The 144,179-nt window shown below is 36.3% G+C and overlaps 5 protein-coding genes and 1 non-coding gene across 12 annotated transcripts; 3 read left to right on the top strand and 3 right to left on the bottom strand.

Annotated features, from left to right (window-relative positions):
- Positions 1–37,315: 37,315 nt before the first annotated feature.
- LOC110796509 (uncharacterized) lies at positions 37,316–71,197 on the top strand. Its single transcript, XM_056839578.1, has 11 exons — positions 37,316–37,423; positions 42,227–42,260; positions 64,873–65,209; positions 66,741–66,940; positions 67,025–67,148; positions 67,491–67,574; positions 69,256–69,562; positions 69,658–69,888; positions 69,996–70,295; positions 70,392–70,814; positions 70,916–71,197. Exons 1-11 carry the CDS (start codon positions 37,316–37,318, stop codon positions 71,195–71,197), a joined length of 2,430 nt encoding a protein of 809 aa, XP_056695556.1.
- Positions 71,198–73,712: 2,515 nt separating this feature from the next.
- Positions 73,713–74,986, bottom strand: LOC110794104 (photosynthetic NDH subunit of subcomplex B 1, chloroplastic-like). Its single transcript, XM_021999053.2, has 3 exons — positions 74,399–74,986; positions 73,992–74,182; positions 73,713–73,902 (listed from the first exon to the last, which is right to left on the bottom strand). Exons 1-3 carry the CDS (start codon positions 74,984–74,986, stop codon positions 73,713–73,715), a joined length of 969 nt encoding a protein of 322 aa, XP_021854745.1.
- A 10,311-nt stretch (positions 74,987–85,297) lies between these two features.
- On the top strand, positions 85,298–92,799 carry LOC110794105 (DNA repair protein RAD4). Of its 2 annotated transcripts, none has more exons than XM_021999055.2 (11): positions 85,298–85,714; positions 85,815–85,907; positions 86,651–86,743; positions 86,829–86,930; positions 87,265–87,314; positions 89,106–89,843; positions 90,429–90,654; positions 90,749–90,943; positions 91,046–91,198; positions 91,503–91,712; positions 91,793–91,969. In XM_021999055.2, exons 1-11 carry the CDS (start codon positions 85,409–85,411, stop codon positions 91,823–91,825), a joined length of 2,199 nt encoding a protein of 732 aa, XP_021854747.1. In that variant the 5' UTR covers positions 85,298–85,408; the 3' UTR covers positions 91,826–91,969. The 2 variants fall into 2 exon arrangements, with proteins under 2 accessions (XP_021854747.1, XP_021854746.1); XM_021999054.2 differs by having other exon boundaries at positions 85,300–85,714; positions 91,783–92,799.
- Positions 92,800–117,699: 24,900 nt separating this feature from the next.
- Positions 117,700–129,696, top strand: LOC110794107 (zinc finger CCCH domain-containing protein 38). 2 transcript variants are annotated; one of them, XM_021999057.2, is made up of 6 exons: positions 117,730–117,984; positions 118,868–119,532; positions 125,681–125,821; positions 125,921–126,096; positions 126,526–129,244; positions 129,408–129,696. In XM_021999057.2, the coding sequence occupies exons 3-6, from the start codon at positions 125,726–125,728 to the stop codon at positions 129,435–129,437; spliced, it is 3,021 nt and encodes a 1,006-aa protein (XP_021854749.2). In that variant the 5' UTR covers positions 117,730–117,984; positions 118,868–119,532; positions 125,681–125,725; the 3' UTR covers positions 129,438–129,696. The 2 variants fall into 2 exon arrangements, with proteins under 2 accessions (XP_021854748.2, XP_021854749.2); XM_021999056.2 differs by lacking the exon at positions 118,868–119,532 and having other exon boundaries at positions 117,700–117,984.
- Positions 129,697–131,877: 2,181 nt separating this feature from the next.
- On the bottom strand, positions 131,878–137,868 carry LOC110794110 (transcription factor HEC3). Of its 5 annotated transcripts, none has more exons than XM_056838466.1 (3): positions 136,875–137,868; positions 132,769–133,022; positions 131,878–132,293 (listed from the first exon to the last, which is right to left on the bottom strand). In XM_056838466.1, the coding sequence occupies exons 1-3, from the start codon at positions 137,665–137,667 to the stop codon at positions 131,979–131,981; spliced, it is 1,362 nt and encodes a 453-aa protein (XP_056694444.1). In that variant the 5' UTR covers positions 137,668–137,868; the 3' UTR covers positions 131,878–131,978. The 5 variants fall into 5 exon arrangements, with proteins under 5 accessions (XP_056694444.1, XP_056694445.1, XP_021854753.2 ...); XM_056838467.1 differs by having other exon boundaries at positions 132,769–133,019; XM_021999061.2 differs by having other exon boundaries at positions 132,106–132,293; positions 132,769–132,925; positions 136,875–137,866.
- A 792-nt stretch (positions 137,869–138,660) lies between these two features.
- TRNAL-UAG (transfer RNA leucine (anticodon UAG)) lies at positions 138,661–138,740 on the bottom strand. Its single transcript has one exon. It is a non-coding gene; the product is annotated as a tRNA-Leu (tRNA).
- Between the last annotated feature and the right edge of the window lie 5,439 nt (positions 138,741–144,179).

Here is a 144,179-nt window from a genome sequence, read left to right as displayed (position 1 = left end):
GGACGCAAGTTTCCAAACCGACAAAGATGATTTTAGATCACAGTCTGGGTTTGTCTTCTGCCTCAACGGAGGAGCAGTAAGCTGGAAAAGTGCTAAGCAAAGCACCATTGCGGATTCTACAACTGAAGCGGAGTACATTGCTGCACATGAAGCAGCAAAGGAAGCTATATGGCTAAGGAAGTTCATAGGTGAACTTGGTGTAGTCCCCTCCATTAAAGGACCAATAGCCCTGTATTGTGATAATAACGGAGCTATTGCACAGGCAAAAGAGCCTAGACACCACCAGAGAGTCAAGCATGTACTTCGTAGATTTCACCTTCTACGAGAGTTCGTTGAAAGAAAAGAAGTCGAGATAAGCAAAATTGGAACTGATGACAACATATCAGATCCATTAACTAAACCTCTGTCGCAAGCGAAGCACAACTCGCACACTGCAGCTATGGGAATCAAGCATATTGGAGAATGGCTTTGATGTCTCTGTTTAATGTTTTAAAGTTTTAGAGTTTAAATCTTTGTAAAACATTATTGGTTAATCATTCACAATAAATGAAAAGAATTCATTTTTCCATTTAATTTGTGGTTTATTAAATGATGAGTCCCTTCAATTTGACAATATATATTCAAGATAGACTGTCAGGACCAGTCCTGTGACTAAGAAATGTCTATCAAGTGAACTTGAATGTCAAAGGTTGAAAATGGTCCCTAATCGGAGTTTTCTATAAAACTGGACGCATAGAAAACGTTAGACGATTAGAATGCAAGATGACTAGTAGTTCTGTTTCTTGAACTATGTGGACATGGCAATGTCATAATCATTTGCATAGATACTTACTTTGGGAAGACTAGTATCGGACAAGACCTATGAAACTTTACTGTAAGAGATGAAAGTCTGTCATAAGTAAATTTCATTAAATTATTAGACACTAAATCCTCAATACCTGAGTGATTTGAGATTACTTGTTTGAGAACTGGTTGCTTTGACGTTGACCAACCATCGCACCGTAAAAGGAGGCTATAAAGGCAACGCTCAGGTAATCACCTATCAAACGAAGTCTAATCTCAAGATCGCAAGATTGGGATTGTCCTCCCATAAATCGGGATGAGATGCTTAAAAGTTGTACAAGGCCACTCGGAGAGCTAGAAACTGTGAAATGTATGGCCGTGCTCGGATGAATCATAGGCTATGATTATCTGTTTATTTGATCAGTTGAACTCTGAAACCGAGGAACACCTCTGGACATAATAAGGATGACAACTCTTACCTTATGTTCAAGAGCAAGCATCGAGCGACAAAGGAATTAGGAAAATGCACACTTGTCCCTAAGGACAAGTGGGAGACTGAAGGAAATAATGCCCTTGGTCCAAGTATGCATTCTATGTTAAGTCTAATAAATGCGGTTCAGTATTAATTAACAAGTTAATAATTCAGTGAGATCAAGTGAGCTGAATGCCTAGCTAGAGGCCGCTTCAGTTCAAGTGGAATTAATGATATTAATCCACAGCTTACTCTTGACTGAACCCGTAGGGTCACACAAATAGTACGTAAACGGATCAAGTATTTAATGGCATTAAATACTCTATCTATGGATATTCGGAATCGACGGATCTTGGTTTCAGTGGGAGCTGAGATCGTCACAGGCAAGAAATGAATACTCCGGAAACGATGATATTACCGGAAACGGAAATATGGATCGTATCGGAAATATAAATATTATCCAAGTCGTAGATGTTGCCGGAAACGGAAACATGGTACGTATCGGAAAATATTATCGGAAATGGAAATATTACCAGAATCGGAAATATTGCCGGAAACGGAAATATTGTCAGAATCGGAAATATTACCGGAATCGGAAAATAATTCCGGAAACGGAAATATTAAATATTTGTTCGAAACGGAAATTAATTCCGGAATCGGAAATGTTAAATATTGTTCGTATCGGAAATGAATTCCGGAATCGGAAATTTAATCGGAAGCGTATCGTACGAATAAGCATCGGACGAGGCCTGCCGGACGAGGCCCAGCACGAAGCCAGGCCATCGCCCAGCAAGCCAAGCGCGCCGCACAAACAGCCACGCCAGGCCCAGCGCAAGGCCAGGCCCAGCAGGCCGTGGCAGCGCGCACAGCGCGCGCAGCGCGCGCGGGAGCTGCGTGGGCTTGCAGCTCGCGCAGGCCTCGCTGCGTGGGCTGCTGCTCGTGCGCACGCATGGGCGGCCCATCGTGGCTGCCGTGTGTGCGTGTGTAAGTGTTTGTGTTCGTGCACGTTTCCTAAAACGTGCAGAGTTCGGTTAATGATTAAATTCCTAATTCTATTTGATAAATTAATTAAATTAGAGTTCTTGTAGGATTCTAGGTTTAATCAATTTGTATCTGAATAGGATTCCAATTCCCTTTCCATACCCCTATAAATATGTGGCCCGGGTTCACAATTTATAACGAGTTTCAAAGTATTCAAAGTGAGTTTTTGAGAGAAAAATTCAGCCACACATCTTGCTCAAAAGTGCCGAAAATTCTAGTACCTTAAGGGCGATTCTAGTTGGTCAATCTTAAGGCGGATCCGGACGTGCTGTGGACTATCTACGGAGGGACGACACTTGGAGTCCTAAAGACTTGTTCTGGTTCGGTTCGGGCGCAGCTAGGGAGGGCACGCAACAAAGAGTATGCATCTAAATTATGCTATATGATTATGTGTAAATAATATGTAATCCTGGGTTAATGGTTGTTTCCGCATGATTTATGTAATATCATATGTATCATAACCTAACATATTGGTGGAGCAATATGAAGCAAGAAGTAGCAGATTATGTGGCTAAATGTTTGACATGTCAGAGAATCAAGATCGAACATCAGAGACCAGCAGGTTTGTTACAACCTCTGGATGTGCCGGAATGGAAATGGGATTCCGTGTCTATGGATTTTATCTTGGGCTTACCAAGGTCAACCAAGGGAATGAATTCTATTTGGGTTATTGTTGATCGATTGACAAAATCAGCACATTTCTTAGCAGTAAAGAACAATTCGAGTTTAGATCAACTGGCTGAACTATATGTGAATACTATTGTGAGATTGCATGGGGTGCCTAGTTCGATTATTTCTGATCGTGATACGAGATATCAATCCACCTATTGGAAAGAATTGCAGAAAGCTCTTGGAACAAAGCTCAACTTCAGTACTGCATTTCACCCAACGACTGATGGTCAAACAGAACGCACTAACCAAATTGTTGAGGATATGTTGAGAGCATGTGTTTTAGATTTTCAAGGAACTTGGGAAAAGTTCCTACCTATGGTTGAATTTTCGTACAACAACAGTTATCAGGCCACCATTGGTATGGCACCGTATGAAGCTCTTTATGGAAGGAGATGTCGAACACCGTTGTGCTGGAGTGATATTGATGAAGCACGTGTTATAGGACCTGAATTGATTCAAGAAACTACTGACAAGATTCGTTTGATCCAATCAAGAATGAAGGCAGCACAAAGTAGGCAAAAGAGTTATGCAGACCAACGAAGAAGACCATTAGAATTTGAAGTTGGAGATCACGTGTTCTTGAAAATTTCGCCAACGAAAGGAATAATGAGATTTGGTCAAACAGGAAAATTGAGCCCAAGATACATCGGGCCATATGAGATATTAGAAAGAGTAGGAGCAGTAGCATATCGGCTAGCTTTACCAACCGATTTGGAAAAGGTGCATAATGTGTTCCACGTGTCGATGTTAAGAAAATATGTTCCTGATCCTAGTCATGTGATTACGCACGAACCCTTGTTATTGCGTAACGATCTTACATATGAGGAAAAACCAATTGAAATTCTTGAACGAAGAGAAAAGCGACTTAGAAACAAAGTAATTCCAATGGTTAAAGTCTTGTGGGCCAATCACTTGACATCTGAAGCCACATGGGAAGTCGAAGCACAAATGAGATCGAAATATCCCCAGTTATTCGTTTAGAAACGATAAGACGTATGAATCTTTATTATGTTATATGAATGATTATGTTATAATGTTATTCGATCATATTTGCATAACGAATAAAACGATTGAGTATGACATGTATGATTTCTAAGAATGGAAAGTTCGACTGAGCTCCAGTTTCGAGGACGAAACTTTTTCTAAGGGGGTAAGAGTGTAATACCCCGAATTTTTAAAACTCGATTAATTATGCTTAAGTATTTTTATCATTTTAAATCCTAAATTCAAACTTTATTTTAATTAACGAAGTTTTATTTCGCTTGAATTTTTAATTTTTATAATTTAAATTTCATATTCACAAGCTTAATCTTAATATTTTCGGATTCTAAATAATTTCGAAACGTTCTTATCTTTATTCGAAAACTAAACCTATTTTACAAAAGTTTTATTTCACGATTTATTTATTTTTTCAGATTATACTAATCTCGTATTTTCGAGAATAATTACGTTTTAAATATTTCGTACGTTTTCGTTAACGACTTATTTGGAAAATAAATTCAATTACTTGCACTTTATAAAATTATTTTCAGAAATTAATTTAGCCAAATCATTATTTTAATTTTAGTTAATAGTAATTAAATTCTGAAAATTAGCTCAAAATTACGAAATTACCCTTATTAACACCTAAATGAAACAAGTCAGTTTCTCTTCTTTCTCTTCTTCTTCCTCACGCCACTTTGGCCATGGAAGTCAAAACCTTCACTTTCTACTTGTCACCACCACAAGGCAACTCAATCTACTTGTCACCACCATAATGCAACTCAAGACTTACTCATCAAACCTATTTGAATACCTGGAAATCTAAACTAGAATAGCTCATCTTAATCATCACTTTCATTGATTCAATTTCTTCCACTTGTCAATACAATCAAGCTGAGTTGTTGCATTCATGGAGCCCCATGACAACTATAAATAGCTGCTCAATCATCCCAAATGAACCACAAATCAGATTAACCACCAATTTATAATTCACCATTGAAATTCATTTAAAATAAATTCAAGATTTTAGAACACCATAACCACCACCACCGTGACTGCCACCACTTACCGCCACCACCACTGCCTTATTTCTCCGGCAACCCGCACCACCACCCTTCGCCGTTCCTTTCCCCCCCCCCCCCCGCGCCCAACCTCCCCTTCGTCGTCCCTCTCCTCTGCGCCCAACTCCCTCCGCCTCTCTCTTCCACGAAGCCACTCCAGTCGACACCGTACCTCCCTGCCACCACCATCACCAGCGCATTGCGCCGCCCAGAACCACCCAGCCGCCGCCCTCCATCTCCTCTCCCTCCGCTGCTTCACCCTCTTGTTTCTCTCCTTCGTGCCTGCTCTGCCTTGTGCGTGAAACCAAGTTCCAACTTTGGAACTTTGGTTTGCTTAATAACTGAAAGTAAGCCCAAATTCTACTTAGGCCCAATTCTTCTTATTAAAATTTCTGATTTTTGCTATTTCATTCCAATGAGTGTTATTTTATGCAATTAAATTTAAGAACTATCTAGCATTATTATTATTTTCAAATTTAAACTACTAACACATGTATTCCCTTAAAATTTGAATTTGATTATAAACTTTATCTAATTAATTTATGAATTTATCAACTAAAACTTATTTAGAAATATTGATTTTACAATATTTATAGTTTTAATATTAATTCAATAATTTAATCTTTTGAAAGAATTCGGACTCGGAGCTCAGGACGAACAAACCAACGAAAATCCTTAGCAAAATCGTGGAAGTGAGGTAACATTTATTGCTAGTACCCGCAATTCCCTTATAAATGCGTTTATGAAAATACAATGTTATGATTTATTTATGAATTGAATGCTTTGACATGTTTTATGAATTGCGGGAAATGAAATGTGATTTGATTGAATTATTTATTATAATATGATTGATTGAAATTCTTATAAAACGATCTTTATAAGAAACCATGAATGAAATGATGTCTCTATGATGCCAGGAAAGAAATGATATTTTATGGATCCCAGGATCTAAATGATGTTTTATCATGATCTCATGATCTAAAGGAATTATGTTACTTCTACTGAAGTAAAAAAGGCTAAAATGTAAAATTAAACGAAACATGATAATCGAAAGTGAAATTCCTAGTCCGTTTGGCAGTATATGTTCACAGGTTACGATTCTCGGTCATGCATGTACCCATGGGGCATCCGCCCATTGAGCCAAGGCTCTCATGTTTTCGGGCCAAGGCCCCATGTTTATGGACAGCGGTCCATCGTGGAAGACGTTCCACCATGTCATACTTGCCACGACTAGCATGTGCACCCTAAAGTTGAAAATGAATTAAATAAAGGACTTTATAAAATGTTTTACATTATTCTATTCTCCCTGTGTTATTAAATAAAATGAATTGAAATGAATTTACGTTGCTAGAATAGTTCGTTACTGAGTCTTCGGCTCACCGTTATTTTGTTTTCTGTTTTAGGTACCGCTGGGAACGATGGGAACGAGTAGTGGCGAGGATTTCACTTTAATAATTCCCACCTAGTTTATGCCTTAAGTTTTAATAGTTTAATTAAAGACTTTTAGTAATTTATGCACCTTTATTTTGGTAATATTAAAGATTATTATATTAATTTTTGGGATTTAATATCTTATGATTGATGGTTGCCTTGTAATTCCCAAGAGGGAGTTACGGCAGGTAATGCCCTGACCAATTAGGTTAATTCCGCTGCTAATTATGCTTTAATAATGTAATTAGAGGTCGGGGCGTTACAAACATGATTGACAATGAAATTCATACTCACAATAGTCCCAACATGCTTGTTCAATCAACAAATCAATAACTCCAATAATAATAGTTCACATGATTGTCCACCAAATCAAATATAAATCCACCAAGTTCACGTAATATAATTCACATCAATAAACAATCAAGTAATGTCCCTTGACAAACAATGTGGTCGCCCTAGACTTGTACGTACCTTTAATATCTAAGCGTAGGGGCCACTTTGCAAATACGATCACTCACTTAGAAATCACCTCCTATCATCAAAATAATGAAACCTTAATTATATTCAAGTTCATTAAATTTCCAGCAACTTTTTGAAATATAAAACCTTGACAATAATTAGAATTTAATTGTTCTTTAATAAATTAATCGTCTCAATTTGTAAAACTACTCCCTAGTATGAAAACATACTTTTTCCACCCTTAAAATCAATAAACATTGAGACTTTAAACCTTTTTATAAATATGAAAATATAATTGATTATCATAATTAAATCAATCACCTAATTATGCTAATCAATTGACCCTTTAGGTCTAGGTAAAAACCCTAACCTTAATTCTCCAATAAAATCAATTTAACACCATAAAAATCAAGTCTTTAATAAATAAATGAATCCGAAAATTCATACTTTAATAATTAAAATATGCCTCAAGAATCAAAACATGTAAAACATCACAATACGGTGTTCACAACCGATTCCCAGCATTTTAATTATTCAAAACAATAATAATAATATAATTTGAAATACGGAATTGAAATAGAATAGGTAAGGAAGAAGAGAATTATACCAATCCGGCCTATAGCACGGAACAATCACGAATTGAATGTGATTGTGCGAAAAATTGAACGAACGAACGAACACACACACACACACACACACACACACACACACACACACACACACACACAATTTGTGCGTGTGTGCGCACGGATGGAGGAGCGAAGACAACAGAAATGGCGCACACAGCAGCGCGACACGAGGGACGAGTGTGCGGGCTGGCGAGCAAGAGGGAGAGAGGGGGTGTGCGCGTGTGGCTGTGCGAGAGGGGCAGCAGCAACGCACTATAGCACTGGGTGCTGCGCTGCGCGAGGGCGAGAGGGAGACGAATGTGGGGCAGCGACGGGCAAGGCTCGACGAGCAGCGTGCTCGGTCGAGTGCGGGTGAGGGGAGCCGGGCACAAGGAGAGAGAAAAGAGGAGTGTTGGGCAATTAAAGGAGGAAGGGTTTAATGAAAAATAAGGGGATCATTTGATGAGGGGAGTCCTATTTATAGGCTCCCAAATCCCTAGTGGGCTAGGCTTAGGAATTTGATATTGGGCTTAGCAATTAAATGATTGGGCTAGCTTTAGAGTTTAGAATTAAATTCTTTTGATTGGGCTCGTTTAATAAAACGAGTTGGAATTTTATTTAAAAACCCAAACCTTTAAAATTACTTGCGACTCCATTAAATTTCCCGACTCGAAAATTAAATTCGTTTCATAATTAATTAAAATAATAAATATTCAAATTAAATAAAATACATTTAAATAATATTTAAATGCGAAATAAATTCTAAAAATCATAAAATGCTTTATAAATATAATAAAATATATTTATAATTATTATAAAAATACGAGGTTTTACAAGGAATCAGCTCATGAGAAATGCCAGAAGTACAAAGAAGGGAAATTTGTTCTTGAAAGGTATTTTCATCTCCTTTTTCGTTGAATAAAATGGAAAGATATGGGATTTTATCTGGTATTGCAAAAGAAAATAAAAAATCTCTGGTATTTCATTACTTATTTTTCTTTCTCTTGAATCGGCTTTGTCAATTCTTGTTTAGACAGTTAGATACACGGCCATTTTAGTTATATGTCGATACACCCCCATCCTTACCTTCCATTCAATTTTGAGAGTCTGTCTTCTGGCTCATGTGTGTTTTTGTGTGTTTTTCTTTTGCTTTACTGTTGGCATACCTGTTGCAACTCTTTTATACAAGCAGGAGTTCAACAGGTTTGACATATCAGAAAATAGTGGCATCGAGGTAAGGTTGTCATAGTGAGCTTTGACGATGCTGTAATCACACTATGTTTTGAGTTGTTTCGAGCTCTCCTATTCTGAAACCATACAAAGATCTGTTGAGGATGAAGTTCGAGCTGGTCAGCAACCCGCTGCTTTGTTTATGACCCTGGTCTTGATTCTGAGCTGAAAATCAATTCCAAGGATTTAATTTTCTCGTCACTAAATCTTCTCTTGTTGCAATTCTTATTTGTTTGCTTCGTTGCTGCAGGATCAGTATCCATACCTGTGGCTTATGTGTGTTTGTGTGGATAATCTGAATGTTGATTTTGTTTTAAGTGGTTAAGACCTTGACAAGAGATCCCTGTACTTCGTTGCTATAGGATCAGTATCCATACTTGTGGCTTATGTGCTACTCATGACTCCCTTCCTAATGTTTTAAGTGGGGGGATGAAGGGTTGTATTCTTGTATCAACCATGCTCATGAAGTGATGAAACCCAAACCCGTTTACAGATGATTTTTGTTTGATAAGATGAACTAACATATTAGGTTTTGAGGAAATGAAATGTTTTAGGCTGCCAAAGAACATTGTTTCTTACTTGTTTCTGGTGTGTGCACAAAATTGATTCTCATGCTTGCTTGTGTCTGTTGTACAGTTTCTTACTAGTAGTTTGATACTTTGTCGCTGCAGAAAAAGCTGGATTTGACTCTTCAGGTTATAGGTGGAGACATTTCTGCAATCCCAGGGTTGTCTGATGCTATTGAGGATTGGTGTTTTTACTTTTTATTTTTTATATTTTTTATTGTTATTTAGTTCTTGTGGTCTTGGCTGTACGATATTAGGTGCGGAAACTGGATTGTATGTTGAATGCTCTTTGCACCATTTCCTCTTTGTATGTGTTCATGCGAGAGCTTAATTTTACCTCTTATTTGTATATGGCACCAGATTACCAGCCATACGAGCTAACTTTTATTTTCCCTCCTCTCGCGTATGTTCTGCCACTGGACAAATGATGGTCTGTTGTCTGATGCACCTTGGGGGCACAAGTCTCTAGATAACATGTCCATAACAATTACAGAGTACCATTTACTTAGAATCATGCTATAGGCAAAATATGTTTCGTGTCGCCTGTATACTTAAAAGGCGACTTTAAAGGTAATTATTTTAATAAAAAATATCAAATTATCTTTCGTGTCGCCTCTAAGTATGTCAGGCGACTCGTATAATTAATAAATTTCGGAAAATATTTTTCGTGTCGCCTATAAAGATTAGAGGGGACTTTAAAAATAAATTTTAAAAATAATTAAAAAGTATCATTCGTGTCGCCTCTTAGAATAACAGGCGACTCAGAATGATTAAGTAATGAATTAATTTTTTTAAAAAATATATATTTAGTGTCGCCTCTTGTATAATAGGCGACTTGTATATTTAGTGTCGCCTCTTCTATGAACCAAAATAGGAATTCTAAACGCTTTTCATGTTTAATTCACTTAGTATTAGGTTGCCAATCCTCATTCTCATCTACTTTGGTAAATTTATGCACATCTAAGGCTCGTTTTGGTCATTATAGGTCATACGTACTTATATCGAGCCAAATGAGCCTTAGATGTGCATAAAAAATTTGAAATGGATCTTAGTAACCCCTAACTAAGCATATCAAACATAAAAAAGGTTTAGAAAGTATCCTTAGGTTCATATGTTGATATTTGGGATCGAAAATGCCATTTTTGGCCAAATATGACCTATATCGAGCCAATTGAGCCTTAGGTGTGCATAAAGAACTTGAAATGAATCTTAGTAACCTCTAACTAAGCATATAAAACATAAAAAAGATTTAGAAAGTGTCCTTAGGTTCATTTGTTGATATTTGGGATGGAAAATGCCATTTTTGGCCAAATATGACCTATATCGAGCCAAGTGAGCCTTAGATGTGCATAAAGAACTTGAAATGAATCTTAGTAATCTCTAACTAAGCATATAAAACATAAAAAAGATTTAGAAAGTGTCCTTAGGTTCATTTGTTGATATTTGGGATCGAAAATGCCATTTTTGGCCAAATATAACCTATATCAAGCCAAATGAGCCTTAGATGTGCATAAAGAACTTGAAATGAGTTTCATAAACATATAACTAATAATATGAATAATAAAAAACGTTTAGAATTTGAATATAAGTTCGTTTGTTGATAGTTAGGATCGAAAATGCCATTTTTGGCCATAAATGACCTACATCGACCCAAATGAACCATAGGCGTGCATAACGAACTTGAAGTGAGTCTTATAAACATATAACTAATCATATGAATCATGAAAAGGTTTAGAATTTGAATATAAGTTCGTTTGTTGATAGTTGGGATCGAAAATGCCATTTTTGGCCATAAATGACCTATATCGACCCAAATGAACCATAGGCGTGCATAAAATGAGTTTCATAAACATATAACTAATCATATGAATCATTAAAAAGGTTTAGAATGTGGAAATAGGTTCGTTTGTTGGTAGTTGGGATCGAAAATGCCACTTTTGGCCATAAATGACCTATATCGACCCAAATAACCCATAAGCGTGCATAACAAACTTGAAATGAGTTTTATAAACATATAACTAATCAAATGAATCATGAAAAAGATTTAGAAAGTGTCCTTAGGTTCATTTGTTGATGTTTGGGATCGAAAATGCCATTTTTTGCCATAAATGACCTATATCGACTCAAATGACCCATAGGCGTGCATAACGAACTTGAAATGAGTTTTATAAACATATAACTAATCATATGAATCATGAAAAAGGGTTAGAATATGGAAATAGGATCGTTTTTTGGTAGTTGGTCTCGAAAATGCCACTTTTGGCCATCAATGACCTATATCAGCCCAAATGACCCACAGGCGTGCATAACGAACTTGAAATGAGTTTCGTAAACATATAACTAATCATATGAATCATGAAAAAGGGTTAGATCAGATCAGACCAGATCAGATCAGAAAAAATAAGTTCAGATCAGAAAAAATAAGGTCAGATCAAATCAAATCAGACCAGATCAGATCAGACCAGATTATTATTATTATTATTATTATTATTATTATTATTATTATTATTATTATTATTATTATGGGAAAACTCCAAAACATTACAAGCTTAACAAGCTACAAAGATCAAGTGAACTACAAGAAGTTGGAGGGGAGCCGAGATACAATCTGGGCCCCCACTCCTCTAGGTATGGCGAACCCGATCCTGCTGAAAATGTGGGCAGCTGCCCGTGCCCCAATGTCTTGAGCCCTGGAGTACGCCTGGACCCGCTTCAGCAACGAAACAACCCCTTTCTCTAATTCCCCAAAAGAAGAGAAGGAAAAAGGAAAGAAACCGTAACCCAAAGCCCTACAGCGTGCCGCATACTTATCCTGCTTCCGCTGCGCTGCAACCACCACAACCCAACCCGGAACGAAGTCTGACAACCCTGATTGCGTCATAGGGGAAGACCCAGTCAAGTCAACACACACATCTAGACCTCCATCCCATGAATAAAGCAATATATCCGCAGGACGAAGAGCTCCATCACTCTCACTAGTCAGCCCAACATCAACCTCCTTGCGAGCAGAAATCCCCGACCGATAGCAAATATCCAAAAGTGTACCACGAACAACATTATGACGATGTTTAATACCCACAATCCCAGCATAAGACACGGCATTATCCCCATAAATGTCCCCATCAAAAACCCGAGAGCAAGCAGAACACGGCGTCGAATCAGAGAACAACGGAATACCCAATCGATAGCAAAGAACTGAACGATAAGTCTTACCGTTCATAGTCTGGCCCAAACCCGAGATGGGGACTGCCCGCAACCAAGCTGAGGAGTGATCCCCCTGCTGTGATTTCCATAGGGCAACATGACGTGAAGATAAGGAGTAGGCGGATTCCGCATCAGCAGTAACCTTCGTGAAATATATGTCTGCCAATTTCTTCATGAGTCTGGGGGCAGCGATCTCACTAGGGCTACTCATAAGGTCGGTCTCCACGGTCCTATTGAAAAGACCAAGAGCATCATCAAAGGCCGGCCCAGGACCATCAACACCTGAAAGCCGAAGAAGCGAATCCTGCAAACAAGAAGACTGCAAACGGGATGCAAGAAAAGCATAATGTCGAACATCACCAGCTGAATAAACACCCAATCCTCCAAAATGAGTATGGCCCATGCAGGGGTCGAACCTGCGACCTTGGCGTTATTAGCACCACGCTCTAACCAACTGACCTTGGCGTTATTATTATTATTATTATTATTATTATTATTATTATTATTATTATTATTATTATTATTATTATTATTATTATTATTATTATCCAAATGCTAACAAAGTCAAATAATTTACAAATAGTTAGTGGGAAGCCGAGATACAATCTGGGCCCCCACTCCTCTAGCTATTGCAAAGCCTATCCTGGTGAAAATATGAGCAACAGCACGAGCCCCAACGTCCTGAGTCCTGGAGAACTTCTGAATCCGCTTCAGCAACGCTACAGCATCCTTATCCAGCTCCCCTAAAGAAGAGAAAGAGAACGGAAGAAAGCCATAACCAATGGCCCTGCAACGTGCTTCGTACTTGACCCGTTTCCGAATAGCCGCATCAGCCACAACCCGGCCCGGGACAAATCCAGCCAACCCAGACTGTGTCAAAGGGGATGATCCCGTCAAGTCAACACACACGTCACAGATAATATTCAAATATGCAAAGATCTTGTCTACATCAGAATCAATCTTTACAGAACCAATATGTTCATATCAAAACCGATTTGTACAGATCATGTCCAGATCATAATCGATATGTCCAGATTATAACTGTTATAGATATCGACTCTGTACAGATTATGTTCAGATCAGAATTGATCTGCAAAGATCATGTCCATATCAGAACTGATTTTTACAAATCATGACAAGATCAGAACTGGTCTGTAAAGATCATGGCAAGATCAGAGCTGGTCTGTACAAATCATGTCCACATCAGAATTGATCTGTACAGATCATGTCCAGATCAGAATTGGTATGTATAGATCATGTCCAGATCAGAACTAAACTGTACAGATCATGTCCAACTCAGAACTGATCATGTCCATATCAGAACTCATCGTACAAATCATGTCCAGATTAAAACGGATCTGTACAGATCATATCCAGATCAGAACTTATATGTCTAGATCATAACCGATCTATCTAGATCATGTCTAGGTCTATATAATATAAGGAATAGTTAAATCATGAGCAAAGTCAAATAAATAATAACAATATTATAAATTTGTGTAACATTTATTTTACACGTAAGTCGTTTAATATTAATTAATATAGATTTTTGTTTAAACTTAATTTTGAAGAATCAGAACAGATTAGATCAGACCAGACCAGATCAGACCAGATCAGATCAGCAAACATAAGTTCAGGTCAGATCAGATCAGAAAAAATAATTTCAGATCAGATCAGACCAGATCAGATCAGACCAGACCAGATCAGACCAGACCAGATCAGAAGAAATAAAGTGAACTAAACAGGGCCTTATTTGAAATTATAATTATCTTATCTGAACCTAGATTAAAGTATCTTAACTTATAAGAATCAATTAACTGACCTTATCTTATATTACCTAGACTTATTTGACTTATATGAACTTATTTTATCTGATTTAAGTCAAAATAAGTCAAACAAAACAAGCCAATAATCACCTACTACCTCTGTTTCAAAATTATCTTTACATTTTCCGTTTTAGTCTGTTTAATAATGTTTTTACACTTTGCTTTATTCTATTTTGGACATGAAGTTTACTACCTTACCCTTCGCTTACTTTATTCATTTATTTCTTACACCCACCCATCTTTTTAACCATTTACCTTACTAGCTTTATCCATATTTTATTAGATTCATCAAACTTTACTACTTTTGTCTTAATATTTGTGCAAATAGTTACTATAAAGATCTTTATGAAACGGAGTAGTACATGGTAATAATCTTAGGAAACAAATAGTTACTATAAAGATTTTTTTTTAATATAAGATAAGATTCTTTTTAAAAAAATTCGGTAACAATATAAGATAAGATTTGTTTTTAATATAAGATAAGATTTTTAAAAAAAAAATCTGTAACAATATATATAATCAAATAATATAAGATAAGATTTTTTTTAAAATTTCGGTAACAATCAAATAAAATCTGATTTTTAAAAAAAAAATCGGTAACAATTATTAACGAAATCTAAAACATCAATTTAGGAAAATTAAGATACTAAATAAATTAAAGAATATCTAAAAAATAAATATTATTCTATAATATCATAATCTATTTTATCCCTAAAAAAAATATCAAAATCTATTTTTATTTCGGTAATCAAATAAAATCTGTTTTTTTATTTTATTTCGGTAATGTTTTAAAAAAATTCGGTAACAAATCAGATTTTATTTGTAAACAAATTCGGTAACAATTATTAACTAATATAATTCGGATATACGGTATCAAAATCTATTTTTATTTTGGTAATCAAATAAAAGCTGATATTTTTTATTTCGGTAATTTTTTTAAAAATTTCGGTAAGAATTCAGATTTTATTTGTTAACAATTTAGGTAACAATTATTAACTAATATAATTTAGATTTATGGTATCAAAATCTATTTTTATTTTGGTAATAAAATAAAATCTGATTTATTTATTTCGGCAATTTTTTTTACAATTTCGGTAATAATTCAGATTTTATTTGTTCAGATTTTATTTGTTAACAATTTCGGTAACAATTATTAATTAATATAATTCAGATATACGGTATCTTGTAATTCAGATTTAGTATCAATAACGAAATCTAAGACATCAATTTGGAAACTTAAGATACTAAATCAATTAAAGAAATATCTAAAAATATTCTTTTATAATATCAGAATCTATTTTATCCCTAAAAGAATATCAAATCTATTTTTATTTTGGTAATCAAATAAAATCTGAATTTTTTTTTTAGGAAAATCAATAACGAAATCTAAGGAATCAATTTAGGAAAATTAAGATACTAAATCAATTAAATAATATCTAAAAAATAAATATTATTCTATAATATCAGAATCTATTTTAATTTCGGTAATAATTATATAATATCGGATCAAATAAAATTTGTTTTTTTAAAAAAACTTTCGGTAATAATTATCTAATACCGTATCAAATAAAATCAAATTTAATTAAAAATAAATTTCGGTAAAGATTATAAAATTATATTTGATAATTTTTTTAAATACTCCGTATGTGTCAAAACTAGCTAATATCGGATAAATAACAATAATATTTTTAAAAACTAAAATGTTATTTACTTAAAATTAAAAAACATTATTATTTAATTAATAAGAAAATTAAAAAATATTAGTATTTAATTAATTATAAAATTAGATGGCCGGCGATGTGGATGATGGTGGCCGGCGGTGATGGTAGTGGCCGGGATGATGTTGGTGGTTTCCGGCGATTATAAGGGTGGTCGGTTACCGGATGATGGTGGTCGAATGATGGTGGCCGGCGATGTGGTTGGTGGCCGGCGGTTATGGTGGTGGCCGTAGGTAATGGTGGCCGGCGGTGATGGTGGTTGCCGGAGGTAATGGTGGCCGGCGGTGATGGTGGTTGCCGGATGGTGGTTGTCGGCGGTGATGATGGTCGGCGGTGATGGTAGTGACCGGAGGTTACGGTGGTTGTCGGCGATGATGTCATTAAGAATAATTTCGGTAATTTAAAAATAAATTAAATACCCCTTAACTTTGTAACCAAACAAGACTTAACAAAAAAAATTGATGGATGGCTAGGATCTAATCAACATAATCTAACGGTATATATTTATCTAAGGTTTTTTAGTCGTCGGAGGTCGACGACCTTTACAGAATTTTTAAAGTTTTGAACCTGTGACCTCGCATCGATTAGTCACATATCTTAACCACTATATTACAACGCACTTTGTTGTTTCTTATAAGTTCAATATTACATTAAATCAATATAATTACGAAAGTGATCTGAATCATTTCTTAATTGTCTCACATCATTAATTAGCCATTACTTTTACAAGTTACTAATCCTTATTTGATAAAATTTATTAAAGCATACTTAAAGCGACATACATTGTAATTTAAAAAATAAAATTAGAAAATAGGTACTCAGTATATGATAATCTAAATGATCCATTTTTTCTACTATCTGGGACATCGCCCGGGACACTAACTAATTACTTTTTATTGCTCCCAACCGGGCACCAACCTGATATAACAGGTAACTAATACATGTGTCATACACCCATTCGTTATAAAAAAAATATTTTTCTTTTATTTTCCATCTTTTTGTTTTTTTGTTTTCCTTTCCTTCATCCTTCCTCGGATCCCTCTTTCATCCCTCCTACTTCCGGCAACAATTCGCCTGCCATCAACACCAACTGATGCTTGCAACATAATGAACCACCATCAACGTACACACCTTTCCACCTCAACAACATGTCCCTCCTCTCCTACAACTTCAACAACTCCAATCACCCACTGCTGCTCCTCAACAATAACTCACACACCGATATAACCATTAACATCCCAACGAGATGTTAGGTTATGATTCATATGACAAAACATAAATCATGCGGAAAAACCATAGATCCAGGAAAGCATATTATTTACACATAATCATTTAGCATAGTTTAGATGCATACACTTTGTAGCGTGCCCTCCCTAGCTGCGCCCGAACCGAACAAGAACAAGTCTTTAGGACTCCAAGTGTCGTCCCTCCGTAGATAGTCCACAGCACGTCCGGATCCGCCTTAAGCTTGACCAACTAGAATCGCCCTTAAGGTACTTAGAATTTTCGGCTATTGTAGGCAATTATATGACTGAATTTTTGCTCTCAAAAATCACTTTGAATACTTGAATCGTATATTAAAAATAATGACCCTAGGCCCTTATTTATAGAGGTATGGAAAAGGAATTGTAATCCTACTAGGATGTGGATTTGTTAATTAGAACTTTATTAGGACTCTAAATAACAAAGCAAATCTAATAGGATTAGGATTTTAATCTTCGCACGAATCCTAATAGGATTAGGATTTCCCGCACACGCATCGTACAAGCCGTGCACCCGCGCAGGCCTTGCGGCCCACGACAAGCGCACAGCCCATGTGCGGTGCTGCGCGCGCGCGCGCCCTTGGCTGGGCCTGGCCTTGCACTGGGCCTGGTGGAGGCGTGCGTTGCTGCGTGCGGCTCGCTGGGCGATGGCCTGGCTTCGTGCTGGGCCTTCGTCTAGCGGGCCTCGTCCGATGCTAATTCGTACGATACGCTTCCGATTAAATTCCCGATTCCAGAATTCATTTCCGATACGAACAACATTTAATATTTCCGATTCCGGAATTAATTTCCGTTTCGAACAAATATTTAATATTTCCGTTTCCGGAATTATTTTCCGATTCCGATAATATTTCCGATTCTGACAATATTTCCGTTTCCGGCAATATTTCCGATTCCGGCAATATTTCCATTTCCGATAATATTTTCCGATACGTACCATGTTTCCGTTTCCGGCAACATCTACGACTTGGATAATATTTATATTTCCGATACGATCCATATTTCGGTTTCCGGCAATATCATCGTTTCCGGAGTATTCATTTCTTGCCTGTGACGATCTCAGCTCCCACTGAAACCAAGATCCGTCGATTCCGAATATCCATAGATGGAGTATTTAATGCCATTAAATACTTGATCCGTTTACGTACTATTTGTGTGACCCTACGGGTTCAGTCAAGAGTAAGCTGTGGATTAATATCATTAATTCCACTTGAACTGAAGTGGCCTCTAGCTAGGCATTCAGCTCACTTGATCTCACTGAATTATTAACTTGTTAATTAATACTGAACCGCATTTATTAGACTTAATATTATATGCATACTTGGACCAAGGGCACTATTTCCTCCAGTCTCCCACTTGTCCTTAGGGACAAGTGTGCATTTCCTAATTCCTTTGTCGCTCGATGATTGCTCTTGAACATAAGGTAAGAGTTGTCATCCTTATTATGTCCAGAGGTGTTCCTCGGTTTCAGAGTTCAACTGGTCAAATAAACAGATAATCATAGCCTATGATTCATCCGAGCACGACCATGCATTTCACAGTTTCTAGCTCTCCGAGTGGCCTTGTACAACTTTTAAGCATCTCATCCCGATTTATGGGAGGACAATCCCAATCTTGCGATCTTGAGATTAGACTTCGTTTGATAGGTGATTACCTGAGCGTTGCTTTTATAGCCTCCTTTTACGGTGCGACGGTTGGTCAACGTCAAAGCAACCAGTTCTCAAACAAGTAATCTCAAATCACTCAGGTATTGAGGATTTAGTGTCTAATAATTTTAATGAAATTTACTTATGACAGATTTTCATCTCTTACAGTAAAGTTTCATAGGTCTTGTCCGATACTAGTCTTCCCAAAGTAAGTATCTATGCAAATGATTATGACATTGCCATGTCCACATAGTTCAAGAAACATAACTACTAGTCATCTTGCATTCTAATCGTCTAACGTTTTCTATGCGTCCAATTTTATAGAAAACTCCGACCAGGGACCATTTTCAACTTTTGACATTCAAGTTCACTTGATAGACATTTCTTAGTCACAGGACTGGTCCTGACAGTCTATCTTGAATATATCGTCAAATTGAAGGGACTCATCATTTAATACTAAACCAAGATTAAATGGAATATGAAAATACATTTCATATATGATAAATGTTCAACCCCAATGTTTTACAACCATGGGCCTCAAACCCATCTTCTAAAACAGTTCATGGAATTTCAAAGCTATGCTTGATTTCCAGTGCTACAATGTAAGTGTTGCTTCTCACTTGTTGCATAGGTTTAGTTATCATGCTTTGCCAATCTTAATATCCTTTTCATCGAATGTTTTTCGAGATATGATGATAAGATCTTTTGAGTTTGTTTATTATGTGATCTAGTCTTTCTTACTTCGATAGTGGTTCTACGCATTTTGCAATGAAGAACCATCAAGTTAGCAGACATGTGATCCACCCAAGTTCAATGAAGAACTCATTAATATAAACAACTTTGTTTTATTGCTTCTTAGGCAATAAGTACTTTTACTTCAACTGTTTAGGTTGCTAGTGATGCTTTGTTTGGATTTGCTTATCCAAGCAGTTCACAGATATATGGAAGACTTTCCAGCTGTATCTTAGAACATAGAAATTAATATTTTAATTTCCCACGCAACAACTCATGGTCTCCAATCCATGTTGCCATTTTGAAACACGATGCTCTTTAGCTCGTCCTTGTCAATGGTTAACTCCAAAGGGTCTTTGCTTGATCCTTTGCCAGTGTTTATGCGTGTAGCATCAATATTTAGCATATCTTTATTTCCTTGAATCAAGAACTATTCCTATGTACCTTTTCAAGTACCATAAGTATTCTTGATCTCAATCTAGTTGATCTTTACTTAGATCAATAGAGATTGGTATATGTTCGTCATGCCTAAAGTCATACGATACATTTTTGGCGATCCTCATATTATATCATACATGATAAATTCTTTTGCAGAATAATTCTCAATTGAATTGTATTCATGTAACTTTAGCTCATTCAATTTCAGTAGATACTAAATCCAGCTAAATTCTTTGACATATAATATAGGTTAAGAATCTCACTTAGATCCTTTGATGTTTTAACTTAGTAAATGCTTATACATAGTTCAAACATTCTTTTACTTAGATTTATTCACATGGGTCGAATATCTCCAATGGAGTATTTCGTGTTTGATTTAGTAAATGCCATTACTTAATCCAAAATAATATTATAAGATCTTTGTAAATAGATCTTAGTACCCAGTATGTACTAAGTTTCGCCTTGGTCCATCATTGATGAATAATCTCAAATCTAAGTATTTAGCATTTGAATGTTATTTCACAATAGAGAGATATGTGTGTGATACACATAGGACCAATTAAGTTTTATGTACTCCCACTAAACTTCTTATATATCTATAAGAATCATGTACATTTTATGAAACTAAAATACTTATTAGCTTCACCAAAATACATTTCTAATTCCCAATTGCTTGCTTAAATCTGTACTTAGATTTTATAAACTAGCTTTTCTTTTCAAGCATTTATTTGGATCCACAAATCCTATGACATACCATGTACATAGTTTCTTCCAACATTTGACTGAGGAAGATGTTTTGTCATCCAATTGCCATATGTACCAATATGCAATCATTGCTTGAATTATAGACTTAAGCATTACGATTTTGCATGAGGTTTCAACACAATCCACATCGTGAATTTGCTTGTAACCTTTAGCAACTAATCTAGATTTGTGTGTGAACACAATTTCATGTTTGATGGTTTTTATCCTTAAAACAAACTTTGCAACCAATAGGTGTGAAACTATTCTTGCAAATCAACAAAATTTCAATTTTGTCATCAAAACATTGAGTAGTTTTATGGCCTCTAACCATTTAAAACATTTGAGTCTATATATGGCCTCTAACCATTTTAGGGAATCTGGGTTTCGTCATAGCTTTTTTACAAGTCACAAACTCATTAATCTACATGATAATAGTTTGACTGCAAGTTGTAGGTTTCTTCACTATCTAATAGAAGAATTGCATAGTTTCAGTGACCTGAACTCCATGTTTCTTCACTATCTAATAGAAGAATCTCATAGTTTCAGTGACTTGAACTCTATGCCTACAAGGGTATAGAACATCAAACAACAGAATATCAATAGCCACTTAAAAGTCCTTTGAATATTCTGTTCTCCTTGAAGCACTTGTAAAGTCTTCTAAGAGATGTCTATTCTTTAAAGCTACTTCTAAAGTCCTCAAAGAATAAGTGTTCGGATTTTCTAAAGAACTTCGAAAAGCCTCCGGAATCTCCATTTTATGTTTACTGTTCGCCTCGAAGACTTTCGAGGTCTATTTTCTCCCACTTGTCATTTTGGAAACGAATCTCTAAAAGGACATTATTTCGAGCAAACAAACATTATGTTCTCAAAAATTCGTGGTAGAAACAATACCCTTGTGTCTCATTTGAATAAATCACAATGAAACATATATCTATACTTGGGCCTTAGTTTGTCGAATGACAAACACTAAGCTCCCACTGAGTGTTGCAACTCTCTAGATATATTTTATGAAAAGTTATTCTGAAATTACTTTTCAATAGCTTTGACGAATTTGGTTTAGTTTGGTGGTAGTTGAGCATTTTGTTTTAGAAATTATAGGAAAAGTCCTTATGATTCATCATTAATCGAATCAAGTACTAATTGACTTCGATTATTCCAACTAAGATATGCCATATCTTATGGACCTAGATTGTGAAATTACAACACACAACCATTGATGATCATATTTGGTCTCAAGTAATCATCAACATGATCTAACCTAGATCTTTATGATTTCTTGCCAAGTGGATTTTATACTTCTGAATCTTGGAACTACCCAAACAGATTCAACTTATATCACATTTGAGTCAATAAACCTATATTCACTCAAATCCATGTGAAATAATAAAGTCATAAAATCTTTCTTTAGCTTTGAACTCTATTGTCTAGGCGTTCTAACAATAGTTCATATCTTTTGTTACTTTCAACAAGTAAGACTAGTCGTCTTAAATTGATCTAGAAATCAATGAAATTTCAAAAGTCCATTAAAATAGATCTTTTGAATGTTAACTTGTTGATATGGTCTAAGCAACAATGCCAACGATTAGTGGAACTCAAATCAAGGGTTTGATTTGAACCTAGTAAAGTTTTTATTTTTAAAGAGTTGTTTGTTTTAATCAAGCATATTGACTCAACCCGTAAATGACCATTTCATTCAAATAAACAAACAAACATTGTAGCATTGCCATGCTTCATTTCCCACTTGTAGGTCATTAGTGTAGCCTACCTTCCATTGTTTGAGTTATTACCGAAGTAAGAACCTCAAGCGGTATATGATACCAAGGAAGTTTGATTGCTAGGTCACTTCTCTTTAAACATAAACTTATAGGTAGAAACGGAATCGTAAATTCCTTTCATTTGTTCCTTGTTTTCCTATTTCTTGTACCCTTTCTTATAGTCTTAAGAATTGAATTCTATAGTGTTGACTTTTATACTTTGTTAGACATGTCCGATGTCATTCCAACAGAGTTCTTACCATTTTATTTATGTTGAATATTCTGTTTCAACTAGATGATCTTACCAGAAGCTTCTAAAGTTCTCTAAGCATCAATCTTATTCGACTGTCTAGGGACTAGACTCATTCGAGAATTAAATGGACAAAGATATTAGGTTGTTAACCATTGGTAAAGCTGAGTGTTTAAACTCAATGCTTTATGATCTAAAAACTACATTGTATTTTGAATTCACAAGCACCAATCGGTTTGCCATTCGACTTTGATACTCGAAAACAACCATAAAAGTCGCTAAAAGAAACGTACATTTTAAATCGCTCATTTTCTCTCATTTCCGTGAATCGTTCTTGAATTCACTACCAATCGAGGAAATTTACTGTTACCTTTCTAAAAGGGTTTACTGCAGTGCAAGATATTTAATTATAAACAATAATTAAAACATTCATTGAAGCATGCAAAGTCTAAACATTTATCATGAATAATAACTTGAAAATTAAAGCAATCATGCAATTTAAACAAGTTATTAGCATTTTATTCGAATTTATTGTTCCGGCAGGTGTGAATAAAATGATTCCAAGATCCTAAAATCATTGAAGAACTAAGCACAGTTTGTCGACTTAATCCTAAAACATCTTAGGTAAGCAAAAGCCTTTTGCTAATAGTCTAGAAACTATTCTTGGTTGATAGGTACGTCTAAGAACTTATTAGGTAAACCTATCGATTTTGCCACGACATAAAAGGACTCCTTACTTATATCGTTGAGTTTCACCAAAACTAACATGTACTCACAATTATTTGTGTACCTTGCCCCTTTAGGACCAATAAGTAACACCTCGCTGAGCGAAAACTATTACTAGATTGATGTAAAGGATATCCAAGCAAGTGTATATTTTGGCATGGCACCTTTTAACTCAATTTTTAAGTTTGGAACTTAAGGCTCTTACTATGTTGGTTAGATTTTAAGTGAACTAAAATCCTTAATCATGCAACATAATCAAGCTTTGATCTCATGCATTTTAAGACATATTTAAAAGCAATAAATAACTTAAAACATGCATAAGATAAATGTGATCTAGTATGGCCCGACTTCATCTTGAAGCTTTAACTTCAAAGTCCGTCTTGAAAATCTCCGTGGGAGGCACCATTTTCTTCAAATAGGATAAGCTATAATTAAAACTAATTACAACTATTTGATGGTACGCAGACCATATTTGAATTGAAAAACAACTTTGGTACTTTAGACCAATTACATTCAAATTAATGGTACGCAGACCATATTTTCTATCCTATTTGGGCCATACTAGTCACTTCATAACCTGCAAAACAGTACATATACAATATATACCATTCACCCATTCATTATCATGAATGACCCACATAGCTGGTTAGTAAAACACATTATGCATCACATAAACATTTCCAGCAATTAATCAAGGGCACCAATAATCTACAAATTATTCAGTCCTTATTAATTCTAATCAAGTTGTTTTAACCTTAAGGATTTGTAGACCTAATCAAGAGTTTATGACTAAAAAGGGCTCCCACTTAAACCAATAAATTCATATGCTTTACTAATTTTAAACATAAAAATGTATTTCTAGTCTAACCGGAAACATACAAATTTAATTAAAATTTAAAGCTCATATAAATTTATAATTGAATCCAAAAAGTTTAATTTAATTTCAGTCGTATTTAAATTAATTCATGATTTTAATTTTAGTAAAATAATTAGAATAAATAAAATTTATTATAATTACAATATTCAAAATTAAAATCCAAGAAAATAATTTAAATTATTAATTTTAAAATTAATTAAAATTACGTAAACTGAAAATTTCAAATTAAAATTTCAAAACGATCTAATCGCAACGCAACAATCCCACGCAACGCACGCCCAAGGGCCACACGCACACAGCCATCGCTTGCCATGTGCGCGCAGCCCATGCGCTGCGTCGCATCGCTGCTGCTCACCATCGCAAGGCATCAATCGAACACGCGAGCTGGTGCTCGCTGCGCGCGCCAGCGCTCGATGCACGCGAGCCATCGCTCGCTGCGCTCGCTTGCCAGCGCTCGATCCATGCGAGCCATCGCTCGCTACGCGCCTGCCTTTCCCGTTCGCGAGCTTGCGCTCATCGCACGAGGCAGCAGTATGCGAGCTGGCGCTCGCTGCGCGCGAGCCATCGACGCTGTGCGTAGCGCTCGTGGCACGCGAGCTTGCGCTCGCTGCGCGCGAGGCTCCGCATGCTTGCGCGAGGCAGTGCGCGAAGTGGCGCAGCACGCTTGCTGCCCACACGCGACTGCTCGTGCCTTGCTCTCGCCCCTGCTCACACGCCCATTGCTCACAGCCCACGACACAAGGCAGGGCTGCTGCCTTGTGCTCGTGCACCATGCCCTTGCTCGCTGCATTCGTACCGCATGGGCGACGAGCTCCCTTGCTCGTCGTCGCATGCCCGCACTATACAACACCCCTTAAGGGTAACACGTAGCGTCCATTGCTTTGTGGGTGCAAGTTATATGAGCGAGTCGCATAAAGATTAAAAATTTATATTCAAAATTAATGACAAATTAATAAATAATATTAATTTCATAATTTTAGGGCGAAAAATCGAAAATTTATTATTTAATTGATTTCCGATTAACATGGATTCAAGTCTAGGTCATAAAAATTTAAAATTTAACATAAATTTACAATTTTTATGGTGGTTTTTAATCATAGGTATCTAATTAAATTATAACTAATTATGAAAATCAAATTAATTCTAAATTATTCCAATTTTCAACAAATTAATCATAATTACAAATTAGATTGCTTAATTAACAAGGCTAGGCATTCAAACTTGTTAAACATATACAGTAGGTCAATAAAAAATTCAAGATTTATCAACAAGAATCGCAAATATTTAATTTAACATCTTAAATTTACGAAATTTTGCATTCGAAAAACTAAAACCTCCGAAAAGTCATAGTTAGGCTTCGAATTTGAGAATTCTGGGTTCGGCCGAAAAATACTAGTTTTGTCAAAATTTTAGAATGCCTTTTACATGCGGAATTGACACAAAAATCACTCGATTTGGATGAGTAACGAAGAAACTGCCAAAAAACTGCGTACGTATAATTAAATAAACGCAATTTGCAATTAATTAACAATTACGAAAATTAATCACCCCTTTTAATTCTTGCAAATTTGTAATATTTAAACATGTTCATGCAATTTAGATTATGAAAATAATAAGAGGCTCGTGATACCACTGTTAGGTTATGATTCATATGATAAAACATAAATCATGCGAAAAAACCATAAAGCCAGGAAAGCATATTATTTACACATAATCATTTAGCATAGTTTAGATGCATACACTTTGTAGCGTGCCCTCCCTAGCTGCGCCCGAACCGAACAAGAACAAGTCTTTAGGACTCCAAGTGTCGTCCCTCCGTAGATAGTCAACAGCACGTCCGGATCCGCCTTAAGCTTGACCAACTAGAATCGCCCTTAAGGTACTTAGAATTTTCGGCTATTGTAGGCAATTATATGACTGAATTTTTGCTCTCAAAAATCACTTTGAATACTTGAATCGTATATTACAAATAATGACCCTAGGCCCTTATTTATAGAGGTATGGAAAAGGAATTGTAATCCTACTAGGATGTGGATTTGTTAATTAGAACTTTATTAGGACTCTAAATAACAAAGCAAATCTAATAGGATTAGGATTTTAATCTTCGCACGAATCCTAATAGGATTAGGATTTCCCGCACACGCATCGTACAAGCCGTGCACCCGCGCAGGCCTTGCGGCCCACGACAAGCGCACAGCCCATGTGCGGTGCCGCGCGCGCGCGCGCCCTTGGCTGGGCCTGGCCTTGCACTGGGCCTGGTGGAGGCGTGCGTTGTTGCGTGCGGCTCGCTGGGCGATGGCCTGGCTTCGTGCTGGGCCTTCGTCTAGCGGGCCTCGTCCGATGCTAATTCGTACGATACGCTTCCGATTAAATTCCCGATTCCAGAATTCATTTCCGATACGAACAACATTTAATATTTCCGATTCCGGAATTAATTTCCGTTTCGAACAAATATTTAATATTTCCGTTTCCGGAATTATTTTCCGATTCCGATAATATTTCCGATTCTGACAATATTCCGTTTCCGGCAATATTTCCGATTCCGGCAATATTTCCATTTTCGATAATATTTTCCGATACGTACCATGTTTCCGTTTCCGGCAAAATCTACGACTTGGATAATATTTATATTTCCGATACGATCCATATTTCCGTTTCCGGCAATATCATCGTTTCCGGAGTATTCATTTCTTGCCTGTGACGATCTCAGCTCCCACTGAAACCAAGATCCGTCGATTCCGAATATCCATAGATGGAGTATTTAATGCCATTAAATACTTGATCCATTTACGTACTATTTGTGTGACCCTACGGGTTCAGTCAAGAGTAAGTTGTGGATTAATATCATTAATTCCACTTGAACTGAAGCGGCCTCTAGCTAGGCACTCAGCTCACTTGATCTCACTGAATTATTAACTTGTTAATTAATACTGAACCGCATTTATTAGACTTAATATTATATGCATACTTGGACCAAGGGCACTATTTCCTTCACGAGAAGCACAATTGCAACAACTAGTGCAACGTAACCTAAAAGATAGAGGAAAAAATAAATAATTAACGACGATCGAGGGCTGCGATTTAATCGACAATTGGGGGGAAATTGAAAGGGTCGGATGGTTAAGTAGGATGCAGACCATGAAATTGTAGATGATTATTGATGAAGATCAACTGACTCCACTAGTGGCATCGCCGGTGGTGCGCGATTGATTGATGGCAGCAGCGACGATGCTTGAGGATTATAATTCCGACGATGTAAGAGATTCATCTGAGAAATCCGACGACGGTAGTGAAAGCTCCTCATTTTTTTAAAAATGATTAATGGTGGAATTGTAGTATTATCCATGGTTTCCGTTGAAGGTGATATGTTGGTGGATGGCTAGGGTTGCCATTTTTGAAAAGGATTGTAAAAATGGAGACGTGAGTATATGATTTTCTGACTTGTCGTGGAGGGTGAGGGTAAAATGGTGGCAGTTGGTATTGATTTATTTATGGTTCGCGAAGGAGTAGTGAAGATCTGAAGGAGATGTGGGTTGGGAAGCAATGGAACGAAATCCCCATTGAAGTAGCGGTGAAATAAACTAGGAAGTGTGAAGGAGGATGAAAACATAAAATAAAAAGTTGACCTTCTTAGACGGTTGCAAATCACTTGGGTTCAACAAAAGTTAATGGGGTGCAAAGGTTGGAATAATAAATAATAATCGAAAGGTTGAATTATTAATGGAAAATCGTCGAAAGGTTAGATTATTTAATGTAATTTTTCCTACTTATAATTGAAAAAACCTTTACTTTAACCTATACACTCCAATAATCAGTGTTTTCTAGGTTTATAGTTGTATTCACTTTTTGTATTGTTTTATTTACTTTTAAGTTGAAAACCTTTACTTTGACATCCGACCATATATTTCTTTCTTATAATTTGTTTTCATATTGTAAGAGATGAAAGTCAATGACTCTTTGCTTGATCATTTTCCACTTTGAACTATTTAATTGTAATATGTTTTTGAGATTTTCTGATTTACTTCTAAGATTTTTAGTTTACTTTTGAGTTTAAATTAATTACTTTTGAGTTTTTTTTTTATTTACTTTTTGAATACTTGTTATTAATAATGCAATGAAAGTCACATATATTCATAAAGGTCTGATGTTCAGTAGATTAGTGAAATATTTTGATTTACCTTTAAATTTTTATGAGATACTTTTGAGTTATTATGATTTACTTTTGAGATATATTTGATTTACTTTTGAGACACTTTGATTTACTATTGAGTTTCTTTTATTTACTTTTGAGTTTTTTTAATGTACTTTTAGAGACAACCTATGTAGGAATCTAACCTACACCCCCCCATATGCATTTGCATAGTGCTCTACCTTTTGAGCTAATAGGTTTAAGAAACATTTAGTAAAGCTAATTACACAGACACCTAAACTCCAACACAAAGCTTTATCCCCATTAACACAGAGGCTGAGAGCATGACGTATATAACATGGTTCTATATGAGAAATTGTTACCTTTTTCGCATGGAGAAAAAACAGCTGAAATCAACCATGCGACAAGACATTGATGAGGGCCCATTCAAAATTCATGAAGCTACTATAGCCTTACAAAGCCAGGGAGACACCCTTCAAGAACAACAATCATCACCAAACAAGTGCGTCTGACCAAGCCGAAACCAACTTCTAAAACGCAGCAAAAGAATGCAAATAATTGCGGCGTCTAAGCATGCATAACTCTCAAATCTCAATTAACTTTGAAGCAGGAACTCGAGCAAGCCCCTACGACGGCAGGCTATAGAAGCATCAACGAACACACTAAGCTATGGCGAGCATCAAGAACCAACAAATATATTTCAGCAACACCTTTTGCTACTCCATATTTCCATAAATAAACCAACAAGATATGCATAATGTAAAGAAGATCTTAGCTAAAATATCAAAATCACTTGATTTCCCTCACATCTCATGATCATTTCTGAGTAGCACCTACTCCAAAGGAGAGTAAGATCCTACTCAGAATCTGTCCATTTCCTCATTTACTTTTTAATCAGTTCTGTTTACTTTTATGAATTATTTATCTACTTTTAATTGGAACAAAAAGAAATTATGTAAAGATATGATACACAACCTCTATCATCCAAGCGAAGTTGAATATAAAAGCAACAAAACCACAAAGACATGACTAGCAGCAATGACCCCCCTACATGACTAACAACCGGCAATGACAATCAGACTAATCACAGCACCCTAAACATACTGTGAAATTAACATGCACCTGAACCTGCAGTCAAACCCAGCAATACAACAGCTAAAATGCAGCAGTAATGCATACAACAACATCATTTAAGCTTGCTTCACTCTCAATTAACTACGCTAGCACGAGCTCGAGCAAGCCTTTGTAACAACAATCTACAATTGCAGCAACAAAACCGCAAAGACATGATCAACTAGCATCAAGTGTCAATGGAGGCACCTAAACTAGAGTCAAATATCAAGCCAGATGAAATCATCATCCTTCTACTTGTCATTAATTTGTTTTTGGGAATTATATAGTTTACTTTTAAAAAGATTTTGTTTATTACTAGAGAAATTTAGTTTACTTTCAGAATCATTATTCCAACTAAGTGTAATGGCCTAGCCTTAATAGAAATTAGGAAGAACTAAAATTTCTAACAATATTGTACAATCAACCCCCTAATTCAACTAAATTCACATTGTAGAAAACAGAAATATACATAATACGACTAATTTACTTTTACCAAGTTTCGATTTACTTTTGAGTTTCTTTTGTTTACTTTTGTGTTTCTTTTGTTTACTTTTGAGTTCCTTGTATTTACTTATGATATATTTCTTTGTTTACTTTGGAATTCCTTGTATTTACTAAACTTGTTGCACAATAGAACCATAACCATGTTAACCTTACCACTGAGTGCATCAGATCAGCATTGTCAGGGTAAGCAGCAACAAGACCTTTCTAACGGATTTAACTTATGTAAATTAATTGCATCCATAATAGACTACCATAACAGACTGCACAAATAACAATAGAAAAGCAGCAAACACAATTGCAATAGAACAGACCCACTAAAACTGACCAGGACACAGTATGCCAAACTGTAGGCAAGAAACCCAACCCTAATAGTCAATTGGGATTGGCAAGCTTTGCATTAGCACCCTCATTGTAATACCTCGTATTCTTGCATATTTATAAATATATTTTATTATATTTATAAAGCATTTTTATGATTTTAAGAATTTAAATTTCATTTAAATATTATTTAAATGTATTTTAAGTAATTAGAATATTTATTTATTTTAATTAATTACGAAACGAATTTAAATTCAAGTCGGGAAATTATTTGGGTTTCAGTTTTAAAAAGGTTCGAATTATAAAGTCCAATTCGTTTTTATGTTGAGCCCAATTAATCAAGGAATCCAATTAAAGTTTTAATTCAAATCCAATCCTTTTAATGCATGCCCAATACCCAACTTCCTAATCCTATCCCACTAGGATTATAAAAACCTATAAATACCCCCCCATGTTTCATTAAACCCCACTTAATTAAACCCTCAATTATTTTTCTCTCTCTCCCTTGAATCACATGGCACACCCCCTTTTGTTTCTTCCCTTGCATTGCTGCGCAGCCCCGAGCACACACCCCTGGTCGTGTGTTGCCTTGCCTCGACGCCCAACCCGCACTGTTCGTCCCTCCTCTCGACGCCCAGCGCCCACGCGAGTCAACGCTTGCTGCTTCCCCTTGCAAGCCTCGCCCAACGCTCGTGCTCTTCCTCTCCCCTCGTCGCTGCACCCTGTTATCCCTGGCCCGCGTCCCTCGACACCCCCGCACAGCCCGCGTCCCCTTGCTCGCTGCTGCTTTGCCCATGTTCCCCGCGCACCCGCACAACACGAGGAGCAACAGCAACATAGTTGTTGTGTTTCCGCACACAAACTCCGTACTTTTTGTTCCCTTTTTTCCCCCGATCACACTAATTCATGATCGTACCGTGCTATAGGTCGGTTTGGAGGTGATTTCTAATTTAGAGGCTTGAATCACAAAGTGGCCCCCGTACTTAGGTATTCAAGGTACGTACATATCTAGGGTGACCACCATTTTCATGAGGATTCATGTGATATTTTATTATTGTGATTTGGATTATTATGGATTCATGTTAGATGTTGTGAATGGACATGTTTGGATTATTATGAAATTATGGTTTTTATTGAACAAGCATGTTGTGGTTATCTATGATCGTTGATTGAATATCAAGCGTGTTTTTCAAGTATTTTATGCATGTATGGTTGTTTCACATGCAAGGGATTATTTTGATGCTATCGTACGTAATGTCTAGCATACTTTGAGCCGAGTATTTGTGCCTCGTTTCACTATATATTCTACTCCGTATGTAGGGTATGTTTGGGAAGTCTATGTGAATTGATTTAAGGATTATTCGTTCCTAGTGCACAACCCGTATGTTAACAGGCATGTCCTGGAATCTCAATAGTATATTGAGAAGGAACAATGAGAGTAATATCACTTGAGTCTTGAGTGTTTGATCACAAGTCCTAATGGACTTAAAAGAAGTATTGTTTGGTTGTCACTATTAAATGTCTTGTTGTTGTGTCTTGAGTTCACCTTGTAGATAAAATATTAATAAACGTAAGGTGCAACCAGAACAAGATCCAAAACTCTTGGAACGTATATACCTTGAGTTTGAACAATGGGGGGAGTCTTTTCAGAAAACTTGTACTCTTACTAATGATACAAGACGTTGTTTCATTTCTTTTATGCGCTGGAATTCCATTAGTGGTACGACAATTGGGTTATTATTATTACTATTATTATTATTTATTTATTTATTTTGGTGTTTGGTGGGCTCCCAACACCCTTCCTTTAATGGATATTTTCTTTTATGCCCGTTCAAAGTTTATTCTTAATTAATCTATGAGTCAAGAGTCGTGTCAAGAGTTGAGTCTTGTCCTCATGATTAATTGGTTATTAAATGGCTTTTGCATGTGGATTATTTTATTTATTGCTAAGTGAAGCATGTTAGTACTAGAATTTCATTCTAGCTTGTTCGTACTCATCTTTCGCTGACTTCGTGCTTCATGTATTTTTGGTCATGGCCTTTGCCTTAATGACCCTATAATGAACCACCATTGCATTTGCATCGTTGGGGTGTAGATTTTATATAAACAGGTTTGTAGAGATAACTTGCTGAAGAAGTTTTCTAGCATGGGGATGTATTTGAGCGATGTTTTCTCCCGCATTCTAAACTCTATTATTTTCTGTTAGTCTAGACTATTAAAACTATTTAGTTAATGGATTTTTAACGGATTTGGTTTTGGGCCGTTATGGTTCCAAATTGTATGGAGGCCATTAACTATTATTAAATGTTTTGAATGTTAGTTATATGTCCGTTGCGTAATTCTGGTACTAGCCTTAACCGTTATCACGGTGGCGGTAATGCTTTGGTAATTCCTTTATTTTAAGATGGAAAATGGTTTTATAAAGGCAAAGAATTATTAGGGTGTTACACTCATCCCCCTGTAGCAACAACGTAAACACAGCACCGCTAACATCTTAAGAGCCGGTATGGAGAACAATTCAGCTAACCACCTGTTAACGCAACACAAGTCTGCATCACTAGCCCTTAAAAACCACCCAACTGACTTCTTGACTTCAAAAAAATAGCCACCTGACAAGTAGTTCAGGAACATCTATTCTATTGACCATGTCTAAAATTATTCGAATCATTTTACTTTTTAGTCAGTTTTGTTTACTTTTATGAATTCTTTATCTACCTTTAATTTGAACCAAAAAAATTATGTAAATCTATTATCAAAAGTAAAAAACAACATCGAGTAGAAGTAAACGCAATATCAAGTAAAAGTGAAGACATTATCATCAAAAGTAAACAAAGTATTGAGTAAAAGTAAACACAATATCATCAAAAGTAAACACAACATCTTAACCAGATTTGATAACCTAGAAATCCAATTGAACTTAATTGGAAACATTTACCTTCAATTTTGAGCTCGATAATTTCAAATTCTAGTTAATTGAAATACTAATGCAGAAGAAATTAGAATTAATTAATCAATAAAACAATTAGTATTAGAAATTTCGCATGCTGAACCTCAAAATCGAAGTTGAAAATCACTGTAGAAAATTAGGAATTTTTATATCGATCACGAATAATTAAAGTGTGATTGCAAATTTAGATTGAAAAATTATACCTAATCTTGGGACGAATTTCTGGAATATGAAGAACGAAGGATTTCAAAGATAATCGCGTGTCACTTTTTGGGGAGGAAGAGAGAGAAACTGTGAGATATTTTGGGAAGGTGAAATAAAGTGTATTTTGAGCGAAAATATTAGATTTATGAGATTAAATCTCATCCGCCCATTCTATCTAAATCCTACGGTTGCTAAAGGTTCCATTATAGGAGAGGTTCTCACCATAACCTGGTCATATACATTATTATTGATTTTGAAGAGATAATTTTTATTAAAGCGAAAAATTTTATCAATAAAAAAATATATAACTTTAAGATTGTAACAGGGTAACTTTAAACATTAAGAATTACTCTCTCCGTTCATTTCGGGTGTTTTATTTTGTTCTTTAGATTTCCTTTTATATTATCACATAAATGGCTTAATATTCTACCAAAATTTATGTCCATATATTATTTAACCAATTAAATTCATTGGGGTTATTTAATCTCTCATATTTTTGTATTGGGACATTAATTTTTTTTTTCCTATTTTCACAATATATGTTAGTTTTTTGGATAAAAGTGAAAATATCATGAATAGATGTAATTTGCGTTGTTTAAATAAATAAAAATAGAGGAATAACGATGCATATTAATTAGTAGTTAAATCACGTGTATAATACTGTTGGTTGGTTTTTGTACTTTTTGATGGAGTCGCCACCAAACAAGTTTTCGGGTCCGGTTTGGAAAGACCATATGTGACTCGGGATAAGGCACAGGACTTGAAACCGTTAGAAACTCGGGTAAGGGAACGATACACTTATTTGAGCAAAATTTGCAATTGCTTTATACAATACAAACATCATTTTCGGAGTAAAATCCTACTATGACACTAATATTTAGGCAGGTGAGCATGGTTGATTAGTACATTGAAATTGCTAAGTTTGTATGGTAATAACTTTTCTTTAAGTCAAATTTAAGGGAACCTAAGCCGGTTGTCCAAAAATTATCTTTGTGAAGCGTGATTATAACTTGTATATTGTTGATTTAGCATGTTGGGTGATGAAAGCAATAAACAAGTAAATCATCATCACAATAGAAAATAAATCTGGAATTAGTAAAGATACATCACCACCTAAAAAAAGGACTAGGTGGAAACCACATTGCCTAGAAGGACTAGGCAAGGAAATTGCATAAATACTAAGTGCTGAATTGAAAGGTGCAATATTTAAAGGTGCGCAATTGAAATAAGCAATAAAGCATAGAACTTGAATACTGAAAATTGCATAACTTGAATATTGAAAATTCGATTGAGGAACACTTGCTCAAAGGTGATTTGGCTCCCAACGAATTCAATCGTATGATTAATCAGATCAGATCAGACTAGATCAGATCAGATCAGACTAGATCAGATCAGATCAGACTAGATCAGATCAGACCAGACCAGATCAGATCAGAAAACACAAGTTCGGGTCAGATTAGATCAGAAAAAATAAGTTCAAATCAGATCAGACCAGATCGATCAGACCAGACCAGATCAGATCAGATCAGATCAGAAGAAATAAGGTGAACTAAACAAGGCCTTATTCGAACTTATCTTATCTGAACCTAGATTAAATTATCTTAACTTATGAGAATCAATTAACTGACCTTATCTTATATTACCTAGACTTATTTGACTTATATGAACTTATTTTATCTGATTTAAGTCAAAATAAGTCAAACAAAACAAGCCAATAATCACCTACTACCTCCGTTTCAAAATGATCTTTACATTTTCCGTTTTAGTCCGTTTCATAATGTTTTTTACACTTTGCTTTATCCTATTTTGGACATGAAGTTTACTACCTTACCCTTCGCTTACTTTATTCACTTATTTCTTACACCCACCCATCTTTTTAACCATTTACCTTACTAGCTTTACCCATATTTTATTATATTCATCAAACTTTACTACTTTTGTCTTAATATTTGTGCAAATAGTTACTATAAAGATCTTTATGAAACGGAATAGTACATGGTAATAATCTTAGGAAACAAATAGTTACTATAAAGATTTTTTTTTTATATAAGATAAGATTCTTTTTAAAAAAATTCGGTAACAGTATAAGATAAGATTTGTTTTTAATATAAGATAAGATTTTTTCAAAAAAAATTCAGTAACAATATATATAATCAAATAATATAAGATAAGACTTTTTTTAAAAAATTTCGGTAACAATCAAATAAAATCTGATTTTTTTAAAAAAAAATTCGGTAACAATTATTAACGAAATCTAAGGCATCAATTTAGGAAAATTAAGATACTAAATCAATTAAAGAATATCTAAAAAATAAATATTATTCTATAATATCAGAATCTGTTTTATCCCTAAAAAAAATATCAAAATCTATTTTTATTTCGGTAATCAAATAAAATCTGATTTTTTTTTTTTATTTCGGTAATTTTTTTAAAAAAATTCGGTAACAAATCAGATTTTATTTGTAAACAATTTCGGTAACAATTATTAACTAATATAATTCATATATACGGTATCAAAATCTATTTTTATTTTGCTAATCAAATAAAATCTGATATTTTTTATTTCGATAATTTTTTAAAAAATTTCGGTAAGAATTCAGATTTTATTTGTTAACAATTTCGGTAACAATTATTAACTAATATAATTTAGATTTATGGTATCAAAATCTACTTCTATTTTGGTAATAAAATAAAATCTGATTTATTTATTTCTGCAAATTTTTTTACAATTTCGATAATAATTCAGATTTTATTTGTTCAGATTTTATTTGTTAGCAATTTTGGTAACAATTATTTATTAATATAATTTAGATATACGGTATCTTGTAATTCAGATTTAGTATCAATAACGAAATCTAAGACATCAATTTAGGAAACTTAAGATACTAAATCAATTAAAGAAATATCTAAAAATATTCTTCTATAATATCAGAATCTATTTTATCCCTAAAAAAAATATCAATTCTATTTTTATTTTGGTAATCAAATAAAATATGATTTTTTTTTTAGGAAAATCAATAACAAAATCTAAGGCATCAATTTAGGAAAATTAAGATACTAAATCAATTAAAGAATATCTAAAAAATAAATATTATTCTATAATATCAGAATCTATTTTAGTTTCGGTAATAATTATATAATATCGTATCAAATAAAATCTGTTTTTTTAAAAAAACTTTCGGTAATAATTATCTAATACCGTATCAAATAAAATCATATTTAATTAAAAATAAATTTCGGTAAAGATTATAAAATTATATTTGATATTATATGTCAAAATTAGCTAATATCGGATAAATAACAATAATATTTTTAAAAACTAAAATGTTATTTACTTAAAATTAAAAAAGATTACGGAGTATTATTTAATTAATTATAAAATGAAAAAAGATTAGTATTTAATTAATTATAAAATTAGATGGCCGGCGGTGATGGTAGTGGTCGGGATGATGTTGGTGGTTGCCGGCAATTATAATGGTGGTCGGTTGCCGGATGATGGTGGTCGAATGATGGTGGGCGGCGATGTGGTTGGTGGTCGGCGGTTATGGTGGTGGCCGGAGGTAATGGTGGCCGGCGGTGATGGTGGTTGTCGGAGGTAATGGTGGCCGGCGGTGATGGTGGTTGCCGGGTGGTGGTTTCCGGCGGTGATGGTAGTGACCGCCGGTTACGGTGGTTGCCGGCGATGATGTCATTAAGAATAATTTCGGTAATTTAAAAATAAATTAAATACCCGTTAACTTTGTAACCAAACAAGACTTAACAAAAAAAATGATGGATGGCTAGGATCTAATCAACATAATCTAACGGTATATATTTATCTAAGGTTTTTTAGTCGTCGGAGGTCGACGACCTTTACAGAATTTTTAAAGTTTTGAACCTGTGACCTCGCATCGATTAGTCACATATCTTAACCACTATATTACAACGCATTTTGTTGTTTCTTATACGTTCAATATTATATTAAATCAATATAATTACGAAAGTGATCCGAATAATTTCTTAATAGTCTCATATCACTAATTAGTCATTACTTTTACAAGTTACTAATCCTTATTTAATTTGATAAAATTTATTAAAGCATACTTAAAGCGCAATATACATTGTAATTTAAAAAATAAAATTAGAAACGAGTTACTCAGTATATGATAATCTAAATGATCCATTTTTTCTACTATCTGGGACATCGCCCGGGACACTAACTAGTTACTTTTTATTGCTCACAACCGGTCACAAACCTGATATAACAGGTAACTAATACATGTGTCATACACCCATTCGTTATAAAAAAAATATTTTTATTTTATTTTCCATCTTTTTGTTTTTTTATTTTCCTTTTCTTCATCCTTCCTCGGATCCCTCTTTCATCCCTCCTGCTTCCGGAAACAATCTCCTGCCATCAACACCAACTGCAAAATCGAAATTTCGCATGATGAACCTCAAAATCGAAGTTGAAAATCACAGTAGAAAATTAGGAATTTTTATATCAATCACGAATAATTTAAGTGTGATTGCAAATTTAGATTGAAAAATTATACCTAATCTTGGGACGAATTTCTGGAATTTGAAGAACGAAGGATTTCAAAGATAATCGCGTGTCACTTTTTGAGGAGGAAGAGAGAGAAACTGTGAGATATTTTGGGAAGGTGAAATAAAATGTATAGCGAAAATATTAGATTTATGAGATTAAATCTCATCCGCCCATTCTGTCTAAATCCTACGGTTGCTAAAGGTTCCATTATAGGAGAGGTTCTCACCAGAACCTGGTCATGTACATTATTATTGATTTTGAAGAGGTAATTTTTATTAAAGCGAAAAATTTTATCAATAAAAAAATATATAACTTTTAAATTATAACAGGGTAACTTTAAACATTAAGAATTACTCTCTCCGTTCATTTCGGGTGTTCTATTTTGTTCTTTAGATTTCCTTTTATATTATCACATAAATGTCTTAATATTCTACCAAAATTTGTGTCCATATATTATTTTAACCAATTAAATTCATTGGGGTTATTTAATCTCTCATATTTTTGTATTGGGACATTATTTTTTTTTTCTATTTTCACAATATATGTTAGTTTTTTGGATAAAAGTGAAAATATCATGAATAGATATAATTTGCGTTGTTTAAATAAAAAAAAAATAGAGGAATAACGATTCATATTAATTAGTAGTTAAAACACGTGTATAATACTGTTGGTTTTTTTTTGTACTTTTCGATGGAGTCGCCACCAAACAAGTTTTCGGGTCCGGTTTGGAAAGACCATATGTGACTCGGGATAAGGCACAGAACTTGAATGTAAGGTTATGATACATATAAATTAATATAAATCATGCGGGAAAACCATAAAAGCCAGGATTCCAAATTAGTTGCCACATAACAATTAGCATAATTTAGGATGCATACTCTTTGTAGCGTGCCCTCCCTTGCTGCGCCCGAACCGAACAAGAACAAGTCTTTAGGACTCCAAGTGTCGTCCCCCCGTAGATAGTCTACAGCACGTCCGGATCCGCCTTAGGTTTAATTAACTAGAATTGCCCAAAAGGTACTATGTGTTTTCGGTTTTATGCAGCAAATAATGACTGAGTTTTATGCCTAAAACTTGTATGAATATTTGGAAAACTCGTTATAAATTGTGAGCATTGATCACCTATTTATAGGGCATGATCGGATATTAGAATCCTACTAGGAAACGATTTACTGAATCTCAATTAATCTAAAATTCAATCACTTAATTTATCTAGTAGACTTAGGAAATCAATCTTATACGAATCCTAATCGATCAAGGTTTCGTACGCAAGCATAAAGACACACGCACGCACAGCAGCCCATGAGGGGTGCCATGCGCGCGCGCGCTGAGCCCCGGCCCAGCAATTGCTCGCAGCCCACGAGGGGCGCGCGCTTGCTGGCCTTGCCCTCGCGTTTGGGCTTTGCTTGCTTTGGTCGCGCAAGGGATTTTCTAGGCGTTGGGCCTAGCTTCGTGCTAGGCCTTGCGTCTAGCAAGCTCGTCCAATGTTTATTCGTACGACGCGCTTTCGATTAATTTTCCGATTCCGGAATTCATTTCCGATACGAACAATATTTAACATTTCCGATTCCGAAATTAATTTCCGTTTCGAACAAATATTTAATATTTCCGTTTCCGGAATTATTTTCCGATTCCGATAATATTTCCGATTCTGACAATATTTCCCTTTCCGTCAATATTTCCGATTCCGGCAATATTTCCATTTCCGATAATATTTTCCGATACGTACCATGTTTCCGTTTCCGGCAACATCTACGACTTGGATAATATTTATATTTCCGATACGATCCATATTTCCGTTTCCGGCAATATCATTGTTTCCTGAGTATTCATTTATTTGCCTTTGACGATCTCACCTCCCACTGGAACCAAGATCCGTCGTTTCCGAATATCCATAGATGGAGTATTTAATGCCATTAAATACGTGATTCGTTTACGTACTATTTGTGTGACCCTACGGGTTCAGTCAAGAGTAAGCAGTGGATTAATATCATTAATCCACTTAAACTGAAGCGGCCTCTAGCTAGGCATTCAGTTCACTTGATCTCACTGAATTATTAACTTGTATAATTAATACTGAACCGCATTTATTAGACTTACCATTAAATGCATACTTGCACCAAGGGCATTATTTCCTTCAGTCTCCCACTTGTGTCCTTAGGGACAAGGTTGCATTTCCTATTCCTTTGTCACTCGATGCTTGCTCTTTGAACATAAGGTAAGAGTTGTCATCCTTATTATGTCCAGAGGTGTTTCTCGGTTTCAGAGTTCAACTGATCAAATAAACAGATAATCATAGCCTATGATTCATCTGAGCACGGCCATGCATTTTACAGTTTCTAGCTCTCCGAGTGGCCTTGTACAACATTCAGCATCTCATCCCGATTTATGGGAGGACAATCCCAATCTTGCGATCTTGAGATTAGACCTCGTTTGATAGGTGACAAGCGATTTTCGTGTCTTTATACGAATACCACCTAGTCAAACAAAATTTGTAGAAACACCTAACTAACCAACTATATTGACTATAGTGGTAAGTTCGGGATCGTCCCAAGAGAACTGTGAGAACGACTTTAACAAAATCAAGTTAGCTTAGAAAAGGAGAGTAAATTGGATTATATTATCTAACGATTCTACGCTAATTAACAAGTTGATCAATAGGGAAAGAGCTAGGGAAATTGGGGTTCCGCTTGGGCTTATTAGGGGAGGACGAAGACTCAAACACTAAAATGTTGCAAAGACATGATAATTAGGGGGGAAAACCAACAAATATTGCATTCACCACCTCTCGGATAGAATTCATTGAGTTGCCTAATCCGAGGGAGAGCTTTCGCATGACCCTTAGACTAAGTGACTACCAATTAGAACTAGTTCATCCACATGCTCACACTAATTCAGAATCTCTTGCCAAATTAATATGAAGCACTCCAATCAATCCTAGTAGAACTAGCATTTGCAACTACCAATTCAACTAGTCATGGAAATCCTTATCATCAAATCACAATTTAATCACAACATCAACATGAATTCCCTTCTAAAGTCCCCTAATTCATTCCCAAGCTCCCCCCTAACCAATAAACTACTCCATCAACATAAAAACAATAAATTTAAAGACTTTAACACCTAATAACATGATACTAAAGAAGAACAACAACTAATTTAAACATGAATCATTAAACTAAACAAAACAATTAAGCTAACAAAAGCAATAAATGAAACAATAAATGAAGTAATAAAAGAGGAGAGAGATTAAGAAATTCTCATTGATTGTTGGTTGAATCTTCAAACCAAACTGTCACCCTTGATTATCAAAACCCCCAATTTCATAATCGATTTTCCTAATTTTCTCTCCATAAACTAATTGTTGAGGCTAGCCCTCTCTCAAACCCTAGAAAAAGAGGAACTAAAACTAAATATTTACATCCCCTCAATTGGTGACCTAACTTGGGTATATATATATATTACTAACTAATTAAAATGAATAAAAGAGAAATAAACTAAATATATATATAAAATATAAAAATATAGACCCAATTTCCTTCGTCATCTTCATCGAGTTAGCTCCTCCAAACTCACGTTGCTCCGTTCTGCGCTCCTCCTTGATTCGCTGTCCACCATCATCAATCAATTGATCATCGTCCATCAACATCATTGATCTCATCATCCACCGTCTATCATCAAGCATCCTCCACCATCAACACAATCATCGCCGTCGATCTTCACAGTTCATCTTTAATCATCACCGCCATCACGTGCCCTTCACGAGCTTTCATTAATTCCGTACACTCAACCGGTATGGGCGCACCGTTTTGAGGTGCGGGCGCACATCTCTGGAAATTTTAATTTTGCAACAATCAGTAGTTTTTTTACAGGTGAATTCCGTGAAGGTGCAGGCACGGGAAATTGATGCGGGCGCACGATTTTGCTCTGTTTTCTTTGCTCTATTTTACTCTGCTTTTCTGGGCTGTTGTTTTGGTGCAGCGTGTTGCTGGTGGGGGGATGGTTGTTGATGTAGGTGAGAATAGGTGGTGGTCCGTGTGTGGAGCAGTGAGGTGGGATAGGTGATGGAGTGGTGTTGCTGGTGTGGTGAAGAGGGTGGTGTAGGCTAAGGCTTTTGCATTATTGACTTCAAAACGGCCCATGTAACTTGTACTCCCGCATCCCGAACAATAAGCACCTACGGAGTACACAAGTAAAATAAAACACTAGGGGAGAAACACAAAATAATAAAAGAAAAACAAATAATAATATTAATAATAATAATAATAATAATAATAATAATAATACTAATAATAATAATAATAAATTTAATAAAAATAAATAAAAATAGAAAATAGAAAATAGGAATAAATTTAGAAATAATAACGAAAACATAAATAATTAAAATATAAAATTATTGAAACAAAGAAAAATAAATAAAGTAAGAAAAATAAGACCTAAAAACTAAGAAAAGTCACTAAGTACGCTAATTAAGCTACAAAATATAAAATAAAATAAATGAAGGTTAAAAATGATAAAATTAGATAAATATATAATAAAATAAGCTAGAAAAATACCTAAAAACTACCCCTATGAGTGACATAAATGTCACTCATCAATAGGTGATTACCCGAGCGTTGCCTTTATAGCCTCCTTTTACGGTGCGACGGTTGACAACGTCAAAGTAAGCAGTTCTCAAACAAGTAATCTCAAATCACTTAGGTATTGAGGATTAGTGTCTAATAATTATTATGAAATTTATTTATGACAGATTTTCATCTCTTACAGTAAAGTTTCATAGGTCTGTCCGATACTAGTCTTCCCAAAGTAAGTATCTATGCAAATGATTGCGACATTGCCATGTCCACATAGTTCAAGAAACAGAACTACTAGTCATCTTGCATTCTAGTCGTCTAACGTTTTCTATGCGTCCAATTTTATAGAAAACTCCGACCAGGGACCATTTTCAACTTTTGACATTCAAGTTCACTTGATAGACATTTCTTAGTCACAGGACTGGTCCTGACAGTCTATCTTGAATATTTCGTCAAATTGAAGGGACTCATCATTTAATAAACCATAAATTAAATGGAAAAATGAATTCTATTCATTTATTGTGAATGATTAACCAATAATGTTTTACAAATAATTAAACTCTAAAACTTTAAAACATTAAACAAGGACATCAAAGCCATTCTCCAATATGCTTGATTCCCATAGCTGCAGTGTGCGAGTTGTGCTTCGCCTGCGGCAGAGGTTTAGTCAATGGATCTGATATGTTGTCATCAATTCCAATCTTGCTTATCTCGACTTCTTTTCTTTCAACGAACTCTCGTAGAAGGTGAAATCTACGAAGTACATGCTTGACTCTCTGGTGGTCGGAGGGACGACACTTGGAGTCCTAAAGACTTGTTCTTGTTCGGTTCGGGCGCAGCTAGGGAAGGCACGCAACAAAGAGTATGCATCTAAACTATGCTAAATGATTATGTGTAAATAATATGCTTTCCTGGCTTTATGGTTTTTCCGCATGATTTATGAATTGTCATATGTATCATAACCTAACAGTCATCAGTTCCAATCTTGCTTATCTCGACTTCTTTTCTTTCAACGAACTCTCGTAGAAGGTGAAATCTACGAAGTACATGCTTGACTCTTTGGTGGTGTCTAGGCTCCTTTGCCTGTGCAATAGCTCCGTTATTATCACAATACAGGGCTATTGGTCCTTTAATGGAGGGGACTACACCAAGTTCACCTATGAACTTCCTTAGCCATATAGCTTCCTTTGCTGCTTCATGTGCAACAATGTACTCCACTTCAGTTGTAGAATCCGCAATGGTGCTTTGCTTAGCACTTTTCCAGCTTACTGCACCTCCGTTGAGGCAGAAGACAAACACAGACTGTGATCTGAAATCATCTTTGTCGGTTTGGAAACTTGCGTCCCTATAGCCTTTAACAATTAATTCATCATCTCCACCATAGACCAGGAAATCATCTTTGTGCCTTTTTCAGGTACTTCAGAATGTTCTTGGCAGCAGTCCAATGTGCCTCTCCTGGGTCTGACTGGTATATGCTCGTAGCACTGAGTGCATACGCAACATCCGGGCGTGTACATATCATAGCATACATTATTGAACCAATCAATGATGCATATGGAATCCCACTCATTCGTCTACGCTCATCTAGTGTTTTTGGGAACTAAGTCTTGCTTAGAGTCATTCCATGAGACATGGGTAGGTAGCCTCGCTTGGAGTCTGCCATATTGAACCTTTCAAGCACCTTATTAATATAAGTGCTTTGACTGAGTCCAATAATCTTCTTAGATCTATCTCTGTAAATCTTGATGCCCAGTATGTATTGTGCTTCTCCTAGATCCTTCATCGAAAAACATTTCCCAAGCCAAATCTTGAGAGAGTTCAACATAGGAATGTCATTTCTGATAAGTAATATGTCGTCGACATATAATACTAGAAAAGAAATTTTGCTCCCACTGACCTTCTTGTATACACAAGATTCGTCTGCGTTCTTGATGAAACCAAAGTCGCTGACTGCTTCATCAAAACGTATATTCCAGCTCCTTGATGCTTGCTTCAATCCGTAGATTGATTTCTTAAGCTTGCATACCTTTTTAGCAATCTTTGGATCCTCAAAACCCTCAGGCTGTGTCATAAACACAGTTTCTGTTAAAACGTCGTTTAAGAAAGCGGTTTTGACATCCATCTGCCATATTTCGTAATCGTAATATGCAGCGATTGCTAACATTATCCGAATAGACTTTAGCATTGCAACTGGTGAAAAGGTTTCATCGTAATCCACACCGTGGACTTGCCTGTAACCTTTTGCAACCAGTCTAGCTTTGAAAACTTCAAGTTTCCCATCCTTGTCCTTTTTCAGTTTGAAAACCCATTTGCTTCCTATGGCTTGGTAGCCATCTGGCAAATCGACCAAATCCCAAACTTGGTTTTCAGACATGGAGTCTAATTCAGATTGCATGGCTTCTTGCCATTGCTTGGGGCTAGGGCTCGTCATAGCTTGTTTGTAAGTCGCAGGTTCATCACTTTCAAGTAATAGAACTTCATAGCTCTCGTTCGTCAAAATACCTAAGTACCTTTCCGGTTGAGATCTATATCTCTGCGATCTACGCGGGGTTACATTTCTAGATGGTCCTTGATTCTCACCAGATACTTCTAAAGATCTCTGAGTTTCATCCTGAATGTCATCTTGAGCATTCTCTAGAGTTTGTTGTTCGACTCGAATTTCTTCGAGGTCTACTTTTCTCCCACTTGTCATTTTGGAAATGTGATCTCTTTCCAAAAAGATACAATCTCGAGCAACAAACACTTTGTTCTCAGATGTATTGTAGAAGTAATACCCCTTTGTTTCCTTTGGATAGCCCACAAGGATACATTTGTCAGATTTTGGATGAAGTTTGTCTGAAATTAATCGTTTGACGTATACTTCACATCCCCAAATTTTAAGAAAAGACACTTTTGGAGGCTTTCCAGACCATAACTCATATGGAGTCTTTTCAACAGCTTTAGACGAAGCTCTATTTATAGTGAGTGCAGCTGTGTTTAGTGCATGTCCCCAAAATTCTATTAGAAATTCAGCCTGACCCATCATTGATCTAACCATGTCTAGCAAGGTTCTATTCCTCCGTTCCGACACACCGTTCCATTGAGGTGTTCCAGGAGGAGTCAATTCTGATAGAATTCCACATTCTTTCAGATGGTCATCAAATTCATAGCTCAGATATTCACCGCCTCTATCAGACCGCAGTGCCTTAATCTTCTTGCCAAATAGATTCTCTACTTCACTCTGAAATTCCTTGAATTTGTCAAAGGATTCAGACTTATGCTTCATTAGGTAGACATAACCATATCTACTGAAGTCATCGGTGAAAGTGATAAAGTAGCTGAAACCACCTCTAGCATTTGTACTCATTGGTCCACATACATCTGTATGGATTAAACCCAATAGTTCAGTTGCTCTTTCTCCAACTTTAGAGAAAGGTTGCTTTGTCATTTTGCCAAGTAAACATGATTCGCACTTACCATAATCCTCTAAGTCAAATGGTTCTAGAATTCCTTCTTTTTGAAGTCTTTCTATGCGTTTCAAGTTAATATGGCTTAATCGACAATGCCACAGATAGGTGAGATATGAATCATTCTTTTTTTGCCTTTTTGGTATTTATGTTATAAACTTGTTTGTCGTGATCTAATAAATAAAGTCCATTCACTAATCTAGCAGATCCATAAAACATCTCTTTAAAATAAAACGAACAACTATTGTCTTTTATTAAAAAGGAAAATCCCTTAGCATCTAAGTAAGAAACAGAAATGATGTTTTTAGTAAGACTTGGAACATGGAAACAATCTTCCAGTTCCAAAACTAGCCTAGAGGGCAACGACAAATAATAAGTTCCTACAACTAATGCAGCAATCCGTGCTCCATTTTCCACTCGTAGGTCGACTTCACCCTTGCTTAACCTTCTACTTATTCTTAGTCCCTGTGAATTGGAACATAAGTGTGAGCCACAACCTGTATCTAATACCCAAGAAGTTGAATTAGCAAGTATACAGTCTATAACAAAAATACCTGAAGATGGAACGACTGTTCCGTTCTTCTGATCTTCCTTAAGCTTCAAGCAATCTCTCTTCCCATGCCCCTTCTTCTTGCAGTAGAAGCATTCAGATTCAGAAGTGGGTTGGCTCACCTTCTTCTTTTTAGATTTGGTGCCGCCAGGTTGCTTAGTCTGGCTGGCCTTGTTGCCACCTTTCTTAGCATTCCTCTTCTTTCCAGATTTCTTGAACTTGCCCCCACGCACCATAAGCACATCTTTCTTATCACTTTTGAGCGTCTTTTCAGCGGTCTTCAGCATACCGTGAAGCTCAGTGAGCGGTTTGTCCAGACTATTCATATTGTAGTTCGGCTTGAACTGATCATACCCGCTATGAATAGAATGGAGGATGGTGTCTACAGCCATTTCCTGAGAGAATTGCTGATCCAGCCGAATCATATTCTCAATGAGTCTAATCATTTTGAGAACATGTGGACTTACGGGATCGCCTTTCTTAAGCTTAGTCTCAAGAATTTTCCTATGAGTCTCGAATCTTTCTACTCGAGCCAGATCTTGGAACATGTTCTTTAACTCACTGATGATCGTGAAAGCATCTGAGTTGATGAACGTTTTCTGTAGATCTGCACTCATGGTTGCAAGCATTAGACATTTCACATCCTTGTTGGCATCAATCCAACGATTGAGGGCTGCCTGAGTGACCCCGTCGCCCGCGGCTTCGGGCATCGCCTCCTCCAGGACATACTCCTTTTCTTCCTGCATAAGAACTATTTGCAAGTTCCTTTGCCAGTCAAGGAAGTTTTTCCCGTTCAACTTCTCCTTTTCGAGAATTGATAGGATGTTGAATGAATTGTTGTTTGCCATAGTTAAAACTACAATTGAAAAAGAATAAACAAATAAATAACCATTCACAGTTTCTCTTAATAAACTTTAAATTCTAGCTAACATGCATAATTTATCATTTATTAAGCATTTTATTCAAGTTATGTGTTCCGGCAGGTGTTAATAAAATGATTCCAAGATCCTTAAATCATTGAAGAATTAAGCACATTGTGTATTTAGACTCAATTCTAAAATATTTTAGGTAAGCAAAGCCTTTGCTAATAGTCTAGAAACTACTCTTGGTATCAATAGGTACGTCTAAGAACTTTTTAGGTAAACCTATCTCATTTGCCACGACATAAAAGGACTCCTTACTTATATCGTTGAGTTTCACCAAAACTAACATGTACTCACAATTATTTGTGTACCTTACCCCTTTAGGATCAATAAGTAACACCTCGCTATGGCGGAAAACTATTACTAAGATTGATGTAAAGGTTTATCCAAGTAAGTGTTATTTTGGCATGGCACCTTTTAACTCAATTTTAAAGTTTGGAACTTTAAGGCTCTTACTATGTTGGTTAGATTTTAAGTGAACTAAAATCCTTAATCATGCAACATAATCAAGCCACAATCTCATGCATAATTAAGACGTATTTAAAGCAATAAATAACTTAAAACATGCATAAGATATAAATGTGATCTAGTATGGCCCGACTTCATCTTGAAGCTTCAACTTCAAAGTCCGTCTTGAAAATGGATTGGAAACTCCGTCTTGAATTTCACCATGGGAAGCGCCATTTTCTTCAAATAGGATAAGCTATAATTAAACTAATTACAACTATTTGATGGTGTGCAGACCATATTTAAATTAAAAACTTTGGTGCATTAGACCAATTTTACATTCAAATTAATGGTACGCAGACCATATTTACTATCATATTTGGGCCATACTAGTCACTTTCAATAACCTGCAAAACAGGACATATACAATATATACCATTCACCCATTCATTATCATGAATGGCCCACATAGCCGGTTAGTAGAACATATTATGCATCACATAAATATTTGCAGCAATTAATCAAGGGTTCCAATAATCTACCAATTATTCAATCCTTATTAATTCTAATCAAGTTGATTTAACCTTAAAGGAATGTAGACCTAATCAAGAGTTTATGACTAAAGCGCTCCCACTTAAACCAATAAATTTACATGCTTTACTAATTTTAAACATAAAATTGTATTTCTAGTCTAACCGGAAACATACAAATTTAATTAAAATTTAAAGTTCATATAAATTTATGATCAAATCCTTTTAATTTATTTTCAGTTGAATTAAATAAATGAATTTAAATTTATTCAAGGTTTTAATTTTAGTAAAATAATTAGTATAAATTAGAATTTATAGTAATTAGATTATTCAAAATTAAATTCCGAGAAAATAATTTAAATTACGAATTTTAAAGTTAATTAAAATCTTTTCCGAACTGAAAATTTAAAATTATATTCAAAACACATCAACCGTAACAAGACGAGGCACTTGGGCTTGCGCCCAAGCCCCATCGAGTCATGAGGCAGCAGCGCCCCATCGACTGATCGCTCGGCAACGCACGAGTAGGCCACACGCATCGCAGCCAGCCCAGGCCACGCTGCGCGCAGCCCGCCTTGCTTCAACGCGTCTGGTCTCTTCGCTGGGCGAGGTAGCGCACGCTGTGGCGCAGCACGCTCGCTGCCCACACGCGTCTGCTCACTCGGCTGTGCCTTGCCCCCATCGCCCATCGCCCATCGCGCTGCACACACGCCCAGGCAGCAATGCCTTGCGCGCGCGCCACACGCTTGTTGCTCGCTGCATTCGTACCGCATGGGCGACGAACTCCCTTGCTCGTCGTCGCATGCCCGCACTATACAACACCCCTTAAGGGTAACACGTATCGTCCTTTGCTTTGTGCGTGCAACATTTATGAGAGAATTTCATAAAAATTAAAACTTTTTAATTCAAATTTATTGACAAATTAATAAATTATATTAATTTCATAAATTTAGGGCGAAAAATCGAAAATTTATTAATCAATTAATTTCCGATTATCATGGATTCAAATCTAGGTCATAAAAATTTAAAATTTATCAAAAATTAACAATTTTTTATGGTGGTTTTTAATCATGGATACCTAATTAAATCGTCAATTAATTATGAAAATCAAATCAATTCTAAATTATTCGAATTTCAACAGATTGTTGTATAATTAACAAGCTTAGGCACTTAAATTTGTTAAACATATACAGTAGGTCAATCAAAAATTCAAGATTTAACAACAAGAAGCACAAATATTTAATTTTAACATCTTAAAATTACAAACTTTGCGTTCGAAAAACTAAAACCTCCGAAAAGTCATAGTTAGGCTTCGAATTTGGGAATTCTGGGTTCGGCCGAAAATTAGTATTTTTGTCAAAATTTTAGAATGCCTTTTACATGCAGAATTGACACAAAAATCACTCGATTTCGTTGAGTAACGAAGAAACTGCCGAAAAACTGCGAACATATAATTAAATAAACGCAAATTTGCAATTAATTACAATTACAAAATTAATCACCCCTTTTAATTCCTTGCAAATTTATAAAAGTTAACCATGTTAAGAAATTATTATGGAATTAATTAGAAGCTCGTGATACCACTGTAAGGTTATTATATATATATAAATTAATATAATCATGCGGAAAAACCATAAAAGCCAGGATTCCAAATTAACTGCCACATAACAATTAGCATAATTTAGGATGCATACTCTTTGTAGCGTGCTCTCCCTTGCTGCGCCCGAACCACATTTCCTAGAAGGACTAGGCAAGGAAATTGCATAAATACTAAGTGCTGAATTGAAAGGTGCAATATTTAAAGTTGCGAAATTGAAATAAGCAATAAAAGCATAGAACTTGAATACTGAAAATTGCATAACTTGAATATTGAAAATTCGATTGAGGAACACTTGCTCAAAGGTGATTTGGCTCCCAACGAATTCAATCGTATGATTAATCTCACTTTAAAATGAGTTGCTCATTAAAAAGTATCATCAATTTTGTATATTGAATATTAAAATAGAACTTGAATATTGAACTTGAATATTTAACTTGGATGTAGAAATTGGGAGGGTCTTATTCTCAAAGGCCAAGACTTTATGTAAAGACTTCACCTTTGGAAAGCTCCATACTTGTATTTGATTCTAGTTTTAGGGGAAATGATTCCCACTAAAACATCATTGAATACTTGAACTTTGAAAATTGCATTGTACATGAAATTGAATGATTCATGTGTTCTAACTTAAAGAATGGGTTGCACTTCTTTAAGTACAATAGAACTTGTATAAAGATTGAAGCTTTTTGGGAACTTGAGGCATGGTTGTTAGAAGGAGTATTTTCAATCATGAAAACCTTACTTTCTTAACAAAGTTTCACTAGTGGAAAAAACCCCTATTGTAGCCCCCTTGTTGAGGGGGGCATACATAAGCGAACCTCAATAACCACTTAGTCAACGCGGGTCAAACCTTTTACTAACAGGTTGAAGGGGGCTTTTTGGGTGTTCGCTTTTATAGAGGTTTGTTGAAGGGGGCTTCTAATAGCCCCCCTCAATAGACACTATCTAAAAGGGCGGGCTGATGTTGTTCGCTTCAACAGGGATTCAAAACATTTAATTCAATTAAAACTTCTCAACGCACGCCAAACCTTCTCAACGTACGCCAGACCTAAGTTCGCAGCTCTCCTCACCCCGCGGCTCCACCACCACCATCACCACCACCACCTTCCTCACCACGCGGCTCCACCGCCACCATCTGAAGGAGAGTTGCCCACGACCGTCGTGTTTCCTACCTTCGTGAAGGAAATAATGCCCTTGGTCCAAGTATGCATTCTATGTTAAGTCTAATAAATGCGGTTCAGTATTAATTAACAAGTTAATAATTCAGTGAGATCAAGTGAGCTGAATGCCTACCTAGAGGCCGCTTCAGTTCAAGTGGAATTAATGATATTAATCCACAGCTTACTCTTGACTGAACCCGTAGGGTCACACAAATAGTACGTAAACGGATCAAGTATTTAATGGCATTAAATACTCCATCTATGAATATTCGGAACCGACGGATCTTGGTTTCAGTGGGAGCTAAGATCGTCACAGGCAAGAAATGAATACTCCGGAAACGATGATATTGCCGGAAACGGAAATATGGATCGTATCGGAAATATAAATATTATCCAAGTCGTAGATGTTGCCGGAAACGGAAACATGGTACGTATCGGAAAATATTATCGGAAATGGAAATATTGCCAGAATCGGAAATATTGCCGGAAACGGAAATATTGTCAGAATCGGAAATATTACCGGAATCGGAAAATAATTCCGGAAACGGAAATATTAAATATTTGTTCGAAACGGAAATTAATTCCGGAATCGGAAATATTAAATATTGTTCGTATCGGAAATGAATTCCGGAATCGGAAAATTTAATCGGAAGCGCATCGTACGAATAAGCATCGGACGAGGCCTGCCGGACGAGGCCCAGCACGAAGCCAGGCCATCGCCCAGCAAGCCAAGCGCGCCGCACAAACAGCCACGCCAGGCCCAGCGCAAGGCCAGGCCCAGCAGGCTGCGCAGCGCGCACAACGCGCACAGCACGCGCAGCGCGCAGCGCGCGCGGGCGCTGCGTGGGCTGCTGCTCGCGCGCACGCATGGGGGCCCATCGTGGCTGCCGTGCGTGTGTGTGCAAGTGTTTGTGTTCGTGCACGTTTCCTAAAACATGCAGAGTTCGGTTAATGATTAAATTCCTAATTCTATTTGATAAATTAATTAAATTAGAGTTCTTGTAGATTCTAGGTTTAATTAATTTGTATCTGAATAGGATTTCGATTCCCTTTCCATACCCCTATAAATATGAGGCTAGGGCTCACAATTTATAAGGAGTTTCAAAGTATTCAAAAAGGTGAGTTTTTGAGAGAAAACTAAAACACACATCTTGCTCATAAAAGTGCCGAAATTTTCTAGTACCTTAAGGGCGATTCTAGTTGGTCAATCTTAAGGCGGATCCGGACGTGCTGTGGACTATCTACGGAGGGACGACACTTGGAGTCCTAAAGACTTGTTCTTGCTCGGTTCGGGCGCAGCTAGGGAGGGCACGCAACAAAGAGTATGCATCTAAATTATGCTATATGATTATGTGTAAATAATATGTTGTCCTGGGTTAATGGTTGTTTCCGCATGATCTATGTAATGTCATATGTATCATAACCTAACAGTGGTATCACGAGCCCCTTATTATTTTCATAATCTAAATTGCATGAACATGGTTAAATATTACAAATTTGCAAGAATTAAAAGGGGTGATTAATTTTCGTAATTGTTAATTAATTGCAAATTGCGTTTATTTAATTATACGTACGCAGTTTTTCGGCAGTTTCTTCGTTACTCATCCGAATTGAGTGATTTTTGTGTCAATTCCGCATGTAAAAGGCATTCTAAAATTTTGACAAAAAAAGTATTTTTCTGCCGAACCCAGAATTCTCAAATTCGAATCCTAACTATGACTTTTCGAAGGTTTTAGTTTTTCGAATGCAAAATTTCGTAAATTTAAGATGTTAAATTAAATATTTGCGATTCTTGTTGATAAATCTTGAATTTTTGATTGACCTACTGCATATGTTTAACAAGTTTGAATGCCTAGTCTTGTTAATTATGCAATCTAATTTGTAATTATGATTAATTTGTTGAAAATTAGAATAATTTAGAATTAATTTGATTTTCATAATTAATTGTAATTTAATTAGAAACCTATGATTAAAAACCACCATAAAAATTGTAAATTTATGATAAATTTTAAATTTTTATGACCTAGACTTGAATCCATAACAATCGGAAATCAATTGGATAATAAATTTTCGATTTTTTCGCCCTAAAATTATGAAATTAATATTATTTATTAATTTGTCATTAATTTTAAATATAAATTTTAAATTTTTATGCGATTCGTTCATAAAACTTGCACGCACGAAGCAATGGACGCTTCGTGTTACCCTTAAGGGGTGTTGTATAATGCGGGCATGTGACGACGAGCAAGGGAGCTCGTCGCCCGTGCGGCACGAATGCAATGAGCAAGGGCGTAGTGCACGAGCACAAGGCAGCAGCCCTGCCTTGTGTCGTGTGCCACGAGCAATGGACGAGTGGGCATGGGCGAAGGGCGAGCCAAGGCAGTCGCGTGTGGGCAGCAAGCGAGCTCCGCCACAACGCGCGCTGCCTCGCACAAGAGCGCGCAGCCTCGCGCGCAGCGAGCGCAAGCTCGCGTGCCACGAGCGCTGCGCTCAGCATTGCTCGCGCGCACAACGAGCGAGGACTCGCGCGCACAGCCAGAATTGCTCGCGCGCACAGCGAGCGATGTCGCCCGCCCAGCGAGCGATGTCGCGCGCCCAGCGAGCGATGGCTCGCCCGCCCAGCGAGCGATGTCGCGCGCCCAGCGAGCGATGGCTCGCGCGCCCAGCGAGCGATGTCGCGCGCCCAGCGAGCGATGTCGCGCGCGCACGGCGAGCGATAGCTCGCGTGCGATGAGCGCTGCCGCGCGCAGCGAGCACCAATGCGTGCGGAGGCTTGCGATGGGGATGCAGCAGCTATGCGACGAGCGCATGGGCTGCGCGCACATGGCCAGCAATGGCTGTGTGCGTGCGGCCCATGGGCGTGCAACGCGTAGGGTGTTTGCGTTACGATTAAAGATCGTTTTGAATGTTTAATTTGAAAATTTCAGTTCACGTAATTTTAATTAATTTTAAAATTAATAATTTAAATTATTTTCTTGGATTTTAATTTTGAATATTGTAATTATAATAAATTTTATTTATTCTAATTATTTTACTAAAATTAAAATCATGAATTAATTTAAATACGACTGAAATTAAATTAAACTTTTGGATTCAATTATAAATTGATATGAGCTTTAAATTTTAATTAAATTTGTATGTTTCCGGTTGGACTAGAAATACATTTTTATGTTTAAAATTAGTAAAGCATATAAATTTATTGGTTTAAGTGGGAGCGCTTTTTTAGTCATAAACTCTTGATTAGGTCTACAAATCCTTAAGGTTAAAACAACTTGATTAGAATTAATAAGGACTGAATAATTGGTAGATTATTGGTGCCCTTGATTAATTGCTGCAAATGTTTACATGATGCATAATGTGTTTTACTAACCAGCTATGTGGGCCATTCATGATAATGAATGGGTGAATGGTATATATATTGTATATGTACTGTTTTGCAGGTTATGAAGTGACTAGTATGGCCCAAATAGGATAGAAAAAATGGTCTGCGTACCATTAATTTGAATGTAATTGGTCTGAAGTACCAAAGTTATTTTTCAATTCAAATATGGTCTGCGTACCATCAAATAGTTGTAATTAGTTATAGCTTATCCTATTTGAAGAAAATGGTGCCTCCCACGGAGATTTTCAAGACGGACTTTGAAGTTAAAGCTTCAAGATGAAGTCGGGCCATACTAGATCACAAATATCTTATGCATGTTTAAGTTATTTATTGCTTTTAAATATGTCTTAAAATGCATGAGATCAAAAGCTTGATTATGTTGCATGATTAAGGATTTTAGTTCACTTAAAATCTAACCAACATAGTAAGAGCCTTAAGTTCCAAACTTAAAAATTGAGTTATAAGGTGCCATGCCAAAATATACACTTGCTTGGATATCCTTTACATCAATCTAGTAATAGTTTTCGCTCAGCGAGGTGTTACTTATTGGTCCTAAAGGGGCAAGGTACACAAATAATTGTGAGTACACGTTAGTTTTGGTGAAACTCAACGATATAAGTAAGGAGTCCTTTTATGTCGTGGCAAAATCGATAGGTTTACCTAATAAGTTCTTAGACGTACCTATCAACCAAGAGTAGTTTCTAGACTATTAGCAAAAGGCTTTTGCTTACCTAAGATGTTTTAGGATTAAGTCGACAAACTGTGCTTAGTTCTTCAATGATTTTAGGATCTTGGAATCATTTTATTCACACCTGCCGGAACAATAAACTCGAATAAAATGCTAATAACTTGTTGAAATTGCATGATTGCTTTAATTTTCAAGTTATTACTCATGATAAATGTTTAGACTTTGCATGCTTCAATGTATGTTTTAATTATTGTTTATAATTAAATATCTTGCACTGCAGTAAATCCTTTTAGAAAGGTAACAGTAAATTTCCTCGATTGGTAGTGAATCCAAGAACGATTCAGGGAAATGAGAGAAAGTGAGCAATTTAAAATGTACGTTTCTTATAGCGACTTTTATGGTTGTTTTCGAATGTCAAAATCGAATGGCAAACCAATTGGTGCTTGTGAATTCAAAATACAATGTAGTTAATTTTGAGATCATAAAGCATTGAGTTTAATACGCTCAGCTTTACCAATGGTTAACAACCTAATATCTTTGTCCATTTAATTCTCGAATGAGTCTAGTCCCTAGACATTCGAATAGATCGATGCTTAGAGACCTTTAGAAGCTTCTGGTAAGATCATCTAGTTGAAACAGAATGTTCAACATAAATGGAAAGAACCTTGTTGGTGACATTGGACATGTCTAGCAAAGTATAAAAGTCAACACTAAAGAATTCAATTCTTAAGACTATAAGAAAGCGTACAAGAAATAGGAAAACGAGGAACAAATGAAAGAATTTACGATTCCGTTTCTACCTTAAGTTTATGTTTAAAGAGAAGTGACCTAGCAATCAAACTTCCTTGGTATCATATACCGCTTGAGGTTCTTACTTCGGTAATAACTCAAACAATGGAAGCTAGGATACACTAATGACCTACAAGTGGGAAATGAAGCATGGCAATGCTACATTAGTTGTAGGGTCATCTAGTTTGTTTTAAGTCCTTTAAAAGGCTGGAACTTAATGGCTATTTTGTTCCATAATCAACATACCTAAATTTCTGTTTTCAAACACAGAAAGACTCACATTCAAGAAAAACAAAAACAATGTTTGTTTGTTTATTTGAATGAAATGGTCAATTACAGGTTGAGTCAATATGCTTGATTAAAACAAACAACTCTTTAAAGAACTGTACTAGGTTCAAATAAACCCCTTGATTTGAGTTCCACTAATCTTTGGCATTGTTACTTAGACCATATCAACAAGTTAACATTCAAAAGCTCTATTTTGATGGACTTTTGAAAGTTAATTGATTTCTAGATCAATTTAAGACGACTAGTCTTACTTGTTGAAAGTAACAAAAGATATGAACTATTGTTAGAACGCCTAGACAATAGAGTTCAAAGCTAAAGAAAGATTTTATGACTTTATTATTTCACATGGATTTGAGTGAATATAGGTTTATTGACTCAAATGTGATATAAGTTGAATCTGTTTGGGTAGTTCCAAGATTCAGAAGTATAAAATCCACTTGGCAAGAAATCATAAAGATCTAGGTTAGATCATGTTGATAATTACTTGAAACCAAATATGATCATCAATGATTGTGTGTTGTAATTTCACAATCTAGGTCCATAAGATATGGCATATCTTAGTTGGAATAACCGAAGTCAATTAGTACTTGATTCGATCAATGATGAATCATAAAGAATTTTCCTATAATTTCTAAAACAAAATGCTCAACTACCACCAAACTAAACCAAATTCGTCAAAGCTATTGAAAAGTAATTTCAGAATATCTTTTCGATAATATATATCTAGAGAGTTGCTAAACTCAATGGGAGCTTAGTGTTTGTTATTCAACAAACTAAGGCCCAAGTATAGATATATGTTTCATTGTGATTTATTCAAATGAGACACAAGGGTATTGTTTCTACCACGAATTTTTTGAGAACATAATGTTTGTTTGCTCGAAATAATGTCCTTTTGGAGATTCGTTTCCAAAATGACAAGTGGGAGAAAATAGACCTCGAAAGTCTTCGAGGCGAACAACAAACATAAACGGACATTCCGGAGGCTTTTCGAAGTGCTTCAGAAAACCCGAACCCGAACGTATTCTTTAAGGACTTTAGAAGTGGCTTTTAAAGAATAGACATCTCTTAGAAGACTTTACAAGTGCTTCAAGGAGAACAGAATATTCAAAGGACTTTCAAGTGGCTATTGATATTCTATTTGTTTGATGTTCTATACCCAAAGTAGGCATAGAGTTCAAGTAACTGGAACTATGATATTCTTCTATTGGATAGTGAAGAAACATAGAGTTCAGGTCACTAAAGCTATGCGATTCTTCTATTAGATAGTGAAGAAACCTACAACTTACAGTCAAACTATTATCATGTAGATTAATGAGTTTGTGACTTGTAAGAAAGCTATGACGAAACCCAGATTCCCTAAAATGGTTAGAGGCCATATATAGACTATATGTTTAATTGGTTAAAGGCCATAAAACATACTCAATGTTTTGATGAAAAAATTGAAATTTTGTTGATTTGCAAGAATAGTTTCACACCTATTGGTGGCAAGTTTGTTTTAAAGGATAAAAACCATCAAACATTGAATTGTGTTCACACACAAAGCTATAATAGTTGCTAAAAGTTACAAGCAAATTCACGGTGTGGATTGTGTTGAAACCTCATGCATAATCGTAATGCTCAAGTCTATATTCAAGCAATGATTGCATATTGGTACATATAGCAATTGGATGACAAAACTTATTCCTCAATCAAATGTTGGAATAAACTATGTACATGGTATGTCATAGGATTTGTGGATCCAAATAAATACTTGAAAAGGAATGCTAACTTATGAAATCTAAGTACAGATTTAAGCAAGCAGTTGGGAATTGGAACTGTATTTTAGTGAAGCTAATAAGCATTTTAGTTTCATAAAATATACATGATTCTTATAGATATATAAGAAGTTTAGTGGGAGTACGTAAAACTTATTTGGTCCTATGTGTATCACACATATCTCTCTATTGTAAAATAACATTCAAATGCTAAAGACTTAGATTTGAAATTATTCATCAATGATGGACCATGGCGAAACTTAGTACATACTGGGTATTAAGATCTATTTACAAAGATCTTATGATATTGTTTTGGATTAAGTAATGGCATTTACTGAATCAAAACACGAAATACTCCATTGGAGATATTCGACCCATGTGAATAAATCTAAGTAAAGAATGTTGAACTATGTATAAGCATTTACTAAGTTAAACATCAAAGGATCTAAGTAAGATTCTTAACCTATATTATATGTCAAAGAATTTAGCTAGATTTAGTATCTACTGAAATTGAATGAGCTAAAGTTACATGAATAGAATTCAATTGAGAATTATTCTGCAAAAGAATTTATCATGTATGATATAATATGAGGATCGCCAAAAACGTATCGTATGACTTTAGGCATGACGGACATATACCAATCTCTATTGATCTAAGTGAAAATCAACTAGATTGAGATCAAGAACACTTATGGTACTTGAAAAGGTACATAGGAATAGTTCTTGATTCAAGGAAATAAAGATATGCTAAATATTGATGCTACACGCATAAACACTGGCAAAGGATCAAGCAAGACCCTTTGGAGTTAACCATTGATAAGGACGAGCTAAAGAGCATCGTGTTTTGAAAATGGCAACATGGGTTGGAGACCATGAGTTGTTGCGTGGGAAATTAAAATAATAATTTATATGTTCTAAGATATAGTTGGAGAATCTTCCACATATCTATGAACTGCCTGGATAGGTAAATCCAAACAAAGCATCACTAGCAACCTATACAGTTAAAGTAAAAGTAATTATTGCCTAAGAAGCAATAAAACAGGGTTGTTTAAAGTTCTTCACTGAACTTGGGTAGATCACCTATCTGCTGGCTTGATGGTTCTTCATTGAAAAATGCGTAGAACCACTCTTGAAGCAAGAAAAACGTCTGCTAACTTGATGGTTCTTCATTGCAAAATGAGTAAAACCACCATCGAAGTAAGAAAGACTAGATCACATAATAAACAAACTCGAAAAGATCTTATCATCATATCTCAAAGAACATTCGATGAAAAGGATGTTAAGATTGGCAAAGCATGATAACTAAACCTATGCAACAAGTGAAAAGCAACACTCACGTTGTAGCACTGGAAATCAAGCATAGCCTTGAATTCCATGAAATGTTTTAAAGATGGGTTAGAGGCCCATGGTTGTAAAACATTGGGGTTGAACATTTATCATATATGAAATGTATTTTCATATTCCATTTAATCTTGGTTTAGTATTAAATGATGAGTCCCTTCAAATTTGACGATATATATTCAAGATAGACTGTCAGGACCAGTCCTGTGACTAAGAAATGTCTATCAAGTGAACTTGAATGTCAAAGGTTGAAAATGGTCCCTAGTCGGAGTTTTCTATAAAATTGGACGCATAGAAAACATTAGACGATTAGAATGCAAGATGACTAGTAGTTCTGTTTCTTGAACTATGTGGACATGGCAATGTCATAATCATTTGCATAGATACTTACTTTGGGAAGACTAGTATCGGACAAGACCTATGAAACTTTACTGTAAGAGATGAAAATCTGTCATAAGTAAATTTCATTAAATTATTAGACACTAAATCCTCAATACCTGAGTGATTTGAGATTACTTGTTTGAGAACTGGTTGCTTTGACGTTGACCAACCGTCGCACCGTAAAAGGAGGCTATAAAGGCAACGCTCAGGTAATCACCTATCAAACGAAGTCTAATCTCAAGATCGCAAGATTGGGATTGTCCTCCCATAAATCGAGATGAGATGCTTAAAAGTTGTACAAGGCCACTCGGAGAGCTAGAAACTGTGAAATGCATGGCCGTGCTCGGATGAATCATAGGCTATGATTATCTGTTTATTTGATCAGTTGAACTCTGAAACCGAGGAACACCTCTGGACATAATAAGGATGACAACTCTTACCTTATGTTCAAGAGCAAGCATCGAGCGACAAAGGAATTAGGAAATGCACACTTGTCCCTAAGGACAAGTGGGAGACTGAAGGAAATAATGCCCTTGGTCCAAGTATGCATTCTATGTTAAGTCTAATAAATGCGGTTCAGTATTAATTAACAAGTTAATAATTCAGTGAGATCAAGTGAGCTGAATGCCTAGCTAGAGGCCGCTTCAGTTCAAGTGGAATTAATGATATTAATCCACAGCTTACTCTTGACTGAACCCGTAGGGTCACACAAATAGTACGTAAACGGATCAAGTATTTAATGGCATTAAATACTCCATCTATGAATATTCGGAACCGACGGATCTTGGTTTCAGTGGGAGCTAAGATCGTCACAGGCAAGAAATGAATACTCCGGAAACGATGATATTGCCGGAAACGGAAATATGGATCGTATCGGAAATATAAATATTATCCAAGTCGTAGATGTTGCCGGAAACGGAAACATGGTACGTATCGGAAAATATTATCGGAAATGGAAATATTGCCAGAATCGGAAATATTGCCGGAAACGGAAATATTGTCAGAATCGGAAATATTACCGGAATCGGAAAATAATTCCGGAAACGGAAATATTAAATATTTGTTCGAAACGGAAATTAATTCCGGAATCGGAAATATTAAATATTGTTCGTATCGGAAATGAATTCCGGAATCGGAAAATTTAATCGGAAGCGCATCGTACGAATAAGCATCGGACGAGGCCTGCCGGACGAGGCCCAGCACGAAGCCAGGCCATCGCCCAGCAAGCCAAGCGCGCCGCACAAACAGCCACGCCAGGCCCAGCGCAAGGCCAGGCCCAGCAGGCTGCGCAGCGCGCACAGCGCGCACAGCACGCGCAGCGCGCGGGCGCTGCGTGGGCTGCTGCTCGCGCGCACGCATGGGGGCCCATCGTGGCTGCCGTGCGTGTGTGTGCAAGTGTTTGTGTTCGTGCACGTTTCCTAAAACATGCAGAGTTCGGTTAATGATTAAATTCCTAATTCTATTTGATAAATTAATTAAATTAGAGTTCTTGTAGGATTCTAGGTTTAATTAATTTGTATCTGAATAGGATTTCGATTCCCTTTCCATACCCCTATAAATATGAGGCTAGGGCTCACAATTTATAAGGAGTTTCAAAGTATTCAAAAAGGTGAGTTTTTGAGAGAAAACTAAAACACACATCTTGCTCATAAAAGTGCCGAAATTTTCTAGTACCTTAAGGGCGATTCTAGTTGGTCAATCTTAAGGCGGATCCGGACGTGCTGTGGACTATCTACGGAGGGACGACACTTGGAGTCCTAAAGACTTGTTCTTGCTCGGTTCGGGCGCAGCTAGGGAGGGCACGCAACAAAGAGTATGCATCTAAATTATGCTATATGATTATGTGTAAATAATATGTTGTCCTGGGTTAATGGTTGTTTCCGCATGATCTATGTAATGTCATATGTATCATAACCTAACACTTCGCGCGACTCTGTTTCACACAATCTGTCAAGGTTAGTTTCTATTCGATTCAGTTTTTAAGACCATGAATTCCAGTATTTACTGCTTGAGTGCGACCTACAAATTGGGGTTTTGGCCGAGTCTAATGGAATGAAGTTGAAGATGAAATGATGATGAGTACATAAATCTTAGTTCTATGTTGTTTTTTCAATCTTCTTTTTGTAGATTTGGGTTGATACATTGTTCCAATTTCTTTGCTTAGCAGGCCAGAATTTCAGAGCCTTCTTAATCAATCTGAAGAAGAATTCGGGTTTTGTCATGAAATGAGTCTTATTATCCCTTGTGATCAACATGTTTTTGAGTCTCTCACTTCTATGCTTAATATTAAATAATTAGTCTTTTTAGAGGTTAGTTAATTGAGTTTCTTATTCTGACTGAGTTTAATTAGGAACCCATATGGAGATTATTTTTGTTTTTCATGGGTTTATGAATAGATTTGTATATTTGGCTGAAAAAATCAACTTGTAATTCTTTTTCTCACGGTGGCTGGTGCTTGGGGTATATTGCCCTGTGACAGAAAGTTATTTTAATGATATATTATGATACACAGCATATAGTTCCCTTAATTGCAAAGTTCAGCTAATTATACCAGAGAACAGGGAATATGACCTGTTTCATTAAATGTACAAATCCCTTAATGTTTGATTTGATTCATGTACATCATATGTTTCCCTTGATTTCTGTTTTGTTTATAAGGATAAGCTACCAACATAGAACAGAATGATTGATCAAATCAATGAGATTCGAGTACCCTGTTGTTACCTTTCATGTTGTTATCAAACCGATTATGACGTGATTCCACGACTGTTATAGTAACTATACATAGAGCTGATTAACCTACCAAAGCAAACCATGTTGCCCTGAAAGCAAATCTAGATTAACAGACCCACTTGAAGATTACTGAGCACGCCCAAGGTTAAATAAATCTGTCTCAAATCCGATGAATATCATGTCTCTTATCCTGATGATTGTTTTGAGACATACAACTGTACAAGAACTGATGAATTGGACAATATTTTTTGCACCTCAAAGTTAGACATCTGACGGTATTAATAGTATTTTTAATTATCCCCTTTCAATGTTTCATAATAGGATTTTAAAGTTAACCACTAATTAATACAAAGTTTGACAGTTTCCCTTCAATTAGTTGAGAGCATAATGAGTTGATTAGCAGAGAATTTAGGCTAATGTTCTAATATTAGATGAATTTACAAAATAGGGTTTGATATTTGTGGTTTTTCTAGTTCAATTGTTAATTTATAATTGATTCTTTTTTGTTTTTGTTCTGGCCGGGGCTGGGGATGGGGTGGATGCGGTCTTTTTTTATTACTGCTTTTTTTGTATGATGAGATGATGGTACTCAATATGATAATAATGCTAAAGTTGGGCAAAAATCTATCTTTATGTATTATATTACAGTAAATAAACAAAGTTTTTGAGTTAAAAATGAAAAAAAAAAAGATGGATTATTCTGCTCAATATGGGTGAAATCCATCTTTATGCATAACATCTGGAACAATCCAGTAAAAGAAATAATCACATATATGTTTGAATATAGAAAGTCAAATCCTGTATTAAATTTGTCTTGGGTTAATTATTTCGTAACTAATTTAAAACCTAAACATGAGCATCGCTGGGATCTATTGATTGAGTTCTGGAGGATGGTTTTTATAGATATTTTATCTTTGGATAAGATTGCATCATTAGAGAACAAAGATCTTATGCCAAGCTAGTTTATACTTAAATCGATTTTAGTTTATTCCTGTGAAATCTTATGTGAAGCTAATAAATGTTAATGTTGACACATATTCCTGTTTTGTTTGGTTTTATAAATTGAGATGAGGTCTTACCATTTTTCTGATGTATAGTTCTTGTGTCAAAATTAAGAATTTGTGGCTTGATTTATCTAATTCTGTGTAAAACCTTGTGTTATTAGAAATGAGTCGTCGTTGGATGTACGGTGACCATACTACGGTGGAATACTTGAGTGGGGTTGAGGAGTTCCTTAGATGTGCTTTAGCACACCAACGGAGTACGAAAGCCGCAAAGATCTATTGTCCTTGTCGTGATTGTAACAATGTAAGGCGGTTAGCTGATATTGATGAAATTGAGGATCATTTATTTCGTCATGGGTTTAAGCAAGATTACCATGTCTGGTTTTGGCATGGTGAGAAAATACTTGATCGTCCAAGTTCTAGTGTGAATGAATTTGATGTTCTGGCAGAGAGTGATGAGAGTGATGAGAGTGATTCTGATATTTCTGAGAATAATGAGATGGATGATGATGAGCAAGAAGATAATGAAATAAATGAAATTATGGATGCGGTGAAAGATCACTTGAATGAACGACCTCACATACTCGAGCAGGTATTAAAGGCTGCTGAGACGCCTTTGTACCCTGGGTGTACAAAATTCAAATTGTTAGAATGTGTGGCATCACTTTCCAACTTGAAAGCGGAGAGTGGTTGGACCGAAGAAAGTTTCACGAAATTATTGAAACGACTAGGTCTTTGGTTTCCCGATGGCAATGACATTCCCACCTCTGCCTATTATGCCAACAAATTGACGAATCCCTTAGGCTTAGAGGCCGTCAAGATAGATGCTTGCCCAAATGATTGTATTCTTTACAGAAAAGAGTATGAAAATTTGGATAAGTGTCCAACGTGTTCTATGTCGCGTTACAAGCGTAAAGGGGCCAATTCAGCTAAGAGGGGACCGCCCGCCAAGGTATTGTGGTATCTTCCGATCATACCTAGGTTTGAGCGCTTGTTCTCCGTAAAGAAGAATGCTAAGTATCTGAGGTGGCATGCGGAAGGGAGGAAGAAAGATGAATTCCTTAGACATCCGGCTGATTCTCCTCAATGGAGAACTATTGATAAGAAGTATCTTGAATTTGGCAAGGAGGTTAGAAATCTGAGACTTTCTCTATGTACAGATGGGATGAATCCATACGGCTCTCTGAGTAGTCAGCATAGCACTTGGCCGGTTCTTCTTGCAATTTACAATCTTCCTCCATGGTTGTGTATGAAACGCAAGTATATCATGTTGTCACTCCTCATCTCAGGGCCTAAGCAGCCAGGACATGATATAGATGTGTATCTCGCTCCACTCATAGATGATTTGAAATTGTTGTGGAATGAAGGTGTTCCAATGTTCGATGCTCACACCAACTCAAACGTTACATTGCGGGCAATGGTTTTCTGTACCATAAATGATTTTCCGGCCTATGGAAACTTGTCTGGGTACAAAACCAAAGGAGAACAAGCATGCCCTATATGTGAAGAGGACATGAATCCCACACGGTTGGATCATTTCAAGAAAAATATCTACCCAGATTTCAGGAAGCACCTTAGTCGATATCATCCTTATCGTAAGAAGAAGAAGGAATTCAATGGGTTCACCGAGGAAGGAGTAGCTCGTACACCTTTGACAGGATCACAAGTTTATGAACGTATCAAAAATGTTGAAACCAAATACGGTAAGTGCTTCAAGTCCAAGTCTAAAAAGGGTGTTTTATGGAAGAAAGTGTCTCCATTATGGGATCTTCCCTACTGGAAAGATTTGTCGGTTAGGCATTGTCTCGATGTAATGCACATTGAGAAAAATGTGTGCGATGCTATCATCGGGACTTTGCTAAACATACCAGGAAAGACCAAGGACAATGAGAATGTGCGGAAAGATATGAAAAAGAAGAATATTCGACCAGATTTGTGGCCTGTTAAAAAAAAGGATGGTACAAAGACCTTTCTGCCTCCAGCGTGTTACACAATGTCGAGAAAGGAGAAGAAGAAGTTTTGTGAGTGCTTACATGGCATTAAGGTTCCCTCGGGATATTCGTCGAATGTTAAGCGCCTAGTGTCTCTCTCGGACCTCAGAGGTATTGGTATGAAGTCTCATGATTGTCATGCACTAATTAATGTATTTTTGCCAATTGCACTTCGTGGGATATTGCCGAAACACGTGAGACATGTTATAACAAAACTTTGTTTGTTTTTCAATTCCATATGTGCTAAGGTGATTGATCCGGAGACTTTGGATGCTTTGCACAATGATGTTGTTGAAACTCTATGTCGATTTGAAATGTATTTTCCGCCTTCTTTCTTTGATATAATGGTGCATTTGATTGTCCATTTAGTTCGCGAAGTCAAGTTATATGGTCCGGTGTTCTTAAGATGGATGTATCCTTTTGAGAGATTTTTTTAAGACTTTAAAGGACAAAGCAAGGAATCCGGCTAATCCAGAAGGTAGTATCATTCGGGGAGTCCTTAAAGAAGAGATTTCTGGATATCTAGCTGAGTTTTTGTCAAGCCTTGAACCAATAGGACTTCCAAAATCTCGACATGTTGGTAGGCTCGTAGGGGAGGGAGTAATTGGTAAAAATGTGATATCTCCTCCATCGGAGAGGAAGAAGAAGGCACATCTTTGTGTGTTGCAGCATCTTACAGAGGTTCATCCTTATTTAGAAAAGCATCTGCTTGAATTGCAACATTGTAATCCTAAGTTGAAGGAAAGAGCGTTGATGCGGGAACATAATCGCACATTTGTTGAATGGTTTAAGAAGGAAGTTGGCAAGAAACAAGACCATGATGTTTCTGATACGATCAAGTGGTTATCTCGAGGTCCTCGACTATGTGTTCGATCTTTTGAAGGATATGATATCAATGGGTTCACATTCTACACTAGAAGGCAAGATGAAAAGAGTGTAGTGCAAAATAGTGGAGTAAAGGTTGTTGCATCATCTAGGGTCTATGCAAGCGCTAAGGATAAAAGGCCGTTTGATTCAACACAATCATATTATGGTGTTATCGAAGAAATATGGGAGCTTGATTATACCTATTTTGTGATCCCTATTTTTCGGTGTCAGTGGGCTAACAACCACAATGGTGTGAAGCAAGATGAAATTTTCCCGGGTTTAACCTTGGTGAACTTTGATTGACTAAGTGACAGTGACGAGCCATTCATTCTAGCATCACTAGCTAAGCAAGTTTTTTATGTGGTTGACAATATTGATCCTAGATGGCGTGTTGTTGCCCAAGGAAAAAGACATATTTTGGGTATTGATGATGTTGTAGATGAAGATGAGTATGATGAGTATGATGACACACCTCCGTTACCAATGGTTGTTCAACCATTGCCAGAAGAGGAGGATGCAAATAATATTAATCATATGCGTACAGATCATACGGAAGGAATATGGGTTACGAATCGTAATTGAAACATACATGTGTAAGTTTGGGCTTCACTTCTGATGCATTGTTGAAGTTTTTGACTTTGTTCTTTCTATTCATATCTGAAAGCCTGTGCGCCTTGGAATTTTTGTTATCTTGACTACTTAAATTTGAATAGTGAAGGATACTTGTGGATATTAATTCATTTTTTTTTTATCTGATACTTCTAATAACTTGACTAACTTTATCTGGTTTTTTCACACAGGTGTAAACTTGGTGAATGTCGTATCCTCTTATGTGAGCCAGGTTCCAAGCACAGGTTGCAGAAATTGCAGTTGAATTTTCCTAGGTTAGTTTTCAGTACATTTTGTCTAATAATATCAATTATCTGTTCTTGTTTGCATGGCTTTGTGATTGGTAACTTAGTTTCTGATGTTTGCTTTCTGGTGGTTGATGATGGATAAGTACATAAAAACCGTTTTGAAGATGACTTTGTTTGCAATTTTGCAACCATATAGGGCTATTTGCAATTTTGTAAAATGATATTATAACTAATAAATACATACTCAGAAGTATATAATGATAATCTTCATTATATGTTTGTATATGGTTGTCTCACTATCATCCAAGAATATCATATTAATCTCTTGCTTTCCTGACTCTGGTTCGCCCATAATGTAAGAACAATTGCCAATTGGAAACATCTTGTCACTCTTTGTAGGTAAAGAAGAGTGAAAATCGTGTGTTGTATCAGCTGTATTAAGCTATAATAAGCTTCTTTGACCTGGAGGAGGGATGTTCTTTCTAGCCAAAAAGCATTGTAAAACTCGTTGGTTGTATATTTGAAGTTTCTCAAAGTGTGTGTTTGAATTTTATATTCATGAAGTTTCATAGTTTCAGATATGGAATAGCAGCTCTTACGAGAAGCAGACAGTAATTTGATACTCTGCTTACAGTATGGTGTAATTTACATGTTTGAAGGTGAAGATTTGAACTCCAGAATCATCAAATTAGACCAGAAATAGAAATCTGAATGATGTCTAGAAACTGTCCTGTTCCTGAAGTATCAAAACTTACCAAATTTGTAACTTGTGTCATCCATAACCAGAAAAGCAGCATGAAGCTGTAAAATGTCAGAAAAACAATACACCCTGAATCTGATCAACGAACGTCAATTTTATTTATAGTTGATACATTCATTAGACCAGAAATGTATATTTGAATCATGTTTGGAAACTGTCCTGTAACAAAAGTACGTATCAGAACTTATGAATAACATTTTTGTCATCCATAACTAGAAGGCTAGAAGCTGTTAAATCTCAGGAAGGCAATTCAGAAGCTGTTACAAACCGTTTTCTGTGTAGATTATTATCATAGCGAATTGTGTAAAATTGATGTTATGCTGTTTCGGCTGTATCCCTAGACCTGGTTATATATAAAAAATTAAAGAGGTTGATCGACTATTCCAATGCAACTGAAATTCATCAAAATAAACAGAGATTCTTTGGCCAATTGCATTAATCAACTCAGTGAAGTACTGTTTTAGCTTCTCAGTGCACTGATCAGTTCTGTTCTGTGCACTGATCTGCACTGCCCAGATCAGAACTGTGCAGATCAGTGGACAAAACTGATCAGAACTGTGCAGTTCTGTGCACTGATCTGCATAGCTCAGATCAGAACTGTGCAGATCATTGCACAGAACTGGTCAGTTCTGATCAGTTCTGTGCACTGATCTGCACAGCTCAGATCAGAACTGTGCAGATCAGTGCACAGAACTGGTCAGTTCTGATCAGTTCTGTGCATTGATCTGCACAGTTCTGATCTGAACTGTGCAGATCAGTGCGCAGAACTGGTCAGTTCTTATCAGTTCTGTGCACTGATCTGCACAACTCAGATCACATCTGTGCATATAGTGCACAGTTCTGTTTTATTAAAACTGAAAACTGAGTATTGCTCTCTTTTCTAAGTATTGCTCTCTTTTCTAAGTATTGCTCCATTTACTAAGTATTGCTCTCTTTTCTTTGTTGCAGGACCGTAGCTACCATGGATGATCATCGTGATAATGAAATACAGGGAATTGATGGAGCTACTCATCCTACGGGGGAATCACAAGATACCAACACTAGTAAAAAGACCAAATTCCGTGGTCCGTCAAAAGGAGTTCAAGCCAAAAAGCCCATGTATCTTCAGTATAATCAATATGGAATCCCCGATGGAGAATGGTCAAGAGAATACGGGAAGCAAGTTGGGTCTTGTGCTGCTAGAATTAACATTAATGTGAAAGAATATTCAACGTTAGATGAACACACAAAGAAGGGGTTTTGGGAGGAGACCAAGGTAAACGTTGAATAAAAACTTGATTTGTATTCTCCTAGATTATCTAATTTGTGTAGCATACGTTTCTAACAATCTCTTATCCATAAAATTAACAGCTTATGTTCCACATTATTGATGATCCGGCTAAAAGGAGAGAAAAATATTTTCATATGTGTGTGGCGAAACGCTTTGGAGCTTTCAAGTCCAGGTTAACGCGGCGTTGGATAACTAAGAAAGAAAAAATGCCGAAACATCAGACAGACGACATGCCTTGGGACATCTACAATCAAATCACAGAGGATGATTGGAAAACATTTGTGATGGAACGAAACAAGCCGGAGATGTTGGTAATAATGAATTTACTTTGCTAGATATTTTTTTTATATAATTATATGATTAGTTTGTTGTTGCCATCTTTAATTGTTCGACATGTTCTTTATGTGTTTTTTGACAGGTTCGTAGAGAAAAAGCAAGTAAAAGTGCATTACAAACCAAGCACCCACATCGCACAGGCCAAAAGGGTTATGTTAGAAAGAGACCAGAGTGGATAAATGATGGGCGACTACCGCCAGAGGCAGCTTTAACCCTCTCAAGTGGCTCCTCCTCAGTGACCTCATCACTCACCACAGCGTCAGATAGATTTAAGAAGTTTAGATCAGTAGAGTGGATCTTGGCTCATCAAGTTAAAAACAAAGAGGGAAAGTGGGAAGTTGACCCGAATGATAAGGAAGCCGTAAATATTGCTAAGATGGTTGTAAGTGCATATGAAGTTTTACGTTCTATATCCTTTTCTTTGCTTCTCCTTTTCATCATGTACACCATCTAATTTTTACTTTCCTAATTCTTATAGTTGGAGTACATAGAAGAAGAGGGAAAAGGAAATATTTCTTTCACCCAGGGAGAAGATGCCCTCACCAAGGCTATGGGAAAAAAGGATCACCGTGGGCGTGTCAAGGCAACAGGTGGAGTCAATGTCGGTTACAAAGTTGCTTTCGGTCCAATAGACCGAAGTAGTAGATGTGGCCATAGTGAACCATCACCGGAGGCAGTCGAATCAATCAGAGCTTCAGTGAGAAGGGAGTTTGAAGATCAATTAGAGAGAAAGGTGGCGGAGGCCCTCCAAAAGCAACTAGCCACATTGAAAGCAACCGGTCAACTAAACACCCTCTCTACCCCCGCACTTGATTCTGCTCTTGTAAGTGATGAGTTTGATGTTAACCGTGCACTCGAAACCGCTCGTCCGAATTCATCGCAGCAACCACGCGAGCTGAAGGTATATATTCTCTATAGTGCATACACTCAAAACACCCCTAGCTAGGTTTTTTTATTGTAATTTGTAGTGATTTCTGAAATTTTGTAAATTTATTTGTGAAGGCCATAACTCCATGTCGTCTTGCCCTTGAGGATAAAGTTTTGGGTAACAAAGTGATAGTGGCAGATGGTATGGCATACCCATTGGATGGTTCGTTGCACCAACACTTTAGATCGATGAAGCCTAGTCATTATAAGGTCCAAGTTGATTGTATTTACGACGGACATGATGATGATACTCTTCCGGTACCTACTGGAGATGGATTAAATAACTTAGGCAGGGCTCTTGCTAGTTTTGTGCAATGGCCAATTCACTTGGTGATTTTCGAAGAAGACGAGGTATAAATTTTTTATTATTAATTGTCATTCATTGCGTTATGCATCTTTTTATTTATTATTGCTATTTGCCTACCTCTGTTTAGAATTAGATTCAGAGCCTTGAACTCCTTTGGTTTCTACCTCTGTTTAGGAGTACTCTACTCCACGCCCAACAAAGAAGTCCAGGAGTCAGATTTTTGAAGAGGTGGTTGGTAGCTCCAAAGAGAAGACAACAGAATTAGTTGTCAAAGATAAGACAACAGAATTAATTGTCAAAGAGAAGGCAACACTTGATTTAGGGTCCAAAGAGAAGACAACACTGAAGTTAACGGCCAAGGTAAACCATATGCTTCCCACTCCCCTGTGCTTCAACACTGAAATCAAAACTGAAATTTTCATGCTAGCTTAACATTATTGTTACAGGAAAATTCATGCTCAAATAAGTTGGAGTCGAAATCGAAGTCGAAGAACTCTAAGAAATCCAAAGAGATGGTAGGTAGTTGTGATCGTAAAACTGAAGAATCAGCGGCCAAAAGTAAGAAGCAAAATTTGGTAGACGACACAATTCAAGGTCTTGGCCCATCATGCAATTATTTGAAGTTTATCATCAATACGGCGCCCGGTGATGTATATAAAAATACTTCAATCCCATTTCCCGCTTCGGTTTGGCATTATGATGAAGATCGACAAACTTATGTATATGAGGTTGACGTTGAAGAGTTCCTTAGGGGGGCGTGCCTCAACATTTCAGTGATCCAAGTCTATATGATGTAAACTTTTCCATCGATATTTTTGTTTTTGGTTTTGTCAACTATAATAGTTTTTGAAATTTTTGCATTATACATTTACTTTGTAGGTGTTTATTCCACGAGCACACCTTTGCATTTGACAACTCTCAGATTGGGTTTGTTTGTCCCGAGGCAATGTCAAGCTCTAGAATCAAGGTCAACCCTCAGGCTGCATCAATGTATTTGAAAGTAGTTTTCAATGCTGAAATTGAAAAGGAGAAGAAGGGTGATCCTAACATTACCAAGTGGTTTTTGATCCCATACCATCAAGAGTAAGTGTTAGAGATTGATCGATATTTGGTAAATAGCTATGTTATTGTTATTTTCATGCGTAAGGTTGCAATAACATTTATATATAATGCAGAAATCATTGGATTTTGTACGTGTTAGACCTACGTAGAGGTTGTGCGTATATTTTCGACTCTGCGATAGGTTCCAACCGAGAAAATAGTTCATGGGGAATCTTGTGTTTGTAAGTTACTTTCATTTCTTTTTAAGTTATTTCTTTTCGTGCCGAATCAGATTCATGAAGTTTTACTCAACTTCAAGGGCATACCAAGTGTACAAGTTTAATGATGGGATTTGTCCGAATAGAGCGACTACGCAGGGGTTGAAAGGCTTCCATCTAAAGGTATATCATACTTACTAATTAGCTTTACTTTTTTTTTGGGTAACTACTTGGATATATAATTTATGATTTATCTCCAAATCAGTGTGCTCAACAAGTCGGCGCCCGCGAGTGTGGCTATTACGTTATGAAGTTCATGCATGAAATAGTCACGTTACACCATAATACTGATGAGCGGTTAGATAATGTTCGTTCTTTTACCATATGTTAGTTGAACTACTAATACTAGTACTTTTACGTATTAGAATTCTTAATTTACAAGTAGCATTACTTATCATGTTACTTATTTCAGGCTTACACTCCAAGAAATGCGCCTTATACCGATGAGGAAATAGATGTGGTTCGTGAGCAATGGGCTAAGTTTTTTACAACCGAGTATTTATTTACTTAGGTTGTTTAGACACAAAGATGGAAGCGTTTATATCTTCATGGATTTGGTAAAGTTCTTTAATTTTTCCATAATTACAAGTCTGCTGGATTTGCTAATTTATTGCTTTGAATACTAATCTGCTGGTCTTGCTGCTGCTGCATGTGAATACTGCTGTGAATACTGATCTGCTGGTCTTGCTACTGAATACTAATATGCTGGTCTTGCTGCTGCTGCTGTGATCTACTTATCAGTTGCTAATTTATTGCTTTGAATACTAATCTGGTGGTCTTGCTGCTGCTGTGAATACTAATACGCTGCTGTGAATAATCTGGTGGTCTTTAGAATTTCACTTCCATCTGTGTGTTTCTCCTTTGTTTGCTTCTGTTGTTGCTCTATATGTTATTGTTTCTGCTTTGCTTCATTTGTTTGCTCGGCACTTGGATTGTGGGGTTCGTTTGCCCCTTAGATACCCTTAAGTTGAATGTGTGTGCAGATGTGCTAGATCTAGTTCACCTTCGAATTGGTTCTCCTAAAAAGGCAGAATGTTGTAGTCTTGTTAGTAACCTAGTGGTCATGTGTGTGGTCAAAATTTGCTATATACATGTGTGTGGTCAGAATATATACACTTAGACTACATTCTTACAGTGTTATCTTTCAAAACAACTGCTCAGATGCAACTGTGACGAAGATTCAATGTTTCGGAATTGCTAGATTTGCATAGTTTCTCATGTGGCTTTAGTTTAAGTAAAAACAAGCTTACATTGTCTGGGCTAGTAAAAATTGCTGCCAAAAAACTACATATTTTCCCTTTTCTGCTCCTGCTTCTTTATATTTAGCTTCCACAGCTTCTTTCAGCTTCCTTGAAATTGAAACCTTTAAGGGGGAAGCTAGATGTTGTGGTATGTCCTTAACTGGCCGTCCTAACCATTCAATCATCTGATGGTACCTAGTGTAACATTAAAATCCCATAAGAAAAATAAGGAATTGAGTTTTGCTTATGTATTAGTTGTATTATGTCAAACTGAAATCTCTCACATGTTATATCCTCCTTCTGAAAGGTTCATACTGTCTGGTGTAAATGTTTCAGACAGAAGGAGTCCAGCTCCTGCTGCATTTACATTGGGATAAACATAGCTAACTCCATCTCTGGTTGTTGTCATGAACAAAATTGATGCATGCCCTAATCCTGCTAGTTTTGTAGACAGTACCATGTCATAATATCTATTCTGCAAGGAAATCCAAAAAGAAATAAGCTATTTCAGTTTGTATAATGTCTACTCTCTTTCTATGAGTATGTAGTTCTGATTTTTAGGATTTTCTGTTGCTTGATCTTTTGAATCCTGTTCTGTGATCCATTTTAACTGTGATGGTAATCCCAATATGCTACAAGATATTAACAGTTGGAAGGTATGATGCTTAAGGGGAAAAAATGGGTGACCAACCTTAAGAAGTCCAAGCATGTCAGTGTACTCAGGATCAGGAAAGTTATCATCAAGATCATAAACAGTTGCCCACCTCACATTTTTATTCATTTCATAAGTCTGTTTACCCCTAGCTGATGTAATTATATCAATCTGAACACCAGGATACCTATCCTTGATCAACTGAATTGCTGGGAAGAAAAGCAAGTTATCATAAACACCACCAGAAACTACACAGCAACATCTCCTGACATCTCCTCTCACCTTTGATCCCAATGATGCAACCTCAACTGCATATCCCTGTGGGAACTTGAGGAACCCGTATGGGTTTTCGGGATTATCCCGTGGATACGAGTCCTCATCTTGCTTCCCATCACTAAACATTGACCCGTATTCCGTATCTGGTTCATCCTCTCCGTCATAAAATAGATCTAACCACGGGTTTTTGTTCTTCGCTTGTAGCAGAACAATTGATCTTTTTGCACTAGGTGAGTGCTCTAGTGGATTCAGAAACAAGAGTTTTGTAGTAAGGTGGTTGGAATTAGGCAAGGAGGAAGGAGAACTTAAGAATATTGGAGTTAGACTCTTTGACAGTAGAGAAGTAGCCATATTTGAAGCAACTTTGAAAAATAAGCTTTGTGTTTTGGTTTTGGCAGTTGGGTTATAATTGGATAAGTGGACAACTCAGATTTCATTTCCTGCCTCACATTTGTTTTTAAAGGTTGTTCTTTTTTGTCTGTTAAAACTCCCCCCCCCCCCAACTTTGAACTAAAGAACCTAAGGACTCATTTGATTCTTATTACATGACTAATAAACATAGTTTTAACTTTCTAAAACTCATTCGAATCTATTTATGCACATTTAAGGCTCATTAGGTCGTTATAGGTCATGTTTAGAGCTAAAATGACATTTCCGCTCCCAACTTTGGACTAAAGAACCTAAGGACTCATTTGATTCTTATTACATGATTAATATGCATAGTTTTAACTTTCTAAAACTCATTCCAATCTACGTATGCACATTTAAGGCTCATTGGGTGGTTATAGGTCATGTTTAGAGCTAAAATAACATTTTCGCTCCCAACTTTGAACTAAAGAACCTAAGGACTCATTTGATTCTTATTATATGATTAATATGCATAGTTTTAACTTTCTAAAACTCATTCCAATCTACGTATGCACATTTAAGGCTCATTGGGTCGTTATAGGTCATATTTAGAGCTAAAATGACATTTTCGCTCCCAACTTTGAACTAAAGAACCTAATGAAGGAAATAATGCCCTTGGTCCAAGTATGCATTCTATGTTAAGTCTAATAAATGCGGTTCGGTATTAATTAACAAGTTAATAATTCAGTGAGATCAAGTGAGCTGAATGCCTAGCTAGAGGCCGCTTCAGTTCAAGTGGAATTAATTATATTAATCCACAGCTTACTCTTGACTGAACCCGTAGGGTCACACAAATAGTACGTAAACGGATCAAGTATTTAATGGCATTAAATACTCCATCTATGGATATTCGGAATCGACGGATCTTGGTTTCAGTGGGAGCTGAGATCGTCACAGGCAAGAAATGAATGCTCCGGAAACGATGATATTGCCGGAAACGGAAATATGGATCGTATCGGAAATATAAATATTATCCAAGTCGTAGATGTTGCCGGAAACGGAAACATGGTATGTATCGGAAAATATTATCGGAAATGGAAATATTGCCGGAATCGGAAATATTGCCGGAAACGGAAATATTGTCAGAATCGAAAATATTGCTGGAATTGGAAAATAATTCCGGAAACGGAAATATTAAATATTTGTTCGAAACGGAAATTAATTCCGGTATCGGAAATATAAATATTGTTCGTATCGGAAATGAATTCCGGAATCGGGAAATTAATCGGAAGCGTATCGTACGAATTAGCATCGGACGAGGCCTGCCAGACGAAGGCCCAGCACGAAGCCGGGCCATCGCCCAGCAAGCCAGCGCGCCACAACGCACCAGCCAAGGCTGCGCCAGGCCCACCGCAAGGCAGGCCCAGCGCGCGCCAACGCTGCGGCAGCGTGTGGGCCTCGCAGCAATGGGATGCGAGCTCGCGGGCTGCGCGCGCGCGCATGGCGCCCCTCGTGGGCTGCTGTGCGTGCGTGTGTGTTGGTGTGCTATACGAATCCTAAAGCTATCAGGTTTCGACTAATGATTAAATTCCTAAAACTAAAAGGATGAATTAATTAAATAAGAATTCTATTAGGATTCTAATTTAATTAATTCGTATCCTAATAGGATTACGATTCCCTTTCCATGCCTCTATAAATAAAGGCCTAGGGTCATTATTTTAGACAGAGATTTCAAGCATTCAAAGTGATTTTTGAGAGCAAAATTCAGTCATACAATTGCCTATATGTGCCGAAAATTCTAAGTACCTTAAGGGCGATCCTAGTTGGTCAAGCTTAAGGCGGATCCGGACGTGCTGTGGACTATCTACGGAGGGACGACACTTGGAGTCCTAAAGACTTGTTCTTGTTCGGTTCGGGCGCAGCTAGGGAAGGCACGCAACAAAGTGTATGCATCTAAACTATGCTAAATGATTATGTGTAAATAATATGCTTTCCTGGCTTTATGGTTTTTCCGCATGATTTATGAATTGTCATATGTATCATAACCTAACAGTGGTATCACGAGCCTCTTATTATTTTCATAATCTAAATTGCATGAACATGGTAAAATATTACAAATTTGCAAAAATTAAAAGGGGTGATTAATTTTCGTAATTGTTAATTAATTGCAAATTGCGTTTATTTAATTATACGTACGCAGTTTTTCGGCAGTTTCTTCGTTACTCATCCAAATCGAGTGATTTTTGTGTCAATTCCGCATGTAAAAGGCATTCTAAAATTTTGACAAAAATACTAATTTTCGGCCGAACCCAGAATTCTCAAATTCGAAGTCTAACTATGACTTTTCGGAGGTTTTAGTTTTTCGAATGCAAAATTTCGTAAATTTAAGATGTTAAATTAAATATTTGCGATTCTTGTTGATAAATCTTGAATTTTTGATTGACCTACTGTATATGTTTAACAAGTTTGGATGCCTAGCCTTGTTAATTATGCAATCTAATTTGTAATTATGATTAATTTGTTGAAAATTGGAATAATTTAGAATTAATTTGATTTTCATAATTAGTTATAATTTAATTAGATACCTATGATTAAAAACCACCATAAAAATTGTAAATTTATGTTAAATTTTAAATTTTTATGACCTAGACTTGAATCCATGTTAATCGTAAATCAATTAAATAATAAATTTTCGATGTTTCGCCCTAAAATTATGAAATAAATATTATTTATTAATTTGTCATTAATTTTGAATATAAATTTTAAATTTTTATGCGATTCGCTCATATAACTTGCACACACAAAGCAATGGACGCTACGTGTTACCCTTAAGGGGTGTTGTATAGTGCGGGCATGTGACGACGAGCAAGGGAGCTCGTCGCCCATGCGGTACGAATGCAATGAGCAAGGCCATGGTGCACGAGCACAAGGCAGCAGCCCTGCCTTGTGTCGTGGGCTGTGTGCAATGGGCGAATGGGCGAGGGCGAGAGCAAGGCACGAGCAGTCGCGTGTGGGCAGCAAGCGAGCTGCGCCACAGCGCGCACTGCCTCGCGCAAGCGTGCGGAGCCTCGCGCGCAGCGAGCGCGAGCACGCGTGCCACGAGTGCTACGCCCAGCATCGATCGCTCGCGCGCAGCGAGCGCCATTGTGCGTGCGACGAGCGCTGCGCCCAGCGATGGCGTGCAGCGTGCTTGTTGCGACGTGCGACGAGCGCTGCGCCCAGCGATGGCAAGCAGCTTGCTTGTTGCGACGTGCGACGAGTGATGCGCCCAGCGATGGGCTGCGGCAGCATGCGCGTGCATCGAGCGCTGGCGCGCGCAGCGAGCACTGGCTCGCGTGTTCGATTGATGCCTTACGATGGTGAGCAGCAGCGATGCGACGCAGCGCATGGGCTGCGCGCACATGGCCAGCGATGGCTGTGTGCGTGTGGCCCATGGGCGTGCGTTGCGTAGGATTGTTGCGTTGCGATTAGATCGTTTTGAAATTTTAGTTTGAAATTTTCAGTTTACGTAATTTTAATTAATTTTAAAATTAATAATTTAAATTATTTTCTTGGATTTTAATTTTGAATATTGTAATTATAATAAATTTTGTTTATTCTAATTATTTTACTAAAATTAAAATCATGAATTAATTTAAATACGACTGAAATTAAATTAAACTTTTTGGATTCAATTATAAATTTATATGAGCTTTAAATTTTAATTAAATTTGTATGTTTCCGGTTAGACTAGAAATACATTTTTATGTTTAAAATTAGTAAAGCATATGAATTTATTGGTTTAAGCGGGAGCCCTTTTTAGTCATAAACTCTTGATTAGGTCTACAAATCCTTAAGGTTAAAACAACTTGATTAGAATTAATAAGGACTGAATAATTTGTAGATTATTGGTGCCCTTGATTAATTGATGCAAATGTTTATGTGATGCATAATGTGTTTTACTAACCAGCTATGTGGGCCATTCATGATAATGAATGGGTGAATGGTATACATTGTATATGTACTGTTTTGCAGGTTATGAAGTGACTAGTATGGCCCAAATAGGATAGAAAATATGGTCTGTGTACCATTAATTTGAATGTAATTGGTCTAAAGTACCAAAGTTGTTTTTCAATTCAAATATGGTCTGCGTACCATCAAATAGTTGTAATTAGTTTTAATTATAGCTTATCCTATTTGAAGAAAATGGTGCCTCCCACGGAGATTTTCAAGACGGACTTTGAAGTTAAAGCTTCAAGATGAAGTCGGGCCATACTAGATCACATTTATCTTATGCATGCTTTAAGTTATTTATTGCTTTAAATATGTCTTAATTATGCATGAGATCGCGGCTTGATTATGTTGCATGATTAAGGATTTTAGTTCACTTAAAATCTAACCAACATAGTAAGAGCCTTAAGTTCCAAACTTAAAAATTGAGTTAAAAGGTGCCAGGCCAAAATATACACTTGCTTGGATATCCTTTACATCAATCTAGTAATAGTTTTCGCTCAGCGAGGTGTTACTTATTGGTCCTAAAGGGGCAAGGTACACAAATAATTGTGAGTACATGTTAGTTTTGGTGAAACTCAACGATATAAGTAAGGAGTCCTTTTATGTCGTGGCAAAATCGATAGGTTTACCTAATAAGTTCTTAGACGTACCTATCAACCAAGAATAGTTTCTAGACTATTAGCAAAAGGCTTTTGCTTACCTAAGATGTTTTAGGATTAAGTCGACAAACTGTGCTTAATTCTTCAATGATTTTAGGATCTTGGAATCATTTTATTCACACCTGCCGGAACAATAAATTCGAATAAAATGCTAATAACTTGTTGAAATTGCATGATTGCTTTAATTTTCAAGTTATTACTCATGATAAATGTTTAGACTTTGCATGCTTCAATGTATGTTTTAATTATTGTTTATAATTAAATATCTTGCACTGCAGTAAATCCTTTTAGAAAGGTAACAGTAAATTTCCTCGATTGGTAGTGAATCCAAGAACGATTCACGGAAATGAGAGAAAATGAGCAATTTAAAATGTACGTTTCTTTTAGCGACTTTTATGGTTGTTTTCGAGTATCAAAGTCGAATGGCAAACCGATTGGTGCTTGTGAATTCAAAATACAATGTAGTTTTGAGATCATAAAGCATTGAGTTTAAACACTCAGCTTTACCAATGGTTAACAACCTAATATCTTTGTCCATTTAATTCTCGAATGAGTCTAGTCCCTAGACAGTCGAATAAGATTGATGCTTAGAGAACTTTAGAAGCTTCTGGTAAGATCATCTAGTTGAAACAGAATATTCAACATAAATAAAATGGTAAGAACTCTGTTGGAATGACATCGGACATGTCTAACAAAGTATAAAAGTCAACACTATAGAATTCAATTCTTAAGACTATAAGAAAGGGTACAAGAAATAGGGAAACAAGGAACAAATGAAAGGAATTTACGATTCCGTTTCTACCTATAAGTTTATGTTTAAGGAGAAGTGACCTAGCAATATACCGCTTGAAGTTCTTACTTCGGTAATAACTCAAACAATGGAAGCTAGGCTACACTAATGACCTACAAGTGGGAAATGAAGCATGGCAATGCTACATTAGTTGTAGGGTCATCTAGTTAGTTTTAAGTCCTTTCAAAGGCTGGAACTTAATGGCTATTTTGTTCCATAATTCAACTTTGAACTAAAGAACCTAAGGACTCATTTGATTCTTATTACATGACTAATATACATAGTTTTAACTTTCTAAAACTCATTCGAATCTATTTATGCACATTTAAGGCTCATTAGGTCGTTATAGGTCATGTTTAGAGCTAAAATGACATTTCCGCTCCCAACTTTGAACTAAAGAACCTAAGGACTCATTTGATTCTTATTACATGATTAATATGCATAATTTTAACTTTCTAAAACTCATTCCAATCTACGTATGCACATTTAAGGCTCATTGGGTCGTTATAGGTCATATTTAGAGCTAAAATGACATTTCCGCAACCAACTTTGAACTAAAGAACCTAAGGACTCATTTGATTCTTATTACATGACTAATATACATAGTTTTAACTTTCTAAAACTCATTCGAATCTATTTATGCACATTTAAGGCTCATTAGGTCGTTATAGGTCATGTTTAGAGCTAAAATGACATTTCCGCTCCCAACTTTGAACTAAAGAACCTAAGGACTCATTTGATTCTTGTTACATGATTAATATGCATAGTTTTAACTTTCTAAAACTCATTCCAATCTACGTATGCACATTTAAGGCTCATTGGGTCGTTATAGGTCATATTTAGAGCTAAAATGACATTTCCGCTCCCAACTTTGAACTAAAGAACCTAAGGACTCATTTGATTCTTATTACATGATTAATATGCATAATTTTAACTTTCTAAAACTCATTCCAATCTACGTATGCACATTTAAGGCTCATTGGGTCGTTATAGGTCATATTTAGAGCTAAAATGACATTTCCGCTCCCAACTTTGAACTAAAGAACCTAAGGACTCATTTGATTCTTATTACATGACTAATATACATAGTTTTAACTTTCTAAAACTCATTCGAATCTATTTATGCACATTTAAGGCTCATTAGGTCGTTATAGGTCATGTTTAGAGCTAAAATGACATTTCCGCTCCCAACTTTGAACTAAAGAACCTAAGGACTCATTTGATTCTTATTACATGATTAATATGCATAGTTTTAACTTTCTAAAACTCATTCCAATATACGTATGCACATTTAAGGCTCATTGGGTCGTTATAGGTCATATTTAGAGCTAAAATGACATTTCCGCTCCCAACTTTGAACTAAAGAACCTAAGGACTCATTTGATTCTTATTACATGACTAATATACATAGTTTTAACTTTCTAAAACTCATTCGAATCTATTTATGCACATTTAAGGCTCATTAGGTCGTTATAGGTCATGTTTAGAGCTAAAATGACATTTCCGCTCCCAACTTTGAACTAAAGAACCTAAGGACTCATTTGATTCTTATTACATGATTAATATGCATAGTTTTAACTTTCTAAAACTCATTCCAATCTACGTATGCACATTTAAGGCTCATTGGGTCGTTATAGGTCATATTTAGAGCTAAAATAACATTTCCGCTCCCAACTTTGAACTAAAGAACCTAAGGACTCATTTGATTCTTATTACATGACTAATATACATAGTTTTAACTTTCTAAAACTCATTCGAATCTATTTATGCACATTTAAGGCTCATTAGGTCGTTATAGGTCATGTTTAGAGCTAAAATGACATTTCCGCTCCCAACTTTGAACTAAAGAACCTAAGGACTCATTTGATTCTTGTTACATGATTAATATGCATAGTTTTAACTTTCTAAAACTCATTCCAATCTACGTATGCACATTTAAGGCTCATTGGGTCGTTATAGGTCATATTTAGAGCTAAAATGACATTTTCGCTCCCAACTTTGAACTAAAGAACCTAAGGACTCATTTGATTCTTATTACATGATTAATATGCATAATTTTAACTTTCTAAAACTCATTCCAATCTACGTATGCACATTTAAGGCTCATTGGGTCGTTATAGGTCATATTTAGAGCTAAAATGACATTTCCGCTCCCAACTTTGAACTAAAGAACCTAAGGACTCATTTGATTCTTATTACATGACTAATATACATAGTTTTAACTTTCTAAAACTCATTCGAATCTATTTATGCACATTTAAGGCTCATTAGGTCGTTATAGGTCATGTTTAGAGCTAAAATGACATTTCCGCTCCCAACTTTGAACTAAAGAACCTAAGAACTCATTTGATTCTTATTACATGATTAATATGCATAGTTTTAACTTTCTAAAACTCATTCCAATCTACGTATGCACATTTAAGGCTCATTGGGTCGTTATAGGTCATATTTAGAGCTAAAATGACATTTCCGCTCCCAACTTTGAACTAAAGAACCTAAGGACTCATTTGATTCTTATTACATGACTAATATACATAGTTTTAACTTTCTAAAACTCATTCGAATCTATTTATGCACATTTAAGGCTCATTAGGTCGTTATAGGTCATGTTTAGAGCTAAAATGACATTTCCGCTCCCAACTTTGAACTAAAGAACCTAAGGACTCATTTGATTCTTATTACATGATTAATATGCATAGTTTTAACTTTCTAAAACTCATTCCAATCTACGTATGCACATTTAAGGCTCATTGGGTCGTTATAGGTCATATTTAGAGCTAAAATAACATTTCCGCTCCCAACTTTGAACTAAAGAACCTAAGGACTCATTTGATTCTTATTACATGGCTAATATACATAGTTTTAACTTTCTAAAACTCATTCGAATCTATTTATGCATATTTAAGGCTCATTGAGTCGTTATAGGTCATATTTTTAACAACTTAATTATATCTATAGTCTGCAAATATATCTTTTTATGCTTCAATGGAATGTAAAGATAATATCGTGAGTGTGAACTTTGGTACTCTATAACTCATATATTTTCCTTCCATCTTGCAGGGATCGAGTCGATTGGAATTATAAAGTCAACACGGCCTTAATTAAGGTTTGTACGTAATGCATGATCGATCTAAAGGGAGCTAAGTGGCCGGATTAGAGAAATTTGTTAGACTAGCTCTCTAGCCTTTTGTCTTTATTTGTTAATATTAGTTTTAATTTGTTAGACTAGCTAGCTAGGTGTTTAAAAATTGTAAACGTACGTACTATACGTTTTTCTCTATTAGGCTAATATAAATGAAGTTAATTTAATGATTTATTAATAAAAAAATAAGCAGATTCATACCTTTGCTATTCTGGTGTTGATTGGTGCGTGTACAGGTTTCAATACTCAATGGTGTATATATATAGATTTGGTTATTGCCACCTATTTTATATTTTAAAAGAATTTGGAAAATAAAAAATAATGTTGTTGAAGGGGGCTTTTAATGTACGCCTCGACAACATATGAATTTATGGCGCCAATGTACAGGTATTGGCGCAAGAATACAGGTCTGTTGAGGGGGGCATTTAAGAAGTGAGCCTCAACAGAGGTGTCTGTTGAGGCGGGCTTTTGTAAAGCCCACCACAACAGGTCCTTATTTTTTCGCTTTGGTTTTGGGCTGTTGAGGCGGGCTTTTGAAAGCCCCCCACAACAGACCACCTGTTGAGGCGAACAATGCCCGCCTCAACAGCTATGTGAGCTGTTGAAGCCACGTCTGTCGAAGCGGGCCTTGTTCGCCTCAATAAGCCCAAAATGCCCCCCTCAACAGGTATTTTTTCCACTAGTGTTTTATGGAAAATAATGCATAAAGATTTAATTTTGGGCTTGAAATAGGGTTCGGGAGATCATTTGAGGGGCTTTCAAGTATGAAATCCCCTCAAAGATGACCCTTTTAGTACATTACCTAGTTCAAATGAGTGTGCTCATCATAAGAACATCCTTGGTTTTAGAAATAAGCAAAATAGGAGATTAGAAGGGCCTTGGATTACCTAAGTAGACTAGATTGATTTCTCCAAGGTGATTTCCCAATTGCAAAATAGTAAGAAAGTTTGTGTTTTTAGAATTTTGAGGATTTTGAGGATTTTGAGAGAATTTGTTAATTGTGTAGTGATTTTGGCATTTCGACCTTGTATTGTGTTTTTGATTTTCTGCCCCCAATGTTTCAGAAAATGAGGGTTTATATAGAAATGTGGTTGAAAAGCCGACAAAAGACCGACGCCTGGCGCCAGGCGCTGGCCTGACGCTGATGCCGAGCTGGCGTCTGGCGCTAGTAGATGATGCCAAAAAAGGACGATGACGATGTCCTTTTGAGGCGTGTCTTGGTTGGTACGTTGTACCTTTTTGTATTGTAGTTGGGGAGGTTTGCTTGGGGAGGTTGCTTAATGAGGTTTATTTGCTTGTTTTTAGATGCAAACCTCTTGCTGATTTGTAAAGTCTGAATCCGGTTTTACAGTTCGGTGCCCGGGATGCTCGGTTTTGTGTGTTGGCGGCCAAATTTGGATTGCTTAGTGTCATTTTGACTGAAAACGTGGCTCAGAGACCAATAAAGAGGTCCGGTTCAAGAGTTTGTACTTGGAATATTGAATTTGTATTTAGGAATTGAATTTTACACCAAGTTCCGGAATGGGAACGTAATTGGGGATTGGATTTTGGACTTTTAGACTTAGAATATTTAGCAATCGAGACTTTCACTCGGAGTTGTATCAATCTTGACGCTAGGCTAATGATTTCGTCTAGAGACACAAATTTGGTGTGTAAAAATACAAAACGAAATAACAAAAAGAAACGGAAAGAAATGAGTAACTTTTAGTAATGGAGTATGATCATGTACATTTTACCAAACAAAAAATTGCGCCAAACCTGAAAAACACAAACCGACATAAACCAACAGGAAAGAAATTTAGGGTTTATGAAACTTTGGATTTTCCATTTTTGTGGCGGGAATGGAAAAATCGGGCACCAAGCGGAAGAGTTCCAGAGGCAAATCCAAATTCCAGAGTGTAGAAATCATCAGGGACAATCAACCTCTCAAATTCCGCCAAAATTCTAGTAAAAACAAGGACGACGAAAAAGACCCCCAAAATAAAAATCAAGACGACGACGCTGATTGGGAAGAAGGGTGCATTCCATCTTCTTCAACTTCTAACAACATCAATGCTAATCAAAACAATGGGGTTACCATTGAATTTGACGCTTTGCCCAATTCGCCGAAAAAGAAGCGTATTCGAAGAGCTACTGCTGAAGATAAGGTGAACATACATTTCTCCATGCCCATCAAATTTATGACATTTGCATCTATTGAAAATTCCACCGGGAAATTTAATGTTAGTGATTGTTTGAAAATTTCAGGAATTTGCAGAGCTTGTGCATACGGTTCATCTGCTTTGTTTGATTGCAAGAGGGCGGTTAATTGACGCTGCTTGCGATGATCCTCTTATTCAGGTTACATTATGTTTTATTTCTAAATGAACAGTTATTACTGGTTTTGTTAATTTCCCCTTTTAATTAAAGTAGGGATGCCATATACTCCATGTTTATTGACCAAATTATGACAGAATTTTAAGGTTTTGTTTCCCTTGAAGGTGGGGTGGAAATGTAGGATGTTCATGGTTAAGGAAAGGTCCCTTGTCTGTCTTCAATTGCGACAAACTACACTTACTTCACGGCTGTGTGATCCTCTTGATCTTTTGCGCCACCATTGTTTGATGATTGAACACCATTTTCGCAGAAAAGGCGTTTATCTACAAACTTGCCTATATAATTTATATATGATTTGAACCTTTTTAGAATAGGAATTATATTTTGTTTTCTATCTAAGTTGAATCAGTGTTCTCCCTTATTCAATACCTCGCTTCTGCCTGAAGTAGGTAGTCAATTAAGGGGGAAAAAGTTAGAATTACTAGGGTAGTTTAATCCTATTTGGATTTTATCTCGGGTCTGGGGAGGTTCCCATCTTTGAAGCCTTATCCCTACTGCTGTATGAGTGAAAAATGAGAGAATGTTTTCCTGTAGAAGAAATATATAGTTTTTTTTACTACCAATATTTACTTTAGTAAAACACATGTGCATACTCCACAATGGCTTCCAAGGAGCTTGTCTATCTTCTAGGAAGTGTTACCTTTGTCTCAATTGTTTATATTGTGCATAATCTGCACCTGATTTTTGGAAATGAAATATTGTGGCAGGCTTCCTTGATCTCACATTTACCGCCACACTTACTGAAGCTATCAGAAGCTACCAAACTTACTGCTAATTCTTTGACTCCTCTTGTCTCTTGGGTAAATGACCATGTTTATGTTTTCAGTTGTTTGTTACTCATCATATGTGAAGGCTCTCATTGATTCTCCCGATAACATTTTGCAGTTCCATCAGAATTTTCATGTGAAGAGCCCGAGCAGTGCAGAAAAACCTTTCCATTCCGCTCTAGCATCTGCTCTTGAAGTGCAAGGAGGGAGTCCTGAAGAGGTTATTCAGTCATTTCTTATGACACTTGTTTGGCTCATTTAAGTACTTTTTTTTTTTTACATTTCTGCTTTAGTTTGTGACATGGTAGTGGTTGTGAGCATAAGATTAGAATGAGTAGGTTGCTGAATTCGTCAAAGGAATCCAATATGGCATGTCTTATACAAAGTATATATTAAACAACCAATGCTAGTATAAATTGGGTCATAACAGTTATTTATAGTGCTTATTGTCTTGGTTTAGTCTTGAGTACGGTTTAAACTTTAAAGAATAGCACAGGGTTGATTTTTTTAATTTTCACGAACCTCCTTGTATATTAATTGGAGTTTTGTCGCAGGTTGCTGCGCTGTCTGTAGCACTTTTTAGAGCTCTAAATCTTACAACAAGGTGATTTTCATTGAGCTATGTTTGATGTTATTTTATTTTTGTTTATATCTGCTATCTTTTTGTTTTTGACATGGATTTACCTACTGCACCTTGGAGACAAAGGAAGATTAGTGTTACCATATTTGACACCTGGGACAAAATCTGTAATTTTTAAATATTTTTCAACTATGTATTTGGACCTGAATAGTTATGATCCATTGCCCATTATCACATCATTTCTTTGCTGTGATGCTCAGGCTCATCATTTAGCCACGTCATACACTTGTCTATACGAGCGGGTATATATGATAGATATGGGTCTTAGGGCACAACAATTAACTAGAGACATCAGATTTACCCTATCCACAATACCACGCAACGTTATTTATTCAGCGTCAACAAATTCCATTTTCAGATCTAGGGGTTGTGTTCGACAACGGTAATCTAAAAATTGACCCATCAATTGACAAGATGGAAGATCTGAAATCTTTAGGCTGTGGGGTTTTCAATTTTATAGGAGAGAAGACATTGGCAGTGGTATTATTCTTGCCAATGGTTGATCTGTGGCTGGAGTGAGATGAGTTGGATCTTTTGCAGACATGCGAGCGGAAGGGATGAAGGTTAGAGATAACAATAGCTTGTAGAAGTGGATCAATGAATGAGTCATAAAGGGTAGGGGGTTGGGGGTGTTATATTACGTTGTTTTTTGTCTCTTGTTTAAAATCGTGTAGACTTTTCTTTTTCTTCATATATCTATTTCATGTTCGACCGACTACTGCTATTTCTTTATCCTTTCTGAAAATTTGTATATATATTCAGTAGAATAATTTTATAATTTTATTTTATATGTTACTCCCTTCGTATTTATTTAAGGGATACGCTTGGCCGGGCACGGGTATTAAGAAAAAGAATTGAATGAAATAAAATAATAAAGCAAGTGGGATTGGGTAGATATTTTACTTGGTAAATAAGTGGGAATCATGTCATTTTGGGGGGTGGGAGGTGTGGTGAGTTTGTGAAATTATTTGTTTAATAGGATGGTGGGTCATAGGATAAATTAGATGTATTATTATTTAATTAGATGGTGGGGTTGATAAGTTACTAAAAATGGCAAGTGTATCTCTTAAATAAATACGGCCGGAAAAGGCAAGTGTATCCCTTAAATAAATACAGAGGGAGTATAAAATTGCCATGTTCAAATGTCCATGTATTAAATTTAGTTACTTGTGAACTCAACTCTTTGATCCATCAACACCCGTGTTAGCGCATCATTGTTCTAGTTTTAAGCCTTAATTCATGCCCAATGGACCCAACGTGCGATCTTTACAACTTGTAAAGAACACTGTACTGTGTGCTTTATTATGTCCTTGAGAGCCTGTCCCATGGAAGAGGCAAGTCTTAGAAGCAGCAATGTTACAAATCTGCAACTTTATTCTGCCTGAAGACAGAACTCACATAAATATGGATGCAGCCAACCTTTGTTAATGATGTCGAGACTTAAGTTTGTACAGTGTATCTTGAGCCTTGAGGAATGGCATTGATCAGAAATTGTTCAGATGTAGTGGCCTTGACAATGATTTGATGTGTTTTCCTGTTCCCATATTTTCATCATTTAGACAAAGCATATACTTTTGTGCTTCTTGTTATCTCTGTGTATCCTTCTACCAAATACAGTTTATCTTGGTTGTCATCATATTCAGTTTCCTATCTAATAGCTCAACCAAAACAAAGAAAAGCTAGAAGATTTTCTTGTTAGCGTTGATGGTACCTTAGGGATGTCGATTTTCTTTCTCAATGTAGTTCTCTTTTCAGGTTTATATCAGTGTTGGATGTAGCCTCCTTGAAACCAGAAACTGATGGAATTGAGCTATCATATTGCGAGAGCAGCAGGGAGAGAAAAAATATTTTTAACTCTTCAACACTTATGGTTAGTAAAATGAGCACAGGTTCGACAAGTTTAACGAAATCATCTGCTTCCAATGGAAAAAATATCAATGGTACTTGCATTACCTCAGTTTCTGAAGCTAAGCAAGGGCATGTAAAAAATAATGAAGTTAAAGATTCACCTGCTTCTAATCAGATGATAAAGTCCGATCTACCAGTTGGTGAGACACAGAATGATTCCGAGGATGACAAGTTCTCAAGGAAGAAAGGGGACTTGGAATTTGAGATGCAGTTGCAAATGGCTATGTCCGCTACAGCAGTGGTAGCCCCGGAAGGGAAACTTGAAGCATCTACTAGTGGTTCACCTAGTAGTTCAAAAACTTCTCTATCTCCGTTGAAAAGAATAAAGAGAATAGCTGAAGAACCCCCCTCATCCTCCCATGTTATATCTACAGCAATAGGATCAAGAAAAGTTGGAGCTCCATTATATTGGGCGGAGGTCTATTGCAGTGGTGAAAACATGACAGGAAAGTGGGTTCATATTGATACTGTTAATTCTATCGTTGACGGAGAGCTGAAGGTAGAGGCTGCAGTTACTGCATGCAAGAAGTCTTTGGGATATGTTGTTGCCTTTGCTGGACATGGGGCTAAAGATGTAACACGCAGGTTGTCTATCTCTATGAAGATGATTTTTAAACTTTTTATGACTGCTGCCTGACTTTATCAACTGGATTTTTTTTGTGTTTTCCATTCTTCATTCCTTACCTCAATTATATGCTACCTTTTCCGGTAAAGCTTATACTGAATAGCAAATGTTTAGTTTTACAGATAAAAGACTTGTGGATCCTGTTGGGAATATTACGCATTTAGGTTGTAACCCATCAATTGAGTGCTTGTTTTGTTTGAATGTGCAGCTTGACTTACTTTCTCCTAGTTAATGAAAAGTATTTTGTTGTAGTGAACTAATGGCTGATATTTAACCTTGGAAATCATCTGTTGTCTTTTTACTACTGTTTGAATTCTGTTTGATCTCATATCTTGACAGTATACATAGTTATTTGAATTCAGTTGATTTCGGTTCCTTTATGATACTGTAAAAACTTAGCATCCATTATTTTTTAAATACAAAAAGTATTGAGCATTCATAGTAAAGAACGTGCGAAAAATTAGTTTTTCAAGTGAATTCTTTGATTGCAGTTTGAGTATTCTCTGGGCACTTGTGAACATTAAACACATATTACTGTAGTGCAGGTACTGTGCAAAGTGGTATAAAATAGCCCCAAAAAGAATTGATTCAGAATGGTGGGATGCTGTGTTAGCTCCACTGAAGGAGTTGGAGTCTCGTTCAACTGGTGGAATAGTACCTTTGCATCAGAAGGATATGAAATCCTCAGATATGTTCGACAGTCGGAGCAATCTCGAGGATATGGAGTTGGCAACAAGGGCATTAACGGAACCCCTTCCTAGCACTCAACAGGTACCGTGACTGATTGGCCATTTACGTTTGCTAGTGTATCTTGCAACTTGCTCACATTGTTCTCCCTCTTGGACAACTTGGTTTGCTAATGCAGGCATATAGAACTCATCCACTGTATGCTATTGAAAAATGGCTTACGAAGTATCAGATTTTGCATCCAAAAGGTCCTATACTTGGTTTCTGTTCCGGTTACGCTGTTTATCCTCGAACTTGTGTGCAAATACTCCACACAAAAGAAAGATGGCTTCGCGAGGGGCTGCAAGTTAAGGAGAATGAGCTTCCTGCAAAGGTATTTGCTATTGTTTCATGGTAATCAATGTTTGCATTACCTTAACATTTGCATTTTGTGGTATATGTTGTCTGACATGTTCTGTGTTTTTCTTCTTCAAAGGCGGTGAAGAGTAACTCTAAGAATCGTAGAGGAGAGACTACTGAAGCAGAAGATTTATGTGAGGGCGGATCACATGGAGTTGTTTCTCTGTTTGGAAAGTGGCAAACTGAACCATTGTGTTTACCTCCTGCTGTAGATGGCATTGTGCCTAAGGTAGGATTGTGCATTCTACAGATCTCACAGTTTAAGATAATTTAGCGTTCAACTTTGAGTTTTTGAAACTTGATGTTCTCAAAGATGCTTGATTTGATGAGTTGGCTGGATAAGTCAGCTAGACACCTGGATCCCTTCCATGGGTTATGTAAGTCGGACAGTGCATCGACCGACAATTAAATTTTTGCGTCTCCCTTCCTTTTTTGTTCCTTTTCCTTCTCTATGATTTTTTTTAGTTTTTAGTTTGATATCGGAACATAGATATTTCATTGTTTTGTACTTAGTTCGATTGCTTTATATGTAGAATGAGCGTGGTCAAGTGGATGTTTGGTCTGAGAAGTGCCTCCCTCCAGGCACTGTGCATCTGCGGTTCCCAAGGTTGGTTCCTGTTGCGAAGAGACTTGGGATCAATTTTGCTCCTGCCATGGTTGGGTTTGAATTTCGAAATGGACGGTCAATACCTGTCTATGAAGGCATTGTGGTCTGCACTGAATTCAGAGAAACAATTCTAGAGGTAACAGTATCACTTCCCTCAATTCCAATTCATTCGCTCGTATTGGTCATTAAACTACATATGTTGCCAGGCATATGCAGAAGAGGAGCAAAGACGAGAGGAAGAAGAGATGAAAAAGGAAGAGAGACAGGCACTTTCTCGATGGTACCAACTTCTCTCATCTATGGTTATCCGACAAAGGTTGAACAATACTTACATGAACAATGTGGAATCAGAAACTGTTACCAAACCCTTGAAGTCTGAAAATGAATCTTCATGTGCTGCTGCTGCAAATGTGAATGAAAGTACTGTGCCTCACCAGGGAAATACATGTGGAACTAAGATTCATGATTCGGACCCGATGCACAAGCAAAATCATGAACATTTCTTTTTGACAGATGATGAGAGTTTTGATGAGGACAGCATGACCCGTACAAAACGATGTCTTTGTGGAGTATCAATTCAGGTCGAAGAGCTTTAACACTAGTTTTTACCATGGTATAACTTATTCGGACCAAAAAGTACAGTACAACTTATGGTTGGCATGGTGATTTTCCTTCTGGGGAACTTGAGAGAGGGAAAAGAGATGAGACAGAATGTGCCAAGTTTGGCATTTTCATATGCACACTCTCCTCATCTGATGGCGGTTTTTAGTCAGGTCGAGTTGTTTACATATCTGGACAAATGCTGCACGAGATTTGGTTTTGATTATGATCTTATCCTAGTGTGTAAAATGATCAGGATCTCAGGGAAGTAAATTCGAAGGTTGGATGGTTTTAGGTCTAACAAGTGTATGTTTAAGTAATTTAACTGAAGTTGATTTATATCCAGTCATGCTTTTGGTTTCTTAGGGTTGCTGTTTTCCAGCTTAAGCCTAGAGAAGTTGTCTGTATATTTAACTGTAATTTAACTGAACTTGATGCTTCTCCTGTTGCTTTTGAAAACCAGCAAGCCTCGGTCTAGATATGGACTTTTGTTGTAATGATTATAAAGCTCGGTGTTAATCATCTGTTCGGCAGCTAATACATACGGAGTAGTAGTATTACTGTATTAGTCATGGTGTATCCGAAGCTAATGTTTGATGTTTATTTGATATCTTTGTAAAACATTTGTTGTCTTGGTGTGTTGTTTTCAAAATTTAAGGAGAGCTAAGAGAAAGTAACATCATTATTTTCTCTTCTTTGTGATATTTTTGTAAATTGTTACTGTATTTTTTTTCAACTTATTTGGTCATTCCCATCAACTGATCAACCCACCAAAGCCAAACATGGGATTGGCAATAATTTTGTGGATTTTAAATCCATATCCCATTGTTTTTGTTTTTTTTGACAGGCATATCCCATTGTTTAACATGTGCCAAACATTCTATCAGTGGTGGTAGTAATGATGAGAGCTTGAAAATTCAATAGTTGAGTCATATAAGTGGATATCAAAAATATTGAATTAAAATCGGTTTTCTTAAATGTAAATATAAGGGGAAATTGTAAAAAGTATTAAAAGAATAATCATCCAACATTTTGAAAATAAAATACCAAAACAATAAAGGAGAAATCATAAAATTTGTGATTTGATAAAGTCACGTATGAAACACGTGGAGGTTAATATGTAAAGCATGAAGTTCGGCACAAGGTCTCTTCTAAAAAAATTAATTAATTTGTGTCAAAAGAAAACTTTCAAAAGTTCTTTTATTTTTATTTTTATAAAGTAATCATAATTTTGGTGATACATTTCACATTTGTTCTCATCTAATGTGGATTACAAAATCTCTTATTTGTTACGGATTACTCCCCTCTAACTTTTGTTTTACGCATAGCTACATGGGGTGTGAATTCTCAATCCGACTCAGTGAACCCGATGGGTTTGTCCGACCGTTTAGAATCCGAACCGTTTAGAACCCGTGAGTTAAAATCCGAAATCCAATCCGATCCGATTATATTCAATCCGAATCCGACCCAACCCGTTAGTATTGATCCGATTAAGATCCGAATCCGTTAACTGTCCGATCCGTGACAATCCGAATCCATTTAATCCGATCTGAAGCGATCCGAAACCCGTTTATGATCCGATCCGTTTCAATCCGAATCCGTTCCAACCCGAGGAATATCCGTTTAATCCGATCCGTTTTCAATCCGTGACCCGTTTAATCCGACCCGTTTCAACCCGTGACCCGTTTAATCCGATCCGTTTTAAATCCGTGACCCGTTTAATCCGCCCCGTTTCGACCCGTGACCCGTTTAATCCGATCCGTTTTTAATCCGTGACCCGTTTAATCCGATCCGTTTTTAATCCGTGACATATGGTTATCATCATCAATCCATACGGTGATGATATAGCCGTACATATGGTTATCATCATCAATCCATAAGATATCCAATTTCGTATATGAAAAAATTATAAAAACTTAATATTCTGAAAATATATATCGAGACCAATATAACAAGATCTTACATGATAACATTTTGATGTATATAATAGTGAGAATGTATGGTCAAAGTTTTCATACTTTGTACACATATTCCAAGACGTAAAGAACTTTCAGGAATGGAGGTAGTATTAAACCAAGTTATACAATATACTCAATAACTTATATTACTGATCTTAAATTCTTATTACTTTTAAAAGTTAGTTATCGTATTCGTCCCCTATTTAAGTTATCGATATTATAATATATAATTTGGAACCGGATGTGTAACACCCCGACAATTCTCCCTTTTCTAAAGTACTCTTTTAATATAAAACATAGAGAATTATCAAGGCATTATCGCCCGTGTGAAAACGTAACGGCTTATTCAGAATTTTGCAGCGGAAAACATAAAACTAACTTTTAGGTTCATAAATAATCGATTACATATTAAGTCCAAAACCAATTAACGGAAATAAGGAAATACGAATAGTATGACAAATTTCAAATCCAAATTAACAAACCAAATCACTTAACAAAACAAATCTAACTACAAGCTCTCTAATCCCGATCCCAATGATGCATCATCTTCAAACCTGTAGATGGGCAACGCTTATTGATCCTTAGAGACTGTTCACCAAAGATGGGTCATCACAGGATCAATAAGGCATAGCCATGATCAACACACACAAACAAAGCACGTAATCAGCAAAGCTGAGTACTACATACTAAAAGCAATAATAATCCTAACATGATACTATCAAACGAACCATCCTAACATGATACTAATGAACATAAATAAGGGCAGACAAACATGATAATTTGACGACCATACTTAACTAGACTAGGCTAGACTGGACTAGACTTTTATAACAATAATATTATTTTAATTGAAATAGGCAATGGACCGAGTTTTCTAGCTAGAGGCTTCACTAAGGAAGACGAGGTACGGGCGCGACTCCGTAACCTCAGTGACCTGCGATATCGAGGAACGTTTGAATAAAAATAGGACACGGTGATCAATCCGGTCCGAGATAAAGGCCACGGGCTACCACCATGAACCCTAACTCCTGTTTGTCCGTCACTTTAGACGTGCACAGTCTAAAGCTATTGCTACTCAGTTTCACTTTACATGATTTACAAGTTGACAACCTGTTATGACTCAACAATCACATAAGGCATACAATCCACATTTATTCACAATTGTTTTTATCTTGGAATTAAGTAAGTGATCACAAAGGTATCAAACAAGACTCATTCCAATTAAATTCAACATTTTCTTTAATACTGATCAACCCCTCTATATGGGTATAAGGTTTCAACTTACTAAACAAGGCCCTCGGCCCTCATAAAGTAGTGAAAAGCTAAAAGGGAACAATGAACAATCGATCTGAATCAATATATATAAAATAATCTAGTGTTCCTAATCAAACATGTTTGCATCAATCGTCTACTAACATGTTATAATCCTCATAACGAAATATATATGTTCAACATGTCCATCCAACAATGTTAAACATGAAATTCCAACGTAATCAAGTCCATCAACAAATTTCAACTTGGTTTCAACAGATAACACACATTCCAAGCACACAGGTATGTACGTACCTTGTGTAAACAAACTAATAGGCCACTTTAACACTTTCAAAAGTCGCCTAGAGAGAATTCTCCGCCTAAAACAACCAATAAAGATTCCCAATCAACTTCTAATAACTCACAACAATAACAAAGCATTCTAAATACATCCTAAACATTTTTAGAACATTCCCTAACATTAAAACTTGAACATTTGATTTTCTAGCATCATAATTATTGAATTAGAGATTGAAATTCGTGAAAACTCTTTGCAAACATCGTACTTAAATTTTCAGCAACATAAATTCGTTTAACAGCTTTTCAAACACAAAATTATCATGCTTAGAGTATAAAAATAATGGTTTAAATCACTCCTAATCATTCTACCACGATTCAACACCATTAAAAACTTAGAATTTCCGCTTTAACAAATTCCAATTCTCGTTTCACTCAAATTATGAAATCTGAAAATTAATAGTTTAATCATACAATGTTAAATCTGAAATAAATACATAAATCGTAAAAATCAGAATTTTAATTCAATTCAGCAATATTTAAATTAATACATATGATAAAAGAATTAGCTTTGGGATTTTAGGAGTAAACCGACAAGGGAGGACGACGGTGGCAGGTGGTGAGGCGCGGCCGAAGGTGACAACACTCCTCAACGGTAGCGAGAGGGAGGGTGGCGCGGCTCGGTGGTGCTGCGCGAAAACAGAATGAGAGAGAAGGGAAGCAATCACGAAACAACAGATAGGAGAGGACAAAAGAGAGAAGGAACCACGGGGAGGGGAGAGAGTGTTACCGGCGGAGGAGACCGGTGTCGGGTGGTGGCTTGGTCGCCGGCAGGAAGCAATGGTGGCAGCTGTGAGAACGGGTGAGGAGGAGAATGACAAGAAATTCAAAAAAACAAAGAACAAACAGAGGGGAGAGCGTGTTACCGTTGGCGGCGGTGAGATCAAGGCGGCGCGGCAAGGGAGACGCAGCAACCGTGTGCAGGTGGTGGTGGTGCACTGTTGGTGGTGGCTGAGCAAAGAGAGGAGCAGTGCTTAGGTTTCCTGGTTCACGTGAGTTTTGCAAGGGGAGGGTTTTGGTTTTGAGTTTTTACGTGAAATAGAAAAAAGGAAAGATTGGGTTTTGGTTTTGTTGTTTGGGCTTTGCCAAGTGGGCCTAGAATTAGAATTTAGTTTTAGGATTTCAATCCAAAACCAATTAGGATCGTTTTTTTTTTTTAAAATTCAATCGGTTTTCGTAATTCGATTTCTTTTCAACGCAAAATTCTAAAATTACTTTTGATTTCATAAATTCTTAAAATATTTAAAATGCATTTGAATAAATAAATATACATTAAAACTAAAATTCACCAATGTAATTTAAATATAATTAATTATACGTAAAACTATATTAATGAACTTTATAAATATACGGGGGATTACAGGATGGACCCGACCAAAATTTCAACCCGCTACCGAATAACTCGATCCGGTAATTACCCGAACCAATTTAAAACTGAATCCAACGTAACCAGGCTAAATTTGTTTCAATCCGACCCGTTTTAGTTGTTACCGATTAAACCGATCCGATATGAATCTGATCCGATATGAATCCGATCCGATACGAATCCGATCCGATACGAATCCGATCCGATACGAATCCGATCCGATATGAATCCAACCGACATGAACCCGAACTCGTTATAGTCCGACTAAACCCGTTAACAATCCATCATATTCCAATCCGATCCGATCCGACCCAAACCGACCACAATCCGACCCGTTTACAACCCGATCCGATATGAACCCGTGAATAAATAATCCGACCCGATCCGGTCCGTTAAGTTTTCGATCCGATCCGATCCGACACGTTAACCAAATTAATCTGTTCCAATCCGATCCGTTTCAATCCGAATCCGATAAGTCCGACCCAAACCCGATCCGTTGATCCGATTTGACACCCCGGGTATACTTTAAAGTTGAATCTTGGATAGTTGGAGTTTTTTACATAATTGGATAAGATTTACACTCTTGTTTTCAATCTTACTATATTACGCTTATGTAGCCAATATTTAGATCCTAATCTACCTAATCTAATCTATCACTCCTACGGTTCATATCAATCATTTCCGCTCGTCTTACTGTTGTTGAGCAATTTTTGGATATTAAACGGACTTTCACCGGAGTATGTTTTTCACTTTATTTTATAGATGAGCTTAGTGTTTTTTTTTTTACTTCTATTTCTACTTCATTAACTTAAACTTCTAAAATGAACACCTATGTGATTTTGAAATTAAATTATACTACCTCCTTTTCAAAATGATCTTTACACTTTCCGTTTCAGTCTGTTTTATAATGTTCTTTACACTTTGCTTATTTTATATTTGAACATGAAAATTTACTACTTTACCCTTCTTACTCCACAATATTTGCAATTTTTCTATCGCTTTCTATTACTTTATTCAGTTTTTTCTTACACCCACCCACCTTTTAACACATTTCTTACTTTATATATATATTTTGTGGAAAAGGCTAGGGATACACTTGGTGTACAAAGGTATCTTGCACACCACCAATTATAATTTGCCACCTCACAAATCCCACTAACAAAGAAGAGGGAAATTAAAACTAAATCAGTGATTTTGGGCGGTATTTTTTTTCACCAAATTGCGCTATAAGCTCATTAGGAGCGGGATAACTTTGGTTGAGCGGGAAAAATTGCGCCATGGGGAAGGGTAAATGGCATCATCTCCTTCAAGCTTTCAGGTTCTACAAGTTCCCTTTCTGCCATTGATAACTAGAGAAACCTTCAATTACATATTTAAATTTCTGCCATTACAGATTATTTTTTCATAAAAATCCTCATTTACATATATAAAATTCGTGGAAGGATTTTCGAATTGGGATGAGTTCGTGTGTTTAATGGACTCTTCTCTTTCACTCTGCCTGTATCCCCTCTTCAATCCTTCTTCCACGATCTCTCTTTTCAAAACTCCTCTGTTAGGTCTTTGTTCGTTGGCTCACCTCTCCCTCTCAAAATCCAATTTCGTCTAGATTTGTCAGTGTGTTAGGGTTTTGTACAAAATTGGAATCGCGTAATTTGATTAGCCGGAGCTTTAACTGAAAAAAAATTAACCAGCGGTAGTTGTATGGTGATTGAATATTTCGTCGACAGAAGCGGCGCTTTCATCATTCACCATGTCCTCAAAGTCTCTCACTCCTCCGTTGTTGTCATTTTTGTCTCTTTCTCTCACTACAATCGCATTATCCGCTAACTGGTATGTTCAGCCCCCTTTTTTTTTCTTGCTATAATCGATTTTTAATGGTCATTTCTTGTTCCAATTGCATTCAGACTTGGGAATTCGATTCAAATTATGTTATGATTTTAGAGTTTAATTGTTTTGGTGGTTTGCATTTTTGATTTGCTTGAATTTAGACAATGATGCAGTTTGAGAATTACTTAGGGTTTAGTTGACAAGTTGTTAATTTTATGCTTTTGTTTTGTTGGTTTTCCAAAAAGGGTTTTGGATTTTGTATTAAAGTGAATTGAGATTGGTTATCCAGGTTTTATATAAACTCTGTAAGTTTATGGTTCCATTTAGAATTTTTCTATGGGGATTGGGGTATTTAGCTACTTGTGTATATGACATTGTAATTATAAGGTAGATTAGTCATTTGAATGATATTCCATGGTGTCTTTGTGACTAAAATGTAGAAGAAGTTGAGACTTATATGAGATGAAAATATATTTGATATTGTATTTTTTACTATAGAAGGTAAAAATGTTGTGTTTGTGCTTTTGCTTTAAGTTCAATGTTTGATCGAATAGCTGGCCTTGTCTTGGCATTTTGTGTTGTAGTGGTGTTGTTGGATTAATGTCCCTATTCTAAGAGCACATCTTCAAGTGCGTGTGCCTTGATCCCATGTTCTCAATGACATTGAGATACTTGATATGTTTTTTCTTATTCGTCAAGGAATCCCTCACCCATCTCGGACCTGGTTAAAAGGTTGCTTCTCGAGGACAAAAATGCCCCAGCAAACAACTCCAGAGTCACAGTGCCTCCGTTTTATGAGGTGAGATTCTCAGGATTTCCCATTTGTATAGTCTTACTTTTGATGTGCGCTGATAAAAGGATGATGTAAGTTACAAGAATTGTAGCAGTGTATTATTGATAATTGATTGGTCAACTGGCCGGTGATTAGGTTTTTAGAGGATAGTAAGAAAGAGAGTGGCTTTGTGCAGTGCCACAGAATGTATAGCAATAGGCTTAGATCAGTTAGTGCTATCTCATTGAGATGTTACTTCTGGTTATAGTTGGATACCTCTTGGCTTGATATTTATTTCTATGAATCATTCTTGACACGCGAGTTTCAACATGGAACGACAACTATATTTATTCATAGCTGTGACATCAAGGTGTGGAAGGGGGATATCTTTAGAACTGTACATCTCTGCACATTAGACATGGAGTTTAGTTCGAGTATAGTGGAACTGATAGGTTTGATGATCATGTTCTAAACAAATCCACTCAACCTCCTTGAGTGGTTCAACTATGGGACTGCAGACACTTGAATTAGTTCCCAAAACATCATAATTATTACCTTCCAGCTCACATCATATTATATGTGAAAGGAAAATATGCCCATATCATGACTGAAAGATTATGAAAATAATCTAACAATAAACGTAGAATGATGTGCGTGTATCTTTTACTTGAAAATCATATGAAGTATGTCACATTATTGAATCCTTGTCGGAGTCTGTTTCCTTATGCAGAGTCTGTTTAACTACAAAAAAAGATAAGCTGGAGTGAAGGAATGGATTCCAATCTCTTCCATTCTTTTTCTTTTTTAATGCTGCTTGGTTCATTTTCTCCTGCTCTGATCTTTACACCACTGTTTCAGCCCTTACCATTTTCTCTCTATCTTTTTTCCATGTCTTGTTGTGATTGTTTGGTTGCTGTTAGTTTGCAGTCCAGGAGTTAGGAGGGAAGCCTTGAGTTTTTGGTTATTGGACTATTGTTTTCTACTGTTGGATCTCAGGCATTGGAATATGTTTGTTGATTGTGCCTGATGTGAAGATTTGTCCATGTTGTAAATGGAGCAACTCTACTAGATATGTTTAAACCTATTAGCTTAAATGGTAGAGCACTATGCACATGCATAGGGGATGTAGGTTCGATTCCTACATAGGTTGTCTGTAAAAGTAATTAAAAAAAAAATAACTCAAAAATAAATACAAGAAACTCTAACTACGCTCACCCGTGTTCAATTCCTAACAAGAGGCCGAAAATAAAAATTTTAAAGTGTAAAAAATCATTTTATGGGATCATATTTTAGTCATAAAAATATCAAAATATTGGATGTACATTTTTTCAACCTTAACATGGATTTTTTGGGAACTCTTTGCTCTTATGTAGTTATGGGGACTATCAGATTTTTTTTCCCTCAATATAAAAAGGGTTTTATTGGTGATATAAGATTGGTTTTTTCTAATAATAAATATTACATATTTTTATGGTTATACAAGTGCTTATAATAAAACATAACGATACCAGAAAACAGCTAACGATCTCCAAAGAAGATATTTTTCTTACCGTATGTTTGGACCTGTATAATATTTACGATCTCCAAAAATAATGACCTCGTATGTTGTAGATAAATTGTTTAGAGTTGTAACTTTGAAAAGTTAGGTTACATGTTGATTTTTTTTTTGTTAACCTTGATTATGATTATTCGGGATCATTTTACATTTAAAGAAATAAAATTTAAATAAAATCAAACTCGACTAAAATAGATGTGTAACTCCTAACATTTTTAAAATAACCTAAATTGTTCATATCCTTTATAATACACAATAGTTTTTCTACCACCAAGATTGAAAAAGTTAGCTGCAAAACATTGTGTTAACTTTGACTACCATTTTATGAGATTATTTTACCTTTAAAGGAATCATAATTAGAAAACATCTCAAACTCAACAAAATTAGATTAAGACAATTTCATTTCTAAAGATTGACGTGCTGATACCCCTTATCACAATGGTCATTGTTATGCTGCTTTAACTTCTACTTTAATTGTGCACCTGTGTTCGATTCCTAACAAGAGCCCACAATTTTTTTTATTTAAGTATTAACAACCGTTTTATGGGATCATTTTAATCATGAAAAGATCAAAATTTGGATGTTTTTTTCACCTTTAACTATGATTTTTTGGCTACTCGTTGCCTTTATGGGGACTATCAGATAATTATTTGTCCTCATTATCAAAAAGATGTTGGTTGTTGGAAATATAAAATTGGATTTATCGTTTAATTATGTGTTACATATTTTTATGATTAAACAAGGGGTTACAATAAGTTTAATGATACCAGAAAATGTTTACCGATCTCCAAATTAAATTTTTTATTACTGTATGTCTAAACATGTAAAATAGTAACGATATCCAAAAAAATCAACTTCGTACATTGTAAATAAATTCTTTTGATCATAACTTCGAAGAGTTAGTTTTTAATTACTAAGTTTAGCTACGATTACACATGATCATTTAGCTTTTGAAGAAATTGAATTAAAATAAAACTAAATTCAAGTAAAATAGATGCGTAATTTCTAACATTTACATAAACATCTCAGTTGTTTGCTTCTTGTTATAATACAAAATTACGACCCACCACCAAGATTGAAAAAAGTAGCTAGAACACAAAGTGTTATAACTTTATCTATGATTAAACGGATCATTTCACCTTTAAAGAAATCATAATCAGAATTCCCAACCTCGATAAAATTAGACAAAATTATTTTGTTTGCAATGACTTACGTGCTGATACCCCTTGCTACAATGGTCACTACTATGCTGCTATAACATATACTCTAATTGCGTGTACCCGTGTTCGATTCTTGTCAAAAGCAAAAAAAACCAAAATTTTAATTGTGACAAACCATTTTATGAGATCATTTTAGTCATTAAAATATCAAAATGTTGATGCTTTCCTTCACTTTTAACTATGATTTTTGTAAGGTTAAAGACATACGAAGTATTACATGGAATCATTACCCATATATAGACGAATCATATGAGTACATGCATTTTTTTCCAAGACATAATAATTTTTTCGATGAAGCTACACATGATAATTAAACTCAAAGCCTAAACTTTATTGTTTACAACAAAATATATTGTTTGAAACAACATTATATTATTCATAATATCTGAAGATTAAACTACATCTAAGGGTTTCTGATATTCAAAAGATTGTTTGTTGCACGCATCTACCATTATAGTCCACATCATATTATTTTCGAAATAGAAAATCATTACTACCATATAACTGGATGAAAGATAACAATAATTGGATAAAATTTATGGATAAACTTACAAATAATCCCATAAAAAGATTAAATACATAAAGAAAGGAAGTATGATTCTGCATTTCTATTGAGATTAAAGTAGAATCTTTCCAAGTTTATCAAATCAGAATTTTGATTGGAATTAAAGATTCTTATTCTAAAGAATACATTGTTGGTTTATTAGATTTGAATTCAATTTGAATTTCTTAATTACAAACTTATAACATCTTAAATTAATTAATTTGGGATTTACCAATTGCAAATTCATTAATTTTGGATTTCTCAATTACAAAGTAACCACCGTGAATCCGCCCAAAGAATAGTTCCATTGCGCGACGCTTTTAGTGTACTCCAAAAGGTACGGTAGTGGAAAACGTGAATTAGATCTCTGGCGGCGCTTAAAAGCGTAGTAAGTCTGTAGCGACGCTAATCATATGTTTTACCGATGCAAAAGAATAGCGTCGTAATAGGGGGTAGCGGCACAGGCAAAGAGAGCGCGTTTGAAAGCGTCAGTTAAAGCACTTGCGGCGATTTTATGCGTCGTAATAGACATTTATAAAGCGTCACTAGAAGCCTTTTCGGTACTAGTGAGCTAGATTTAAATAACTAACTAAGTTTGACTACGTTTACACGAGATCATTTAACTTTTGAAGAAATTAAATTTAAATAAAACCAAACTCAAGTAAAACAGATACGTAATTTCTAACATTTTCATAAACATGTAAGTTGTTTGTTTCTTGTTATAACGCAAAATGACGACCCACCGCCAAAATTGAAAAACACAATGTGTTATAGCTTTATCTATGATGAAAATGATCATTTCACCTTTTAAAAAAATCACATTTAGAATTCTCAACCTCGGTAAAATTAGACAAAAATATGTTTGTTTGCAATGACTTACGTGCTGATACCCCTTGCTACAATGGTCACTACTATACTGATATAACATATACTCTAACTGTGTGTGCTAGTGTTCGATTCTTGTCAAGAGCAAATAAAACAAATTTTTAATTGTGACAAACCCTTTTTATGGGATCATTTTGGTCATGAAAAGATCAAAATGTTGATGTTTTTCTTCACCTTTAACTATGATATTTTAAGTTTAAAGATATGAGTATCAGTACATGCATTTTCTTTCATTATCCATAGACGAATCATATGAGTACATGCATTTGTTTTTCAAGACATAAAAAAAAGTTTTATGATGAAGCTACACATGATAATTAAATTCAAAGTCTAAACTTCATTGTTTACAACAAATACATTTTTTGAAAAACCATTATATTATTCATAATATCTGAAGCTTAAACTACATCTAAGAGTTTCTGATATGCAAAAGATTGTTCGCTGCACGCATATGTCATTACAGTCCACATCATATATTGTCGAAATAACATATCGTTACTGCCATATAACTGGATGAAAAGATAAACAAAATTGGATAAAATTTATGAATAAACTCACAAATGATCCCATAAACAGATTCAATACATAAAGAAAGGAAGTATTGTTTATTATCATTCCGTAAATCCTAAAAAGAAACCATTAAACAATAATAACATAAAACAACAATTTCCCAAAGAAAAAAAAAGATCTACATATAAAGGATCGAACGCAGGTCTAGGGGCAGTGTAAAGATGATCATATAAACTTTGTTGTAACCAGTTTGGCAAGGGGTATCAGCACATCCATTTGTGCTAGAAAATATATAATATATTTGAGATTTTGAGAATATAGATAAGGTTTTATAAGCAGCGAATGTTTATATTTCATAATACATCAAATGATCCCACGTATTAAAGTACATACTTATAAAATTTAATTTTCATTAAAAAAACATACGGAGTACTTCCTAGTAAAAATATAATAAAAAAGCTTTTTTTTGCCAATAATCCTTTATTGAATCAGGACCGAATATTGTATTATTATCTATGATTAAAAAGGATGATTTCACCTTTAAAGAAATCTTATTCGAAATTCTCAAACTCCGTAAAATTATATTAAAAATTTTCGTTTGAAATGACATATGTGCTGATCCCTCTTGCTAAAGGGGTCACTACTACACTGCTATAACATCTACTCGATCTAACTGTGAGAACCTGTGCTTGATTCTTGACTAGAGAAAAAATAACCAAATTTTTAAATGTGATAAACCAAATTATGGGATCATTTTATTCAATAAAACATCAAACTTAATATTGAATGTTTTTTTCACCTTTAACTATGATTTTTTGGTAAATCGTTATCTTTATGGGGACTATCTGATAAATAATTTACCTCATTATAAAAAAGAGTTGGTTGTTAAAAATATAATTTATTTTTTAAAAATTATATACTACATATTTTTATGATTACACAAAGGCTTACAATAAAACTTAATGATACCAAATTTTCTTTATCAATCTCCAAATGAAATTTTTATTACCGTATGTCTAAACCTGTAAAATAGTAACGTTATCAAAAAATAATAACTCTGTATGTTGTAAATGAATTATTTAGATAAAACTGAAGGAAATAATGCCCTTGGTCCAAGTATGCATTCTATGTTAAGTCTAATAAATGCGGTTCAGTATTAATTAACAAGTTAATAATTCAGTGAGATCAAGTGAGCTGAATGCCTAGCTAGAGGCCGCTTTAGTTCAAGTGGAATTAATGATATTAATCCACATCTTACTCTTGACTGAACCCGTAGGGTCACACAAATAGTACGTAAACGGATCAAGTATTTAATAGCATTAAATACTCCATCTATGAATATTCGGAACCGACGGATCTTGGTTTCAGTGGGAGCTAAGATCGTCACAGGCAAGGAATGAATACTCCGGAAACGATGATATTGCCGGAAACGGAAATATGGATCATATCGGAAATATAAATATTATCCAAGTCGTAGATGTTGCCGGAAACGGAAACATGGTACGTGTCGGAAAATATTATCAGAAATGGAAATATTGCCAGAATCGGAAATATTGCCGGAAACGGAAATATTGTCAGAATCGGAAATATTACCGGAATCGGAAAATAATTCCGGAAACGGAAATATTAAATATTTGTTCGAAACGGAAATTAATTCCGGAATCGGAAATATTAAATATTGTTCGTATCGGAAATGAATTCCGGAATCGGAAAATTTAATCGGAAGCGCATCGTACGAATAAGCATCGGACGAGGCCTGCCGGACGAGGCCCAGCACGAAGCCAGACCATCGCCCAGCAAGCCAAGCGCGCCGCACAAACAGCCACGCCAGGCCCAGCGCAAGGCCAGGCCCAGCAGGCTGCGCGCAGCGCGCAGCGCGCACAGCGCGCACAGCACGCGCAGCACACAGCGCGCACAGCGCGCACAGCACGCGCAGCGCGCAGCGCGCGCGGGCGCTGAGTGGGCTGCTGCTCGCGCGCACGCATGGGGCCCATCGTGGCTGCCGTGCGTGTGTGTGCAAGTGTTTGTGTTCGTGCACGTTTCCTAAAACATGCAGAGTTCGGTTAATGATTAAATTCCTAATTCTATTTGATAAATTAATTAAATTAGAGTTCTTATAGGATTCTAGGTTTAATTAATTTGTATCTGAATAGGATTTCGATTCCCTTTCCATACCGCTATAAATATGAGGCTAGGGCTCACAATTTATAACACAAGTTTCAAAGTATTCAAAGTGAGTTTTTGAGAGAAAAATTCAGTCACACATTTGCCTATAAAGTGCCGAAAATAATAGTACCTTAAGGGCGATTCTAGTTGGTCAATCTTAAGGCGGATCCGGACGTGCTGTGGACTATCTACGGAGGGACGACACTTGGAGTCCTAAAGACTTGTTCTTGTTCGGTTCGGGCGCAGCTAGGGAAGGCACGCAACAAAGAGTATGCATCTAATCTATGCTAAATGATTATGTGTAAATAATATGTTTTCCTGGGTTTATGGTTTTTCCGCATGATTTATGAATTGTCATATGTATCATAACCTAACAGTGGTATCACGAGCCCCTTATTATTTTCATAATCTAAATTGCATGAACATGGTTAAATATTACAAATTTGCAAGAATTAAAAGGGGTGATTAATTTTCGTAATTGTTAATTAATTGCAAATTGCGTTTATTTAATTATACGTACGCAGTTTTTCGGCAGTTTCTTCGTTACTCATCCGAATTGAGTGATTTTTGTGTCAATTCCGCATGTAAAAGGCATTCTAAAATTTTGACAAAATTAATATTTTTCTGCCGAACCCAGAATTCTCAAATTCGAAGCCTAACTATGACTTTTCGAAGGTTTTAGTTTTTCGAATGCAAAATTTCGTAAATTTAAGATGTTAAATTAAAAATTTGCGATTCTTGTTGATAAATCTTGAATTTTTGATTGACCTACTGCATATGTTTAACAAGTTTGAATGCCTAGTCTTGTTAATTATGCAATCTAATTTGTAATTATGATTAATTTGTTGAAAATTAGAATAATTTAGAATTAATTTGATTTTCATAATTAATTGTAATTTAATTAGAAACCTATAATTAAAAACCACCATAAAAATTGTAAATTTACGATAAATTTTAAATTTTTATGACCTAGACTTGAATCCATAACAATCGGAAATCAATTGGATAATAAATTTTCGATTTTTCGCCCTAAAATTATGAAATTAATATTATTTATTAATTTGTCATTAATTTTAAATATAAATTTTAAATTTTTATGCGATTCGTTCATATAACTTGCACGCACGAAGCAATGGACGCTTCGTGTTACCCTTAAGGGGTGTTGTATAATGCGGGCATGCGACGACGAGCAAGGGAGCTCGTCGCCCATGCGGCACGAATGCAATGAGCAAGGGCGTAGTGCACGAGCACAAGGCAGCAGCCCTGCCTTGTGTCGTGTGCCACGACCAATGGACGAATGGGCATGGGCGTAGGGCGAGCCAAGGCAGTCGCGTGTGGGCAGCAAGCGAGCTGCGCCACAACGCGCGCTGCCTCGCACAAGAGCGCGCAGCCTCGCGCGCAGCGAGCGCAAGCTCGCGTGCCACGAGCGCTGCGCCTAGCATTGCTCGCGCGCACAGCGAGCGATGTCGCCCGCCCTGCGAGCGATGTCGCGCGCCCAGCGAGCGATGGCTCGCGCCCAGCGAGCGATGTCGCGCGCCCAGCGAGCGATGTCGCGCGCGCACTGCGAGCGATAGCCCGCGTGCGATGAGCGCTGGCGCGCGCAGCGAGCACCAATGCGTGCGGAGGCTTGCGATAGGGATGCAGCAGCTATGCGACGAGCGCATGGGCTGCGCGCACATGGCCAGCAATGGCTGTGTGCGTGCGGCCCATGGGCGTGCTACGCGTAGGGTGTTTGCGTTACGATTAGATCGTTTTGAATGTTTAATTTGAAAATTTCAGTTCACGTAATTTTAATTAATTTTAAAATTAATAATTTAAATTATTTTCTTGGATTTTAATTTTGAATATTATAATTATAATAAATGTTATTTATTCTAATTATTTTACTAAAATTAAAATCATGAATTAATTTAAATGCGACTGAAATTAAATTAAACTTTTTGGATTCAATTATAAATTTATATGAGCTTTAAATTTTAATTAAATTTGTATGTTTCCGGTTAGACTAGAAATACATTTTTATGTTTAAAATTGGTAAAGCATATGAATTTATTGGTTTAAGTGGGAGCGCTTTTTAGTCATAAACTCTTGATTAGGTCTACAAATCCTTAAGGTTAAAACAACTTGATTAGAATTAATAAGGACTGAATAATTGGTAGATTATTGGTGCCCTTGATTAATTGCTGCAAATGTTTACGTGATGCATAATGTGTTTTACTAACCAGCTATGTGGGCCATTCATGATAATGAATGGGTGAATGGTATATATTGTATATGTACTGTTTTGCAGGTTATGAAGTGACTAGTATGGCCAAATAGGATAGAAAATATGGTCTGCGTACCATTAATTTGAATGTAATTGGTCTAAAGTACCAAAGTTATTTTTCAATTCAAATATGGTCTGCGAACCATCAAATAGTTGTAATTAGTTATAGCTTATCCTATTTGAAGAAAATGGTGCCTCCCACGGAGATTTTCAAGACGGACTTTGAAGTCAAAGCTTCAAGATGAAGTCGGGCCATACTAGATCACAAATATCTTATGCATGTTTTAAGTTATTTATTGTTTTAAATATGTCTTAAAATGCATGAGATCAAAAGCTTGATTATGTTGCATGATTAAGGATTTTAGTTCACTTAAAATCTAACCAACATAGTAAGAGCCTTAAGTTCCAAACTTAAAAATTGAGTTAAAAGGTGCCATGCCAAAATATACACTTGCTTGGATATCCTTTACATCAATCAAGTAATAGTTTTCGCTCAGCGAGGTGTTACTTATTGGTCCTAAAGGGGCAAGGTACACAAATAATTGTGAGTACATGTTAGTTTTGGTGAAACTCAACGATATAAGTAAGGAGTCCTTTTATGTCGTGGAAAATTCGATAGGTTTACCTAATAAGTTCTTAGACGTACCTATCAACCAAGAATAGTTTCTAGACTATTAGCAAAAGGCTTTTGCTTACCTAAGATGTTCTAGGATTAAGTCGACAAACTGTGCTTAGTTCTTCAATGATTTTAAGATCTTGGAATCATTTTATTCACACCTGCCGGAACACATAATTTGAATAAAATGCTTAATAAACATTGAATTATGCATGTATGCTAGAATTTAAGTTTATTAAGAGAAACTGTGAATGGTTATTTATTTGTTTATTCTTTTCAATTGTAGTTTTTAATATGGCAAACAACAATTCATTCAACATTCGATCAATTCTCGAAAAGGAGAAGTTGAACGGGAAAAACTTCCTTGACTGGCAAAGGAACTTGCAAATAGTTCTTATGCAGGAAGAAAAGGAGTATGTCCTAGATGAGGCGATGCCCGAAGCTGCAGGCGACGGGGTCACTCAGGCAGCCCTCAATCGTTGGATTCATGCCAACAAGGATGTGAAATGTCTAATGCTCGCCACCATGAGTGCGGATCTGCAGAAAACGTTCATCAACTCAGATGCTTTCACAATCATCAGTGAGTTGAAGAACATGTTCCAAGATCTGGCTCGAGTCGAAAGATTCGAGACTCATAGGCAAATTCTTGAGACCAAGCTTAAGAAAGGCGAGCCCGTAAGTCCACATGTTCTCAAAATGATTGGACTCATTGAGAATATGAGTCGGCTGGATCAGCAATTTTCTCAGGAAATGGCTATAGACACCATCCTCCATTCTCTTCATAGCGGGTATGATCAGTTCAAACTAAACTACAGTATGAATAGTCTGGACAAAACGCTCACTGAGCTTCACGGTATGCTGAAGACCGCTGAAAAGACGCTCAAAAGTGATAAGCAGGATGTGCTTATGGTGCGTGGGGGCAAGTTCAAGAAATCTGGAAAGAAGAGGAATGCTAAGAAAGGTGGCAACAAAGCCAGCCCAACTAAGCAAACTGGCGCCAAATCTGCAAAGAGAAAGGTCAGTCAACCCACTTCTGAATCCGAATGCTTCTACTGCAAGAAGAAGGGGCATTGGAAGAGAGATTGCTTGAAGCTAAAGGAAGATCAGAAGAACGGAACAGTCGTTCCATCTTCAGGTATTTTCGTTATAGACTGTATACTTGCTAATTCAACTTCTTGGGTATTAGATACAGGTTGTGGCTCACACTTATGTTCCAATCCACAGGGACTAAGAAGAAGTAGAAAGTTAAGCAAGGGTGAAGTCGACCTACGAGTGGGAAATGGAGCACGGATTGCTGCATTAGCTGTAGGAACTTACTATTTGTCGTTGCCCTCCGGGCTAGTTTTGGAACTGGAAGAATGTTTCCATGTTCCAAGTCTTACTAAAAACATCATTTCAGTTTCTTGCTTAGATGCTAAGGGATTTTCCTTTATAATAAAAGACAATAGTTGTTCGTTTTATTTTAAAGAGATGTTTTATGGATCTGCTAGATTAGTCAATGGACTTTATTTATTAGATCACGACAAACAAGTATATAACATAAATACCAAAAAGGCCAAAAAGGATGATTCAGATCTCACCTATCTGTGGCATTGTCGATTAGGCCATATAAACTTGAAACGCTTAGAAAGACTTCAAAGAGAAGGAATTCTAGAACCATTTGACTTAGAGGATTATGGTAAATGCGAATCATGTTTACTTGGCAAAATGACAAAGCAACCTTTCTCTAAAGTTGGAGAAAGAGCAAATGAACTATTGGGTTTAATCCATACAGATGTATGTGGACCAATGAGTACAAAAGCTAGAGGTGGTTTCAGCTACTTTATCACTTTCACTGATGACTTCAGTAGGTTTGGTTATGTCTACCTAATGAAGCATAAGTCTGAATCCTTTGACAAATTCAAGGAATTTCAGAGTGAAGTAGAGAATCAATTAGGCAAGAAGATTAAGGCACTGCGGTCTGATAGAGGCGGTGAATATCTGAGCTATGAATTTGATGACCATCTGAAAGAATGTGGAATTCTATCAGAATTGACTCCTCCTGGAACACCACAATGGAACGGTGTGTCAGAACGGAGGAACAGAACCTTTCTAGACATGGTCAGGTCAATGATGGGTCAGGCCGAACTTCCATTAGAATTTTGGGGACATGCACTAAATACAGCTGCACTCACTATAAATAGAGCTCCGTCTAAAGCTGTCGAAAAGACTCCATACGAATTATGGTTTAGAAAGCCTCCAAATGTGTCTTTTCTTAAGATTTGGGGATGTGAAGTATACGTCAAACGATTAATTTCAGACAAACTTCATCCAAAATCTGACAAATGTATCCTTGTGGGCTATCCAAAGGAAACAAAGGGGTATTACTTCTACAATACATCTGAGAACAAAGTGTTTGTTGCTCGAGATGGTTTTTTTTTGGAGAAGGATCACATTTCCAAAATGACAAGTGGGAGAAAAGTAGACCTCGAAGAAATTCGAGTCGAACAACAAACTCTAGAGAATGCTCAAGATGACATTCAGGATGAAACTCAGAGATCTTTAGAAGAATCTGGTGAGAATCATGGTCAATCTAGAAATGTTACCCCGCGTAGATCGCAAAGATATAGATCTCAACCGGAAAGGTACTTAGGTATTTTGACGAACGAGAGCTATGACGTTCTATTACTTGAAAGTGATGAACCTGCGACTTACAAGCAAGCTATGACGAGCCCTAGCTCCAAGCAATGGCAAGAAGCCATGCAATCTGAATTAGACTCCATGTCTGAAAACCAAGTATGGGATTTGGTCGATTTGCCAGATGGCTACCAAGCCATTGGAAGCAAATGGGTTTTCAAACTGAAAAAGGACAAGGATGGGAAACTTGAAGTTTTCAAAGCTAGATTGGTTGCAAAAGGTTACAGGCAAGTCCACGGTGTGGATTACGATGAAACCTTTTCACCAGTTGCAATGCTAAAGTCTATTCGAATAATGTTAGCAATCGCTGCATATTACGATTACGAAATATGGCAGATGGATGTCAAAACTGCTTTCTTAAACGGCGTTTTAACAGAAACTGTGTTTATGACACATCCTGAAGGTTTTGAGGATCCAAAGAATGCTAAAAAGGTATGCAAGCTAAAGAAGTCAATCTACGGATTGAAGCAGGCATCCAGGAGCTGGAATATACGTTTTGATGAAGCAGTCAGTGACTTTGGTTTCATCAAAAACGCGGACGAATCTTGTGTATACAAGAAGGTCAGTGGGAGCAAAATTGCTTTCCTAGTATTATATGTCGACGACATATTGCTTATCGGAAATGACATTCCTATGTTGAACTCTGTCAAGATTTGGCTTGGGAAATGTTTTTCGATGAAGGATCTAGGAGAAGCACAGTACATATTGGGCATCAAGATTTACAGAGATAGATCTAAAAAGATGATTGGACTTAGTCAAAGCACTTATATCAATAAGGTGCTTGATAGGTTCAAGATGGCGGACTCCAAGCGAGGCTACCTGCCCATGTCTCATGGAATGACTCTAAGCAAGACTCAGTGCCCAAAAACACTTGATGAGCGTAGACGAATGAATGGGATTCCATATGCATCATTGATTGGTTCAATAATGTATGCTATGATATGTACACGCCCGGATGTTGTGTACGCACTCAGTGCTACGAGCAGATACCAGTCAGACCCAGGAGAGGCGCATTGGACTGCTGCCAAGAATATTCTGAAGTACCTGAAAAGGCGCAAAGATGACTTCCTGGTCTATGGTGGAGATGATGAATTAATTGTTAAAGGCTATACGGACGCAAGTTTCCAAACCGACAAAGATGATTTCAGATCACAGTCTGGGTTTGTCTTCTGCCTCAACGGAGGAGCAGTAAGCTGGAAAAGTGCTAAGCAAAGCACCATTGCGGATTCTACAACTGAAGCGGAGTACATTGCTGCACATGAAGCAGCAAAGGAAGCTATATGGCTAAGGAAGTTCATAGGAGAACTTGGTGTAGTCCCCTCCATTAAAGGACCAATAGCCCTGTATTGTGATAATAACGGAGCTATTGCACAGGCAAAAGAGCCTAGACACCACCAGAGAGTCAAGCATGTACTTCGTAGATTTCACCTTCTACGAGAGTTCGTTGAAAGAAAAGAAGTCGAGATAAGCAAAATTGGAACTGATGACAACATATCAGATCCATTAACTAAACCTCTGCCGCAGGCGAAGCACAACTCGCACACTGCATCTATGGGAATCAAGCATATTGGAGAATGGCTTTGATGTCTCTGTTTAATATTTTAAAGTTTTAGAGTTTAAATCTTTGTAAAACATTATTGGTTAATCATTCACAATAAATGAAAAGAATTCATTTTTCCATTTAATTTGTGGTTTATTAAATGATAAGTCCCTTCAATTTGACGATATATTCAAGATAGACTGTCAGGACCAGTCCTGTGACTAAGAAATGTCTATCAAGTGAACTTGAAAGTCAAAGGTTGAAAATGGTCCCTAATCGGAGTTTTCTATAAAATTGGACGCATAGAAAACGTTAGACGATTAGAATGCAAGATGACTAGTAGTTCTGTTTCTTGAACTATGTGGACATGGCAATGTCATAATCATTTGCATAGATACTTACTTTGGGAAGACTAGTATCGGACGAGACCTATGAAACTTTACTGTAAGAGATGAAAGTCTGTCATAAGTAAATTTCATTAAATTATTAGACACTAAATCCTCAATACCTGAGTGATTTGAAGATTACTTGTTTGAGAACTAGTTGCTTTGACGTTGACCAACCGTCGCACCGTAAAAGGAGGCTATAAAGGCAACGCTCAGGTAATCACCTATCAAACGAAGTCTAATCTCAAGATCGCAAGATTGGGATTGTCCTCCCATAAATCGGGATGAGATGCTTAAAAGTTGTACAAGGCCACTCGGAGAGCTAGAAACTGTGAAATGCATGGCCGTGCTCGGATGAATCATAGGCTATGATTATCTGTTTATTTGATCAGTTGAACTCTGAAACCGAGGAACACCTCTGGACATAATAAGGATGACAACTCTTACCTTATGTTCAAGAGCAAGCATCGAGCGACAAAGGAATTAGGAAATGTACACTTGTCCCTAAGGACAAGTGGGAGACTGAAGGAAATAATGCCCTTGGTCCAAGTATGCATTCTATGTTAAGTCTAATAAATGCGGTTCAGTATTAATTAACAAGTTAATAATTCAGTGAGATCAAGTGAGCTGAATGCCTAGCTAGAGGCCGCTTTAGTTCAAGTGGAATTAATGATATTAATCCACATCTTACTCTTGACTGAACCCGTAGGGTCACACAAATAGTACGTAAACGGATCAAGTATTTAATAGCATTAAATACTCCATCTATGAATATTCGGAACCGACGGATCTTGGTTTCAGTGGGAGCTAAGATCGTCACAGGCAAGGAATGAATACTCCGGAAACGATGATATTGCCGGAAACGGAAATATGGATCATATCGGAAATATAAATATTATCCAAGTCGTAGATGTTGCCGGAAACGGAAACATGGTACGTGTCGGAAAATATTATCAGAAATGGAAATATTGCCAGAATCGGAAATATTGCCGGAAACGGAAATATTGTCAGAATCGGAAATATTACCGGAATCGGAAAATAATTCCGGAAACGGAAATATTAAATATTTGTTCGAAACGGAAATTAATTCCGGAATCGGAAATATTAAATATTGTTCGTATCGGAAATGAATTCCGGAATCGGAAAATTTAATCGGAAGCGCATCGTACGAATAAGCATCGGACGAGGCCTGCCGGACGAGGCCCAGCACGAAGCCAGACCATCGCCCAGCAAGCCAAGCGCGCCGCACAAACAGCCACGCCAGGCCCAGCGCAAGGCCAGGCCCAGCAGGCTGCGCGCAGCGCGCACAGCGCGCACAGCACGCGCAGCACACAGCGCGCACAGCGCGCACAGCACGCGCAGCGCGCAGCGCGCGCGGGCGCTGAGTGGGCTGCTGCTCGCGCGCACGCATGGGGCCCATCGTGGCTGCCGTGCGTGTGTGTGCAAGTGTTTGTGTTCGTGCAAGTTTCCTAAAACATGCAGAGTTCGGTTAATGATTAAATTCCTAATTCTATTTGATAAATTAATTAAATTAGAGTTCTTATAGGATTCTAGGTTTAATTAATTTGTATCTGAATAGGATTTCGATTCCCTTTCCATACCGCTATAAATATGAGGCTAGGGCTCACAATTTATAACACAAGTTTCAAAGTATTCAAAGTGAGTTTTTGAGAGAAAAATTCAGTCACACATTTGCCTATAAAGTGCCGAAAATAATAGTACCTTAAGGGCGATTCTAGTTGGTCAATCTTAAGGCGGATCCGGACGTGCTGTGGACTATCTACGGAGGGACGACACTTGGAGTCCTAAATACTTGTTCTTGTTCGGTTCGGGCGCAGCTAGGGAAGGCACGCAACAAAGAGTATGCATCTAATCTATGCTAAATGATTATGTGTAAATAATATGTTTTCCTGGGTTTATGGTTTTTCCGCATGATTTATGTCATATGTATCATAACCTAACAAAAACTTCGAAGAGTTAGCCTTTAATTACTAAGTTTGGCTAAGATTACACAAGATTATATAACTTTTGAAGAAACTAAATTTAAATAAAAATAAACTCAAGTAAAATAGATGTGAAACTCCTAACATTTTCATAAACATCTACTCAGTAAGTTGTTTACTTCTTGTTATAATACAAAATCATGACCCACCACCAAGATTAGAAAAGATAGCTAGAACACATGAATGTGTTATAATATTATCTACGATTATAAAGGATCATTTCACCTTTACATAAATCATATTTAGAATTCTCAAACTCGGTAAAATTAGATTAAAAGATTTATGTTTGCAATGACTTACGTGCTGATACCCCTTGCTACAATGGTCACTACTAAGCTGTTACAACATCTACTCTAACTGCGCAAACCCGTGTTCGATTCTTCTCAAGAGGATAAATAACCAAATTTTTAATTGCGGATCAAAACCATTTTACGGGATCATTTTAGTTATGAAAAGATCAAAATATTAGATAATATTTTGGTTACTCGTTTCCTTTATGGGGAATGCACTCATTGCTTTTATGGGGAATTAAAGATAATTAATTGATGATTGTTGGGAACTGAAAACAAATTTGAAATTCAAAATTAAAATTTCAAAATACATTTCAAATTTCAGTTTAAAATTTTCAAAAGAGATAGAATCTTTTAAAGTTGAGGTGGCATATTATAAGTGGTGGTGTGCAAGATGCTCTTGCACACCTTGTGTACTTCTATCATCATCCATATTTGTTATGTTCAACCAACTTTTCTATTTTTGTCTTAATATTTGTGTAAATTGTAACCGTAAAGATCTTTATGAAACAGAGGTAGTATCAACCAATTTACTTTTTAATTTATTTTGCCAACTTTTTCCAAAAAGAATTTAAATTGAAAAACATTGCTATCAAATTTGGTTAAAAATTGCTATTTTTCCGAGTAATTATTCAAACATTTGCGGAATGAGAAAATATAATCGAACTAGTTTACTACTTTCTCCGTCCCTTCTTGTTCTTAACGTATTTCATTTTGGATGCCCATTTTATTTTTTACATTGATAATTTCTCATTTTATATTATCACATAAATGTCTTAATATTCTATCAAAATTTGTGCCCACGTGTTATATTAATCCTTTAAATTCATCGGTATATCTAATCTCTCCTATTTTTTCATTGGGGAATTAAATCTTTCTAATTTTTCCAATGTCATTTTTTATAAAAGCGAAAATATTAACAATAAACGGAATTTAACTTGTTTAAATATAAAAAAATAGAGAAAATTCAATACACATTAATTATTTACTCCGTATTAAATCGCGTATATAATACAAAACGTATAACAAAAGGGGACGGAAGGATTAGTTTTTTACGGAGTACTCCCCCTGTCCCTTAATACTCGCACCGTTTTGACTTTTTGCACTATTCACAAAATTTACTTTGACCCTATTTTATTTATCGTATATGAAAACAAATGTTATTATATAATATATTGTTGGTTTCATCTTAATATGTATTTTCAAAATATTAATATTTTTATAAGTTTTTATAATATGTAGTTAGAGATATTAATGGTCAAAATTATGCATTGGCATGCGTGTCCAGTCAAAATGGTGCGAGTATTAAGGGACGGAGGGTGTAATTTCTTGGGTAATATGGTAAATCAGTACTCCATGACTCCATCATCAAATAAACTTTCTCTCTCCTCAAACTCCAACTCGCAGCTGCTCTTCATCTGCTTCGTTGTTCTGATTGCCTCCTCCTCTGAAACCCTAACTACTCTCCTCCGATAAAACCACCATCTGCTAGCTGTATCACCACCACTAGTCGGCGGCGCCTCTTCCATTGTGAATTTTCAATTTGGGGACTTCCAACTACCTCTCCTCCGCCGCTGCTATTCTCGGTGTTGACGGCAGTGTCTATCTTCTTTTCCTCAGGTATTTTCTATCTCTATTGATGTTTTTTGTAATTTTCTTTTGATTTATAGATCCAAAATCTGTTTAGTCGCATGTGGGAATGGCAGATTTTACCTCATATGATGTTTCAAATGATTAAGTCTTGTTAAATGTTTTATGTTGGATTTTTTGTTGGCTTGTTTTGGTGTTGTTTTATGTCTAATTATTTTATACCCAGTTCATAATTGTAGTTGAAAATCATTATCCTTTTATTCGATTTGTTTTTTTATTAAGTACTATATTTCGGGGTTTGATTTGTTTTTTTTTCAAAGAGTAAGCAGAGTAGAATAGAGCAATAACTTAAGGGCATAGTAAAGTTTAGTTTGATTGAATTAATTTTTATATAATTTATGAGTTTGATTGCGTAAGAATTTGGCCATTTCTAAAATAAATAAAATTTGTTTGAATTCTTGAGCTTGAGAAAATATAGGTGGTGGTGGTCATGTTCATGAGAGGATAATGTATTAGGTTAGATTCAAACCCCTTAGCCTTTGGAAGTTTGATGACATTGAACCACCGTAACCATTCAGCCTAAATTTGCAAGCTTTTATTTACCTTTTAGGTTATGATGGAAAAGTGGAATACTAGGAAAATGGGTCTTTTCTCCCTGCCCAAGGCGGGTCCCCCCTCCTGCCCCTGGCTCAGGGACGGGTATGTGTCATACTGTCTAGTGAAGAAATCACTCTGAGAATTATTTGGTAGTGGTGAATGCCCGAGTATGGGGGTTTTGGGTTTAATTGTATGAGCTTGGGTGATAGGAGTACAAGTCATCTTCTTGTGTCGAAGGATAGGTAGTCCCTTCTATTCTTTAGTTTGATGTCACTCAAGTGCCCAAAGAGACTAATACCAGATACATTTTCTGCAGTAACATGGGAAGCATGGAAGTATACAAAGATCCATCGATTGGGGCTGATGCAGTTAAAATTATGAGATTCAAAAAAGAGTTAAAATTGCATCTCTAATTGAATTTATTGGTGGAATATGAGCTACTGCTATAAAAATTATTTGGCTGAGTAAGGGCGTATGTCTACAGACTTTGGAGGAGGACAGTTGAACCCAATTACCACATTTTTCATAAACTCTAATATTAGCTTCTCAAGCCTGAGGTGTAACACTTGTCATGATTTTCGGGAGATTTCTTACACGCGTATAGACAGCAGATCCTAAGAGGAACCTAAATTACGTCACATTTCACACCAGGGGTGAAGGGGCCTGGAAATAAGAGAATCTTCTGCCTCTTGGGTGTATGGGATGTACTTGTTCACATGTGGAACTTGTGGATATTTTGTATCCCTGGTCAGATGTTAAAGTTGCTTGAAAGTTGTACCTTACTAGCATAATGTGATAAGGTGGCCATTGTGGTAGAAATTTTGTAGCTTTATGAAGCAATGATTTGAGCTTTACACGTGGTTGTTAATACAATCACTGATGATTTAAATCATGTAACCAGTAACCAATCTGCATGACTTATTGGTCTTAAAATTGCATCTTGAGGGTTTGGATTGACGACCTTGCTATCTAAACTAATGGGTTAGTATTTCATGCAATGATCGTTTTTTTTTTGTTTTGTTAAGTGGCTTATGTTTATAGCTTTTCTTAAGTGCCCTATGGAAATATTGGTTATTTGACAACATTTCTGTGGTAGAAGTGTTTATGGAGTTTCCTTCGTGAATTAACCCTTAAGTTAGAGATCTGTATGATTTTGTATGAGTTTAAAGTCCCTATATTAAGAGAAATCTTCAAATTTGGGATTTGGCTTACATATATTTGCTTTATGTGGGGTTTCAAATAATTGATTTTGTTTTGGTATTTTCACAATGTTTTTATTTGTACTTATTACATTTTCTTTGCCCGTTTAGGGGGATAAGGTGCTTAGGTACAATGGTTGATTAGGTTCAATTGTGGCAATATTTACCTTAACCTTACTCTATTAATAACCAAATGTGATTTTGAGAATTGTGATCCTGAAGTAAAAATCTTAAAAATTTGTAAGGCTAATTCATTATTGTAGTCTTGTAGATAACAAACTCATGTGATCTATCTTCTTTGTGCTGTAACTTCTGATAGAATATAGCATCTTCGTTTGACTGACATGATAATTAGGTATGTTTGTCAATATTCTTTTTATGAGTTTAGTGTTACTATTTGATGAGACGTGCCATAATTTATGCTTTAAGTGCATATTATATTTGATAATGTTTCCTTAGGACAATGTGAGATTTAAATGCAAATGATAAGAAGTCATTTGTGGTTCATGCCAATGGAAAAATCCTTAGATGGATTATCCATGGCGAGTTTCCTCATCCGGAAGTGATATATTCATGATTTGGTGAGGCAACATGAAGTCTTCTCAAAGTGAGGAGTTTGGAAGATGAAGATAAATTTGCTTGTTAAATGTAAAGTTTAATAGATGGAGTGGGATACTTTAGAAGATGTTCGTCTAGGGATGTTAATGAATATAAACATTGAAGACATCATTTACTTGGAGCTTATGTTGTTTGTTAAGCCCAGTGGAGATTCTTTGCTAGTGGTGGGAGCTTGGATAAGCTCGAAGAGATTTTGGCTCCTATATATGTACTTAGGAAATAATGGCAGGTGCCTTAAGTGTTAATTTGTATTTTTCGTCGCAACTGAAGGTGACTTTGAGGGTCAAATTGTAAATAGGTAATAAGATTTAGGCGAGGAAATCAAAGAAACTTTATTCTAGTATTACTTTTAATAAGGGTCGTATACATAAGGTCGAAATTTTGGATGAGAGGAGGTTTAAGGCTATGGAAAAGTCTTTAGCCTTTCTATATTAGGGAGAGTATTTATGTTTGAGTAATATACTAGTTTCAATGTAAAAGATATTAAATCCAGGGTTATTATATACCTTTCGTATTTGTGGTCTATAGAGGAGGGAGTGTACATGTGATTTTGGTGCATGGCTTTGTCCATGGAAAGAGCATGTAAGTTTCAAAGGAGTTCAATGCAACAATTGTTCTTTACTTTTGATGTGAGTATTGGTTGTTTCTAAACTCTCTTTGGCATGTAAAGGAGAAATCATGTTCTTTGAAAAGCCTAGTCGATATGAGAGATTTGGTGCTCTTTTGATATTCTCATATGTTGATAAAGGTTTGAAAATGTGTATGTTTGTTCCTGTGATGAATGAATGTGGACGACCAATCCCATGGGATGTGTCTTAGGGGTGGCCGAATATACTCGAGCTCCCATTCCCAAAGGTGTTATGGAATTCAATGCAATTGTTGTCGAAGACATTTTCTCAAAGTTTTGAAAGTTATTTATGGCACCACTAGATCCATATTTCACAAGGTTCATCGATCTACAACATTAAGGGTGGAGGAAGTAGAACAAAGGGACAAGTTATCAAGGGAATTCTAAGTGGAGGGGTGATGATGTGATAGAAATCATTGTACAACCATTGCTATCCACCGTTCTTGCAACGATCATCCTACGTACAAAAGATGTGATGGTTGTTAGCAAAGATAAAGTGATGGTGTTTTATGAAACGGCTCGAGCATGGATAAATCAATTACCTATCTCAATATGATAATGGACTAATTTGAGTTGGCATATTAAGTTTGTTGTGATGAAGGAGCAATCTTAAAAGGGACATTTAGTCTTTATTAAATGGACACAACTTGTGTGGGTTAGACGACCAAATGACCAATACGTGAAATAGCTTAAAAAGCGAGGCTACATCACTTACGTCCAAGTATTGGGAATATGATGAGAAGTTCTTTGGAAAAAAAGAAACTGAAATTTGGCAAAAGAAGCAGTTTTGAAATGTAGCGACAATGTAGAACGGTACGAGGGAATCAACGATGAAAAGATCATTCAACATGAGCTGGATGAGCGCACTTGCACTTGTGTATTAAGTTCTTTTTCAACCATGCTTGGCTCGCGTTCTTTGGACGCAAGGTAGCAATCCATTGTAATAATATTCCTTGCACGAAAAGGGCACCATAAAACATGTGCAGGACTTGTCGAAGATTTGGCACGACTCAATATTATTCTTTATCAAGTAGTTATTTCAAGATACGGGAAATGAATGGAAAAAACGTTACGTAAGAGGTTTTCAATAATTACAAGCCCAATACTTACAAGTTGTGACAACCCTACTTGCAGTGGTAAATAGTTCTTGAAAAATCTACTCTCTTCGGTTTAGGTTATGAGCCAACAAAGCAAGAACTTATTGAATACGAGGCTCGAAGCCATCAACGATGAAGATATCATTCAACATAAGCCGCATGAGCGCACTTGCACTTGTGTATTAAGTTCTTTTTCAACCATGCTTGGTGCGCGTTGTTGGGGATACAAAGTAGCAATCCATTGTAGTAATATTCATTGCACGAAAAGGGCACCACAAAACATGGCAAGGGTTTTCTAAGATTTGGCATGACTCAATATCATTCTTTATCAAGTAACTATTTCAAGATAAGGGAAATGAAGGGAAAACCATTACTTAAAGAGATTTGTACTATTTACAAGCCCAAGATTCACAAGTTGTTACAACCCCACTTGTAGTGGTAAATAGTTCATGAAAAATCTACTCTCTTAAGTTTAGGTTATGACCCAACAAAGCAAGAACCCATCAAGTACAGGGCTCGAAAACGTACTAAAAAGAAATCGCTTGAAAAGGGCACACCCTTTTGCTTACATCGTACCGACTTACTCTGAATGGTATGTTTCTACATGAAGGAGAAGACTATCCTTGATAAGCTTTCCCGGACCACTCATTCGGGGCGACATACGTATGTGAGGTTTCGAAATTTTCCATGTCTGCAACGCTCTCAATGAAGCATCCCATTTCATCCAAAGCAAACAAGCTACATGAGAATGTTTGGATCAACAAGCCCTTGGACTGCTATTCGGGCTAGAGAAAAATCTGGTGAGAGACTAAGCTGCAATAATGACAAGACGACAAGTTCGAAGTAACAAGAAAGCAAAGCTCTGCAATTGGTGGCGGTGGTGGTGCTCTATCGCCCGTATGGGAATGTCCGAGTGTCGTCATGAAGGTGTGGTGAACTTGATGCTAAGGGGGACGGTTATGGAGAACCATCATACACATCAGAAGCATCTTCATTCTTATTGGAAGAAGTGTACGGGGGATAAGCGAAGGTGGCATTTTTGGTGGGAAGACACTTTTATTATCAAACATTGTAATATTGATTTCCCATGTTATTTTTTACTTGCAAGGTCACTTTCATGCATATCAATGCACATCTTTGATCATTAATGTATTTAATTATCTTTAAGAAAAAAAATGAAAAGTTGATATTTTGAAAGTAATTGTAGACAAATCTTACCAAACCCCACATGGCTATGTTTTATCTTACGTATAAAAAGGTCAAACATTGCTAGTATTAAAAGACGGAGGAAGTAGTTTTTATAAATTTAAGAAGCATGTGGATGTACAATGGTGGTTATCCCTTATTTAAGAGTAATGTTGTGTAAAAGTTATTTTAGAATATATGAACGATGTTCTCCAATTAGTGCTTTATGACAATGTAACATAAATCAATTATGGATAATAGTAATTAAGGTGTAATTACTCAAATTATAATGAGTGTTCAAGAAAATACAACACCAATTTGAGAAAGGTCCCTTCACACTAGCGAATAACATTGATTTTCATTTATGATCAGACTAGTGGTGAACAATATTAAGGTGTAACATATAAGTGGGAAGACCACTCCTTTTATCAATCATTGTGTTCCATGGCTTAGGATCTAGCATGTGTTTATTTCTGTATTCCTAATTTGTGTATGATTGAATGATTGAATGGAGAATAATACAATATGTGATAAATCCTTGTTGCCTTGCCGGTGGTAATTCAATTCATTATCCTTTCACAAATAGCTAATCGTTTGCTTAACCATAAGAGGAAATATGGAAGTTTGTAAAAATGGATTACTACAACCCCTTCACAAAACTGTGATCACTTATGTATAATGTTGAACTTGATGATGAACAAGATTACAAGAATCTTATGCTTGTTTTCTTATTCACATAACGTAATGATCTATTCGCAATGTTCTATGGTGTTGGAAGTGCAACAAATTCAACACAAGTGGAATGCCCTATTATGGAGTAGCCCTTGCTCCTTTGAATCCTCCATAAAGAGAGAAATTTGGTTGGAATCCTCGCCTAGTGATATTAGATCTTTTATATTTATATAGGACATTGCGACCTATATATATCTTTGTTTATGGAATTGGATGGGGTTCAAGTTGGATATGTAAAAATTCGTCTAATCTGATTAAGCCTTAATACTATGATTTTAGCATGTGTGTGGCCCTGTGGGTTTGCTAGATGTTTGGAGTTGGCCCAAAACACTTGCTCTAGTAAGACTTAGTTACTTCATAATCCGGTAATGATTAGGCGTTATAAGGTCTATTTTTAATGTCAAATCTCAATTGAAGGATGGATTTATGTTATTCTTATAGAATTAAATCATGTTAGTGTAACAAATTTGTATTAATACTCAAATGATATACTTTGTTTGAGAATGACCATGCATTTCTTTATACTATTATTGAGGAGCCCTAGATACTTGTATCCCCCCATATATGAGATTGGAAAATTCCATCTTCATTTTTTTAAATTCCTTGTAGTATTCATAGTTGGCATGGCACGACTATTTTATCCCCTTATTTATGGCGATATTCGATAACATATGTGCCTTATTTCCACCCATTTCATGAAATATAAGTTCACATAAATTCAAGAAAAATTAAGGCAACTAGTACATTTTTCAACTAAATAAGTTCTAATGAATTCAGTTCCCCAATAGTTGTAGAGACTTGTTTTCAGTTTTTAGAAGTCCCAAGCTACTAGGTTGACCATTGGAGCGGAAATGGTAAAGTAGCTTGGGGCAAGCTAATTTGCTTGAAAGTGATGAATGGTTGATCCACAAGTGAGACAAAATTAAACAACAAACTAGTAGCTAACAGTTAGGGTACAAACTAGCTAGAAATGAGAGTAGGTTGGAATCTTATGTGGCATGATAAGCTAATTTGGAAATTAGTTTGCCATTGGAGATGCTCTTAGGTGAATGGAGTATCTTTCTCCTTTGTTGAGTAAAATGTTCTTCAAGAGTTTGTTGGTATGTACTTATTTGAGGTTGATTCTTGCAGGAAAATCATGTTTGAAGTCTTATGGAAGTCAGTGAATGCTTAAATTTAAGAGTGAATGGACGGGAAAGAATATAATCCTTCCTAGGTGAAAGAAATATGTCATATCTAGTAATTTTTTCTACAATTGTCTCGTAAAACTTCTTGTTGGTTATGCAAACAAGATTGAGGGTTGATGAAGAATTTCTTATCGTGGTTTGATGTCAAGAATGTGGCTTTTGTGGGGAATTGTGACTGATTTAAGTTGAACCTGAGTGCCTTTAGTTTGTGCTATTAATAGCAAATAGGGGGCTGTGCAATGATGGGATGCTCAAATGCTACATGTATGTGTTATTTCTGTCTTAGATAGCCTCCTTTTTGGTCCCATCGTCCAGGTTTGTGTCAGGCAATTTTCAGTGTATTAGCTTTTGGAAGGATGTATTAACTAAGAAGGGAGTAGCTTGACAGATTTATGTCATGGTCTTATCTTGACAAATTTCAAAGGGTTTGAAGTTTACCGTGGTTGTTTGACTTACCTGTTATTCTTTTTATACTTCTTGCAGATCTCACATTTGATAATTTAAGGTGCTGCTTATTTAGCTGGAAAAATGAGTGGAAGTAGCAAGAGACGTCATTCTAAGTGGGACAATAAAGATTCTGAAGCATTACCTGAAGACTTTTATGATAGGGCTCAGACACGGAGGGTATGTAGCTCTTTTCATAAACTAGGTGAGTGGTCTTGCCTGAGGGTTATTTATTGCTGTAAAATCTGACTTTGTGTAGATGCTAATTTTAATTGACAGCCTAGAGAGCCTCTTTCACCTGGTAGAGGTTCACGAAGACATGATAGTCGCAGCAAAGAGAGCACAATGACATGGGATAGAGAAGGAAATTGCACACAAATATCTCCTGGACTAGATGAATGGAGACCACGGCATTCAAGTCGGTCACCGAGGAATGGTTGGAGCCGATCTCACAGGTACGACTTGTAAAGTGCCAATTAGTCATGGAATTTTTCATGCTTCCTTTGGACTTTGTAATAAGAATTATATTGATTAGGGGACATCATAGCAGTTTTCATAACATTCTTTAGTCTTGAGTTCCCTTCATCGTTGATTGTGTTCTCTTTGGGTGTTCTTGGACATTAAATTGTTCCTCGAGATCCCAATTCCCTTCTGGAGATCTAAGAAGGCCGATTTTTTTATGTTTCGTCTTTATTTTGTCTATATTTTTATACGATTTATATTCTAGAGTAGGTTAAAGGGGTTAATATATTGGTTGGAAGTTGCACTTTAGCCATGTAGTTTACACTTCACACTGACTTCCTTCTATTATCAGCTTGTTGTGCTAGCTGCTTTCAGTTTTTACTAATTTGTCTTTTCCCCCTAAAATTTGCAACAATGTCTAGGACTAGTCAGAGCAGAAGCAGGAGTAGGAGCCGGAGCCAGAGTCCAGCTCCTAACTTTAGACGAGAGCCTACCTCGATTGATAGGAGTAGAAGCAGATCTGGAGTTTCAGCACAAATATGCAGAGATTTTGCTGCTGGAAGATGCAGGAGAGGGAACAGTTGCCATTTTCTTCACCAGGATGAAGTGTATGATAATAGGAGGCTGGACTGCAGTTCACCAGATGATTGGGAAAGTAGACGTCAAAGGACTGGAAGTTCAAGATATTCTCCAGATGACACTAAGGACAGTGCCATAAGGACTGAAAAGTCTGCCCACATCTGTAGCGAATTTTTGAAGGGCAGGTGTAGAAGAGGCGATTCATGCAGGTATGTACATGATGATTCTGCTGTTGATGTATTTGAGAAAGGAGCTGTTGAAGATGTCTACAGGAACCGGAATCATGACCTCCGAAGTAGAGATATCTATCCTGATCATGAGCACAGAAGTAGGGATTCCTATCGTGATCTTGACCACAGACGAAGGGATACCTATACTGAACGGAATCATGAATTTGAGCCTCCTAAGAGAGGTGAGACTCCATGCAAGTTTTTTGCTGCTGGAAATTGTCGGAATGGAAATCGTTGCAAATTTTCTCATCAGGTTCAGGAAAGTTTTAGTCCGGATAGTAGGAGGTCTCGAGGTGATAGGCGCTACCCAGACCATAAATCTGAGGGTGGCCAGGTTTGGGATGGTCCAAAATGGAGTGATGCAACTACTGTTTCAGCAGTGCAAGGTCGGGTAGAGGACAAGAATGGAAAGAAAGAAGCCAATAATACAGTGAGAAATCAAGGTGATGAGAGGGGTCCAGACCATAAATATGAGGGTGACCGAGCTTGGGATGGTCCAAGTTGGAGTGATGTTACTACAGTGCCAAATGTTCCTGCAGTGCATGGCTGGGAAGAGGATAAAAATAAGATTGCAGAAGTGGCGAAAGACGTAACTAGATTAAGACCTGGGGATGATTGTTGGAACCATGATATGCACGACATAAAACAACAAGAAGATACATCATCTAGTATAAGCAAACCTGAGATCCAGGATAAAAAGCAGCCACTTGAGTGGACAATGGAAAATAATGTTCCTGACATGGGTCTTTCTGCACCAAGAAATACAGAATATTTTTCTGGTGATATTGAGATTTCTCCGAGGGGTATCAAACAGCAGGGTGTAAACTCTTCAACTTCACAAACTCCATCCATTTCCAGCAGTGTCTATCCCTCAGTTCAAAAAGACGTGACTGGAGATGCTTCATATGAGAAGCATCACCAAGCTGAACTCCAGAAACAGAAAGTATTTCATGATCCTTCTGCTGAGCAGAATCCCAATTATAAGGATAATAAATCTATGTTGTATTCTGGGGAGAGGAGAGATATTGTTCTAGATCATGATGGTTCATGTATGATTCAGAATCAGCCATTAAATATCCCACCACAAGGGCAGGGCATTTTCCAGCATGGTCAGAGTGTCAATGTTCACCCTATGTCGACCGTAAGTCCTCCTCTAGGACAAAGTCAGCCGTTATTCCCTTCATATCCTCCACCTGGACAAAGTCAGCCGTCATTCCCTTCATATCCTCCACCTGGACAAAGTCAGCCGTCACTGCCTTCACATCCTCCACCTGGACAAAGTCATCCGTCACTGCCTTCACATCCTCCACCTGGACAAAGTCAGCCGTCACTGCCTTCACATCCTCCACCTGGACAAAGTCATCCGTCACTGCCTTCACATCCTCCTCCTGGACATGGACATAATCAGCCGTCACTGCCTACACATCCTCCACCTGGACAAAGTCAGCTGTCACTCCCTTCATATGGACTCCCTTTACATCCTCCCCCTGGACAGAGTCAGCTGTCACTCCCTCCACAGCCTCCCCGAGGAGAGACAATGCAAGTTTCACATGATCCATCATCGGCCTTTCTGGAAAACATAGTTGCTGTTGCTGATGGGTCTCATGTAGTCAGTTTAGCTTCCTCTGCAATTGCTCCAGTATCTTCTACTGAACATAGCACAGTAAGCAATGAACAACTGGCACAACTATCCCATCTCACTGCTTCTCTGACCCAACTACTTGAAAACAGGCAGCAGAGTTCACAGTTTTCTACTGCTGTTACTCCCCATGGCTTGTCTAACCTGCCCGACATAGCAGCAGCACATGTCCCTTCGGTTTCTGCCGCTATAATCCATGCAAATCAAGGTCCTGAAGTATTAAAGCCATATGATCCTGTATGTAATACCATTGAGACAAAGATCCCTAACTTGGGCAATCACCTGTTGCCTAGTGTTGATCAGAAAATCTCTAATAATAAAATACAGCATGAGGGTGGTATTGTTGCAGCATCCAAGGATGAGAAAAATGGCAAAACAACAGCTGAAGGTACAAATAAGGCACCGGAAAATGGTCGTCAGGATACGGGTGACGATGATGGAGGTGATGATGATAAAAAACTGAAGGATACGAAGGGACTTCGTGCATTCAAGTTTGCATTAGCGGAGTTTGTTAAGGAGATTTTAAAACCTTCATGGAAGGATGGTCAAGTTAGCAAAGATGCCTACAAGACAATAGTGAAAAAAGTGGTTGACAAAGTTATGGAGACACTAGGGCCTCAGATTCCTCAAACGAAAGAGAAAATTGACATGTACCTCTCATGCTCGAAACCAAAGATTGAAAAACTTGTACAGGTCAGTTCTACTTTTCAAATTTGCACATTAAAATCCTACTCATCATCGTGCACTCTGTGATAAGTTTGAATTTTGCCATGTAGGAGATTCTTTCTGTAAAATCTCTTTCATAATCCTCGAAAGCAAATGAAACACAATTGAACCTATATTTTTGTTATTGCAGGCGTACGTGGGGAAACATCAAAAAAGCTAAATCTGAAAATTGGAATGTTTGTGTTGGTATGTGATTTTCCTGTACTATACTAGTGGCGTAGAAGTAGCTGGGTTTTTTTTTGCGATTACTGTACATTCATTTTTATTTATTAGAGGTAACCCTTTTCCTGCATGTAATTTTTGCTCATTAGATAAGCTTATTAGCTAACTTGGGTTTGATCTGTGAAATTTGATTTTGTTAGTTTGGGATTTCTTCTTTGAGAAAGCCATTTATTTATTTTGTATTGTTAAATTTCATAGATCAAGGAGTATTTTGCCAGCAGATAAATTCTAGACAGTTTCTGAATTTGGTTTCCATACTTAGCAGCTCATAAATCATAATCGAATCCATGCGAATTGGCTGTACTGTGATAGCTAAGTTTAGTTTTCTGAAATTAACAAAGAATGGGAAGAAAAGTCGAGTTTTTGTCATTTAAGACATTGGAATGTTCGACTTGTACAGAAATTAAATGAGAAAATGCTAATTCGTAATTATTGTCTAAAAAATACCTTGTTGCATAATTTGATGTGATTAGTACTAATTAGATCATGCCATACGAAATTAGTTGTTACGATATTTCTACTTATAAACAAAAGATAAAATTAAATGAAATGACCCTTTATAATGGTTGGGTAATTTTTATCCTCTCATGTATTGAGAATATTAATTATGAACATTAGAAGTACTTAGGAAATTAGGATGAAATGTGATAAATGTATTCGGATTAATAAAAATGTATATCAATAAAAATGTACTAGAAAATGTTGTAATGATACAAGTTTTCTTAAGACCATGAAAAGTAGGTATGATTAAATTCAATGACAAAGGAAAAATAATGGTAAATAAGGTAAGTTAAATTAGAAGAATGAACAATTTTCTTCAATATTGCATAAAGATCCAATAATTCTCTAAATACGTTACTTTTTAAGTTATTTTCCACCATACCGTCCACGTAAGAAAGGGAGAAAGAGAAGTAATTTTTTTTTCTTCCGGTTTAGCATTGAACCGCCATATGAGATAGCGGTTTCGTTTTAAAGCAAACCGTCATCTCAGATGGCGGTTCAATGTTATAAACCGCTATCTGAGATAGCGGTTTGCATTAAAACAAAATCGCTATCTTGAAACCCCGAAAAATGGACAAATTCCTTTTCTTAGGAGCACATACCGCATTCGTCACTCCAAAAAGGATAATGGTAACCCCACCATCGATACGGCCGGCAATTTGGATTTGAATTCCTTTTGTATCAGCTTGTTCGGTTAATTCGATAGCTTTTTTCATTGCTTTTCGAAATGATACCCTACTCTTTAGTTGTCCGGCTATAAATTCTGCAAGAATATTAGGGTCCCAGCTCAGATGGCGGTTTACTAAATTGTAAATTATTTTTAACATGAATTACAGTTTAAATAGAAGTATAATTTAGAAGTAACCTCTTATGACATCAATTGCGTCCGTAGCTCAGTGGATAGAGTGTGTTGTTTCTAAGCAGGAGGTCGTGGGTTCGAACCTTACCTGATGTGTTTATTTCTTTTTAACCATTTCTTAATATTAATTATAAACATTTCCAAATTTAACTTTTCAACATTAGTGTCTGTAGCTCAGTGGATAGAGCATTTGTTTTCCAAGCAGAAGGTCGTGGGTTCGACCCCTACCTGAAGCGGTTATTTTTTTTACCATTTATAAATAGTGATTACAAAACCGCTATCTGAGATAGCGGTTTACTTGTTTAGTGTTGCTCCGTTAAAAAAAAAAAGACCGGTTTTAATGCTGACGTGGACGGTATGGTGGGAATTAAGTTAAAAAGTGGCGCATTTTGGGAATTTGACGTTCTTTAAACAATATTGAAGGAAATCGCTCTAGAAGAATGGGAGACGATTTTCTTTTTGGTTTTGAGAAAGCCACAAAAGATAAAGTGATAAATGACGTAGACGTGTTTTGATTTCGGATATTTTACCAACTAAGCTAGTTGATATCTACTAAGAACGATAGAGGTAAAGCCGTGGTAAACGTTGATCTCTTTTAAGAAGTAAGAATCGAATCGAACCGAAGCGAAGCGAAGCGAAGAAGCAAAATGAAGGATTACAACGTACGATTGGTCTAATCCAACACCAAGTATGCAATTTGTTTAGAATTCTTATTATAAATTAAGGGGCATGTATCGTGGATGATGTAATATGTGCAATCTTGAAGAAACAAACTTCCAGTTTAAGGGAGACAAATACATTCCCCATAAAACCAACACCTTGTATTTTACTCGAAGATTCAATTCATCACTTCAAATTATACCTTCAACTTGTCACTTATCTCATAAGTTTACACTTGCATCTTACGGACTACATTATATATATACGAAGTATGACCTTTAGTATTTTGGGGGTGAATTATTTGTTACATACGGAGTCAGTGGCGGTGCCAGGATTTTCTCATTAAGGGTTCGAAATCCTCTGACGCATATAATAAAATATTAATCCAAAAATCCAAAATTCAAATTACAACTAATAATTCGTGGGGCCCATATTCTTTTACAATAACATTAAAAAAAATTACAATTGAACTCGACGAGTTTTCATATTTTGAAAGCGATCTATTACATCATCATCCTTAACTAGAAAACAAAGATCTTTCTCAATAAATGTTACTAAACTATCATTCAAGAGTTGATCACCCATCTTGTTCCGCAACTTGTTCTTCACATAAGTCATTGAGGAGAACACTCTTTCCACACTTGTCGTTGCCACCGGAAGGATCAATACTAGTTTCCAAAGCTTGTAAACTAATTTATGAGATTCATTCTTTTGTGTTTCAACAAGCATCATAGAAAGATGACTAAGATCCTTCGCTTCTCGGAACCTTTCATCCTTCCGCATATCATCAACAAAAAAGTCAAGCTCAAATCTAAGTTTTATCAAATCATTACATGAGAAATCGCTTGGATAGAACTCGGCAAGTCGAAGCAACTTTTGCTTGTTAAAAGAAGCAAAAGAATTGATGGGACTCAAACAAGCCATACATATAAGCAGATGATTTTTGTGACTTTGAAATATGATTTTTCCAAAAATGTTCTATACCCTTCATCTTGTATCAACAAAATCAACCTATAATTCAAAATCATATATTTCAATTTAGCAATTACATTATTACAACACAATTACACAATATTTAAAGTTCAAACCCTAACTTAATTCATCTATTCACGAATTGAACATTGAAATTGAACATTCATAAATTTATTTCACGCATTCATTTATTGTTGAATTGATCAAACAATTTTAATTTGCATAAGTAAGGAAATTAATTATTAATGAGTAGAGTTTATTAGTTTATACTTTATACCTTTGGGGGGAGACGAGAGAAGCCGAGTAGCCGACTGCCCGAGTTGCCGCCGGCGCTGACCAGTGACCACAGTCCACAGACCACCTTGCCCGGGTTTCCGCTGCGCAGCCGCCTCGACCGAAGCCCGAGCCACCGATAAGAGAGGAGAGGAGAGGAGCTGAGGGGAGGGGAGAGGAGAGTTAGGGTTTTAGATTTGAATTGGGGGTTGTTACTGTGAGAGTGTGAGTGTCGTGGACTCGTGGGCTGCTTGCCTGCTTTAGAAACCAAAAAAAAAAAAATAACAATTCAACAGGAGAGCCGAAAAAAGGGTATATGGAGTCGAACCCCTGACCTTTGATTTAATAACTTAAGCAAAAACCGCTGTAGCGCCAGTGATGTTTGTGTCATATTGGGCTTTCACTATTACTTAACCCGATTTTTTTTTCCCTTTAAATCTGCCTGATTTTTTTTTTCGCTAGTAAGGGTTCAGTTGAACCCACTGAACCCTTACTAGCACCGCCACTGTACGGAGTACTATGCTACGTATTAGCATATGATAGTTATACACAAACAATCATCTTAGAACATTACTTATAATGTTATGCCATGTTCCGTTCAACTATCAAGTAAAAAGCTTGACTTAGTGGTAAAGGTTTGGCTCATAAACTTAAGGTCACGAGATTAAATTCAAATAGGGACTTCTGGGGGTGAGGATTCCCTTATCATTCCCCCTCATTTTCAATGAGTCCAACTTGTAAACATAGCTGAAATTATTTGCAAGAGGTACTGGTTTAGTAAGGGCTTTATCTTACCTTCTAAAAAAAAGTTGTTATAACTTAATTTCACTTTTTTCATGAAATAAAAGAACAGATAAGAACTTCACTTAGAACTTAGAAATTTTTGTCATAAGCTATGTAATTTTCACTTGATAATCATGAATCATCCATTTCCTTTATAATTTTCAGATTCGTTGTTTTCCATCCCCGTACTTTACCTATTGTTACCCGTCACCGAGACCTTAACACGAAAAAGGAAGGCTCCGAATTTCTTGAACAATCTTCCATAAGTGGGAAAAAGGAATACGAAGTATTATTATTTTCCTAGAACATATTAATGTATTCGGGTGCACGCTACACGTATCCTCTCACATTTTCTCCTTATATATGAGAAGAAAATATGGTAGGGATCACCATTGAACATAAAATTCTCCTTAAATGCACTGTGCATCCGGATGCATCTAATAATTTTCATTATTTTTCCGTCAAAATAATAACAATACGGAGTACGAAATCCGTAGACTCTGTTCTATTGGACTTATTTTGACTGAACTTATATTATCTGAACTTATCTTAATTTAACCGAACTTATCTGAACTTATTTTATCTGAAAAAAACTTATTTTGTCTGAAACAAACTTATTTGTGTATGAAAATGACTGAAAAAAACTTATTTTTGTGGAACTTATATTATCTGAACTTAACTGAACGTATTTTGTCTGAAATAAGTCAAAATAAGTCGAACAGAACAAAGCCGTAGTATGAAGTAATCCAATCAGAAAGTTCAAGTGGTTAATCAACACAAGTCCTTCTTTGTATTTTGGTACTCCCTCCGTATTTATTTAAGAGATACACTTGATCGGACACGGGTATTAAGAAAAAGAATTGAATGAAATAAAGTAATAAAACAAGTGGGGTTGGGTAGATATTTTAATAAGTAAAACAAGTGGGGACCATGTCATTTTAGGGGATTGAGGATTTGAGGGTGGGGATAAGGTGTAGATAGATTATTTAATTAGATGGTGGGGTTGATAAGTTACTAAAAATGGCAAGTGTATCTCTTAAATAAATACGGCCGGAAAAGGCAAGTGTATCCCTTAAATAAATACAGAGGGAGTAATAAACAAGAACAAATAGTTTCTTGTCCTTTTTTAAGCATAGCATCTCCGGTTTATTGGAATTTGACTCTAACTAAATCTGTTACTGTATCTGACCCGTGTCGAATACTTTGTTTATGGTGAATAGTCTCCTAACTAGAGTTTCTGCATACGCCGAGTCTCAAATCCGAAATTTCTCTTAGAAAACATCAAGCTGCTTACACTTGACGTAATTCTACGTTTGTTTCTCATCCTTCTTTTCGTCAAAATTTATAGTTTTCACGACTATCATACTACGGAGTAATTTAAAATATCATCTATTACTATATACTAAAAGAGACACCAGGAATGACACGTGTCAATTCCTGGTGCGATTTTTTTCCGCCAAAAACACTTTCCCAAAAAAATATATCTGTTTGATTTTATATTTATTTTCTACCTTTTTTATAAAATATTTATGTATGGAAACAAAATTTAGTTTATAAATTATGGCAATAATAGATACGGCGTAATAATAATTATTCTAAATTGGTAATATTTTAGTCAAATCGCTATATTAATATAATGGAAAATATATCACTCACTATTTTGGTCAAATTACCATATTAGCATTTTAAATATGCATATTAGATGAATAAATTTAAACGAGTATGTTAAAAATGTTATAACTATGCAGTAGTTTGGGAGATATTCTGTTAAATAGTTTGTGAAAAAATTTATCAAAATCCGTACGTGCACGGAATCTAATCTAGTCTATTACTATATACTAAAAGAGACACCAGGAATGACACGTGTAAATTCCTGGTGCAATTTTTTCCCGCCAAAAATCACTTTCCAAAAAAAAAAATATATGTTTATTTTATTTTTATTCTCTACTTTCTTTTTTATAAACTATTTATGTATGGAAAAAAAATTTAGTTTATAAATTATTGCAATAATAAATACGACGTAATAATAATTATTCTAAATTGGTAATATTTTAATCAAATCGCTATGTTAATAATGGAAAAATATATCACTCAATATTTTGGTCAAAGTACCATATTAGCATTTTAAATATGCATACTAGATAAAAAAAAATTAAACGAGTATGTTAAAAATGTTATAAATGCAGTAGTTTGGGAAATATTCAGTTAAACTTTTGTAAAAAAAAATGATCAAAATCCGTACGTGCACGGGATCTAATCTAGTAGAATTATAAAACTTACACCATACACCTTTTATAATCTCTGGATCAAAAACTTAAAACTGACAAAAATAACTTTTTAAAAGAAAAGGAAAAAGGCAAGCTGAGAAGTAGGGCTCACAAAAGTTCACAAGGTGTGATGATCAGCAATGCATTAAATAATGTAATGATTTGAAGGTGATGTACAAATGGGTTACAGTACAACCTCCCACACGTAATCTTTTCACAACCAGCTATTATTTTCCATGCATCTTCTCCATTTCCATATATCACAGCGTGCGTTTCTTTGCATGCTCATCAAATACGGACTATGAATTATTTTCTTCTTTTTTTTAATCATTATCTTATGTACAAATTTAATATTTTACTACTATAGTTTATATATTTATATATATATTCTGTATATAATTTCATCATTTTCAAAATTAAAATAAATGTCCCACGTCACTCAATTTAATTTTATTCCCGGCAAACAAATTTTCTGGCAACTTGCAGACATTTTATATATAAATTATAATACATTTGTATGATTATAAAATTATATTATATAGTTTGGGTACTATATTACAAAATATAAAGGCATGAAAAAAAGGTAGACGGACCAATCTGCATAGCTTGAAACTCAACTGTTATGATTTTTTTTTGGCACCATCTTATAGTCAATCATATCCTAACAAACTTTTTACGAAATTCTGTTTTTTTCTTCAATTCTTATTGATTGTCTATACTTAAAAATTGACTGGAACAATAATTTTATTTTAATCTTTATTGTGATAATTGATACATATAGTATATACGTGTATATATATGTACACGCGCGTACATAAATAAGTGCATACATACGGAGTATATAGATACAGACTGAGTACTACGTACATAGTACATGTCAATATATAGAACAATTCTTTGAGTTAACCATAATGCATATATTATAGTTAGTTATATCTCAATCAATCATAACAATGGTAATGAATATGGAGTATATAAATTACAACATAATTACCCTAGGGAATATTTATATTTATATTTATATTATATAAATAATTACGCGATTTAACTAATTAATTACCTCCATGTTGAAAAATCACCCCCTCGTGATTATGGTGATGATTATTCCTAATAAGCACAGCTTTGGAGGCTGAGGGTGGCGGAGGAGGAGGCCAGTCGGACGGCGACAAGGTGGGGACTGGTGGCGGGTGGTGATTATTGGAGGATCCAGCAGGATGGAGTTGACGAATTTGCCTCTTAAGAAACTTAACATAACGGATAGCTTCATCAAGCATAGAAGCAGTATCCATTTTAACACCCCCGGGTACTAAACGTTGGAGGACCCGTATCTTTTCGGATATCCTCTCTCTCCTATGGCGAGCCGCCACGCTTTGAGGGTCATTACTGATCCGGACATTCCTCCTCTTGGGTTTACGGATGGTAGCCGGGTCAATATCCACGGGTTGCATAACCGCGATCCGGTACATCATTTCTTTCATAGCTCCTAGCTCTTCCTCTTCCTCAAACTCGTGATCATCTTCCTCCAATACTACTTGTTCTTGTAAAGGTGTTGGCTTGATGATAAGTGATGAGGTGTTATTACTATTATTAGAAGGTGGGATAATAATGGAAGGTGGAGATGGGTGTGGTGTAGGAAGATTATTGTAGGTAGGCCATACCGGATCAAGTAAGGGATGAACATGGTGGTTTTGGTGTTGTTGATGTGGATGTGGATGTGGATGATGATGACGATGACGACGATGATGATCTTCTTCCATGTTGTTGATGGTAATGGTACTTAGACCTTTCTCCCAATTGGTGATGGTGGAGTTGTTGTTGCCATGGCGATTGTTGTTTATGTGGTTGATGTCCATGATGGCATGAGTTAAATTAATATGACTATATGAGTATGTATATAAATGAAATGAAATGAAGCTTTAATTTGTTGTCCTAAAGAGAAAGAAGGAATGCAAACCCTATTAAATGAAGTGCTTAAAAAGGTGTATGCATAAATTTCAACCCCATTATGATTTTTCTATTCAAGGACTTATGATTAGGGTTTGACGTATGAATACTACTCCAATGCCCTTTTTATGCTCATCAATACTCTTTTTTTTTTTTTCCACTTAACTATATTCCTCAATTCCTGAATAAATACATCAGTTTGACGGACACACTCGTCAATGCACAACTTTGATCACTAATATTAGACTTGATTGCAAAAGAATACTTGAAACTTATTAATTAACCTGATTTCAATTTATATGAACTTATCAGAACTTGTTACACTTTAAAACCTATTTTTTTAAGGTTAGATTGAATGTGTTGCACGGTGATAGAAGGCTGCAGAATTCGAATCCTCAACCTTTCAGAACAGACCTAAATTTGCTGCCTACCACTTGGCCAAAGTGTCTTAATCAATTGTTCTTGGCAATGTAGCATTTAACATGCTTCTTAAACTCCAGAGGTTCATGGTACTCCAGACCAGAGAAGTAATCCGTAGTATATAACTATATAACACGATAAAGAGGATTAGCGGTCAAAAGAATGACGGTTGTGGGATTCGAACATGCGCCCGTATTAGAATAGAATAGACCTGATCAAATGGAGGGCCGGGTCTATATACAAAATCAGCGCGGTATTATCGGGCCGGGCCAAAATTTTGTGCCCAAATCCGTTATTTTCGGGTCTAAAATACCGGGCTTTCGGGCCATTTCAGGCTGGGTCAAATTTATAACTAAAAAATGTATTTTTATAATTCTCAAACCCGCAAAAATTTCGGGCAGGCCGAACTCGTCTTGATCAGGTCTAGAATAGAATCATATAGACATACACTAGAAAGGAAAAATTATAAAAGCATAAAAATATGACGGCTGTGGGATTTGAACCCACGCCCTTTCGGACCAGAGCCTAAATCTGGCGCCTTAGACCACTCGGCCAAACCGTCTTAATTGTATAATTGTTGTTAATTAAAACATTATAATCAAATTAGTTTATTTAAAGGCTTATTTATCACGGTAGCTTATGCATTAAATTATTGTGTTGGAGCGAGTTGCCTTTTTATATACCCCTCTATTTTTTTTTTAATGTACCCGTTTACAGTAAATTCATGTGTTTAGGTGAAAGAGTTTAAGAGAAATGCGTTAGGTCAAAAAGTGAAATTTTTGGTTTTACTCTAGCCATAGCCCATCCTACCACCGACGGCCCCTCCTCCGTTGATCGATTTGGACGACATGAAATAAGATCCTAGAAATGTTCCCTCAAAAAAAAAATCATAGAAATGAACTGATGAAGTAGATTGAGTGCCAGGTGGCTATTATTCTGAACGGTAATAATTAAAAACTTTTTAAATAATTATATACTTTCTCCGTTTCGTAATAGATGCATCGTTTCTCTTTTGGATACTATTCATTAAGTGACTTTGACAATTATTCCTTCACATTATGTAAAAACAAACATAGTCAAGTGAGATCTTGTTAAATTCGCATCAATGTGAGGATTCCAAATATCAATTTTTTTATACTTTTTACTTACACGCAATTAGAGATATTAATGTTCAAACAAGCACGTTGGGATACGTGAAAAAAGAAATGATGCATCTATTGCGAAACAGAGGAAGTATGAACTAGGGTGTTAAATTGGATCGACGGATCGAGTTTAGGTAGGACTCATCGGATTCGGGTTGAATTCATTTGGCTAACAGGTCGGATAGGATCTGATTTAAAACTTAACAGACCGGATCGGGTCAGATTTTTAATTCACGGATTCATATCGGATCGGGTTGTAAACGGGTCAGGTTGTAGTCGGTTCGGGTCGGATCGGATCGGATTGGAATATGACGAAATGTTAACGGGTTTAGTCGGACTATAACGGGTTAGGGTTCATGTCAGGTCGGAACAATATTGGACCGGATTCATATTGATTCAGATTCATATCGGATCAGATTAATCGGGTAACGGACTAAAACGGGTCGAATTGAAACGGATTTAGCCGGGTTACATCGGATTCAATTTTATATCGGATCGGGTTGGAATTCAGGTCGGGTCCATTCGGTTCCAAATTATATAATTATAATATCGATGACTTAACTAGGGGACGAAAACGATAACTAACTTTTAAAAGTAATAAGAATTTAAGATCATAAATATAAGTTCTTGAGTATGTTGTATATAACTTAGTTTAATACTACCTCCGTTCCTGAAAGTTCTTTACGTTTTGGAATACGTGTCCAAAGTATGAAAACTTTGACCGTAGAATCAAAATTGGTTCGGATTAAACGGGTCGTGGATTGGAATTGGTTCGGATTAAACGGGTCATGGGTTGAAACGGTTCGGATTAAACGGGTCATGGGTTGAAACGGTTCAGATTAAACGGGTCACGAATTATAAACAGATCGGATTAAACGGATATTCCACGAGTTGGAACGGATTCGGGTTGAAACGGATCGGATCATCAACGGGTATCGGATCGCTTCGGTTCGGATTGTCACTGATCGGTCTGTTATCGGATTCGGATCTTCATCGGATCAATACTAACGGGTTGGGTCGGATTCGGGTTGAATATAATCGGATCGGGTCGGATTTCGGATTTTATCTCACGGGTTCTAAATGGTTCGGATTCTAAACGGTCGGATAAACACATCGGGTTCACTTGGTCGGATTGAGAATTGACACCCCTAATACGAAGTATTTAGAATCGATAAAATAATTAAGAACAAAAATGCATCTTTTTAATGTAACTAGTGCTTGGTTCGGGCGATGCCCCACATTACTACTTTGAACAACATAATGTGGTGTGTAATACGTGAAATATCAGTATAGACTATACAGTTTGATGTTTCAAGTTACATATGTTTACGTGAAAAAAAATATATATAAAAATGGTTGGCTAAGAGGGTAAGACATAGAAGTATATACTTTGCATGTGATTTGTCCCATGTTCGGATCATATTATAAGAATTTTTTCTTGTACATATCCTTTGGCGAGGAAATGATGACATGGCATGTTCTAGTAGTGAATAGAAGAGTTTTATGTGACTCGCTCGTATAAGTTATTAAAAACGCTTTTTAATATATTAGTATAGATAGTTTTTTTCTTTTTGGTTTGAATTAGTTATAAGGTGGCACAAAAAATTATATATATTATTAAGGGGAAATTAATTCATTAATAACGATTCGTTCGATATCTACAAGGAAAATATAGATCTAACAAATACATAACAAATTGAATCAGATAAATATTTCCTTCATCAAATCTACAGTCATTGAATAGATCTTACACTGTAGAACATCTCTCGCGTATGACGTTGAAACATGTAGAGTGTCAAGATCCGAGTGTTTTGACACCGGATCGTGCGGCACGTTCTATGGGGCGGCAAGGGCGCAAGACTTGTGCGGAAAATGGATCTCAAGGCTCGCGGCACGAGTGGGTGCTTACTTTAGAATATACCACACTCTTGCCTATTGGCGATAAGAGTGAGGGTCGAGGGCCGATCGGGGAGCTTGTGTGCGCACAACAGGCACACGTGGGACCGACGATAAGAATGTATCTTTTTTGAGGAAGACTTTGGTGAGTCTTGTGTTAGGTTATGATACATATGACATTACATAGATCATGCGGAAACAACCATTAACCCAGGACAACATATTATTTACACATAATCATATAGCATAATTTAGATGCATACTCTTTGTTGCGTGCCCTCCCTAGCTGCGCCCGAACCGAACAAGAACAAGTCTTTAGGACTCCAAGTGTCGTCCCTCCGTAGATAGTCCACAGCACGTCCGGATCCGCCTTAAGATTGACCAACTAGAATCGCCCTTAAGGTACTAGAAAATTTCGGCACTTTATGAGCAAGATGTGTGTTTTAATTTTCTCTCAAAAAACTCACTTTTTGAATACTTTGAAACTTGTTATAAATTGTGAGCCCTAGCCTCATATTTATAGGGGTATGGAAAGGGAATCGAAATCCTATTCAGATACAAATTAATTAAACCTAGAATCCTACAAGAACTCTAATTTAATTAATTTATCAAATAGAATTAGGAATTTAATCATTAACCGAACTCTGCATGTTTTAGGAAACGTGCACAAACACTTGCACACACACGCACGGGAGCCATGATGGGCCCCCATGCGTGCGCGCGAGCAGCAGCCCACGCAGCGCCCGCGCGCGCTGCGCGCTGCGCGTGCTGTGCGCGCTGTGCGCGCTGCGCAGCCTGCTGGGCCTGGCCTTGCGCTGGGCCTGGCGTGGCTGTTTGTGCGGCGCGCTTGGCTTGCTGGGCGATGGCCTGGCTTCGTGCTGGGCCTCGTCCGGCAGGCCTCGTCCGATGCTTATTCGTACGATGCGCTTCCGATTAAATTTTCCGATTCCGGAATTCATTTCCGATACGAACAATATTTAATATTTCCGATTCCGGAATTAATTTCCGTTTCGAACAAATATTTAATATTTCCGTTTCCGGAATTATTTTCCGATTCCGGTAATATTTCCGATTCTGACAATATTTCCGTTTCCGTCAATATTTCCGATTCTGGCAATATTTCCATTTCCGATAATATTTTCCGATACGTACCATGTTTCCGTTTCCGGCAACATCTACGACTTGGATAATATTTATATTTCCGATACGATCCATATTTCCGTTTCCGGCAATATCATCGTTTCCGGAGTATTCATTTCTTGCCTGTGACGATCTTAGCTCCCACTGAAACCAAGATCCGTCGGTTCCGAATATTCATAGATGGAGTATTTAATGCCATTAAATACTTGATCCGTTTACGTACTATTTGTGTGACCCTACGGGTTCAGTCAAGAGTAAGCTGTGGATTAATATCATTAATTCCACTTGAACTGAAGCGGCCTCTAGCTAGGCATTCAGCTCACTTGATCTCACTGAATTATTAACTTGTTAATTAATAATGAACCGCATTTATTAGACTTAACATAGAATGCATACTTGGACCAAGGGCATTATTTCCTTCAGTCTCCCACTTGTCCTTAGGGACAAGTGTGCATTTCCTAATTCCTTTGTCGCTCGATGCTTGCTCTTGAACATAAGGTAAGAGTTGTCATCCTTATTACGTCCAGAGGTGTTCCTCGGTTTCAGAGTTCAACTGATCAAATAAACAGATAATCATAGCCTATGATTCATCCGAGCACGGCCATGCATTTCACAGTTTCTAGCTCTCCGAGTGGCCTTGTACAACTTTTAAGCATCTCATCGCGATTTATGGGAGGACAATCCCAATCTTGCGATCTTGAGATTAGACTTCGTTTGATAGGTGATTACCTGAGCGTTGCCTTTATAGCCTCCTTTTACGGTGCGACGGTTGGTCAACGTCAAAGCAACCAGTTCTCAAACAAGTAATCTCAAATCACTCAGGTATTGAGGATTTAGTGTCTAATAATTTAATGAAATTTACTCATGACAGATTTTCATCTCTTACAGTAAAGTTTCATAGGTCTTGTCCGATACTAGTCTTCCCAAAGTAAGTATCTATGCAAATGATTATGACATTGCCATGTCCACATAGTTCAAGAAACAGAACTACTAGTCATCTTGCATTCTAATCGTCTAACGTTTTCTATGCGTCCAATTTTATAGAAAACTCCGACTAGGGACCATTTTCAACCTTTGACATTCAAGTTCACTTGATAGACATTTCTTAGTCACAGGACTGGTCCTGACAGTCTATCTTGAATATATCGTCAAATTTGAAGGGACTCATCATTTAATACTAAACCAAGATTAAAATGGAATATGAAAATACATTTCATATATGATAAATGTTCAACCCCAATGTTTTATAACCATGGGCCTCAAACCCATCTTCTAAAACAATTCATGGAATTCAAAGCTATGCTTGATTTCCAGTGCGACAATGTGAGTGTTGCTTCTCACTTGTTGCATAGGTTTAGTTATCATGCTTTGCCAATCTTAATATCCTTTTTCATCGAATGTTCTTCGAGATATGATAATAAGATCTTTTGAGTATGTTTATTTTGTGATCTAGTCTTTCTTGCTACATTAGTGGTTCTACGCATTTTGCAATGAAGGACCATCAAGTTAGCAGACGTTTTTCTTGCTTCAAGAGTGATTCTACGCATTTTTCAATGAAGAACCATCAAGCCAGCAGATAGGTGATCTACCCAAGTTCAGTGAAGAACTTTAAACAACCCTGTTTTATTGCTTCTTAGGCAATAATTACTTTTACTTCAACTGTATAGGTTGCTAGTGATGCTTTGTTTGGATTTACCTATCCAGGCAGTTCATAGATATGTGGAAGACTCTCCAACTATATCTTAGAACATAGAAATTATTATTTTAATTTCCCACGCAACAACTCATGGTCTCCAATCCATGTTGCCATTTCAAAACACGAT

The sequence above is a fragment of the Spinacia oleracea genome, chromosome 3, assembly GCF_020520425.1.
Source record: "Spinacia oleracea cultivar Varoflay chromosome 3, BTI_SOV_V1, whole genome shotgun sequence".
Taxonomy (NCBI): Eukaryota; Viridiplantae; Streptophyta; class Magnoliopsida; order Caryophyllales; family Amaranthaceae; genus Spinacia; species Spinacia oleracea.
The sequence above is the reverse complement of the archived record's forward strand: the minus strand, read 5'-3'. Positions and strand labels throughout refer to the sequence as shown.

Excerpts from the sequence above, each read along its gene's own strand:
- LOC110794107 (XM_021999056.2), top strand. The coding sequence starts at position 125,726 with ATGAGTGGAAGTAGCAAGAGACGTCATTCTAAGTGGGACAATAAAGAT. Across the intron at positions 125,822-125,920 it reads ATAGGGCTCAGACACGGAGG|CCTAGAGAGCCTCTTTCACC; the intron begins GTATGTAGCTCT and ends TTTAATTGACAG. Across the intron at positions 129,245-129,407 it reads AGATTGAAAAACTTGTACAG|GCGTACGTGGGGAAACATCA; the intron begins GTCAGTTCTACT and ends TTGTTATTGCAG.
- LOC110796509 (XM_056839578.1), top strand. The coding sequence starts at position 37,316 with ATGGTGGCCGGCGGTGATGGTGGTTGCCGGGTGGTGGTTTCCGGCGGT. Across the intron at positions 66,941-67,024 it reads GTGGGCTAACAACCACAATG|CATCACTAGCTAAGCAAGTT; the intron begins GTGTGAAGCAAG and ends CATTCATTCTAG. Across the intron at positions 69,563-69,657 it reads GGTTTTGGGAGGAGACCAAG|CTTATGTTCCACATTATTGA; the intron begins GTAAACGTTGAA and ends TAAAATTAACAG.
- LOC110794105 (XM_021999054.2), top strand. The coding sequence starts at position 85,409 with ATGGAAAAATCGGGCACCAAGCGGAAGAGTTCCAGAGGCAAATCCAAA. Across the intron at positions 86,931-87,264 it reads AAGGAGGGAGTCCTGAAGAG|GTTGCTGCGCTGTCTGTAGC; the intron begins GTTATTCAGTCA and ends GTTTTGTCGCAG. Across the intron at positions 91,199-91,502 it reads TAGATGGCATTGTGCCTAAG|AATGAGCGTGGTCAAGTGGA; the intron begins GTAGGATTGTGC and ends CTTTATATGTAG.
- LOC110794104 (XM_021999053.2), bottom strand. The coding sequence starts at position 74,986 with ATGGCTACTTCTCTACTGTCAAAGAGTCTAACTCCAATATTCTTAAGT. Across the intron at positions 74,183-74,398 it reads ACATGCTTGGACTTCTTAAG|AATAGATATTATGACATGGT; the intron begins GTTGGTCACCCA and ends ATTTCCTTGCAG. Across the intron at positions 73,903-73,991 it reads TCAGAAGGAGGATATAACAT|GTACCATCAGATGATTGAAT; the intron begins GTGAGAGATTTC and ends ATGTTACACTAG.
- LOC110794110 (XM_056838466.1), bottom strand. The coding sequence starts at position 137,667 with ATGGACATCAACCACATAAACAACAATCGCCATGGCAACAACAACTCC. Across the intron at positions 133,023-136,874 it reads GGTGATTTTTCAACATGGAG|CAGGCAAGCAGCCCACGAGT; the intron begins GTAATTAATTAG and ends TGGTTTCTAAAG. Across the intron at positions 132,294-132,768 it reads TCTCTCGTCTCCCCCCAAAG|GATGAAAGGTTCCGAGAAGC; the intron begins GTATAAAGTATA and ends GATATGCGGAAG.